At 35.4% G+C, this 128,717-nt stretch overlaps 14 protein-coding genes, 1 long non-coding RNA gene, 1 other non-coding gene and 1 pseudogene across 19 annotated transcripts; 13 read left to right on the top strand and 4 right to left on the bottom strand.

The window, feature by feature from the left end:
• Nucleotides 1-28,437: 28,437 nt before the first annotated feature.
• LOC146932653 (uncharacterized) lies at nt 28,438-29,167 on the top strand. Its single transcript, XM_085704372.1, has one exon. The coding sequence runs from the start codon at nt 28,526-28,528 to the stop codon at nt 29,081-29,083; it is 558 nt and encodes a 185-aa protein (XP_085560498.1). The 5' UTR covers nt 28,438-28,525; the 3' UTR covers nt 29,084-29,167.
• Nucleotides 29,168-32,001: 2,834 nt separating this feature from the next.
• On the top strand, nt 32,002-33,201 carry LOC146932652 (uncharacterized). The gene has a single exon (XM_085704371.1). It carries the CDS (start codon nt 32,344-32,346, stop codon nt 32,926-32,928), a length of 585 nt encoding a protein of 194 aa, XP_085560497.1. The 5' UTR covers nt 32,002-32,343; the 3' UTR covers nt 32,929-33,201.
• A 5,316-nt stretch (nt 33,202-38,517) lies between these two features.
• Nucleotides 38,518-39,064, top strand: LOC146932651 (uncharacterized). Its single transcript, XM_085704370.1, has one exon. The coding sequence runs from the start codon at nt 38,612-38,614 to the stop codon at nt 38,990-38,992; it is 381 nt and encodes a 126-aa protein (XP_085560496.1). The 5' UTR covers nt 38,518-38,611; the 3' UTR covers nt 38,993-39,064.
• A 9,185-nt stretch (nt 39,065-48,249) lies between these two features.
• LOC146932650 (uncharacterized) lies at nt 48,250-53,052 on the top strand. Of its 2 annotated transcripts, none has more exons than XR_015007186.1 (8): nt 48,250-48,774; nt 49,061-49,118; nt 49,222-49,271; nt 49,378-49,463; nt 49,579-49,675; nt 49,772-49,856; nt 49,956-49,986; nt 51,233-53,052. It is a non-coding gene; the product is annotated as an uncharacterized LOC146932650 (long non-coding RNA). The 2 variants fall into 2 exon arrangements; XR_015007187.1 differs by having other exon boundaries at nt 49,378-49,507.
• Nucleotides 53,053-54,900: 1,848 nt separating this feature from the next.
• Nucleotides 54,901-55,834, top strand: LOC146932649 (uncharacterized). Its single transcript, XM_085704369.1, has one exon. It carries the CDS (start codon nt 55,315-55,317, stop codon nt 55,669-55,671), a length of 357 nt encoding a protein of 118 aa, XP_085560495.1. The 5' UTR covers nt 54,901-55,314; the 3' UTR covers nt 55,672-55,834.
• A 185-nt stretch (nt 55,835-56,019) lies between these two features.
• LOC146932648 (uncharacterized) lies at nt 56,020-58,254 on the bottom strand. Its single transcript, XM_085704368.1, has 5 exons — nt 57,433-58,254; nt 57,273-57,335; nt 56,692-56,774; nt 56,360-56,562; nt 56,020-56,261 (listed from the first exon to the last, which is right to left on the bottom strand). Exons 1-5 carry the CDS (start codon nt 57,636-57,638, stop codon nt 56,169-56,171), a joined length of 648 nt encoding a protein of 215 aa, XP_085560494.1. The 5' UTR covers nt 57,639-58,254; the 3' UTR covers nt 56,020-56,168.
• A 2,377-nt stretch (nt 58,255-60,631) lies between these two features.
• LOC146932647 (uncharacterized) lies at nt 60,632-62,058 on the top strand. The gene has a single exon (XM_085704347.1). The coding sequence runs from the start codon at nt 60,779-60,781 to the stop codon at nt 61,865-61,867; it is 1,089 nt and encodes a 362-aa protein (XP_085560473.1). The 5' UTR covers nt 60,632-60,778; the 3' UTR covers nt 61,868-62,058.
• A 1,232-nt stretch (nt 62,059-63,290) lies between these two features.
• On the top strand, nt 63,291-66,544 carry LOC146932646 (2-oxoglutarate-dependent dioxygenase 19-like). The gene is made up of 3 exons (XM_085704346.1): nt 63,291-63,834; nt 65,424-65,751; nt 66,024-66,544. The coding sequence occupies exons 1-3, from the start codon at nt 63,308-63,310 to the stop codon at nt 66,267-66,269; spliced, it is 1,101 nt and encodes a 366-aa protein (XP_085560472.1). The 5' UTR covers nt 63,291-63,307; the 3' UTR covers nt 66,270-66,544.
• Nucleotides 66,545-75,257: 8,713 nt separating this feature from the next.
• Nucleotides 75,258-81,496, top strand: LOC146932645 (root phototropism protein 3-like). 3 transcript variants are annotated; one of them, XM_085704343.1, is made up of 7 exons: nt 75,258-75,633; nt 76,589-76,669; nt 78,237-78,350; nt 78,486-78,555; nt 78,968-79,864; nt 79,959-80,348; nt 80,726-81,496. In XM_085704343.1, exons 3-7 carry the CDS (start codon nt 78,238-78,240, stop codon nt 81,263-81,265), a joined length of 2,010 nt encoding a protein of 669 aa, XP_085560469.1. In that variant the 5' UTR covers nt 75,258-75,633; nt 76,589-76,669; nt 78,237; the 3' UTR covers nt 81,266-81,496. The 3 variants fall into 3 exon arrangements, with proteins under 3 accessions (XP_085560469.1, XP_085560468.1, XP_085560471.1); XM_085704342.1 differs by having other exon boundaries at nt 76,589-78,147; XM_085704345.1 differs by lacking the exons at nt 75,258-75,633; nt 76,589-76,669 and adding an exon at nt 77,588-78,100.
• Nucleotides 81,497-88,316: 6,820 nt separating this feature from the next.
• LOC146932644 (uncharacterized) lies at nt 88,317-90,616 on the top strand (annotated as a pseudogene).
• An 826-nt stretch (nt 90,617-91,442) lies between these two features.
• LOC146932643 (uncharacterized) lies at nt 91,443-93,728 on the top strand. Its single transcript, XM_085707778.1, has one exon. It carries the CDS (start codon nt 91,443-91,445, stop codon nt 93,726-93,728), a length of 2,286 nt encoding a protein of 761 aa, XP_085563904.1.
• A 3,824-nt stretch (nt 93,729-97,552) lies between these two features.
• LOC146932642 (uncharacterized) lies at nt 97,553-99,648 on the top strand. The gene has a single exon (XM_085704363.1). The coding sequence runs from the start codon at nt 98,245-98,247 to the stop codon at nt 99,412-99,414; it is 1,170 nt and encodes a 389-aa protein (XP_085560489.1). The 5' UTR covers nt 97,553-98,244; the 3' UTR covers nt 99,415-99,648.
• A 384-nt stretch (nt 99,649-100,032) lies between these two features.
• On the bottom strand, nt 100,033-104,391 carry OXP1 (oxoprolinase 1). Its single transcript, XM_085704359.1, has 2 exons — nt 104,302-104,391; nt 100,033-104,011 (listed from the first exon to the last, which is right to left on the bottom strand). The coding sequence occupies exon 2, from the start codon at nt 103,984-103,986 to the stop codon at nt 100,186-100,188; it is 3,801 nt and encodes a 1,266-aa protein (XP_085560485.1). The 5' UTR covers nt 103,987-104,011; nt 104,302-104,391; the 3' UTR covers nt 100,033-100,185.
• Nucleotides 104,392-106,522: 2,131 nt separating this feature from the next.
• TRNAH-GUG (transfer RNA histidin (anticodon GUG)) lies at nt 106,523-106,594 on the top strand. Its single transcript has one exon. It is a non-coding gene; the product is annotated as a tRNA-His (tRNA).
• A 12,622-nt stretch (nt 106,595-119,216) lies between these two features.
• LOC146932639 (uncharacterized) lies at nt 119,217-119,938 on the bottom strand. Its single transcript, XM_085704341.1, has one exon. It carries the CDS (start codon nt 119,932-119,934, stop codon nt 119,458-119,460), a length of 477 nt encoding a protein of 158 aa, XP_085560467.1. The 5' UTR covers nt 119,935-119,938; the 3' UTR covers nt 119,217-119,457.
• A 1,192-nt stretch (nt 119,939-121,130) lies between these two features.
• On the top strand, nt 121,131-121,823 carry LOC146932638 (uncharacterized). Its single transcript, XM_085704367.1, has one exon. The coding sequence runs from the start codon at nt 121,207-121,209 to the stop codon at nt 121,591-121,593; it is 387 nt and encodes a 128-aa protein (XP_085560493.1). The 5' UTR covers nt 121,131-121,206; the 3' UTR covers nt 121,594-121,823.
• A 2,144-nt stretch (nt 121,824-123,967) lies between these two features.
• Nucleotides 123,968-125,918, bottom strand: LOC146932637 (uncharacterized). The gene has a single exon (XM_085704360.1). The coding sequence runs from the start codon at nt 125,681-125,683 to the stop codon at nt 124,217-124,219; it is 1,467 nt and encodes a 488-aa protein (XP_085560486.1). The 5' UTR covers nt 125,684-125,918; the 3' UTR covers nt 123,968-124,216.
• Between the last annotated feature and the right edge of the window lie 2,799 nt (nt 125,919-128,717).

Here is a 128,717-nt window from a genome sequence, read left to right as displayed (position 1 = left end):
TACCACCATTTTAATTATTAACTTCTCCAACTATGATACTATGATCACTCAAATATGGTTTTACACCATTCTAACGTCTAACTTCTTCAAGAATCGAAGAAGAATATATTTTAAGATCATTCATAATTTTGAAGGGACGTTATACCGAAAAAAGGACTATGATCTTAAATTATTATTTATTCCGAAGGACATAAAAATATCGAAGGGACTATGAACTTAAGACCATTCTTAATTCTGAAGGGACATTAAACCGAAACGGGACTTTGGTCTTAAGAACACTCCTAATTCCGAAGGGACAGAAAAAGGAGATGAAGAGAAGAAAGACTCGTCAACACAAGTCAAGAAAAGGAGAAGAGAGAAAGAGTTCCCGACAACTCAATGAAACTCTTTGATGTGATTTTTGAACTAGGTGAACTCTTCTTTTATAGGGAGAGTTTGTAACTAATTTGGAGAAACTTAAAAATTAAGTAAAGTTAAAAATTAAGCAACCTACAGTTCAGCTCAAGTAACAAACTAATCGAATAAGTTCAAAAAGAAACAATTCCACTAACGAAGGAAAGATAGGAAATTCAGTTGGATTCTCAATCTTATCACAACCAACATAAACTAAAATTATGGGGAGTGATATCCATGAATTAAAAATAGTAATAACTATTATTTTCATTATTATCGGGTATTTAAAATTAAATACCGCAATTTAAACACTACTAATGTGTGTGTTCTATTTTATGTGAGACCCCACACTCTATTTTTTCAATTCACACAACCCTAGATCAAAGTTTAGTTACTTGGTGTTTAATCTTCCAACCTTTCAATTTCTTTCCATCTTCACACCAATGTTCCAACAATCCCCCACTTGAATTTAAAAAATGGTTTCAATAATAACGTCAAAACGTTTCTATAAGGTTGTTAATAAACAAAGGTGTCGCCTACAACTTGAACCTTTGCATAGCGGATAATATTCCGATTTATAAGAGTTGCTTATGATGACATCCTGTCATTACGTAATATTAGGGACTTATTGTGACATTTTGATAGAGTTCTCATGCAATTTATACTGTTCTGGAGTGCAAAAAGCTTAAAATTTGAAGTCTGTTCGAAGGAAATCGCGCCACGCCAATTTCAAGCCGTGCTGCGATTTTTGAAGCAAAATTACACACTTCCTGTAAAGAGGAAATCGCGGCACGCCATTATACAAGGCGCGGCGCGATTTTGATGGGTCAGGCCCATGACTTCTATAAATACTGCACTCAATCTGAAGAACAAAGGGTTACGATTTTGGAGAGCAAAGTGCGATTTTGAGACATCGGAGACGGCTAGAAGGGCGATTTCTTTATCCTTTTACCAATTCATGTATGTTTTAATTATTTCATTGATTATGCTATTTGTAAACTCGATTATGAGTAGCTAAATCTCTTAGAGATTAGATCCGAGATGAATCTTTGTAACCCTAATTGACACATGTTGCTGTGAAACTCTATTTTGTTTATGAATTCAATTCTAGTTTATTCAATTCAATTGTTCTTAATGCTTTTTATATCTTGATCACATATAACTTGATTTCGTGAGAATGAATGACCACTGACCATGGCTTTCAACTTAGACCTAATTGAATTGTTCTAATAAACAGGGTTAGTCTAGGAATAGATAATCGTTTGTTAGTGATAATAGGTTAACATTCGGTAAAACCTTCAAGAATTATTAGACCACCTAAGGAATTAGGGGCTGTAGTTTAAGAAGAGGGTCCTAACTCAAGGGATTGATTAGGGCTAACTTGTTAATCATCGTAAACTAGAAGAGGGTTCATAACAAATAGGTGCAGTAGACCAATTAGGGGAACTTAGAGGATTCGACGGATCTGATCTCATCTCTCCCATATTTTCTTAACCAAATCTACTGCCTAGTGGCAAAACAAAATAAACTTTTACACATCCTATTCTTATAACGCAATTGAATAATTGAGATTAACACAGTCCTCGTGGGATCGATATTTTTACTACTTCGATAGCGTTTTGGTACACTTGCCAGAAATCTATCAAGTTTTTGGCGCCGTTGCCGGGGACTGTTGAGTCATTTCAACAAGGCAATTACTTTATTATTTAGGATTTCTGTCTTTTATATTTTTGTATATATATATTAAAAAAAAAAATATTATGTTCTTTGTTTTCTTCTCATTGTACGGTGCTACTGAAAAGTTTATCCAAGTTTTGCAGCTATGATAGACAGGTTACTCCTCTATGACACCGAAGAGATTGCTAAGTTGCAGTATGAAAAATATATGCTATCTTTTAAGATCAAAATTTTGGACAACAAAATCTCGAGTTGTGGTCATTATGAGGCGAATCAACCAGGTAGTGATGGTGAAGGGAAGAAAGAGGTGATCAACATCGATTACAATACTCAACTTCAGAATATTTTAGATGATTTCTTGGTGTCAAATCAAGTTTTATTTGAAAAGTTTGATGTTCAGTGTGGTGATCATGTTGAGAAAGCACATGAGTCTCAGAGGAAGCTGGTTCAGATGGAGATTGAGTGTCACAAGGTTGTGGTGGAAGAAAATCCAAAAGTGAGGAGTGCTGACATTTTTTCGAAGTCTGAACAAACAGGGGTTAAGGAAATCACTCGTGTGCAAATGGATGCATGTCCTTCTCTAGGTGGGAGAGCTTAAATTCCAAAGGTTTAACTGTGAGTGCATGATAGCATCTACTTCTTTGTTACAAATTCATGGAATTCCTACCAAACAAGAGGAAGAAGAAGGATGATGTGTTCTTTCTGACATATTTGCCACCCTAACAGTGGTTGAAGCGTCAAGCTCAATGACGTAAAAGAAAGCGCTGGGTGGGAGGCAACCCACTATTTATTTTTCAGGTATGATTTTATTGCTTTCAAAAATAAAAACACAAAAATATTTTTCTTTTCTTTTAATACAAGGCAGGAAAGTTTAAAAAATTTGTTCAAAATATACCTCTTGCCAAGAAAATCATGCAAGGTACTGATGTCTTGCATGATTCTCTCCTCAAAGATTTTCAGAACTTAAAGGAACTCAGGCGTTTTTCAAGAAAACAATTTTTTTTTTGGCCTGAGGAAGCAAAACACACTACCTGTTTCATCAAAATCGCGCCGCTCTGTGCAAATTGGCGTGCCGCGATTTTGAAGAACAGGAGAACACTTTCCCTGTTTTAAAGAAATCGCGCCGCGCCTTGTAGTTGGCCGCAGCGCGATTTTGCTAGGAAGCTGCCTAACCGTTGCAAAAACTAGCCGTTACAAACCCACCAAACTTCCCAACCGTTAAAAATTTGCCCGTTACTAGCCGTTACACACAAAATCGCGCCGCGCCTTGCAAATTGGCGTGCCGCGATTTTGCCCCTACAACACTATAAATCCTTCACTGTTCATCATCATTTTCATTCCATTCTTCCTACCTCTTCCTACCAAAACTTCCCTCAACTTCCACTCACGAATTTTTATCATCTTCATCTCCTTTTTCACTTCCTAAACATCATCTACCCATAATCCTATCATCAATTCATCAATCCAAACCACCATCAAACCACTATCATTCCCAACTTTCCCAAACTTCACAAAACTTCCCTTTCACCATCTTCCTAAACCACAAATGGCCTCAAACCAAAGTAACACCCGCTCAAAGAAAACTACCAACCCCAAACCATCCACAAGCAAATCCAAACGCCCTCGTGCCGCATTCGAACCACCCGAAAACGCCATCCATTTCATCAATGACCAAGCCCAAGAGTTCCATCAATCTATGAAGAGTTTCGAAGTCATAGGGGAGAGGAAGTTTGATTTCACAAAGCTTGTGAAATATCCTTTCTTTGAGTTTGAATTACGAAGGAGAGGGGTGGACGAAGTTGAATGAGATGATCAATGAAGTGAACAACAAAACTGTGACTGTTGAATTCATTGCAAATGCACGGGTTTCCTATACACCATTTCAAACTTTTGTTCGAGGCAAGACCATTGATTTCAGCCCTGAAGCTCTTAATGAATGGCTGAGTGTTCAACCACCGGAGGAGTGTTGGGTTGAGAAACTGAGGAGGGAGAGATTTGGTATGACGAAGGATACATTTGATGACATCATTACCACGATGTGTAGGCCTGGGTCGACTTGGAAAAAGTCCCGGATGCTTACCTATGCTGAGATGTTACCGATACCCAAGGCGTGGGTGTCTTATTTGGTCCAGACACTTGAGAGTGTCTCTTGCACTTTTGAAATTCCTCTCAAGACACCCGGATGATGATGTGAACAAGGGCTGATCTACTGATGGATTAGCATTTCCTGCTTTGTATTTTATTTTCAGTCATTTTTATTTTGATGTATTTTCTTTATTTTCTTTTTAATGTCAAAGTCCATTGAACTTATTTCCCTATTGTAACTGCTCCTGCACTTGTTTATTATTAATGAATTTGTTTTGTTTCATGTGACCTATTCCAGTTTAGTAACAGTTGTTTGATGAAACGGTATTCCAAAAGTTCTAAAGGAGGGGTGACTTGATTCAAAGGCGAAGTGTACGGCGTTGCTAGGTAGTCACATACTCCCAGAAATCTCAGCCATAAGGTTCATTGCCAAATTTGTTTTTCAATTTACTTATATTTAGATTAGTTTTCCATGCAACTACATTTCTAGAACTTGCATTGTTTCTCTATTATTGATTGGTCTTTGTCAATTACACACTGAGGCAAAAGTGCTTGGTCATGTGAGCCTTTTTGAAGCCTACCCTGTTTTAATTCGTTGAATTTATCCTTTCTTAACCAATTTTGAGCCGGTAGGATTAGAACTTTTTGTTCGGTGACAAACTACATTACAAGCCTAGAGACTTTTAGGACTTGTCCCTTAATGTATTTTCTGAGTTAAGGCATTGTAGTATGTTGCTAAAGATTAAGTTTGGGGTTGCTATTGGAATTTGCAACCAACTAAGTTTGGGGTGGGGGTACTAGAGAATTAGAGAACAAAAATGAAAGAAAAATGAAATTGACATGCAAAATACACACAAAAATGGTGTATCAAAAAAAAAAAAAATTGAATGATGAAAAAGGGACAAAACATTTAAAATCCGAGTAACTTCAAACTCGATTGTCCCTAAATGTTAAAAATGTTCTCTAGTACCTTTGCATTGATTGTATTTCCACAAGGTGAATGATTGAAGGATTGAATTTTGTGCTTTAACTTCCGTAGGAATGCCTAACTCAAATTTTGTGTAGCCTACTTATCCAAATATATCCCACCTTTCACCTAAGCCCCGTTATAACCCTAAAGACCTCAAAAGTGTGTAATGATATTGACTTTGATTGATATTTAGAAACTTTTCAAGCGTATGGTACTATGTAGACCTGCATGTCGACTGGTAGAACCCTATTTCATATTGATGCGTGGAGTTGTGAATTGGTGGATGCGAACAAGTCAAACTAGCTCATCTTTAGCTAGAAGGAGAATGAACTTTTGGGTACTATCGTTTTGTCAGGTAACTGTTATTTTACTGTCGTTTGTCACTGTTGCAAGCAAATTCCTTGAGGACAAGGAATGGTTTAAGTTTGGGGTTGTGATGACATCCTGTCATTACGTAATATTAGGGACTTATTGTGACATTTTGATAGAGTTCTCATTCAATTTATACTGTTCTGGAGTGCAAAAAGCTTAAAATTTGAAGTCTGTTCGAAGGAAATCGCGCCACGCCAATTTCAAGCCGTGCTGCGATTTTTGAAGCAAAATTACACACTTCCTGTAAAGAGGAAATCGCGGCACGCCATTATACAAGGCGCGGCGCGATTTTGATGGGTCAGGCCCATGACTTCTATAAATACTGCACTCAATCTGAAGAACAAAGGGTTACGATTTTGGAGAGCAAAGTGCGATTTTGAGACATCGGAGACGGCTAGAAGGGCGATTTCTTCATCCTTTTACCAATTCATGTATGTTTTAATTATTTCATTGATTATGCTATTTGTAAACTCGATTATGAGTAGCTAAATCTCTTAGAGATTAGATCCGAGATGAATCTTTGTAACCCTAATTGACACATGTTGCTGTGAAACTCTATTTTGTTTATGAATTCAATTCTAGTTTATTCAATTCAATTGTTCTTAATGCTTTTTATATCTTGATCACATATAACTTGATTTCGTGAGAATGAATGACCACTGACCATGGATTTCAACTTAGACCTAATTGAATTGTTCTAATAAACAGGGTTAGTCTAGGAATAGATAATCGTTTGTTAGTGATAATAGGTTAACGTTCGGTAAAACCTTCAAGAATTATTAGACCACCTAAGGAATTAGGGGCTGTAGTTTAAGAAGAGGGTCCTAACTCAAGGGATTGATTAGGGCTAACTTGTTAATCATCGTAAACTAGAAGAGGGTTCATAACAAATAGGTGCAGTAGACCAATTAGGGGAACTTAGAGGATTCGACGGATCTGATCTCATCTCTCCCATATTTTCTTAACCAAATCTTTATTTTCTGTTACTTGATTTAATTAAAATCAAACCAAATCTACTGCCTAGTGGCAAAACAAAATAAACTTTTACACATCCTATTTTTATAACGCAATTGAATAATTGAGATTAACACAGTCCTCGTGGGATCGATATTTTTACTACTTCGATAGCGTTTTGGTACACTTGCCAGAAATCTATCAGCTTACAACATTAAACTCTATCTCAGACATAGAAGCCACGCACAAACCTTTTCTTAAGGTGTATTCTAAAAGCCCGTGCGTTTATGGCCCTGCACGTGTATCCCGGTTTTAACGAACTCTCTAGGTATTCTGCCCCGAATACCATAGGAACCGGCCTCTGTTCCACATTCGTATAGGTGAGTCTATCAAGAGTACTCCTATAACTATGTACTCCACTCAACATAGAGTATAGATCTCATTAAGAGTTTTTATTATCTCATCCTTCTGTCGCTGCAGGAATCATGCTTTCATACTTTTATCATAGCATGTTCTATCACTTGTGATTTGTTATTACCCATTGAACCTATTTCTTGGGATCTCCAGTCATGTAGGTCGGGTTACCATCACTTGTGACCTTTGGGCATTAGTTCCATCCTATTGGATGTGTTTAGGACTTTCTTTTTAGTAATTCCTTTCGTCAAAGGATTGACTAATTCTTTATCAGTACGTACATGATCTACTTTAACCGTTCCTTTTCGAGCTCTCTAATTATTCTGTGTTCGTGCCTTAATTATCGTCTCTCACCATTGTGGTAACGATTCTCAATTTTGTAATAGCTGCAGACTATCACAATAAATTAACACTTTGGACAACGGTTTCACCCACTAAGGGTTCTCAGCTAGCAAGTATCTTATCAACTTGCTTCTTCACTAGTTTTCTCTAGTGTTCTCATCCCAGATACATTCCATAGTGGACTGAGTCAATATCGTTCGTTTCAACAAACAACTTCTACAGTGATGCTCAATGTGCAGTCACTGGTCGCTTTAAGACTCATCTGAAGGATGTTCTATTTTGTATTTTATATCATTTAATTACAATAAGTTACTACTCATGAAGTAATCCTAGAGTCATAGTCTTCTTAAGGCACCTCATGACTCTTTCTATAGCATGGCAATGCTTCTCATCCGTCTACTAGTAAACTTGCACAAGAGTTTCATGACATCGACAATGTCGGGTCTAATACATTCAGTGGCATACCTAAGTACGGCCAATGATGCTCGCATATTCTGTTTTTCTAACTCTATCTCAAGTGTTCTTACACTTGGATCATAATATATGATTTGCAAGTTTGCGGTCAAATAATTACATTTCCTTAAGATCTTCTCAACTTTGTGAGATTTATCAAAAAAAGTTCTCTTTTCTGATCTAGTAATCTTGAAATCAAGAATTACTTCAACTTTGTCTTGGTCATTCTTATCAATGTTGTTGCTAAACAATGATTTCAAATAATTCATAACATGAATCTTTAAATCAAATATGAGCAAGTCGTCTTCATAGAGACATATGATCGTGCAAATATTATTTGTCACTTTCATTCACTTTATACTCATTCGATAACATTAGAATGTCAAATTTTTCATGTCATTCCTTAGGAGTTTATTTTAGACGTCACAAAGAATTATCTAACTTACATACCTTGTTTTCTTGTCCATGAATCACAAAAATTTCAGGTTGTTTCAAATAGATTTCTTCTTCTTGTTCACCATAAAAAAAGGCAACTTTCACATCCATTTGGAGTACTATCGGGTTATGAACAACGGCTAAAGGGACTAGTACTCTTATGAATATGATTCTAGTGACTAGTGAATGAGTATCGAAGAGGTCTATATTTTTCTCTTTTTCTAAAACCTTTGACTACAAGGAGAGCCTTGTATTCATCAACCGTACCTTCAGGTTTTAGTTTCTTTTTCCTAAATCCAAATACAACCGATTGGTTTTGCAACTATGAGACAAGTCAACCAAGTGTCATGTTTTGTTAGACTCTAGAAAATCCATTTCATCGTTTATTGCTTCTTGTCATAATTCAGCATCCAATGAGGATATAGCTTCTTTAAGGCTTAATGGATCTCTTCCAATGTATAAACCATAAGTTCATACTCTTTAGTAATTCTAGCTTTCTTACCTCCTCGAGGTTCTATAACATCTCGTACGATGTTTTCATAACTATTTCTGATTGCTAGAATGTGATCAGATTTAGTGTCCCCACTAGTTCTTAATTTTTAAAAAGGGAATTTATTTTGCATTCACTAATATCGTGCTCCCACTAGTGCCCCCACTATTTTTTATTTAAAGGGGGTAAATATTTACATAGAAATCAACATCGTTTTACTCTATGATCACTTTAGCATTTAGGTCATAAAACCTATATGATTTTCTAATTATAACATACCCAATGAATACACATTCATAGGCTCTATTAGTGAGTTCAACTCTCTTGGGGTCCAGAATCTAAATATAGTCCAGGCAATTCCAAGTTCAAAAAATAAGACAAGTTGGGTTGTCTTTTCTTCAAAATTTCTTAATTAGAATTTTTGTTCTTAGACTTGGGTACTCTATACAACATAAATTTCAATTTTCGTTATAAAAATTGAACATATCAAGCATATCAATTTTATTTTTCAAAATTCACAGTCATCAATAAATATGATAAAATATCATTATTTTATCATTTCTAGTTTATGTGTCATCAAGTTCGCACATATCATAATTTATAAAGTTTAGAGATTCTAATTCTCTAAACATTGATTTATATGAACTTTTGGTTCATTTATCTTGACTGCAAAAAATAAAATTGTTTAATCATATAACTTTGGAATTAAGTCCAAATTACTCAAGTTTAAAATTAACGCTTTGTTCACATAATAAATTTTGATATGTCAAATATTAAAATCACACAACTTATAAAATAGAAGGATAATTTAATTTTGAACATACCATCAAAGCATAGTATTTTCTCACAAGAACACATGGTACACAAGTCTCTCTTTAAGTCTGAGTCAACTCAGTCCTATTCAATAGAAATCTGAAATTCAAATTCTTTCTTAATTTCGTACGAAACATTTGGAACAAATTTCTCAAATAATTTCTAGTTAATCAAAAAATCTTTTCGGTGTGATCCATGACCATTCTTGATTTTTCAATGTTCATATTTTGTACATATAACAGGGACCATATAGATGGTAAATTATCCTCCTGTTCCTCGATCGGTGACAAAGTGTCTTTGATTAGAACTGGACGGGTCAAAGACTCTCCAAAAGATGAAGGGAAGCAAGGCGCTACACACTCCCCATAACCATTTGATTACTAGTTTTTACGGTGTTCATTGCATAACCAACAAATAGAGGACAATTAATCCTTCTATGGAATAAAGAGCATTTAACTAACATATTCTTATGCACAAACGCCAAACTATATGGATGTACAGAGGGATAACTTTAGCTATCCTCAATTAACTTTATGCTTTACCATTAAAATGGATATGCAAATTTCTTAGTGTTGTTGTTTGAAACAACAAGCACTTCGTCGTTTCAGTCGAAAGATGTATTTCTATAGCTTGATTCATCCTTATTGTATTTAGGGACAACTGAACCTCAATAAGTAATTACTTCGATAGACATAGCAGTTCGAAACGTCTTAAAATTGTTGTTTTTGGATTTCCAAACTGTTGTACTTGGATTTCCAAATTCTATTATCTACCGAAGTTGTTGCTAGGTTGAGTCACGACCAGGTCGCTCTCTTTAAGACGTTTCGTGGCACTGCCCAAAATTGTGCAAGGCAGACTATCAACCACGCCGCCTCCAGGATAAAACAAGCCCAGCTACAACCGTGCGGTTAACTACTGCACTGTAGAAAACCGTTCGAGAATTACACCTTCAATATGGGACAAAGACCACTCTTTTAATACTGAAACCACTTTAATATGGTACTGTTACCACTCTATTATGGTGCTGAGACCACTCAAATATGGTGTTACCACCATTTTAATTATTAACTTCTCCAACTATGATACTATGATCACTCAAATATGGTTTTACACCATTCTAACGTCTAACTTCTTCAAGAATCGAAGAAGAATATATTTTAAGATCATTCATAATTTTGAAGGGACGTTATACCGAAAAAGGGACTATGATCTTAAATTATTATTTATTCCGAAGGACATAAAAATATCGAAGGGACTATGAACTTAAGACCATTCTTAATTCTGAAGGGACATTAAACCGAAACGGGACTATGGTCTTAAGAACACTCTTAATTCCGAAGGGACAGAAAAAGGAGATGAAGAGAAGAAAGACTCGTCAACACAAGTCAAGAAAAGGAGAAGAGAGAAAGAGTTCCCGACAACTCAATGAAACTCTTTGATGTGATTTTTGAACTAGGTGAACTCTTCTTTTATAGGGAGAGTTTGTAACTAATTTGGAGAAACTTAAAAATTAAGTAAAGTTAAAAATTAAGCAACCTACAGTTCAGCTCAAGTAACAAACTAATCGAATAAGTTCAAAAAGAAACAATTCCACTAACGAAGGAAAGATAGGAAATTCAGTTGGATTCTCAATCTTATCACAACCAACATAAACTAATCTTAGCACCGTTGCAATGGCAACCTCTAGTGGTGTCGGTTATGTCGTGAAATCATGTCAACAATTTCTAGCCCTAGTGCAAGTATGTCACTTCCTTAAGAAACATTGGAAACGTCCAATATTGAAGGCACGGCAAAATATCCCTTGTCAAGGAATGGTCAAATTGTTTTCTTGGTTAATCTAAATTAGTAGGTGCAACCTCTCATCATGGCGATAATGAGGGATGTTAGTTCAAACCAAGAGAAAATGTGAATGGCAATAATGAGGGATGCTAGTTCAAACCTAGTTCAAACCAAGAGAAAATGTGAAAATTGTAGAAGTTGGAGCTTCCTGTTGTTGAAGCTCATCATTCTTTAATTCAATGAAGTACAAGTTAAAGAAAAAAAAATTAGCATCAAGTTTATTTTATGATGCAAATTAATTTAAGGTTGAGGCCTTGAGTGTAGCTACCTTTTTACATTACTGTTAAGGAATTGCCGACTGGTTTGCATATTTTCAACCCTAGATGTTGACACAATTTAAGTGTTCCTTTGGTAAGGCAATATGTCTCTAAAGTATGTGTGGTAAGACAATACGTCTCTAAGGATATTCAGTTTCGTCTCCAAATTTGTTTATAAAGTATGTAGAGACGGAAATTTCGCAATATAACGAGGAATTTGGTCCGTCTCCATTTCTTCTAGTAGTGAAACTTGAAAGAGAATATCTTCACATCTAATGCACTTAATTTATTTAATGTTGGTTCTTTTCATCCCAGCGCTCTGTTCCATACATCATTGACAATCATATAGTTAATGGATAAAATTTGCATTTCAACTTGAGTGATACTTCCATATCACATAAAAAATCTGAGTTCATCCTCCATTTTAACCATCCATCTTGAATTCGATGGCTTGCATCTACTTATATTTATCCTTTGTTTTATATGGTGGATCCAAGATATCTAAATCATGTAACTTATGGTATCATAGGATCTTCAACTTTCATATTTATGCTAGGAATGCTTGGCCTTTTGCTAAATCTACATTGCATATATATTTTGTCTTACTTCTACTGAGGCGAAAGTCATACACTTCTAAGGCTTGTCTCCAACCTCATTTAATTTCTCCACCAACTCTCGAAGTAGGATCATATCATCAATAAAAAGCATACATCTCGTCACTAACTCTTGGATGTGTACCATAAGTACATAAAAAACTTAAGCAAAAAGGTAAGGGCTTTGATTTGACCCTTAGTGAAATGCTATTATTTTAGGAAAATTGTCCGTGTCCCCAACTTATATACGTTCTCTTGCTAGTCAAGATCCCTTGTACATATCTTTGACTTCTTAGATATAAGCAACCTAACCTCCTTTTGTCTTTAGGGCTTTCCTTGAAATATCTCTAGGAGTTGTACTGGCATTCTTCTCTAAATCAGTGAAAATTAAGCGCAAGTCTTTTTGATTCATCATATATCGCTCCATCACTCATCATAGTAAGTAGATTGGTTCCATATATGGTCGACCTTCCAATCGTAAATACAAATTAGTTATTAGTAAATTGAGTTTCTTTCTTCTCACAATCATTCTTTCCCATAACTTCATGGCGTGACTCATAAGTTGGTCTCTCTATAATTTGTGCAATTTTATATATTCTCCATTGCTCTTATAGATTGGAATTAAATTAAGTCGTTATACTCTACTCGTCTAACATTTTCTTTAACCTCATAACTTTGTTAAAATATTTGGTGAGCCACCCATTGCCTCTATCGCCAAGACTTTTTCACAATTCAATAGATATGTTATTTGCTCCAACTTCCTAATCATTACTCATCCTTTTCAACGCTTCTTTTACTCTTGTGTATTTGAATTCGATGATAGGTATAATTTGATCCTCCTATCCAATGTCTAGCCTTATAGAGAGCATAAAGATCTCATATCCTTCATTAAATAAGTTGTGAATGTAATTCTTTCTGAAGTAAAATGGGATTTTGGATTGTGAGCCATTCAAAAATTTGCAATAAAACTTCTAAAGTGATAACTTTTATTTGATTACTTACTTATTAAGAAACAACATTTAATAACTATAGCAGGTGTAAATTGGAATTTAAATGAGACACGAGTTAGAGAATCACACACATAAAGTTATATTGGTTTATCCAATGTAGGCTACTTTAGTCCACACAATATTGTGATATTTTCCACCATGCACTTGAGATTTAATACTATCTCTATGCATTTTCTTAGATCACCCTAGGATCTTTACACTCAATTTCCTTTTAACCACTTCGACTTTACAACCTTGATTTGGCAACCTTGCCTTCACACTTCTCAAATTAATTGCGCTTTCAATGAGTAACTTGAGCAATTTTAAAATTGATGAATGTTTTGACATGTTTCTTACTCACTTAAAAACTAGTGTAAAATAAGTTGCTGCCTTTGAAGATGTTTGATTTCTATGCATGAGCTTGAACAATGTATATGATAAAAACAAAGGAGTCTTTGATGTTTCTTGATGATTGACAAATATCAAGAGAGTATGATTATGCTTAAGACTTATACTCTTTCTCCTTGTTGAACCCTTTATAGATGAGGATCATGAGATGTGGTAAATAACAGGAGTTTCTAGAGGCAAAGGTGGGATGGAAAAGTTTGCAACACATTAGAGTACTTGACTCTAGTTGAAGCCTTTTATCAAAATGTTCTTGCAGTGTTGATAACGTTCTCACTTCTCAGCTGATGTATATAGGACCTAATTAAGAGCATCTACAATGGAGACATTTATTTTTAGGTTCTTAAATGGGCACCATATGTACACATCACTTATGTATAATTTTTTAATAGTAGTACTTAATAAGAACTCAATCCCTCCAACCCAGCATCTCACAAAAATTTCTTAACTGAGATCCACTAATCAACTATCAATAACTTTATATCATTATATTTCAATTTTTTAATATTAAAAGAGCGAGAGTCCCGCTTAAAAGTGAGGGTCTTAAGTAAGACCCCGGGTCTTATAAGACCCTAAAAAAGATTCTCCCCAATGGGGGTACGTAATAGGTATCAGGTCTTAAATGGTTAAGACCCTCCCATTGGAGATGGTCTAATAAACATTTTTTTTAGGTAAGAACAACTAATAAACATATGCGTTTTTGTGATGTCATCTGGTATATTTTCTGAACAGTACCATGCATATTTCTGTGGAGATTTGGCAGAAAACAAATCAAATTGAGTTGTATTAAAGGCACACTTTGTCTTTTTTTAATACTTGTGGTACCTCTCTCTCTCTCTCTCTCTCTCTCTCTCTCTCTCTCTCTCTCTCTCTTGTGTTTTCAACTTGTCATCTTCTCATATGTCCAAGCTTGTTAGTGTTACTCACATTTTGGTGCAGCAAATATCAAACCATATAATATATTCTTTTTATATGTCATATGCTTGTTAGTGTTACTCACATTTTGGTGCAGCCAATATCAAACCTAATAATATATCTTTTTATATGTCATATGTTATTCAATATGTTTCTTTTGTATATTTCAAAAAAAAAAAAAAAACGTTCCTTTTGTAGAATACATTTTATGAACATATTTCAAGTTGCCATTTATTCTTCATTCATCCTTGTCACTTAGTGATTTCTTTTAAAAACCATATTCTTGTACCAAGATCACTTTAATGGTTGTACTAGGTTGACCTTCAGAAGTGTCTCATATTTGTGAGGTTAAAGAATGTTGTGAGAGTGTTACTGTTTTCTTTGCATATGATTTGTAACATGTCTATGAATTAATTCATACAATATGATTTACTGATTTTTACATTTAAATAATGAGTGAATGATTCATGAATTATGATTCATAAAATGTGTTTAGAATGAATGAATGATTTTGATTAGGAGCAAATTAACATGAATAACTTTGTCTACCTTTTTTGGTGGTGTCCGAGGTTCGAAACCCGATCTTACATATATTATGCATTGTCCTTACTGAACTAAACATGGGATAACTTTGTTCACCTTTTGTTAAAGGATAACATGGTTGTCAAAGTTTTATAAATAAATAATAAAATATTACTCCAATATATTTTATTTCCTTTTTCTAGTTCAAATTTCTTTTCCTTTTTTTTTGTAATAGTCATATGCGTTTTTTGATTGAATATTTTCTTTACTCCGAATACAACCAGGATTGCTAATTGATATTATTTTGAGGGGAAGATTACCTTTGTTTTTTTACAATGAAGGGAGGATTACTAACTATTACACACTAGGTTCCTTTTTAATTGTTTTTTTAGTACACTTTCTTGTTTCTATTTTACTATTGTTTTGACAGAGTATAATTTGATAGATTGTATCCATTTTGTTTAGGCATGATAGTAAAATCCGTATTCGCGGTTGTCCGTCCGAACCCATCTCGATTTGATGGATTTCTCCGCTTTGACTAAGTTTGGGTATGTGTTTTGATTTTCCTCGATTTTAAAACACGTGTACGAGAAGGGTAACGAAAATATAAGTACTCATCCTGAACACATACACAAACCCATCCTGAATGTTGAAATTACTTTATTACTCATTGATATTTGCCATGTTATAAAACCCGCTATTGATATTTGCAGAAGCAACCAAATTATTCGGTAAAAGAAATGTTAAAGTGAGCATATTACTGTGTTGGAACAAAATGTGTTTAACAATAAACCTTAAAGAGTTTTGATGATAACAAGGTATTAAAAATTGTAAATTGGATTAGCTAATATTTGTTCAAGTGTACAGGACCATAATTATAAAGTTACATCATCATTGGTTCTGAATGAGCAAATAAAGAGCTATGGAAACAACAAAAATTTGAAGCTTGGACGCTCCTGAAGGCAACTTGCTCCTGAAGAAAAAGCGCTCCTGAAGTCAAGCTGCTCCTGAAGAAATAGCGCTCCTGAAGAATAGTGCTCCTGAAGACAAGAGGTCCAGAAGTCACATCATCAGAAGCTGCATCATCAGAAGCTGCATCATCAGAAGCTGCCTCATCAGAAGCCATTTCACCAGAAGCTGAATATCAACTGGATTTGCAAAGAATCAAGAATTGAAGAATCATCAATGCAAAAGCTGTCTATTGGATTCGAAAACACAAACAAAGGATTAGTGGAGCTTGCAACGGTCATTTCAAAGGTGTTTGAAGGTGTGTGTTTGCAATTTGGACGAAAGCGTTGACATTGTACTTTGTACGAATTGTACAACCACGTTCTCCACTACTCTGTTTTGTGTCTGCACTTCAAGACAAGAAAACAGCTCCAGAATACGGTCTCGCCTGCATAGATGTTCCTTTGGATAAGGAATGGATTTCAAATTTGTTCTTCATAGGACAACAACCAAATCAGGCAAAAGATCATTGGTGAAAGATCAAGCTTCAACAACGACTCTTTGGTGTGCTGGCAATTTCACAACGTCTCTTTCACACCTCTATATAAAGGAGTGAAGACCTAGAGAATTGGTAATGCAAGAACGCTGAACGAAAGACTCACAAGATTTTCACAAGTACCAAACCTCTGCTGAAATTGTTCTGCATTCACTTAGAATTTCTGTGTCTCAAAGTCATATCTTAGAAATTCTTAAGTCCATTGAGTCTGTATCTGATTTGTATTGTGAGCACCTCTGATTGTGTATCAAGTGTTCAACCTTAAACAATTTTCTGTGTAATTTTGTTTAGTTAGGAAGTCTCTTGCAGTTGTGCTTGAGCAGGAAGTCTCTTGATTGTGTTCTTGAGCAAAGGAAGTCTCTTGCTTGTGTGCTTGAGCATTGGAAGTCTCTTGCTTGTGTGCTTGAGCATTTGTAATCAGATATTACTCATAGTGAAATCTCCTTGGAAGTGCAAGGGGGACTGGACTACTTCCGGATTGTGGAAGGAACCAGTATAATTGCTTTGTGTCGTTCTTCTTCTCTCTCTCTGTTTTATTCCGCTGCATTTAGATTCTGATCATCACTTCAGAAGCTGTCTCACTTAGCTTCTGATCAGTGTATTCAGTTATTTAGAGAAACGAAGAATTTTTAAAAACACAATTCAACCCCCCTTCTTGTGTTTTTCTCACCTTCAATTGGTATCTAGAGCCTTGGTCTGTTGTGTATCACTTAACCGTGCAACAGTCAAAGATCTGAGAAAAACATGACTACTCCTCCTCCTGATGGTGATACTAGCTATAAAAATGTCTCACATGATTATAGTGATAGTAAGAAAACCAGTGTTGGAAAAGTTCCAAAGTTCAATGGAGATGCTGAAGAGTTCTCTTGGTGGAAGACCAATTTTTACAGTTACATCATGAGCCTAGATGAAGAATTGTGGGATATTCTGGAAGACGGCGTTGGTGGTTTAGTCCTTGATGAAGAAGGAGCTGCTGTGGATAGAAAGAAACATACTCCAGAACTGAGGAAACTTTACAAGAAGCATCATATTATCAGAGGAGCTCTTGTCACTGCCATACCCAAAGCAGAATACATGAAGATGAGTGACAAATCCACTGCTAAAGCTATGTTTGCTTCTCTCTGTTCAAATTATGAAGGGAGCAAGAAGGTCAAAGAAGCAAAGGCTCTCCTGCTTGTACATCAGTATGAGTTATTCAAAATGAAGGATGATGAAACTATTGAGGAGATGTACTCAAGGTTTCAAACCTTAGTTTCTGGTCTACAGATTCTAAAGAAGAGCTATGTTGCTTCTGATCATGTAAGCAAGATACTCAGAAGCTTACCTGCCAGATGGAGACCAAAAGTGACTGCCATTGAGGAAGCTAAAGATTTAAACACTTTAAGTGTCGAAGATCTTGTTAGTTCTCTCAAAGTTCATGAGTTAAGTCTTAATGAACATGAGTCTACTAAGAAGAGTAAATCAATAGCTCTTCCATCCAAAGGCAAGTCATCAAAAGCTCTCAAAGTGGTTGAATCTGAAGAGGAAGAACAGTCAAGTTCAGACTCTGAACCAGATGCTGCTGAAATGGCCATGCTCTCAAACAGACTTCAATATCTGGCCAGGAAGAACAGAAAGTTTCTCTCCAGAAGGGGTAACTCCAGAAGCTCAAGGAAAGAAGATCAGAAGGGATGCTTCAACTGTAAGAAGCCAGGTTACTTCATTGCTGAATGCCCTGATCTTCAAAGAGAAAAGTCAAAGGACAAGTCAAAGAGGTCTACCTTCAAACCAAGCAAACTCAAGAAGCAGATTAAGCAGAGTTTAATGGCAACCTGGGATGATTTGGGTAGTGAATCTGGATCTGATAAAGAGGAAGCTGATGAAGATGCAAAGGTAGCTGTTGGGTTGGTAGCAACAGCAACTTCAGAAGCTGGATCAGATTCAGACTCAGAAGATGAAAATGAGGTATATTCCAAAATTCCCAGAGATGAACTTGTTGAGTCACTTAAAGAACTTCTTACACATTTTGAAGTAAGAACCAATGAGTTGAAGGATTTAAAAGAAAAATATGCTGATTTGGTACAACAGCAAAAATCAACTCTATTGGATCTGAAAGCTTCTGAACAGGGACTTAGGGGCTTTGACTTCATGTGTAAAACATATGAAGACCAGCTCAGGTTCTTATGTCAGAAGCTACAAGAAAAGTGTAATGAAAAACCTTTAAGTAACCATGAAATTGCTCTTGAAGATTTTATTATATCTGGCATTGACAGAAGCAGAGTGGCTTCTATGATTTATAGCATTTACAAGAACAATGGCAGAGGAATTGGTTTTCCAGAAGTGAAACTGGAGAAAACCAATCTAAAGTCTTGTTGTGAATGCATCAAGGAAGGTCTGAAAACATTCTTTGTACCAGAAGGGGCTGAGTTGGAAACTGTTGTTCAATCAGAACCTGAAGCTTCTAGTTCTAAGGCTAAGATTACTTCCAAGCCAAAGAACTCTAAGTCAAAGGCTATGATCAAATCTGATTCCAAAACTTCAAAGGTTAGGATCCTGAAAAGATCAGAACCTATTCCTCAGAGTCTGGTGAAACCAAAATCTGGGGTTCTGAAGTCTAAGTTTCAGAAGAAGACAGTTACTGCTTCTGAAGTACCAAAACCTAAGGTGATGGTTAATCAGAAGCAACCCAACTCACAGCACAAGGTACAAGAAGTGAAGAGTAAAGCCTTAAGTACTAACCTTCCAGGACCCATAGAACAATGGGTACCTAAATCTAAAAATGTCAATGATGCAGGTATGTCTAAGAGCAGTGCCAAAGCAAAGATCATGGTACCTAGACAGCGGTTGCTCAAGACACATGACAGGAGACAAGTCCATGTTCCTCAGCCTAACAATGAAAGAGGGAGGAAATGTGAAATTTGGAGGCAACCAGTCAGGCAGGATCATAGGTACAGGAACTATTGGTAATTCCTCTACCTCAATTAATAATGTATGGTTGGTAGATGGTCTTGAACATAACCTTTTGAGCATAAGTCAATTTTGTGATAATGGTTATGATGTGCTTTTTGAAAAACCCAACTGTACAGTAATCAACAAGAAAGACAAATCCATTGTGTTCAAGGGAAAGAGAGTTGACAATGTCTATAAAATCAATTTTTCTGAACTGGCTGATCAGAAGGTGATTTGCCTACTATCAGTGAATGATAAGAAATGGATGTGGCACAGAAGGTTGGGACATGCTAACTGGAGGTTAATCTCTAAGCTTAGTAAGTTACAACTTGTGAAAGGGCTACCAGACATTGACTATCATTCAGATGCACTTTGTGGTGCATGTCAGAGAGGGAAAATTGTGAAATCATCTTTTAAAACCAAAGACATTGTCTCAACCTCAAGACCTTTAGAATTACTCCATATTGATTTATTTGGACCAGTGAGTACTGCATCCTTATATGGAAGTAGATATGGATTAGTCATTGTTGATGATTACAGCAGATGGACTTGGGTGAAATTCATAAAGAGTAAAGATGTTGCGTGTGATGTATTCAGTAGCTTCTGCACTCAAATTCAATCTGAAAAAGAATCAAAAATTTTGAAAGTCAGAAGTGATCATGGTGGAGAATTTGAAAATGAGCCATTTGAAGCTTTTTGTGAAAAACATGGAATTTTCCATGAATTCTCTTCTCCTAGAACACCACAACAAAATGGAGTTGTAGAGAGAAAGAATAGAACTTTACAAGAAATGGCCAGAACCATGATTCATGAAAACAATTTACCAAAACATTTTTGGGCAGAAGCAGTGAATACAGCATGCTATGTTCAAAACAGGATCTATATTAGACCTATTTTGGAGAAAACAGCATATGAACTCTTTAAAGGGAGAAAACCCAATATCTCTTACTTTCATCAATTTGGATGTACTTGTTACATTCTGAACAACAAGCTCTACCTAAAGAAATTTGATGCCAAGGCCCAAAGAGGAATCTTTTTAGGTTACTCTGAAAGGTCAAAGGCATACAGAGTGTATAATTCAGAAACACTCTGTGTTGAAGAATCTATGCACGTTAAATTTGATGACAAGGAGCTTGAAGATAAAACTTCAAAGCAGGGTGAAAGTTTTGCAGAGATACAGGTTCCTGAAGCTACTCCAGAACCTGATCAGATAGCTGAGTCTGAAGATAGTCCAGAAGCTGAACCCACATCAGAAGCGCAAGATGAAACTGCTTCTGATGAAGCACAAGATGGCTCACATCAAGAAGATCCTCCCAGAAACACATTCAAACACAAGTCTTCACATCCTGAGGAGCTAATCATTGGAAACAAAGATAGTCCAAGAAGAACAAGATCACATTTCAGACAAGAAGAGTCAATGATTGGACTAATCTCAATGATTGAACCTACAACAGTTGATGAAGCACTTTCAGATGATGGATGGATCCTAGCTATGCAAGAAGAGTTGAATCAATTTCAAAGAAATGATGTGTGGGATCTGGTACCCAAACCTCAGCACAAGAACATTATTGGAACAAAATGGGTATTCAGAAACAAGCTGAATGAGCAAGGTGAAGTAACAAGAAACAAAGCCAGACTTGTTGCACAAGGGTATAGTCAACAAGAAGGCATTGATTACACTGAAACGTTTGCTCCAGTTGCAAGATTGGAAGCAATCAGGTTACTTCTTTCCTATGCAGTTAATCATGGCATAATATTATATCAGATGGATGTCAAGAGTGCATTTCTCAATGGTGTCATAGAAGAAGAAGTGTATGTTAAGCAACCTCCTGGATTTGAGGATATTAAATATCCTGACCATGTTTTTAAACTGAAGAAATCACTATATGGCTTGAAACAAGCTCCCAGAGCTTGGTATGATAGACTAAGTAATTTCTTAATCAAAAATGATTTTAAGAGAGGACAGGTTGACACTACACTCTTCAGAAGGACCCTTGGGAAAGATATTCTTGTTGTGCAAATATATGTTGATGATATAATATTTGGTTCTACTAATGCATCTCTTTGCAAGGAATTTTCTGAGTTAATGCAGGATGAATTTGAAATGAGCATGATGGGAGAGCTGAAGTTCTTCCTTGGCATTCAAATCAATCAATGCAAAGATGGAGTCTATGTTCATCAATCAAAGTACACAAAGGAGCTTCTGAAGAAGTTCAAACTTGAAGATTGTAAAGTGATGAACACTCCAATGCATCCTACGTGCAACCTGAGCAAAGAAGATGAAGGAGCTAAAGTAGATCAGAAGCTGTATAGAGGTATGATTGGTTCTTTGTTATACCTCACTGCATCTAGGCCAGATATTTTATTCAGTGTATGCTTGTGTGCAAGATTCCAATCAGATCCTAGAGAATCTCATATGACTGCTGTCAAGAGAATCTTCAGGTATTTGAAGGGAACAACTAATCTTGGACTCCTTTATAGGAAATCCTTAGATTATAAGCTAATTGGATTCTGTGATGCTGATTATGCTGGTGATAGGATTGAAAGAAAATCAACCAGTGGCAATTGTCAATTTCTGGGTGATAATCTTATATCCTGGGCTAGCAAAAGACAAACAACTATTGCTATGTCTACAGCAGAAGCAGAATACATTTCAGCTGCAAGTTGTTGTACACAACTACTTTGGATGAAACATCAGTTGGAAGATTATCAGATAACTGCTAACAGTATTCCCATTTATTGTGATAATACTGCTGCTATTTGTTTGTCTAAAAATCCAATTTTGCATTCAAGAGCTAAGCACATTGAAATCAAACACCATTTTATCAGAGATTATGTTCAAAAAGGAATTTTAGATATACAATTCATTGATACTGAAAATCAATGGGCTGATATATTTACTAAGCCTTTAACTGTTGAAAGATTTGATTTTATAAAGAAAAATTTGAACATGCACTTCGTGTCTGATTAAATGTTTGCTTGCTCCTGAATAGGATTTTAGGTTCTGAAGTTAGTTCAGAAGCAGTAGTCCATCAGAAGCTCTTTATTGAGGTTCTGAGGAAAACTCGCTTCTGATGATGACATCAGCATCTGAAGTCCAGAAGCTGGTTTTGTTGCTTCTGAATAGTTGAATAAGTGGAAACGTTGGGAGTTACTTTTTAAAGTAACTTCTGGCCCACTAACCTGGTAGTTACTCTGTGAACTTCTTACGTGGCCGGTATGTGTTGGTGTATAACTAAAAGGGCAATGATGATTTAAAAGCTTTGAAAGTACTTTTCACGCGCCCCCAATTTTGTCATTAATGTTATGTTTGTTTGTCTCTTTTGAATTGCAATCGTTTTACTTTTAACACTTTGTCAATTCACACACTACTCACTCACAACAAACACATTTGCTCTCAAACCGTTTGCGAAGTAAGCGCATTCTCTCAACCTTAGAACCCTAAAATCTTCATCTTCTTCAAATCTTCGTCAATCATCAAATGGCATCATCAAGCTCGCAACGAAAAGATTCAGTATCTACTTCAAGAATGGTCCCTGAATATGACTACAGAGGAAGAAGCATGAAATTGGAAGAATGGGATTTGCAAGTTCAGATAGAGAATCCAGTGGACTTTGATTCTCTGAATTTTCATAGGTGTTCTATCAGAAGCTACTATGAAGAGCAAGGACTCATGGATTATTTCAGAATGTTGAATGGACCAACATATGAAGCTCTGGTTAGACACTTCTGGGTAAGAGCAAAATTTTACAACAAAGCGGCATCCTTATCTGAGGAAAGTCAAATGGTGCTAATGTATCCTGAATTAGAAGGGAAAACAAGAGAAGAAATGGGCCTTGCGCCATTTGTTGAAGATGAAATCAGATCCAGCATCTGTGGTATTCCAATAAGAATTGCACAATGGCACATAGAGTATGTTCTCAAGGCTGCAGCCTCTGGATACTACTCTGGAATTGATCTTTCAGATGCTGCTGAAAAACGCATTTGGAAAAAGCAAGCCAACTTGGTGATTTACAATTCTGAGAAGGAGAAGAAATATGCTGAATTGAGCATGGAAACCAAGATGCTTCTGAAGATTCAGAATGAGACCCTGTTTCCAAGTGGTGACTGTGTGAAACCAAATCTAGCTCAGAAGGTCCTTCTCCAGCACTTCATCAAGAAGGAAAAGGTGAATGTGCCCAAATACGTGTTCAAGTACTTGGTAGAGTGTTTGAAGCAGAGTCAGCTACTGGATAAACCCTGGGTTCCTTATGGAAGACTCCTCTCAGAGATATTCTATCAAGGAGGTATCTTGAACAGTCTCAGTCAATCTCAAGGCTTCACAGATCAGCTACTTGACACAAAAACTGGAAAATTCATTAATGCTCATACTCTATTGAATATGAAGCTAATCAGTGAAGTCACCAAACTTCAAACTGATTTAAGTGAATCACTTGTTATGTCTGATCTTATGAAGGACTTTCCACCCATCTGCAAGAAGGATCCCATTGAAGTGCAATTGTACTATATCAAGGAACATTTTGAGGCAACCAATGAGAAAATCAGATTGGAAGATATTCCAGAGGAAATGTATGGTGGTGCTCTGCCACGAGCCAGAGGCAGAAAGTCAAAAAGGAAGATGACTGCAGAGCAATATCTAGAGGTTGAACAAACTACTAAAAAGGCAAAAGTTGCTGCTGACAAGCCCAAGATTGGTAGTTCATCAGCACCTTCTATTGAAGAAGCCATTGAAGACATGGACTCCAGGATGATCATGGGTGTTGACATTCCTCTTGATCAATCTGCTATACCAAAAAGGAAGAGAAAGCCAGCCTTGAGGAGAACCAAGGATTTTCCTCATATCACCTTAAGAGCTCAAGCTGCTTCTGATTTGAAGTTAAAAGAGTTACAAGAGAAGAAAGCAGCCGCTGAAAAGGTTCTGGAAATTGCTGCTGAGCTACGAGAGTCTGTAGTTTCAGAAGCCAAGCAACTGTTGCAGGTGTCCAGTGAATCTGCTAAAGAGGATTCTGATCCTGAACCAGAAAAGGTAATTAATATATCTTCAGATTCCGCATCCGCATCATTATCAGATTCTGATGATTCTGATGATGATGTACCCTTAGCTCAACTTTTTCAAAAACCAGTAAAAAGCCAATCAACATCAACCAAAACCAACGATAAGCCCTCTTCGTCAACTTCTTATGAACCAGTTGGCCACATAGTTAATGAGAAGTTAGCTGAACTGGCTGTGCAAAGAGAAAGAGTCATTGATTCTATCTTTCGCCTTAACCCTCAACCCCTTTGCATTCAACCTCTCAACATGATTCCTCCTGAAAATGTTGAGTTCACCTCAGAAAAAGCCTCTGAAACAACTCCAGAAGCAGCTGCTTCTGAAAATGTTGTTTCAGAAAACCTTCATCAACAAACACCTAAACCACAAAAACCCACAACACCCCCACAATCACCAATAGCCATCATTGACCCCCAACTCAACACTCAAACATCAACTTCACCACAACAACCACCATCTGAAACTGAATTTCAACCTTTACCTGAACACTCTCCTGAACCAACTCCCATGGATGTTGACATCTCTCTAGTCAATGTTCAAGCCTCAACCTCCACCACACACATTGATTCTGACCAGCCCTCATCTTCTAACACACAAACACACCTTACCATTCCAGTTCCTAACCCTATTCAAGACTTAGAAATCAGTGATTCTGATCTTGAAATCCTTGAACATCCACCCACAAACATCCTGGAATCTGGATATATCAATTCTGAGCTTCAGACAATCCTTAGTCAATTGCTTAATCTTGTGGATCAACGAAGGACAATTGATCTCACAAGTGCATATGAAGACTCCTGGGCATCACTTCAGAACCGGGCAACTGAGCTAATTGAAAGCTTAAGGGCTAAGTGCATCAGAAGCAAGGAAGCTTCTGTCAGGAAGTTAATGGAGCATCTGAATCAGAGTCTCAGAGTAAGAAGTTCTACACTGCTCCTGGCAAACCAGCCTTTCTTCTTAGAAACGGATTACTTGACCAGAGAAGCAAGGTTGTGTAAGCTTCTGAAGAAACAGATGGCACAGCAGCAGCAAGAAGCTAAGGAAAGGGAACAGGCTCTTCTCCAGAGGCAACAACAGCTTGAAGAACTGTTGCAGAAGAAGATTGAAGAAATGGAGGAGATGAAGAAACAACATCAAACCAACACTTAGTTGCACACCCTTGTGTTTTTCTTTTTGTTTGTTGTTTGTTTTGAATTCCTAGTCCTTGCTTCTGAAACCATTCTGTTTTAATTCTCTTTGCTTCTGAATGCTTACTGATTCTGACTGTTTAGCTGCTTCTGACAATTGAATATACATGATTTTTGCTCTGATTTATTTAGTTCATTGCTTAGTATACTCTCTCACGTTTGAGTTTTTCTCATATCTTTTTGTCTTTTGTGCTTAGATTTATTTTATTTTTTTGATAATGACAAAAGGGGGAGTATATGTGACAAGTATTTAAAGGCTCTGAGCCCCATTAATGGCATTTGAAATTTTTTGAAAAACTTCTATCTTTTTACCTTTTTGGTATAAGCTATGAATGAACGAAGGAGTATCAAAATTTCAAGTAAAGATAATTGAACCATTCTTCTTATCTAAGTAAATTCTTTCAATGATTCAATTTTGCTTTTAAGCTCTGATAATAATTATTGCGCGCAAAATGAATTTAATTAACCTGGATAGAACTTAGGGGGAGCTTACAAACCTCACCTTAAAGACTATCAGACTCAGGGGGAGTTTGAGCTTACAAACCTCAGATTCTGAGCTTACAAACCTCAGAACCCCAAAGTCAACTTGTTAATTAGATTAACAACAATTGATCAATTTTAAATACTTTTGTTTGTCATCATCAAAAAGGGGGAGATTGTTGGAACAAAATGTGTTTAACAATAAACCTTAAAGAGTTTTGATGATAACAAGGTATTAAAAATTGTAAATTGGATTAGCTAATATTTGTTCAAGTGTACAGGACCATAATTATAAAGTTACATCATCATTGGTTCTGAATGAGCAAATAAAGAGCTATGGAAACAACAAAAATTTGAAGCTTGGACGCTCCTGAAGGCAACTTGCTCCTGAAGAAAAAGCGCTCCTGAAGTCAAGCTGCTCCTGAAGAAATAGCGCTCCTGAAGAATAGTGCTCCTGAAGACAAGAGGTCCAGAAGTCACATCATCAGAAGCTGCATCATCAGAAGCTGCATCATCAGAAGCTGCCTCATCAGAAGCCATTTCACCAGAAGCTGAATATCAACTGGATTTGCAAAGAATCAAGAATTGAAGAATCATCAATGCAAAAGCTGTCTATTGGATTCGAAAACACAAACAAAGGATTAGTGGAGCTTGCAACGGTCATTTCAAAGGTGTTTGAAGGTGTGTGTTTGCAATTTGGACGAAAGCGTTGACATTGTACTTTGTACGAATTGTACAACCACGTTCTCCACTACTCTGTTTTGTGTCTGCACTTCAAGACAAGAAAACAGCTCCAGAATACGGTCTCGCCTGCATAGATGTTCCTTTGGATAAGGAATGGATTTCAAATTTGTTCTTCATAGGACAACAACCAAATCAGGCAAAAGATCATTGGTGAAAGATCAAGCTTCAACAACGACTCTTTGGTGTGCTGGCAATTTCACAACGTCTCTTTCACACCTCTATATAAAGGAGTGAAGACCTAGAGAATTGGTAATGCAAGAACGCTGAACGAAAGACTCACAAGATTTTCACAAGTACCAAACCTCTGCTGAAATTGTTCTGCATTCACTTAGAATTTCTGTGTCTCAAAGTCATATCTTAGAAATTCTTAAGTCCATTGAGTCTGTATCTGATTTGTATTGTGAGCACCTCTGATTGTGTATCAAGTGTTCAACCTTAAACAATTTTCTGTGTAATTTTGTTTAGTTAGGAAGTCTCTTGCAGTTGTGCTTGAGCAGGAAGTCTCTTGATTGTGTTCTTGAGCAAAGGAAGTCTCTTGCTTGTGTGCTTGAGCATTGGAAGTCTCTTGCTTGTGTGCTTGAGCATTTGTAATCAGATATTACTCATAGTGAAATCTCCTTGGAAGTGCAAGGGGGACTGGACTACTTCCGGATTGTGGAAGGAACCAGTATAATTGCTTTGTGTCGTTCTTCTTCTCTCTCTCTGTTTTATTCCGCTGCATTTAGATTCTGATCATCACTTCAGAAGCTGTCTCACTTAGCTTCTGATCAGTGTATTCAGTTATTTAGAGAAACGAAGAATTTTTAAAAACACAATTCAACCCCCCTTCTTGTGTTTTTCTCACCTTCATACTGGATAATGCATTATAACATTGCCCCTGGGGTTGGAAAAAACTTAATTTTTTTTATTAAAAAAATGATTTACCGCATGGAGGCCAAACCCGTTGGAGACGGTGATGAAATTCAATTTCTCATCGTCGTTAGATATGGATAAGGTAACATGTAAGTATTGAAAGTCGAGAATGGGAAAACTCGTCTCCACCCCACCTCATTGTCATGCCTAATTTTATTATTTTTGTTAAGGAGCCTAATTTTATTACTCATAACTTACTCCTTTCCATTAAAATTAAAAATAGTTTTTTTGTTTGAAACAAAGTTTTATTGTTCCTTTTTTCAAAACAAATTTTACAAAAAACAATAACCCAACAATCTACCAATAAAAAGATAAGTACAATAGTAATTTAAAAAGATTGTAAAAAAAAAATAGTATTATTCAAAAAAAAAAAAAAACAAAAGATAACCGACTCATAAGTCATAACGACTTAGCCTAGAAACAGGAAGACGCGTTTAATAAGCGTATATAAATAGGGCGTTGCTATACATAGCGAATATGTTTTTCGCGGATTTTCACGAAGCAAAGCTGGCAACTTTTTAGAACGTGGGCATCATAAAATACAAAGAATAGGTAATTATTAAAATAAAATAAGAAATAGGCAAAACAGCTTTTGTGGTTTAATTCCGGTATTTGTGGAATACACCCCCGCAGTTAGTGTTAATTAACCAATAAAATGCATTCGTGAAGCATTCGGCATAATTTCCTTCGCTATACTTAGCATTATCCATATAAATAACCTTTGCAGCCCTAATATTTTCTTCACAACAACATCACTGCTTCAAACCCTAATATTCCCATTCTCTTTCTTTATCTTTCTACTATGGCTTCCTACACCGTTGTGCTGATGCTTTTGGTTGCACTGCTGCTGGGTTCCACTGTTGCTCGATCACCACCATCATCGCCCATGTTTTCTCCGTTTTCATCACCTATAATTTCTCCCTCCGCTAACTCACCAGTGGCATCTGCTCCTCTTCCTGGTGCTCCATCTCCTTCACCATTCGCCGTCAACTCACCAGCATCTCCTCCTCCCGCTGCTGCTCCTGGTTCTCCAGCTACTGCTCCTGCTTCTCCCGTTGCCGCTCCTGCTGTGACTCCATCATCGATCTCTACTCCTCCATATCAAGCACCATCGCCAGCGATTTCTTCCTCCGCTAACTCAACAGTGGCACCTGCTCCCGTACCTGTGAAGAGCAGTCCTTCTCCATCACCGTCCAACATCAACTCTCCACCATCTCCTCCTACTGCTATTACTCCATCGTCTATCTCTACCCCTCCATCTGAATCACCATCAACATCCACAAACGGCGCCGCTTTGAACAGATTCACTGTTGCCGGCTCTGCTGCTGTTGTGGTTTTCGCTGCTGCTTTGATGATGTAGAGACTTAGGCTGAGTTTTTATTTTTTATTTTTTTAGGGTAGACGCTGAGTTATTTCTTTTTTTGACTTGTTTTGTAATCACAAATTAACATATTCCTGACTCTTGCTATTGTGTTTTTTTCTTATGAATTTGCATGAATCTATTTATGCTATTTGCTTGCAATTATTTTTTATATTATTATTTGCGTTGTCGATTATTATTGCCATCATCACCTTCGTTCACACTCTGTCAATGTTTTTCTGATTATGATGGACAAATCAGATTAATTGAAGGAAACCAGAATTGAAAATCGAACAAACAAAAAGAAAATTAATTTTAGTTTTGTTTGGTAATTTCTTTCATCAGAGCTAGTACACTCTCCCTCAAACATCCTTAGTCTTTTTTTATGAAAATTAATTATTGTAATTGATTGAGCATATGGTTTATTTCCTATTTCTATATGTTGTACCTAATTTCTAGTTTCAATAGTTGCGGCCATGTTATGAAAACAGTACTTCTATATAAGTGTGATTTGTTTCAATGATATACATATAAAATAGATTTGTTTCATTGTTTCAATGATTATTAATTTTAGTTTTGTTTGGTTTTCTTCATGTTACCATACCATTGACTTGGAAAACCAACCAAACCTAAACCTAATAGGATATGGTTCTGTAAATTTTAAGTATTGGGTTGTTGGAAAACCAACAAAAGTGGAAAATTTAGCAACTCACATACTTCTTTTTTTAGCAAGCAACTCACATACTTCTCATACAACAAGTAGCATGTCTAATGCACCGAGTATTGGCGTGTCTATTGTTGCGAGCACTGTTGCAATGCCACAACACAAGTGATAATGTTTTTCACTCACATTATCACTTCCTTCACATACATTGGAGACTTCCAATGTTAAAGAGGTTATGCCACAACACAACAAAATATCACTTCTCAAGCAGGGATGACAAAAATCCGCATAAAATCCGCCATGAGCACAAGGTAGACGGATACTTTAATGAATATTTATGTATAAAATAATCAAATATTTCAACTACCTGATATTTAATGGATATAGATGTGGAGTTGATGGTATCCGCACTCGAGCATATCCATTAACTCAAATATCTTAGTAGTCGACATTGAGGTAAAACACGTTGCAGACTTGCAGCCAACCAAATAGACCACAATGTCAATTAATTGGTATAGGGTATGTATGTTACAACTTAAAATAACAATGATTTTGACATTGAATAATTTAGGGATTATTTTTAAAAATTTTACAAAAAAATCAGAATCTATTTTAGGTTTATTTACAAATAAAAACAATCACTTTTTAAAAAGAAATTTTTTTAGTATGTTTGGATACAACTATATAAAAAATATTTTTTGATGTAAATTTAGTTCTATCTAGTGATTCTTTTGGTATGCTATCTTTTTGGTACACCTTGTGCTATGAAGACTACTTTGTTTGTTAATATATTACATTTTTTGCTTGGTAAAAAAAAATCTTTTCTTTAAAGGAAAAAATATATTTTCTCATAAGCTACACTTAACAACTTTGAAGTTGTTTTTAGTTTTTTTTGGAAGGATACAAGTGATTATTATTATTTTTTAAAAAAAGTATTTTTTTTACTTAAAAAATTGTAACAAATGGGCTAATAAACTGACGATTAATAAGATTGGCTATATTGTTGGTATTATTGAAAAATATAAGAATTTATATTATATTTGTTATATTGTAGGTAAAAGATAAACATATAGAGTTTTTTTTTTGACAAGTAAACATATCGAGTTTGTTATAATTAGAATTATACTCTTAAATGAATTTGCTTATAAATATTTTATATTGTTGGTGTTACTGAAAAAGATAAGAATTTATATCATATTTTTTGTCAAAAAAAAAGAATTTATATTATTATATTTGTTATATTGTTGGTAAAAAATAACATAGTTTGTTACAATTAAAAAGCTACAAACATCTATGTGTAACACTATATAAAAGACTCTTTCAAACAAAAAAAAAACACTATATAATAGGCATACACCATTTTGAGCTAGATTTTTTTCTTCTATTTTTACCCTTTAAAAAATTTATCTTTTTTATAATATTATTTAAATTATCAATTGAAAATCAGTTAAAGTATATTAAAATAAGAATAATCCACAAGAATATGAGAAACAATCCAAAACAATAGGAATAATATTAGACACTATAAAACAACTTTATTTTGAGTTTATACACAAAATATTTTTTCTATTGGTTAATATTTTTTTTCTTTCCGTTTTACTTTTCATTTAATTATTTTTACAACTTTATCCTTAATTAGTTGCCAATAAACATGTCAAAACGGCTGACAAAAAAAAAAGGTGTCAAAACGTACACTAATGTGCTCTTATTGACTATTTAGGCTAGTACAAAACTACAAATAGAAAATGTAGATAGATTTTTTTTTTTGAAGAACACCAACGTACAATCATCGTAAAAATAAAAGTGATTTTGATATAAAATAATTTAGAGATTATATTTTAGAGATTATATGAAAAATCAGAATCTATTTTGCGTTTGTTTAATGTAATAAAAATCACTTTTTTTAAACAAATAATCTAGTTTGTTTGGATACAACTATATAAAAGGGATTTTTTGTTACAAAATTAGTTCAATCTTTTAAATTATATTTTCTCTCTCCTCTAAAAAAAATCTATTTTATTTTAAGCTGCTCCTAACAGCTTCTCATTTGAAGCTGTTTTTAGATTATTTTTAGATTCTGATTTTTTTAAAAATCTGTAACAAACAGATGCAAAACTCGTAAAAGTGGTTATTTGTTTTAAAAAGGTGATTTTTTCTTAAAAAACTATAACAAACGGGCTCTAAATTTATGTTAAATTTTCTTTACCGGATATTTCTTTTTTTTTCTAAATAGGAGGATTACAATTTTTTTTAAGGAGGATTGCAAATTATTGTTTTTCTAAATAAATAAATACATCTGGTATTAATCTAAAATACTAATATCAAAAAAAGAAGATAATCTTGACAAAAAAAAATAATAATACAAAAAGATTTCCTAAAAAAAAATACAAAAAGATCAACATGGGTCATTAACAACTCACCCTATGATCCCTCAAAAAAAAACTAAATCACCCTATGAAAAAGCATCTTTACGCGGTTAGGCTTCTACAAATATCCTTCAGCCTGATCCTTTTTCACCACAGTTTCAAACCCTAATCTACTCCCTCAATTCTTATTTTCATGTTGCTTCAGAAACTTCATCAAATTTTTACTTACTATGGCTTCCTACACGGTTGTGTTGATGCTTGTGGCTACACTATTGGTGAGTTCTACCTATGCTCGATCTCTATCATCATCTCCCGTTGCCACTCCATCTCCTGCGGGTTCTCCCTCCGCTAACTCACCGGCGGCATCTTCTCCCGTTCCTTTGAGGAACGCTCCATCTCCTTCACCGTTCGCCGTTAACTCTCCAACATCTCCTCCTCCTGCTTCCTTTGGTTCTCCCGCTTTCGCTCCTACTTCTCCTGTTGAAGCACCTGCAGTTACTCCATCGTCGATCTCAACTCCTCCATCTCAAGCACCATCACCTGCGATTTCTCCCTCCACCAGCGCTAACTCACCGGTGGCATCTTCTCCCGTACCTGTAATGAGCAGTCCTTCTCCTTCACCCTCCGCCATCAATTCTCCACCATCTCCTCCTCCTCACGCTTCTCCTGCTGCCACTCCTGCTATTACTCCATCGTCGATCTCTACTCCTCCAACTAAAGCACCATCAACGCCCACAAACGGTGCCGCTGTGAATGGATTCAACGTTGCCGGATATGCTGCTGCTGTGGTTTCTATTGCTGCTTTGATGATGTAGAGAGTTACACTGAGTTTTTATTTTATTTTATTTATTTTGTTCTTTTTTAATCATGGATTTATGCTTTGATGATGTAGAGAGTTACACTGAGTTTTTATTTTATTTTATTTTATTTATTTTGTTCTTTTTTAATCATGGATTTACATGGATATTCAACTCTTTATTTACCTCAATTTTAATCTTTTCAACTCTTTTTGTTTTCTTACAGTTATTTTCTGGTCTTCGTTATACTATTGTTTGATTCTCACACAATGGCCGTAAAAAAATCTGCCTCGGTTTTCTTTTATTAGGGATAAATTAGTATTTAAATTATAGTGTATGTATTTGAAGGGAACCAGAATTGAAAACTAGGCAAAAGGAACATAATTTTTTTTTTTTGTTAATTTATTTCATACATAACAGCACACGCATACGCAACACAAGCACCGTAATTGTTAGAAATATAGTATACGAAATGTGCATAAGTGTACATAAGTTTAACAATTAATATGGGACAAGACTCAAGAGGCAAGACATTAGTGATTAGCTTAATGTATGAGGAGGTATACAGTGTGGTGAAGCCTCAATATTATCGTTATTGCAGCTCAAAATACAAATGTACATAAGTTTGTCTATTTATAAATGTTAGGAGTATATTCTAGATATTACATTCTAAAACTTTTAAATATCTAGATCTTTCATGATATTTCCTAATACAAATGTAGAATAGATTTATTATATGAACAACTGAGCTATTTTAGAAAATTATAGATATGATCATCATCATTATATAACAAGTAATAGTTATTCTATAAATCGCAATTATAAATATTTAAAAATGTGTATTATATTTCAACACTTCCTAGATGCGTTTTTGGTGTCCTCGTGATCTTAGCTCAGTTGTTGGGACAATGCATAAAATGGTCCAGGGTTCAAACCCCGGCCACTACCCAAAAAAAAGATGCGTTTTTGGTGACTCTAAGCTTAGTATGTACTATGTAGTTGCTCAAATATGAATTTTTGAAACTATCTCCTCCTACATTGATAATGTTAGGTATAATATCTGATTTTTAAAAGTATCACCTCCACCATGATACTGTTTTGTGACATCTCTTGTCACAATATTTGTTATAGGGACTTACTCTTGATCCAATAGTTGCATTTGTCTTCCTAAGCTTGTACTCAAGTTGAGCTTTTGAGGCCACATGCCTTCATATTTATCGCATGAGCTTGTGTGCTCTATCTGAATTGGAGTCTCATATGCCTCGTCTTTATGACATTAGCTGAACTTTAACTTAGGGTGGCACTTTGGTGACATAATGTCACCGTGACATTAAATCTGGGCCACACAAAGTGTTGTGTGGCCCAGTTTAATGTCACGGTGACATTATGTCACCAAAGTATTATCCCTTTAACTTATGAGATTTAGACTGGTAGGCTACCTGAACTCATCTCTCTTCTTTCTAGTTTTGGGTTTGAAGTCAAACAAAGTCGGATCGTGTGTGTACATGTACTCATTTGTGTTTGAGTTAAAGACCTCATTTTCTAGATTAGTGGGATAGTATGAGTCATATTATTGAAAAGATGGTTTAAAATAGAGTTGGTGACAAGGACATATTTTGCTACACATAGTGAATGACTGAATGCCGGCTCTGATAGCACTGTTGTAAAATATAGGGTTAATTAAGTAAATGGTCCCTGTAAATATTCAGAATTTTGTTTTTAGTACCTATAAAATAAAATCACAGTTTTTAGTCCCTATAAAATTTTCCATCAGCATTTTTAGTCCTTATAAAATTTTTCCATCAGCATTTTTAGTCCCTGTAAAAAATTTCCATAAGATGCTTAAGGAAAATGTCATAGGGACTAAAAAGTGTGATTTTATTTTGTAGGGACTAAAAACAAAACTGTAAATATTTATAGGAACTAAAAACTTAATTAACCCTAAAAATATAATAGGAACTAGTAGTGGAAGGGTTAGTAACATAAGATAAAATGCAACACATTAGTAATCAGCTTAGTGTATGAGGGGAATTTAGTGTGGTGAATCCCTCAAAATTATTGTCATTGCATCTCCGGCTTGAACACAATTGTACATAAGTTTGTCTATTTATAGGAGGTATATTCTAGATACTACATTCTAGAACTTTCACAAACTACAAAACTATTTTGAAAAATGTAGAACAGGTTTATTCTACGAACTAGTAAGCTATAAAAAAATCTAGACATGATCATCATTCTATAACAAGTAATTAGTTATTCAATAAATTGCTCATGTATTCTACAAATATCTATAAATGTGCATCATATTTCAATAGTAATACAAACAAACGATGACACACAACAAAGGTAATTTTATTTTGGAATCAGTTATTTGACACTTCTTTATTCACAATCTTGTCAATTACTGGTTAAAGCTCAATGAATGATTCTAAATCCTGGGTGTCGTTAGTGACTTTTTCAACCTCTGTGTGTTTCATTGACCAGAAGAAGCCAAAAACTAAAAACATATCACTTGAAGAATTGGTTAAGCCAACTAAGCAAAATTAGTGGCAAATGCTAATGGTAATGATAAAATTGCAGTACCCCTTGTGTGTGAGTTCTACTGTTAGTTATGCACCATGAACAACATGTTTTGATGCACTTTCACCGATGCTGCTTTCAACCACAATCTCCGCCTAACATTTTAATCCAAGTTATCAAATAAAGTAAATTTCATTATGGAAAAATTAAGAAAATAGCTTCTCTTTTTTGTTGGAACACTAGTTAATTCTAGTGAGAAAATTGGAAAGAAAACACTATGAGAAACTAGTGTGTGGGTATGTGACTTAAAAATGTCCCACATTGGAGAGTCACCCCAACTAGTAAGTGTTTATATAAGGGTGGGGTGACCTCCAAGGGTGTGCCCTTGGGGTACCCATTTTTGTGAACGGGTGAACGCTTACAAAATATATAATATATATATTGCGCGACGCCGCCGTCCGACCGGCCGGGCTTGGGTCGTGGGTTAAAAAAATATTGATATATATTTTTTGTCACTTGAAAATGTTAAATTAATTAATTAATTTTTCATTATACGAGAGCGTTACGCGTAACAAATTGATAATTGATGTGTTACAATCCGACCCGATCCAAAACGCATATCTAGAAAATTCCGGATATTTCCAATTAAGAAACAAAACGCGTTTGCTTAAGGATTAAGCAGACTTAATCCCCAAGTCACGCGTAAAACGCGTTTGCTTAAGGATTAAGCAGACTTAATCCCCAAGTAACCCGGTTTTTTGTTACGAACTCTGCCTATAAAAGGAGAGCTCGCCCCACTCATTCTGCACACCAAATCTCACAGTCGATGCTTCCTGTGCGGTTTCTCTCTTCTCCCTTCGATTTGTGTTAACGAATCATTCTTCTGCTTCTACTCCTTTCTGTCCCTTTCGGTTTCGAATAGAGCGGTTACGTACCGTATCGAGTGGCTTCGATCAAACGATTGAACCATATTTTGAGGTGTAATTCTCGAGCGACTATATACTGTGCAGTATATACTCGTAACAACGATCTGGGCTGTTTTATCCTGGAGACGGCGTGGTTGATAGTCTACCTTGCACAAACTAGGGTAGTGCCGCGAAACGTCTTAAAGAAAGCGACCTGGTCGTGACTCATCCAGTAATTTCGTTCGGTATAATTTTTAAATCGAAAAACAACAATTCCATGTTCTTTGTTCTTCAAATGAGAGACTCTACCTACTTAGAGACCATCTTTGAAAAAAGTATAACAATATTACTCGTTATGAGGAGGTTTACAAGCTTGTAGCATATCGATTGATCTTGGTCATACGAATTCTCAGTTTTTTAATTTTTCTACTTTGAAACGTAGATGTAAGAAAGTTCTTCCTTTGATTGATCGTAACAAGAAGTGAATTTATGATGAGATTCATCTGCAAAGTCATGTTATATATTTCTTTAGTGATGTATATTCTCTTCCATGCCTACTAGTATTACTTTCACACTCAAATTTCTTTTCCAGTTTTAAATGATGTGATCAAGCTCGGCTTACTAGTAAGGTGACCTATAAAGAAACTAGGAATGTTTAGTATGAAAATCGTTGTGAATTCAAACAAATAATAACACTGATAACCGGCAATTTTGTAGGTTATCATGTTGCATTTATCCCCCATAATGAACATAATGAATGGGGAATTGAGTGAATCTATGGTCTAAAGCATCCAATAAGTGACTATTTAAAATTTATGGTTTTAACTAATTTTTAATGTTATTTAATCATTTTGAACTAGTAATGTTTGTTTTGGATGTTTGATGGAACAATGTGAGGAATAGTAATGAAGATCTAAGAAGCTACATCATGAAAAAGATGCATCAGTGTGAGGAATAGTAGTGAAGATCTAAGAAGCTACATCATGAAGAAGATGCATCGCTGAAGATACAAGATATAGCATACAATATCATCAGCTAGGTTGTACTATTGTACGAACTCATGAGGCCCTTCTTATCGTTGCTTGATGAGTGAATTCTCCCTTCTTATCATTGCTTTAATCATTTTGCTTAATAACAGATGAAATCTTATTCACTCCATTGCTGCGTCCAAGTGAAAATCAAGTGGAGCTCCTTGTTACAATATTATGGAGCATTTAGAAAAAACGAACCATGAGGCTTTGGCAACATGTGGTGGAGTCGAGCAACCAAATTTTAGAGCGAGCAGTACATGTGCTCGACCGCTGGAGGTTGGAGAATTAGAAGCAAGGGAATAAAGTTGTTGGTTATGTTCACGTCAACCATTCATGCGCAAGGGATGCAACAACACCTTGTATCATCTTCATTGCTAGGGTGGAAACATCTGACATCTAGGAGGTTTAAATGCAATGTTGACTCGTCTTTCTCGGTCTCCCATAATAGAGTGGATATCGGTTTGTGTATTGTGACGATGTTCGTGCTTGTATGCAAAGTGGAAGTAGAGGAGGCACTAGGACATTATCATGTTATTATTATGTAGATCAATGAACTACGTTGAGCGAATGTTGACTTCATGGTTGTTTTGTAGAAAGTTGTTGACTACTTTGAGAGAGACAACAAAGATATCATAGAATTTGAGGTTGTTATGTGGGTTTGTATGCACTATTGTAATTTTTTTTTTTTTGAAAAGCTCTCGTATCGAGTTTATTTAGGACAAACAAATAAGGCCGCTCATGTTTTACCTCAAATAACCACGTCTCGAGTTAGCTCTCATGTCTTTATATTGTTATGTACTATACTGATTTGATACATAATGATATACCAATATTACAGCTCCATACGACGATGATTAAGAATTATTTCATTTTTTTGGTGGTGTTCAGGGTTCGAACCCCAGACCTTATATATATTATGCATTGTCCTTACCAACTAAGAATTATTTCATGATAGAACTATAACAATTTCATATAATCTCAAAAAGAAAAAAAAGATACAACAATTGTAATACATCCCCCTAAAAAAACAATTGTAACAGACTACCAGGTCAAAAAAATCACCGCGTCGTATAAGACTTAGCATAGAAACGCGTATTCACGCGGTTAAGCTTCTTTAAATACCCTTCCATGCCTAATCCCTTTTCCACAACAGTCACAGACAATCTACTCTCTCAATTCTTCTACACATTGCTCAAAACTTCTTATAAACCCTAATTTTTCATTCTCCTTCATCAAATTTTTACAATGGCTTCATACACAGTTGTGTTGATGCTTGTGGCTACACTATTGGTTAGTTCCACCTTTGCTCAATCTCCTTCACCATCTCCAACCATATCCCCTGTTGCAGCACCTGCGATTTCCCCTTCCGCTAACTCACCAGCGGCATCTCCTCCTGTACCTGTAAAGACCTCTCCATCTCCTTCACCATCAGCCGTCAACTCTCCACCATCTCCTCCACCTACTTCTTCTGGCTCTCCCGCTGCTGCTCTTGCTGTCACTCCATCGTCGATCTCCACTCCTCCTTCTGAAGCACCTTCATCTTCAGTAAACGACGACGCTTTGAACAGATTCACCATCGTCGGATCTGCTGGTGCTGTTGTTTTTGCTGCAGCTTTGATGATGTAGAGAATTTTCGCAGTTTTTTTGTTTTTGTTTTCTTAATCACGGATTTACATGGATCGTGAACGCTTTACCTCATTTTTGTTGTTGCTCTGTATTGGGAAAAATTCAAGTCCCACATCAGATAGATGAGACTCTTGATGAGAGTTTATAAAGAGGAGGCACTCCTCACCTCACAAGTCGGTTTTGTGATGATGAGTTAGGCCCCAAATTTCTAAGATGGTATCAGAGTCTCTTCACGATTCTGGGCCACCTGTTATCAGGTTTCCGTTATCGGGTCACCCGTCATTTATGTTCACGCTTCAGATGTCTAATCCTGAGCGTGAGGGGGTGTGTTAAGAGTCCCACATCGGTTAGGAGTTGGCCTGGCAATTTGTTTATAAGTGGGGGCAATCATCACCTCACAAGCCAATTTTGTGGGGTTGTGTTAGGCCCAACCACCATTTCTAAGATTAAGAGTCCCACATCGGTTAGGAGTTGGCCTGACAATTTGTTTATAAGTGGGGGCAATCCTCACCTCACAAGCCGGTTTTGTGGGGTTGTGTTAGGCCCAACCACCATTTCTAACATGATATCAGAGCTTGTCGAATTCAAGGGCCACCTACCTATTCACGCACCAAGCCCAAAGAGTGCTGGACGTGAGGGGGGGTAAATTCAAGGGCCACTTACCTATTCATGCACTAAGCCCAAAGAGTGCTGGACGTGAGGGGGGTGTATTGGGAGAAACTCAAGTCCCACATCGGATAGATGAGACTCTTGATGAGAGTTTATAAAGACGAGGCAATTTCCTTATTTAGTAATTATAAACCACTAGAGGACATAACTTGCACTAATTTACCAGTCTATCTTCATGTTGTTATTTTTTCATTCATACGGTTACAAATGGACGGAGATGGTAGAGTACTTTTTGTTAGATGTTTGGGTATATGTGAATTGGATCCATGAAACATCCATGAAGGAAGGTAAATTAAATAAAAGAAATTCCTATAGTTAGAGGTAGAGGGAGATTAAGAAAAACTGCAATCATATTAAGTATTTGGATTTTAAAAACTGTATTCATCTTGGCAAGTTGTGCATGCTTGTTAAATAGTGAAAAAAAAAGTACTCCTCACCTCACATGCCGGTTTTGTGATGATGAGTTATGCCCCAAATTTCAACACTCTGTTTCGATCCGTGTGACGACAATTCATTCATTCAATTATTCTCTGTAATCTACTACTATTTATTATTCTCTGTAATCTACTACTATTTATTATTTCTTTGAATTGTATACATGATGTTGTTTTTGGATTTCCAAATATTTGAATTTCCAAATTCTATTATCTACCGAAGTTGTTACTAGGTTGAGTCACGACCAGGTCGCTCTCTTTAAGACGTTTCGTGGCACTACCCAAAATTGTGCAAGGTAGACTATCAACCACGCCGCCTCCAGGATAAAACAAGCCCAGCTACAACTGTGCGGTTAACTACTGCACCGTAGAAAACCGTTCGAGAATTACACCTTCAAATATGGTACTAAGACCACTCTTTAATACTGAAACTACTTTAATATGGTATTGTTACCACTCTATTATGGTGCTAAGACCACTCAAATATGGTGTTACCACCATTCTAACCTTAATTTCTCCAAAGTATCAATATGGCACTACGACCACTCAAATATGGTGTTACCATCATTTCTCCTCAAATAAAAATATTGAATAATTTTTATATACCGTTAAGATCATTCTTGATTCCGACGGGACATTGTTTATTCCAAATAGGGACTATGATCTTAAAAGCACTCTTTATTCCGAAGGGACATATATTATCGAAGGGACTATGAACTTAAGACCATTCTTAATTCCGAAGGGACATTAAACCGAAAAGGGACTATGGTCTTAAGAACACTCTTAATTCCGAAGGGACAGAAATGAGTAGAAAAAGGAGAAGGACTTGTCAAACAAGTCGAAGGAGGGAGAAGAGATGAAAGACTCGTCAACACAAGTCAAAAAAGGGAGAAGAGAGAAAGAGTTCCCGACAACTCAATGAAACTCTTTGGTGTGTGGAATGTACTGTGTGAGCTCTCTATTTATAGAAAAAATTCACAACTAATAAGTGAGAAACTTTGGGAACAAGTAATATATTACTTTGTCATTAAGTAATTCACATATTAGATCTAGTACAAAAATATCTCAATTGAGTACCAAAATATATTATATTTAGTACAAAAATATATTATATTATGTACCAAAGTATATTTCAGATCAAGCACTAAAATATATTAGATTGCCTACCCAAATATTTCAGATTGTGTTCCAAAATATTCTAGATTGCGTTTCAAAAATATTTTAGCAAAACTTGGGGACTAAGAAAGCACTTTCTAATAACGATTAAATTAATTATTTAATTTATCATTTCCAAATAATAAAATATATATCAATATATATTTTTCTCTAGTGCTTATGTACCCCCATTAATTAGAGATACACCCCCACTATATAAACACTACTAATGTGTGTGTTCCATCCGATGTGGGACTTACCACTTTTTTCAATTCACACAACACTAGTTCTACCCAACATGGGAATTTGTGTTTAGTCTTTTTACTCAATTTCCACACATGTTCTAACATTCCCCCACTTGAATTTAAAAAATGGTTTCAGAAGTAACGTCAAAAACGTCTCCATAAGATTTGCTAGTAAACAAAGGTGTCACCTACAACTTGAACCTTTGCATAGCGGGTAAAATTCTGATTAACAAGAGTTGCTTACAACATTGAACTCTATCTCAGACATAGAACCCACACATAAACCTTTTCATAAGGTGTATTCTAAAAGCCCATGTTTTATGGCCTTGCACGTGTATCCTGGTTTTAACGAACGCTCTAGGTATTCTGCCCCGAATCCCATAGGAACCGGCCCTTAGTTCCACATTCATATAGGTGAGTCTATCAAGAGTACTCCTGTAGCTATGTACTCCACTCCAAATAGAGTATAGATCACATTAAGAGTTTCTATTATCTCATCCTTCTATCGCTGCAAGAATCATGCTTTTTTACTTTTATCATAGCATGTTCTATCACTTGTGACTTGTTATTACCCATTGAACCTATTTCTTGGGATCTCCAGTCATGTAGGTCGGGTTACCATCACTTGTGACCTTTGGGCATTAGTCCCATCTATTGGATGTGTTTAGGACTTTCTTTCTAGTAATTCCTTTCGTCAAAGGATTAACTAATTCTTTATCAGTACGTACATGATCTACTTTAACCGTTCCTTTTGAGAGTAGCTAGCTCTCTAATCCTTTATGTGTTCATGCCTTAATTATCGTCTCTAACGATTCTCAATTTTTTGTAATAGCTGCAGACTATCACAATGAATTAACACTTCTGGAAACGGTTTTATCCTCTAAGGGATCTCAATTAGCAAGCATCTTGTCAACTTGCTTCTCCACTAGTTTTCTCTAGTGTTCTCATCTCAGATTCATTCCATAGTGGACTGAGTCAATATCATTTGTTTTAACAAACAACTCCTCTAGTGATGCTCAATATGCAAACACTAGTCGCTAAATATTCATCTGAAAGATGTTCTATTTTATATCTTGTACCATTTAAGTACAATAGGTTACTCCTAGTGAAGTAATCTTAGAGTCATAATCTTCTTAAGGCACCTCATGACTCTTTCTATAGCATGGCAATGCTTCTCATCCGTCTACTAGTAAACTTGCACAAGAGTTTTACGACATCGGTAATGTCGGGTCTAATACATTCAGTGGCTTACCTAAGGACTGCCAATGATGCTCGCATATTTTATTTGTTTAACTCCATCTCAAGTGTTCTTACACTTGGATCATAATATATGATTGCAAGTTTACGGTGAAATAATAATATTTCCTTAAGAACTTCAACTTTGTCTAGGTCTTTCTTATCAATGTTATTGATAAACAATGATTTCACATAATTCATAACATGAATCTTTAAATCAAATATGAGCAAGTCGTCTTTAGAGAGACTTATGATCGTGCAAATATTATTTGTCACTTTCATTCACTTTATACTCATTCGATAGCATTAGAATGTCAAATTTTTCATGTCATTCCTTAAGAGTTTATTTTAGACCATACAAATAATTATCTAACTTACAGACTTTGTTTTCTTGTCCATGAATCGTAAAACGTTCAAGTTGTTTCATATAGATTTCTTCTTCTAGTTCACCAAAAAAAGAGGCAACTTTCACATCCATTTGGAGTACTATCGAGTTATAAACGGCGGCTAAAGGGACTAGTACTCTTGTGGATATGATTTTCGTGACTGGTGAATGAATGTCGAAGAAGTCTATATTTTTCTCTGTCTAAAACCTTTGACTACAAGGAGAGCCTTGTATTCATCAACCGTACCATCAGGTTTTAGTTCCTTTTTCCAAAATCCAAATACAACCGATTGATTTGGCAACTATGAGACAAGTCAACCAAGTGTCATGTTTTGTTAGACTCTAGAAGATTCATTTCATCGTTTATTGCTTTTTGCCATAATTCAGCATCCAATGAGGATATAACTTCTTTAAGGCTTAATGAATCTTCTTCCAATGTATAAACCAAGTTCATACTCTTTAGCATTTTTAGCTTTCTTACCTCCTTGAGGTTCTATAACATCTCGTATGATGTTTTCATAACTATTTCTAATTACATGAATGTGATTAGATATAGTGCCCCCACTAGTTCTTAATTTTTAAGAAGGGAATTTAGTTTACCCCCACTAGTGCCCCCACTATTCTTTAATTTACAGGGGTACTTACTTCATAGAAATCAACATCTTTTAATTCTATGATCACTTTAATATTTAGGTCATAAAACCTATATGTTTTGTTATTTTATCGCATATCCGATGAATACACATTCATAGGCTCTACTAGTGAGTTCAACTCTCGGGGTCCAGAATCCAAATATAGTTCGGACAATCCCAAGTTCAAAAAATAAGACAAGTTAGGTTGTCTTTTCTTCAAAAAAAATTTAATTAGAATTTTTGTTCTTAGACTTGGGTACTCTATAAATTTCAATTTTCGTTATAAAAATTGAACATTCAAGCATATCAATTTTATTTTCCAAAATTCACAGTCATCAATAAATATGATAAAAACATCATTTTATCATTTCTAATTTATGTGTCATCAAATTCACACATATCATAATTTATTATGTTTAGAGATTCATATTCTCTAAATTCTGATTTATATGAACTTTTGGTTCATATATCTTGACTGCAATAAATAAAATTGTCTAATTATAACGTTGGAATTAAATCCAAGTTACTCAAATTTAAAATTAAAAGCTTGTTCGTGATCAATTTGATATGTCAAATATTAAAATCACACAAAGGAGAATTTTAATTTTGAACATACCATCAAAGGTGCAGTCTTTTCCCACAAGAATGCATGATACACAAGTCTCTCTTTAAGTCTGAGTCAACTCAGTCTTATTCAATAGAATTCTGAAATTCAGATTCTTTCTTATTTTCAGAGTAACTAACTTCCCAATTTTAGCACTCCCTACCGAACTAAAATCATTCTAGTTCCTTCAATCAATTAACCAAGGACACAAATTTAAGAATATTAAATTTGAGCAATTTTTCATATGGTTATTCCAAGAGCAATTCAAAAGTAGCAACTGAATTCATTCCAACTAATTGCATTCCAAGAAACCATTAGTACATTAGCATCCATTCTTTAATAGTCACCAATATGAAGTTCGCTGCATATGTTGGTTTTTTCAACGGCAAGAATGATGTCATACGTAGGGTTCAAAGTTTTATGCAATTGCATAAAAGATCTTTCACAACGTATTCTTACTTAATATTTAAGGTAAACAAGCCATGCCGAATCAACTGGAGCGAACATGGCTTCTAATCTCAAATAAGATCAACATTGCTCTTTGGTGAATTTTAGTGTTGTTGTTTCAAACAACAAGCACTTCGTCGAAAGATGTAATTCTATAGCTTGATTTATCCTTAATGTATTTAGGGACAATTGAACTCAATAAGTAACTTTTTCGGTAGACATAACAGATCGAAACGTCTTAAAATTGTTGTTTTTGGATTTCCAAATATTTGAATTTCCAAATTCTATTATCTACCGAAGTTGTTACTAGGTTGAGTCACGACCAAGTCGCTCTCTCTAAGACGTTTCGTGGCACTACCCAAAATTGTGCAAGGTAGACTATCAACCACGCCGCCTCCAGGATAAAACAAGCCCAGCTACAACTGTGCGGTTAACTACTGCACCGTAGAAAACCGTTCGAGAATTACACCTTCAAATATGGTACTAAGACCACTCTTTAATACTGAAACCACTTTAATATGGTATTGTTACCACTCTATTATGGTGCTAAGACCACTCAAATATGGTGTTACCACCATTCTAGCCTTAATTTCTCCAAAGTATCAATATGGCACTACGACCACTCAAATATGGTGTTACCACCATTTCTCCTCAAATAAAAATATTGAATAATTTTTATATACCGTTAAGATCATTCTTGATTCCGACGGGACATTGTTTATTCCAAATAGGAACTATGATCTTAAAAACACTCTTTATTCCGAAGGGACATATATTATCGAAGGGACTATGAACTTAAGACCATTCTTAATTCCGAAGGGACATTAAACCGAAAAGGGACTATGGTCTTAAGAACATTCTTAATTCCGAAGGGACAGAAAGGAGTAGAAAAAGGATAAGGACTTGTCAAACAAGTCGAATGAGGGAGAAGAGATGAAAGACTAGTCAACACAAGTCAAAAAAGGGAGAAGAGAGAAAGAGTTCCCGACAACTCAATGAAACTCTTTGGTGTGTGGAATGTACTGTGTGAGCTCTCTATTTATAGAAAAAATTCACAACTAATAAGTGAGAAACTTTGGGAACAAGTAATACATTACTTTGTCATTAAGTAATTCACATATTAGATCTAGTACAAAAATATCTCAATTGAGTACCAAAATATATTATATTTAGTACAAAAATATATTATATTATGTACCAAAACATATTTCAGATCAAGCACTAAAATATATTAGATTGCCTACCCAAATATTATTAGATTGCCTACCCAAATATTTCAGATTGTGTTCCAAAATATTCTAGATTGCGTTTCAAAAATATTTTAGCAAAACTTGGGGACTAAGAAAGCACTTTCTAATAACGATTAAATTAATTATTTAATTTATCATTTCCAAATAATAAAATATATATCAATATATATTTTTCTCTAGTGCTTATGTACCCCCATTAATTAGAGGTACACCCCCACTATATAAACACTACTAATGTGTGTGTTCCATCCGATGTGGGACTTTCCACTTTTTTCAATTCACACAACACTAGTTCTACCCAACATGGGAATTTGTGTTTAGTCTTTTTACTCAATTTCCACACATGTTCCAACACTTGATATATCTATTCAACAACCAAAAACAGAGTTAATGTTCATACTTAACGGCTTAAAAGAAAAAACACTGCAATTTCTTTCCTTCCGACTAAGTAAAATTTGGTTTTGTTTGATAATTTCTTTGCTACAATAAAACAGCACACGCGTAACTTTGACCTAAAGTAAAGTAAGGTGGAGACCCAATCTAATGTTAGCCGTGAAAAGATAGTTCTTAAAATATTCAATCATTTTTTTTTATCAATTTCCTCTTTACTATTAAAAAAATATTTTTTATGTGTGTGTGACTAAACACGTTTTATTTGGTCATGTGACCATATTAATTAAACAAATTAATATCTTTTCTCTCTATCTAACACGAAGGCTCCGTCCGTATTAACATCCATGAAGACAAAACCTTCCGGTCCATGAACCACTCACCAGTAGGGATGGCAATACGGGCTAGCCAACCACGTTTAGGCCCAGCCCACTATTAGCCCGCCAAAAATGGGGTGGGGCGGGCCAGCTTGAGGGGGTGGGCTCAAACTCACACCCCGCCCCGCCTAAAGGCGGACAAGCGGGTTGGCGGGCTAGGCCGTCTATTTTTTAAAATATTTTTTGTCGATTGTTATTAACAAATACGTTGCTATTATAAAAACAATAAATTCAATATAAAGACTTAACATTAAACAAATCTCAAAATAAATTCACCACACTGTAACCAAAAAAAAAAAAATCCACCATACATCCAACATAAAACAAATTACAAAATAAATCCAACAACATTAAATAAGTCTCAATATAATGCAGTGGTGAATCAGTTTTTTTCCTAGAGATAGTGGACTAGTGGTGAATTAGTTATCACTTATCACTATCAGAGAGAGTGAGACAATTTGAGGTTGGGTTGGTATCATTTGGCCCAACTGGTTATGGGGTGTGTATATTAAAAATTCGGTCACTAATAGTAAAAAAAAATAAAGTTTTATAAGCCCGCGGGCCACCCCTCCCCACCCCGATATGACCCGCTTTTTCAGCGGGATTAACAGGGGCGGGCCAACTATAGAAATGGGCTCAAAATCTCACCCCCAGCCCGTCTAAAATGGCGGGTTAAACGGACTGGCCCGACGGGCCGGGTCCGTTTTGCCACCCCTACTCACCAGCACATTTAAATTGCATAGAGTGTAGCAGTATCTTTCTCATCCATATTTTCAACTAGGTTGGTCACATTTTGAGAATTTACTGACTTTCACTTCCGTTAGACCCAATTCTATTGATTTGTTATAGTACATTTTTAACATGTTAACTTATAAGGTTATGTTAACAAATGTCTGCTCTAAATGTATTTGTTAAGAAGCTAAAATTGATATAAGTGATAAATTCAAGGTAAAAAAAAAGTTAATTTCTAGAGTTTAGAAGTATTAATGCACTATTTCTAAGATAATATTTTTTTTGGATTTCTTATCAAATTTCTGTAGGATACTTATTAGCATTTTCTTAATTTATTCTAGTATATATTTTCACCTCTTACGATCGTTAAGGCTTGAAACCTTTATATTATACTTTTTATTTAGGTCTAATGTTCGAATTTTTAGGTGCTAACGATTCTTGTGTTGGACCAGTCCCCACAAAGTTATAGGGACTTCAATTTAACATCACCAGCGGTTGTCTGAAATGATCCCCAAATTAGCATCTCCTTATACCAAATAGCGAATCTTTAAAAAAACACAATCACAACTATGAACTACCCATAATTTCGTCAACAACCTCTAAAAAAACTTTGTCAAAAAAATAAAATAAAATAAAATTCATCTCTTCTCTATCCTTATTATCTAATACTAAACTACAATGTAAACAAAACTTGCAAACCTAATCATAGCATTTGAGCGGGAAAACTTTGTTTTTACTGCACTTAATGTACAATTCAAATTTCAAATCCCTTCACTGTTACCCATCAAACATTGGTACATTGGTATTCCATCAAACACTCAATGCTCGCTTCTTTCCAAGGCATGCACATAACTCAAAATTTGGCTTCAATGTTACCCACTATTCTCAATCCAAAGACATCTGAAACAATAACCTCTCAAACCCACCCTCTTCCATAATTCTCACCCCAAAATCCCTAACCGCCTCCCTCATCCTCCCGGAATTCCCTCTATCCCACCCTAACAAAGTCCTCGACATCCACTATCTCCTGCAACGTCCTACTCGCCGCAGCTTAAAATCCTACCCCCGGTCATCGTGCTCACTTCATCGCGGAAGTTCATCTCCGCCGTATCACCACCATCTTCTTCTCTGCTGCTTAAGTCATTGAAGAACCTGTTACAGTCGTTTCAGATCCATCCCTGATCGAATTCGAGCTCTTCAATCGCTGGAGTTTTGGTGACATTCAGGTCCATTTTTTCAAATTTCTTCAATTTCATCTCAGATTTCGTTTTTAATTAGTTTTATGTTTGGGTTTCAACAATATATTAGTTTAATTACTCTGTTTGAAATGTTGTAAAAATTTTGTTTAATTAAGCTGAAGTTCGATTTAATTCTGACGAGTTTCGTTTTTTTTTCCTTACGTTTTTTTTTTCAGCTTCGGTGAAGTTCGAGTCGGTGATAAATGTTTACGTTATGAATTTGTTCCGTTGAAGTTCGATTTGATTCTGATGATTTTTGTTTTGTGAATTTTAGGTCTGAATTCAGAGAGGGGTTTAAGAAAGAGAATCCAAGCAACATATTCGTTGTTGTGGTGAGTTTTGTGAAGCGATATAGTTTTAAAATTGAATTTGATTTTTAAGAAATTTTGAATGTTACTAAGTTTTTTAACGTGATTTACGGTAAATTTGAATTAGGTTGGGAAAGCTGGTGGAAAGGAATGGAATGGATATAAAGGTTGAATTAGGTTAGGATGCTTTGAGAATTTCACCTCTGTTTCACTGAAGAAAATTAATATAAATCTTAATTTGTGTTTTGATTTTAAATGTTTTTATGATTTATGTGTATTTTAGGATAAGGCTTCATTCATTACTAAGGCTGGGAAGTTGAAGGAGGAGTATGAGAAGACAATGCATGCTTACAATATGGGAAAAGAAAAGTGATATGTACATCAATTATTAGCACATATGCGTGTATTTGCAAGTATATTATCATTTTGTTTTTGTTATTGATTAGGTAAATGTTTGTGTTTAATATTTGTTTTGTTATGTCAGATGTGATTGGTCACGTGATTGAGAGGGATAACATCAGGGAAACTGATAAGAATGGCCGTAAGAGTAGGGTGATTGATCTTACTTTTGAGGATTTAGAGTAAGTTTCTTCCAGTTTAACTCATTTTGAAGTTTCCCCTATAACTGCGGTCTCGACTAATACTTGATTGCGGTGCTTGGTCATTCTTTTGTGCAGAAACAATCGAATTCACCGCTCATTGTGGGGAGATTATGCTGACAAGATAGCTGAATCCTTAGCTACAGTCGACCACTCATCCACGGTAAAACTTCATATATGTTTTATTAAATTGAGGCATTCGGTGCACTCTATTTAGTAAATTTGTACATCATCATTTGCACATCCTCTACTTTTCTTTCAGTTTCTGCACAAGTCTTTTGAGTAGAACAAAGGTTTGTAACCTTCCTTCAATCTATCTTATTGCTCATTAATCATTTGTGCTATTTTGTTTATGTAAGCTTTTCAAGTTTTTTTAATTATGCATTCATAGAATTGAGAGAAACTGAAGTAAATTGCTAAGTATTATTCATTCCAAATCTTAAAAGATAGAAGATAGTTATTTAGAGAATGGGACTAACTACTGAACTGATGTAACTGCCTGAAGGGGTAAAAATCATGAAAATGTCACACTGGTCTTCTAAATGCAGAAAAAAATATAGTTATAGACTTTGTTGAGAAAGTGAATATTAAACAAAAGAAAAAAAAATACTATAGAGAAACAAGCAGAGACCAATGTTGCTCTTTGACAATGAATGTTCCGCAGTGAAAGTAACACACTTGAACTTATTGATGAGAGAACAATGGACACTTTCCTAAGGTAGCTGCTGATCGCAATTTCAAAGACCATCAAAGCATTGCATGAGAAGTTTTGATTAAAATTGAATATGGTACAATTGAAAGTAGAAGAATATGAAGCAATAACACTTCATGTAGAAACACTTAGATGGGTCTTGCTCAAATGGTCTTATTGAAACATCTGCCCCATATATGTTATTTTTTTCTCCAAACTTCTGCTATATACCACCAGAATTTCCATTAAAATTGAAGATTGGCTTCAAACGGTTTCATATTTAGCTGAATATGAATTGGAACTGTAATAACGGCTTTTAATTTCTAAAGAAAACTAAATTTTCTGTGCAACATGTTAAAATTGACACATCGTTATAGTTTTCTTTAGTGAAATCTCTCTTATGTTTATATCAATCTTTTATACGAATCTGATGAAAGAAATCCGACAGGTCGTAAGTTTTCTTCATACTTCTGATGTACACCATAATTTTCAAGAAAAATGAACCTTTGTTATGAACTGCTTTGATTTTTGATACTTGCAATCCTATAACAACAATAATTGAACGGAGACCTTTTCTGTTTTCAAGTATTACCAGAAATATATATATTTTTATGTTGGCGTGATCATTTCGACCATTAAAACTAATGATGTCATGACGTTAAAATACCGTGAAAGACATTCGGTGTCTGTTCGTTATATAAATCCTTGGGTGATGTTTGGTGATCATGGACAAAACTTACCATTGTCTGATATTACTATTGGTACTCATACCTTTTCTGCATTTGGTTCTATCACTAATCTGATTTTATGTTTGATTTGAGACTTACTATATTCATATCTCTTTACAGTTGTTTCATCATCCGACGTATCACAATTTTTTAGGTGCTGTCATACCTGCTGCTTCTGGTGCGCGGTTGACAGCAGGCAGGCCTTTGGTGTTTGTTTTGCTGCTGCTGCTGTGGTTGTTTTAGCAGGTGCGGCTCTGGTGTGTTGTTAGGTGTTTTGGCAGTTCTGTTGGTGATGCTTCTAATCGTATTTTGTGCAATTTTTAGTTTCTGCTATGTACTGAAATAGGATTATAGGGGTTTTTTTTATTTATTGAGTTTTAGTTTGCTGGAGACGTGCCGTCTGTTACAAGGAACTCTTTAAGTGTACTCTTTTTCCTCCTTTGTGGGTTAAATGCTTCTTCTGCTAGCCTTGCTTAATGATATTTGCCGATACAAAAAAAAAAGAATGTTCTTTTTTTTTTAGTATTACAAATAGGGTCAAAAGACCATGATTATAATGTTGTTTAGTTGACTACTATAATGTATAAAATTTTCATTGTAAAAGTGAAGGATGTAAGAGGGTACTCAGAAATTTTAGCAATTATAGTCATTTGGTTACTCTTTTTGAATGAAATTAATGGTAATTTTTTAAATTGAGACTCTTGAAAATGCATCTTTAAATTGAGAACCGAATAAATTAATACTATACTTATGCTTAATACGAACATGTCATTGACTGGTCTGTAATTCTATAATGTCTGATTCGTTGTTTCACAGCCACAGATGTGAGTCAGCAATGACTGCCAAATTAAAAATCCATAAATTCTTCAAAGTAAAAGTTTTGAAGTGGGAAATATAGGTGGGACGCAAGGTCAATTGTCAGACTCTATTGTGGATCCATTAACAAGCCCAATTGCAGATTCAAAGAATGAAGAGTATTGTGCATGGTGATGGTTTTTCTAGTTTATCAAATGACTCAAGTCTCAGCATAGACGAAGTCGTGCCCCAAGTATTGCCAGAAAAAATATTTATGCTGGTGAAAATAGGCATTTCTGTGGTTTTCGACAGCTTTATGGACTTGGCAGCGATGAGGACGATTAGGAAGAACCACAAATTGTTCCTAAATATTTTTATCCTCAACTAAGAACATGCTCTCTTATAGATTACAAACGCACGAAGTGTGAGCTTCATTTTGCAGAATATGTTTTGAACAATGCAAACTTACTGCACACAATGACAATTAACGCCTCTTCTGAAGATTTAACTATAAAGTACCAAATGCTAATGGATTTATCTTTGTGTCCAAGGGACTCTCCTGTATGTAAACTTTCATTCATTTGATTGAAGATTAGAGCACTTCTACATTAATTCTATTTTCTAATTCCTAATGTTATATTAGATTCTAGATATGCAATAATATCAATGGATGGTTTGAAATACACGCACTTTGTTTCAGTAGGTCACTATTATATATTTTCAAAGTTTTTTTATTCTAGCTCCTCCAAACCTGTAAAATTTCCTTCCTTGCTGATAATTGTTTTTGTTTTTAGTTGTATCCATGCTTATTACTGGCAGGCAGTTGTTTTCTAAATACTTATATGAGGCAGAACTTGAATCATCACTAAGTTCATATTTATGCTGGTGAAATTGTGGCAGATTTTAGTTTGATGTGTGATAAAAAGGAGCTTAATTTGAAAGGAAGCGATGAGGTAAAATCAGAAAAAGCTCTTCCTCACATGGATTTTGAACTTTGCATTTTGCTTAACTATTAGAAGTAGCCTTCTTCCACTTTTGTCCACCAACCAAGTAGTGATTCCAGTGACTATGACCTGGAAGAAAAAGCTGATTATGTTAACTGAACTCACTATTTTGATATTACATGAAGAAGCAATGTGATATGCAAAATCCAACCTGAATAACCCCAAGTCCAACTACTCCTGTTATAAAGCAGAAGTCAAGACCAAAGCAATAGCAATATAAAATGAGAAAAGATTAGGAAAAAGAAAGTATATGTTGAGAAATGTATCATTTAATGCATTGATAACTCTACAATTTACAACTGATAGGAAGACCTAACGTGCATTTAGAATGATTGTACTTGAATAAAACAAGTTCTAAATTTAAAAATTTTAGAAAGATTGTTGAGAAACCTGGACCAATCAGCAGGCCTCTGCAATGGTACGAGGTTGATAATTACCAAGATGGGTAGATATGTTCTTGAAGGACAGGTGATAACAGGTAGCAACATAGGTGATAAGGTGTATATACCTAGGCTGACACTAGCACCGTAAGATACAAGGATACCGTTTAAATTTCAATGTAAGCAGTTTCCTATATCTGTTCGTTTTGCAATGACAATCAACAAGAGTCAAGGACAATCACTAAAACAAGTTGTTGTGGACCTTCCTCAACCCGTGTTCTCTCATGGTCACCTTTATGTCGCAATATCCAGAGTGACCTCCAGGAGTGGTTTGAAAATTTTAATGACGGATGAGAATGGTCGAAGCATGAGTACCACTTCTAATGTCGTTTACAAGGAGATTTTCCGCAATCTACCCACTTGAGGGCTTTTTCTATTGTAATTCTGTTTTAACCAACTTAATTAGCACTGCAAGCTTTTTAATTTCATGTTATTTGCAAGTTTTGTTTCCAAGAGATATTCAATGCATGGAAAGTACTTATAATGTAGTTTACAAGGAGATTTTGCGCAATCTACCCACATGAAGTACTTTTTTATCTTACTTTTCTTACAAACATTTTATGTTGCACCGCAAGCATTTTAATGTCATCTTATGTGCATGATTTGTTTCAAATCGATATGACCCGTGCGGCAGCATGGTAGATGGTCTAGTTATTCAAAGACAAATTATTATTTTTTTGGAAATATTCAAGGACAACTTTACTAGGTTGGGTTTGCACATTCATTCCCTCTCCGAGCGGCCAGCGTGCTGCCTCTTCACGCCAACTCAACCTTACTACTTTTTTTCCTTTTAAGTTTTAATTTCCTTTTATTCTTCTTTTATTTTTTCCTATTTTATTTAATTTCATTTTATCTATTTTTTAGAGTTTAATGTGATTTGATGCCAATTTAAAATTATATGTTAACAAAAAAAAATCAACAAAAATTTGATTCGTTAGTAAGATATTGACACAAAAATATTACTCTATCCTCCTTAAAAAAAATATTACTCTATCCGTTTTTTTTTTGAGGGATACTCTATCCGTTTTTTTAAGTGCCATTTCTTGCTTGTTCAAAAAAGAGTGTCATTTCAAAATAATACATGCAAATTAAATTAGTGGATTCTTTTAGTTTTATTTTATTATTATACCTCATTTTAACCCACTAAATAAATTACTTTTTTTTTGTGCACACTCTCTTTTCAATAAACTTGATTATACTGTATTTCTCGGATAAAAAATCCTATATTTCTCTAATTGTTAGTTACTCTTCATAAAACCATTATTATATGTGACAAAATTATGTTTCATTGAAGTTTAAATTTACACATAACAAAAAATAAACTTTGGTTTAAAAAAAAACTTGAATTTTCCAAATATACAATATTAATTAGTTTTATTGAAAATGACTAAATATGAGTAATTATAAAAGATTGACAAATTACACCTTTAAAGTATCAAAATGAAAGTTAAATAGAAATAAACAATTTGTACCCAAACGAAAGTAAAAAAGAAACAAATGTAGTATCTAGTATTAAGATCTACTATGACCCTAGTGAATTCTCGGAATATCACTTACTTAGAAATATAATACAAAATAGAGACCATTTACTTATAATTTATATTCCCTAAAAGAAAAAATTATTATTTATAATAGACCAATATATAGAGACCATTTACTTATAATAGACCAATATTTTTTCTTGTGAATATTTTTCTCTTTACAAAAATAGGTCGATGATTATGATTTTCCTAAATACACCTTATTTCAGAAAATGATATTGATTGAAAAATATCAACGGCACAAAACGACTCGGTCTAGAAACGCGTCATCACGCGGTTACAATTCTATAAGAACCCTCGCAACCCTATTCCTTCTTCACAACAGTTACAAACAACAACTCGCCTAATTCCTCTTCTTTTCACTGCTTCAATAATTTTCTCATAAACCCTAATTGTTCACTCTCCTTAATCAAATTTCTACGATGGCTTCCTACAAAGTTGTGTTGATGCTTGTGGCTGCATTGTTGGTGAGTTCCACCTTCGCTCAATCTCCATCGTCATCTCCATCCAAATCTCCCGTTGCCACTCCATCTCCTGCGATCTCTCCCTCCGCTCCTGCACCTGTGAAGAATGCTCCATCTCCTTCACCATCCACCATCAACTCTCCACCATCTCCTCCTCCTGCTTCCTCTGGATCTCCCGCCGCCGCCCCTGCTGTCACTCCATCATCGATCTCCACTCCTCCTGCTGAAGCACCATCGAACGGCGCCGCTTTGAATAGATTCACCGTTGCCGGATCTGCTGCTGTTGTGGTTTTCGCCGCCGCTTTGATGATGTAGAGAGTTACTCTGAATTTTTTTTATTTTTTTATTTTTCTTTTTGTTAATCACGCATTTACGCGGATCGTGAGAACTATTTACCTTTTTGTTGTTGCTCTGTTTCGATCTGTGTAACTACGATTCGTTCATTTGATTAATTTATTATACATTTATTCGTTTCAAATACTTTTATTCATATTATTGTCGATTATTGTTTAGACTTGTACATATTTTTTATCTTAAGAAAATAATTCGTATATATTTTTTTTTATGAACAAATAATTCGTATGGATTTGATAACCAAAAAAGTTAATATTCACATATAATTTCAATTATTAGGGACAAGTTTCAATGATTAGGGACGAAGAATTGAAAACTGAACAACGACGAATAATTTCTATTTTGTTTTGGTAATTTCTTGCATACAAAGCAGAACATTCCTTCAGATCGCGTACACAACACAAGTACTATATTACAACCAAACAATAATAATGTACAAATGTTATTTTAAGTCGGAATCAGTTCTTTCGAGTTTCTTTCTTCACAATCTTGTCAATTAAGGGTTCAACGAATGATTCTAAATCCTCCATGTCATTAGTCACTTTTTCAACCTGTTGGTAAATAGAAACCAATAACTAATCACATAATGATAATTAGTGGTAAATGTTAATAGTGATGATGATGGTTATTTATGATAGAGTAAGAGTACCTTGTGTATGAATTCTTCTGTTATTTGAGCACCATGAACAGCTTGTTTTGAAGCACTTTCTACAACCGCTGCTACTTTCTTTAGCTTAGCATCCTCAGGAAGCGTCTCTGCTACATCCTCACTTACCTTCTCTGCTAAGGTTGCAACTTTTTCTACTACTTCTGCCACTTTTTCAACCCCTTCAATCACAATCTCTGCTTCTCCTGAGTCCACATTTTAACCCAAGTTATCAAATAATGTATGTAATTCTCATAGTAAGTATATGAAAAACTAAGAAATTAGTTTAGTCTTTTTATATACTCCCTCTGTATGTCATATTGATATTAATATACCTTCTATTCTTTGAAGTTTTCCCCAATTTTGACTCCAGAATGGTAGCACGAAAGAAAGTAACGAACAGAAAACCCATTTAACCCTGCATGTTCATCATGATTATGCGAATGTGAGAAAATAATGACGAGAAACCAATGTGTGAAATTTCGCTACGACTCATTAGAGGAATACTTTTGTTAGAATAGATAGATATAGATAGATGTTTTGCATAGTCATAAATCTATAATTTCCATTCATTGGTAAATCATAACTATTACTCTATGTTTATGTGAATTTTGCAGTTAATCGTGGACCAATGTCTGTCTTGTTATTGGATTCTTGATCATAATCAACTTAGGGTATGTTTGGATTGATTTATTTGAGTTTATGAAAACAACTTATAGCTTATAAAAATTGCTTATACATAAACTCTTATATAACAAGTGTTTAAGCTATAAGCGCTTAATTAAGTTGTTTGTCCAAACATGGACATAACATTCAGATATCCTTGGAGAGAATTAATTATCACTCTCAAATGGTTTGCTTGATTAATCTAATGCGACCTCTAATCATAACAGTAGTAAGGGATATTAGTTCATACCAAGAAGAGAAGGCGAAAAATTTAGAAGCTGGGGCTTCAGGTTGAATCTCATCATTCTTTATTCTAACAAAGTACATATTGAAAACAATTTAGTATCAACATTCATAATGAAGTTTATTTGAAGATGGAAATTAAATTTTGAGGCCTTGAGTATAGCTACCTATTTGCATTAGTGCTTGTGTTGCTTTTGGTGGTAAAGAATTGCAGACCAGGATTCCTATTCCAATACCTACTTTCAACCCTAGTTGTTGTCACAATTGGAGTGTTCCTCTTGAGTCCACCATAGCTTGATTGGAATCTACTAGCACGAACAACATCAACAACACCTCTGAATTTCAAAGTTATCCATGAGCCTCTTGTTGACATATTGATTAGAGTTTTAAACTTTCAATTTCTTCACAACTTCTGGAATGAGAAAATATGATATAGACTTTCCAGAGGCACTTTCTGTTTATTTACAATTATAAACTCAGTTATATAGATTCTTCAATTTTTACATTGGTATTTACGTGTGGGATTGGTGACACTTGCAAGCTATGCACTAGGAAGAAATCAATGAATAATTATAGAAAAGTAACAGAAAATGTGGAAAATCATATGAAATAATAATATTTTGGATATGAATTTGGTTACTCCAAGCAAAGTTAAGGTCTAAAAAAAGGGTAACGTACGCTAATTATCATTGTACATTTATTTCATGTGTGTTCCTTGTAAGTAAGTTAAACGTTTGGTATTGAAGGCAATGCTTGTAGTATTTCTTTCTCCCTTATATTATGTTGCTTGTTGAAATTAGGCCTTTCTTTTGTCATCATGATTTGTTCCTTTCTAAAATATGTAACAAAAATATCATAAGCCAGTTGAACACATGTTTTGTTGAGCTGGGAAAAAGCAAAATTGCAAGCCTTGATTCGTGAGATGGAAGCATAATTGCTTCTGTTTAAGAGATGAAACAAGGACTTGCTTTGAGATTTCTTATAGGAACCATGAAAATATCATTTTGCAGCACAAATTATTTATAACAATAATCAAAGAAATTAAACATACAAAAGGTTGGGCTTTTGCCCTCTTTTGACCAAAAAAAAAAATAACATACAAAAGGTAGGGGTGGGCATGGTTTGGTTTGGGATGTAAACAAAACCGAATCAAACTGAATTGTTGGCTAGATTATAAATAGCTGAACTGATGTTTGCATTTTAAACCAAACTTATTTGAACTAAACCCAATTGTTATTATTGACACCGTTGAAAAAAAATGTAAAAAAAACCATACAAAATCGAATTTTAGAAATTTTAAAACTGAACCGAACAGTTCAAATTGTTTCAAACTAAACCGAATTGTTTCAGTTCAGTTCAAGAATTATTAATATATTTTTTTTTTTTTTGGGTTTAGTTCCGTTCAGTGCAACAACTCGATTCAATATTTTTTTACACCCCTAGCAAAAGGTTCATGGAAGTTGAAAGACACTCTACTATTTATTTTTGTTCATTGTACCTTATCGTAGTTAAAAATATAAGAGCTTGCAGTACCTAGATTTAGCGTTTGTAAAAAAAAAACTGTTTTTTTTTTATTTTATAATTTTTTTACATTTGTCACATTATTTTGCATTTTTCAGATGGTTTCTTGAGTGTCATTGTCTTTGTCCTTATAGTGTGATGGAGTAATGTAAGCCCAAATATACCGATTTCAGCTGCCATGAAAGGGATATCTAAGGCAAAAACTACATTAAAAGTCAAGATTGCAACGCGTAGATAATATTTTTGTTGCTGTCCAAGGCTACTTTTTGGAAACACCTAACCCCTTATTCATAACTACAGGATTAAAGTATAGTTGCTCGGTAGCCGATTATCTCATGCTGTTTTATAATATTTTCGTTGTGTACGTTTTGATTCCACATTTGGACAAGTCAAAATTGATTTTAGAGGTGTAAAATTGATTCCTATATGAATGGTGATATATTTTGTTGCTCTCAAGTAAAATTGAATTATGACCCGTTTGCCATGATTAAAATAAAAGTGATTTTGACATAAAAGTATTTAGCGATTATATTTTAGATATTTTTATGAAAAATCATAATCTATTTTGCGTTTTTTTACCGTAATAAAAATCATTTTTTTTATATAATTTAGTCTGTTTGGATACAACTATATAAAAGAGATTCTTTGTTATAAAATTAGTTCAATCTTTTAAACTATCTTTTCTCTCCCCTCTAAAAAAATATATTTTTCGAGAAGCTGCTTTTAACAACTTCTCATTTGAAGTTGTTTTTAGATTTTGATTTTTTTGAAAAGTTGTAACAAACGGATCTAAAACTCTTAAAAGTGGTTTATTTTTTTTTTAAATTGATTTTTTCCTTATAAAAGTTATAACAAACGGACTCTTAATCTTACTTGAAGCTAAACATCGAATATGTTGATTCTAGAATTGACTTTAACCTTCAACTTTATTGAAACATATAATTTTACTTTCAACTTACTTTAAATTAGAATTAATTTTACAAAATCGATTCATTTAAAATAAATAACCAAACATACACTTCAACAAGTTTATATAGTTTTTCATATGCCGGTTCAAAGAACGTTTAGTCTTATGACTTATTACTTATCATTTTTACTCATTAATATTCTTTTATTTCATTTCATATTTATTAGTTAATTGAATAATCAATTTATTTCATTTAATACTTTAAATTTTAATTATATTATCTAGGTCATTCACTATCAATTAATTTAACAATTATGTTACAAAAGTCTTTTATTAACTAGTTTATTTATCAACAATGGATTGATCCAACTAATAAGAAATTTAGGTCCTTTAAACATTTAGTAAAGTTAAACATGACGGTTAAACTTCGTACAAGTATCATGATAACAAAAAAAAACTAGCTTATTCGTTGTCAAATTAAATATTAATTTTAGAAGATTAACATTTAAGCTAACTCAATAAGAAAAAGAAAAAGGCTTAATACATGTTTTGGTCCTTTAACTTATTTTTGAATTTCATTTTAGTAGTCCCTTAACTTTAAATTGTTTCAATTTGGTCCCTTAAGTATCTCCCCGTTTACCAAAGTGGTCCCTCCCGCTATGTTTAATAAAAAAAGTTAAATGAGGGACACGTGTCATTTTGTCATTTGTTGAAAACATGTGGGACACGTGTCATTTTGTCATTTGTTGAGAACTTTTTTTTAGACGTGTCCCTCATTTAACTTTTTTTGTTAAACATAACTGAAAACTAACGGAAGGGACCACTTTGGTAAACGGAGGGATACTTAAGGGACCAAATTAAGACAGTTTAAAGTTAAGGGACCAAAATGAAATTCAAAAATAAGTTAAGGGACCAAACATGTATTAAGCCAAAAGAAAAATCATAGTTCCCCAAAGTCAAACTTTCAACCTAACAAACCAAGTATTCATCCAATCCAATACGGCAATACCTACTACCTCCTTCTTCTTCCACTCCTCATGTTTTGATTATTCTCCTCTTTCCCTTCATCCAAACCCATATTCAATATGGGACTTTATCACAGAAAACTCTTATCTGAATCTGAATGTGAACGCTTATTATGTCATGATGATTGTACCACAGCCACAAGCTCAAACTGTGTTAATTGCCTCAAATTCTGCAATACCTACAACCCTCCACCACCACCATCTCCTGATCACACCAAACACAAAACCACCACTTACTTGATCATAAGTTTTTCTATTGTAGCAGCTATTTTCCTTGTTCTTTGCTGCTATGCCTTCTATGTCAAGTTTTTCTCCCGTAGGAGCAGGTCAAGAAGAAGAGCCTTGTTAACAAGGCAACAAACAGAACATGGTTTTGTTGTTGGTGAGGAACATGATGATGGGTCTGTTGTAGACCACCCCATATGGTATATTCGAACTCCTGGTCTTCAACAATCAATTATTAATGCAATCACTGTTGTTAAGTATAAGAAAAGTGAAGGTTTGATTGATGGATCAGATTGTTCTGTTTGCTTGAGTGAGTTTGAAGAAGATGAGAATCTTAGACTTTTGCCAAAGTGTAACCATGCTTTTCATTTACCTTGTATTGATACTTGGCTTAGATCACACATCAACTGTCCTATGTGTAGGGCTCCTATTGTTGTTGACCCTTTAAGGATTCCATCTATGGAGCCTAATGTTTTTGTGGAAAGTTCTCAGATTGAAGTTTTGGAAAATAGTGGTGGAAATGAAGATAGTGTTGTTGCTCAATTGAGAAATGGAGAAGAGGAAGCAGGGGAAGAGGTTGAGGAAAATGGAAGAAGGGTTTGTGAAGATGAGAGTTCAGCTTTGGAGATAGTAAATATGCAGCCAAGAAGATCAGTTTCTCTTGATTCTTCTTCTGCTGCTAAGATCAATCTTGCTCTTTCCAAGTTTCTATCAGTGGAATCTCAAAGGAATTGTAATAGGGAGCAGGTAGGGGAAGTCAATGAACAAATTGTTTCAAAGAAGGTTGGTGAAAATGGGAATATGGTAAATATGCGTAGTGCTCCTTGTTCAATGAATAGGTCAAGATCCTTCAATGGTAAACACCTACTATCCTTGTATAGTAGTAGTCAGAAGAAGAAAAATGCTCCACCAAGAAGCTTTTGATTGTGCTCTTGTCTCAGCTCAGTTCTTGCATACTATCATGTATCCCTTATTTTTAACTCTCAACAAGATTATGAGAGTTTGAGAGTTTTATGTATGAATTAAATAAGTCAATGTTATGATAAAGTGTATGATAGCAAAGCAAAAAGGGCACACAAATTAAACAAACTGAAGATTAATGTTTTTATTTCTTACTATGTTTTGTTCAGTTGACATGGCCAAATAAGCATCACAATGTATAGATTCTAAACATATTGATCACTTAGTCTACTATTTGCACTTTTTTTTTATTATAGACAAAAGGGAAAAAAAATGATGTTGCCCTAATTGGAATTATAAACAACATGCGTCTATTTGAATTAAAAAGAATATGTTACTGCAAGAATTATCTTTTGTTGTTGTATTGTATATGTCAAAAAATCCAAAGGTTGCTTTAAAACCAAGTCCTTACTAGGTAGGTAGCTCAGTGAGCTAAGGAACACTAAATGAGTTTTAAGCAGAAAGTACAAAATTCAATCCTTGAAAATTAACATAACTACTACCTTGTTAATACTTGTCTAAAACAAATTGTCATGTTTCAAAATCAAAGAGTAGGGTAACGTGTGACATGATCATGAACGCAACAATGAAGAGATGAATGATGGTTGGATGTTCAAATCAAGATCGAACAATCCAAATTTTAAATTAAAAAGAAAAATTACATTAAAATTTGAATCAAAAGGTAAACATGTAGATAACTACACGCGGTTACACAACACACAATCTAAATCCAGAGTCGGTCTTAAGATTTTTAGTGTTTTGGGCAAATCTATAAAGTTGTGTTCTTTTAATTATTCGAATGTCTTTTTTCTTTTATTTTTTGTTATGAAAGATTCATTTTTAATTTAAGTTCTCTAAAAATATATTTTTAATATAATTGATCAAAACGAGTTAAAAAGAAATATATCAATATAATATTAACTACCAAATACAAATCATAATTTTGGTACCGGGAAATGTTAACTTTTTTTTTTTTTTTAAGGAACCGGGAAATGTTAACTTGTGCCCTCATGGCACAAGTTTAAAAGTTAAAGATAGAAATATTTTTTTGAAACTTGTGTATTTATTGTTGTAAAAGTTTAATAATTTATATTTTCAATACAAAAATTATTTATTATTTCCTTTTTTAGTTTCTTAACTTGTGCTCTAAGGACACAAGTTAACATGACCCTTTAAAAAAGAGTGCCCTGAACTACTGCCCTCCCGCCCACTCTCGAAGGCACACCCACCCCTGTTCAAATCCATAATGATTAGGTTGATTGATAGACACGTTTCAGATAAACAATGACCGAGTAAGGAAGAAAATACAAAAAACACACATCTTTCTTTTCATATGAAGGGGCAAAACTGGGCCTATTAATATTGATGTCTAGTCACTTTTCTTTACATTATCCATTACACTAAATGGCTTCAACAGTTCCTCCTCAAGTTAACCAAAAATCCAACAATGGAATCACTACTTTCACAAGCGTGAAAACACTCTCAGAATCACCAGATTTCAACTCTATTCCATCCTCCTACACATTCACCACCAACCCACATGATGAAAATGAAATAGTAGCAGACCAAGATGAAGTCAATGATCCAATCCCAGTCATTGATTACTCACTCCTGGTCAACGGTAATCATGATCAACGGACCAAAACCATCCATGATATAGGCAAAGCTTGTGAGGAGTGGGGATTCTTCATGCTAACCAATCACTCTGTTTCAAAGAGTCTCATGGAGAAAATGGTTGACCAAGTTTTTGCTTTCTTTAATCTTAAAGAAGAAGATAAGCAAGTGTATGCAGATAAGGAAGTAACGGATGATTCAATAAAGTATGGTACAAGCTTTAATGTTTCAGGGGACAAAAACTTGTTCTGGAGGGATTTCATTAAAATCATTGTTCATCCTGAATTTCACTCACCAGATAAACCTTCTGGCTTCAGGTTTTTACTTATTCTATCCAAAACTTTTTTCTTGTAACTCTAAATCACCATATGCTAGAGTATGTGTAGGGATAGGAGGATAATCCTCACCCATTAGTTTTTGAGTTAGGATCCAGGTATTTTTACTATTTTTGAAAAATCAACATGCCGTAGATTCTTAGATTGTTTATGTGTATGCTACTATGCTCACATGTTTATTTAGCTTCCGAACTATAGTATGAAATGATTATAACACTGATCTTTATATTGAACATGTTCGGTTCTAATTCGCGGTTATAGACTAATAGTTACTGTTGCAATTACATTGTGATCATTGATATTGCGGATAAATGCATCAACTTTTTGAAGATGGTATTAAGCTATGAAACACATACATATGACACGACACAGATACAGACACAACACGTCGACACTGCTAATTTAAAAAACATAGGATGCGACACCGCTACATATATATTTATCCATCTACTATCCGAAAAGCTAAAACTGTTGTAACCAAATTTAATGTCTTTGACCCTTCATCGTTCAAGATTGCTCAGAGACATTTTTAACCCTTGTAGACGTGTCTTAGATATGTCTAAAGAGTCTTTAAGCAAAGAAACAAAACAAACTTTATTGGGACACTTGTATGACTTGTCCGACACTTGTTGTACAAGTGTCATACGTGTGTCAGATACCGATCCAAGGAATGTCAAAGCAAAGAAAATAATAATTTCGTTTGGATACTTGTATGAGTTTTCCGACACGTGTCGAACATGTGTCATACGAGTTTCGACACTGACGTGTGTCAGATACCGCGCTATGCCTAATCTTAGAGCTGTCCGTACTTCATATTAAGTTATATATTGTGGTTGCAGTTGTGATCACAATGCAATTATTGATATCTTAATGCATTAATTGTAGAGAATTGAGAGAAATCTCATACTGCATAATTTGGTAATGAATCAGTCTGCTGAAAAAATGAAGTGTTTGAGCTATATATGCAGCTCACAATAGCTAGCTAACTCACTAACTAGTAACAAATAACAGTTACATCAACTACTAACAGATGGATAACTGTCCTAATTGACTTAGATGAAGTTAGTTGAATCTGACTAGCTTCTACATCCTTACTAGTTTTAGAGTACTTCTAAACTTTTACATCCTTAATAGTTTTAAAGTACACCTAAGCCTTTAAAATGTTGTTGCAATTGCAGTTGCATATTACAGTTTATAACTATAATTAATACCAAGGCCTATTAGATGTATGTTGTTGGGCCATACTCAGATCTCTCTAGGGGTAGGGGAGTTGGAGATCCCACTTTGACTACTGATATGAATAAAATTGCTATTATAATTTGTAAGTATGGTAACTTAAGTACTACTCCATCCGTCTCATTATAGGTATCTTATTTGAGTTGTCCACGGTTCTTTAAGAAAATGATTAGTTGTGTTTATTTCAACGATAAAATAAGTTTCATTTACAAAAACATCCTTAATCGTAGTAAGTGGAGTAGTTAGGTGGGTTGAGACGGAGGGAGTAATCATTAGGGCATGATGGTTTGTATTCTAAATTATCCTTTTTTTTTTTTTTTTTTCTGTGGTTGTAGGGAAACATCCGCAGAGTACAGCAGAAAAACATGGAAATTAGGAAGAGAACTACTCAAAGGAATATCAGAAAGTTTGGGATTGGAAGTCAACTATATAGACAAAACAATGAATCTAGATTCTGGTTTACAAATGTTGGCAGCAAATCTTTATCCTCCTTGTCCTCAACCTGAGCTTGCAATGGGAATGCCCCCACATTCTGATCATGGCCTCTTGAATCTCCTCATCCAAAATGGAGTTAGTGGCCTTCAAGTTCTTCACAATGACAAGTGGATCAATGTCAGTTCCACTTCAAACTGTTTCTTGGTCCTTGTTTCTGATCATCTTGAGGTACACAACAAACCTTTATTACCTATCCATTTTTCTTTCCTTTTTCTAACAATGATTTTGAACTATGTAGCACTGACACTTTAGATTCAAGGCTGGTCTAGTGTCTGAAATGTGTTATCATCCAACACCAACACATCACCGACACATGTTACTAAGTTCGATATTACCATTTTTTTCAAATTATTATAAGCATTGACGTATCAACTGTCAGTGTCAAGTCCTTGTCTGTGTCACACTTTTCATTCTGTTTACCCCATTTGATTTTGCAATAGATTATGAGCAATGGCAAGTACAAAAGTGTAGTACATAGAGCAGCTGTGAGCAATGGAGCTACAAGAATGTCATTAGCTACGGTTATTGCGCCATCCTTGGACACCGTGGTTGAACCAGCTTCAGAACTACTAGACAATGAAAGCAATCCAGCAGCATATGTTGGGATGAAACATATAGATTACATGAAACTTCAACGAACCAACCAGCTTTACGGGAAGTCTGTGCTAAACAAAGTGAAAATATGATTTTGAATCACCTCTATGTATTGCTCTAAGTAGTATGCCAAAAGTAAAAGTTTGTGACAAAATTGGAAATAAAATAAGCAACTGAGTCTTCTTTGTCAAGTTTTTGTAAAATGCTGCAAATAATACTATAAGAAAGGTTCAACCAAATCTAACTACTAGTGTAATATGCGCCTGCAATTAGAATGCAGGGGGTGTGATAGCTTTAATTACAAGAAATCTTGTAAGATTAACCTCATGTGCTTCCTTCCTTATTTCAATTTATATTGATTTTCTAATTCCCCTCTTCAATTATCCATCTTCCATGTTTCAGGACCACATACCGTATAATCTGGAACATCTTCAGCAACATAATGTTTTATGGATGAAAGTAATAATTTATTTCTCAAACTAAATTAACTATAACCTACAACATTTATGTTATATAATATTAAGCAATAGTAACTTATTGACAGGGATCTAGTATTATTATCATTAAAGATTATAGTTTAAGTCCCCGTGAGCATAACTTTGTAGGTAGAGACATTGCGATATGCAGAGGTCTCGGGATTTGAAGCCCGAATTTCCTTCTTATTCATCTTGATGGGTGAATTTCTAGTCACCAAACTACTTAACCAAAAAAAAAATATATATAATTTAAATATTGTAAAAAAAAAGAGAGAATAGTTTAAATACATTATTGACTTCTTGTGGTATGGCTAACCATCCTTGTATTTTTTTAAGGTTGATTTGAGATCTTGCGAAGCCAAAAAGCTGATCAGATAATTAATCATTTTGATGCTTGCGGGAGGGGAATGTTTGTGGTGCAAATGGCAATCATTGATAAATATACAATGCCATTCATTCTCGAGTAAATGCAATCTTGCCTGTTCACCAAAAAAAAAAATGCAATCTTGCGTTGATTTCTAAAAAAAAATTTGCGTCCTTTCATTTACTTTGTATGCATGAATTATAAGTCCAAAGTTCAGAAATTGCGGGGGTGAATCTAACATAAAAGTGAGCAGAACGCATTGAAGTGGGTTTTACTAATTTTACCTTTGGTGTTTTTTTTAGACCATTGCTTTTTTCACCTTACCCCTTTCTCGAACGACCTTTTTTTTTTTTTTTTACAAAAATGCTCATTAGGTTTTTGGATTTTAAAATCCAAAATGATTTTTTAATAATTGGGATTTTATAATCCAAAATGTGCTTATATATAATCAACAATTAGAATCTCTCATTTTAGCAGTTTTGATCTTTTTTTTCTTCTGATTTTCTGTAAAAGTTTCGGAGCAATCTGATCAAGTATCCCGAAAACCGGATTTTTGACTAAGAACACCTAACAATGACCCAAAACAGAAGGATGAGATTAAGAAAGATTAATATGGTTATTAAAGTGGTTATCCATGTTATAAACATGTTTAGAATTTGTGCTGATATAGTTTGGATTTCCCTTTAAAAAGGGTGTTTAGAGGGTGTTTGGATTTTATAATCCGAAAAAATCAAGTAGTGCGCCCTATTTTTTTTTTTTGATGTTTTCGGATTATAAAATCCAAATTGGTAAAATCTCATTTTTTTTTCCACCCTATAACAAAGGAAAAACTCAATTCGGACATATCCATGTATTATGGAATTGGACGCTCATTCATGTGTATATGGACACATCCATGTATTATGTAGTATTTACTTTTAAAATTAGAAGTTATTTATTTTTTACTTAATAATAATGATGTTATTTACTAGGTTTAAGGTTGAATCTTAAATTCTTTACTTGTAAAAATTTATGGTGTGACTCTCTAATCACTAAATAACTCTCTAATCTAGGATGTGTTCCTCCTTAAAGTTTCAAATTTGATTCTCTTCGTTGTCAATTTGAATGGATGGGTTAGTTTAGCTTTAAAAAAAAACATTACAAAACATCATAGTTAATGATATCCGTATGTAAATATATATTATATTGATTGATATTGATTGAAGGATTATCTTTACCACAATCACTAATGAAGTTCCTACGTCGGTGCCTAATAAAATATTGAATTTGAACTCACGAACTTTTGAGACGTGAGTAGCATTCCGATAAAGAATAAACCGAAGATGTGTTTGTTGGCATTGTAGTATGAAAATTGCTTTTTTGACATAAAAAACTTCCTAAGGACACAAGTAAAATACTGAAATACCCCTAGCGGTAGTTAACTACCGTTCAGGTAACCGGCAGTAGTTAACTACTGTTGGTCTCAGCGGTAGTTAACTACCGCTGAATTCCTTTCTTCACATAACTCTGGAACCTCAACGTATTAGTAATAAAAAAACAGAAACCAATGTGTTGTGGTTGTTGTGTTTTAAACCAAGTAAAGCATAAACATATTCTTCTTCCCGTGAGTACTTTCTCAGTTCATCTAAGTTAGAAAAGCATAAACATATTATCAAACCAAGTAGTTTTCTTCAAAAATTAAAATGTGGGTTCTTCTTTTCTTCTAAGCATGTAAAGTTTCCTAAGCAGATCCATCTTTTTCCTCTTCTTATGGAATGAAAAATTAAGTTGAAAGCAGATCCATCTTTGAGTTTTGAGTTTCGATCCATTTTGAATTTCTTTTGGGTTCTTCCTCTTCTTTTATTAACTAGATAATTTGTTTTACACAAACAAATTAAATAATAAAAAGGAAACCGCTTCTTTCAAAAAAAATAAAAAGGAAATTGATGCTGAGTTCTTTATAATATTTGTTTTACACAAACTAATTAAATAATAAAAAGGAAACTGCTGCTGAGTTCTTTATAATTGTTGTTTTTTAGGTTTATGAAGAAAGGACTTTCGTTGGTTCAGAAAACTGCTGCAGTGTTCTTCATAGTTCTCTAGTTTATCTTTTTAAAAAAAGCAACGGCAATTAACTACCGCTGGTACCAGCAGCAGCTAACTGTTGTCAGTATTGCAAACGGTGGTTAACTACCGCTGGAGGCTGTATGGTAATTTACTTGTGTCATTGTGAAGTTATGAATGTCAGAAAAGCAATTTTCTTGTAGTATATACTACTAGTGTTTTTGGATATTTTAAGAAACAAGCAAATTCCCTAAAAAAAAAAAAACAAGCAAATTTAAAGGTGGGTCCAAATAATTGAGCAGTGTGAATGGAATAGAATGATTGCTGCGGTATGGTTCAAATCCCACCCCAACTCATAACACCGAGAGTACAGTACATACATGCACAGCACAGTGCATTATACTTGGAATATGGGTCGTGTGAAGGAATGAATGAATAAATGAAGAAGTATCTTCCAGTTTTGCAGGTTGTAGCGTGAAGGGATCAATACACTATGCTTGTCCAATCACCAACATCCAATGGGCACATGCACGTGGGGAAATAGTTGGAGCATACCAGGCAGGCACAACACCCAACTCTCAGTCCCCTTTCACAAATGAAACAATTGTTAGAATACCAGTAGTATTAGTGGGGATGAGGCTGCAACACTTAGATAATAAAGAAATCGATGAAGATTACACTTAAAAATACTATATCGTATGTTTTTACACTAACTTTTAGATTTGACTCGTTCCTACCAATATATGTATATTTGATGCAAATGGAATAACTAAATGATCTCTCTCATGATACTTTGGTAGCTTTGATTTAGTTTGTACAAATACACTAAACACATCTCTCCATAGTAGTTCACCGAATCATGATTTTTACGTTTAACTCAAGCATTAGAAAAGAGAATAATGATTGTGTTGTGAAAGTACCTCAAAATTGAAGAAATTAGAATTCTGGAAGTTGAAAATCGGTGGCCGATTTTCAGAGCACGGTGGCCAATTTTGGACTCTGTTTTTTTTGTCTGTTGGCCGATTTGGTGAGCACGGTGGCCGATTTTGACAGCAGAAAATAAAACAGAAACGTATTTTCGGGCTTAGATTTGTTCCAGTTTTATTGATGATTCTTTTACTATAAATATAGACATTGTATCTGTGTAAACCTTGGAGATAGAGGGGGCTGAAACAAGGGTTTAGAAATCAAACTAGGGTTTGAAGGTTGATTCACCTTGGGAAACACTATTAGGATTGAATCTCTTGGTTACGGGAAGAGGCTGAGATTTGGGTAGAATTAGGCGGGAGACTTATTCTTGTAACCCATTGATATCTCTTTTGTAACGTTACTCATCATATAGTGAAACGGAGGGCTGCTCTCTCCCCCAGACTAGGTCAATTTGAACCGAATTGGGTCAACAAATTCTTTTGTGTTCTCTCTTCTTTTCTCTCGTTGTTTTTCTACTTTTGCGTGTTTAATTGCAATTCACTTGATATTGGTTGCTTAATTATCCCTTGCTCCACACATCAAGTTTTTTATTGGTGTGTTTTCTCATCGAATTCGCAACAATTGGCGCCCACCGTGGGGCAAAGGTCAAAGGATAATCAAGTATCATGGGTTCGAAGTGGGATATTGAGAAGTTTACCAGCGATAACGATTTTGGGTTATGGAAGGTAAAGATGGAAGCGGTGTTAATACAACAAAAGTGAGAGAAAGCTTTGAAGGGTGAAGGTTCGTTACCGGTCACCATGTCACGAGCGGAGAAGACCGAGATAGTGGACAAGGCCAGGAGTGCCATTGTCTTGTGCCTCGGAGATAAAGTTTTGAGAGAAGTAGCAAAGGAACCAACCGCGACATCGATGTGGGCAAAGTTGGAATCTTTGTATATGACAAAGTCTTTGGCTCATCGGCAATTCCTAAAGCAACAACTCTACTCATTCAAGATGGTGGAGTCAAAGGCCATTATGGAGCTACTTGTGGAGTTCAACAAAATCATTGGTGATTTGGAGAACATTGAGGTGCGTCTTGAGGATACAGGTGCTCTGATGGTGTGGTGTTGTTTGAAGGATGATGAAGGTGATGTTTCTCACCTTGAGGGTGATGCCTGGTAGAGCGGTGGTCGTTTGGAGAGACGTTAAACACTCAACATCAGCCTAGAGAGGCGGTGGTAAGAATACTCATGATCAGCCTGGAGAGGCGGTGGTAAGAATACTCATGATCTACCTGTTGAGGTGGAGTTTCAAGGTGGAAGACATAGTAAGATGTACTCATTTGCTAGTTGAGAGGTTGGAAGCTCATCTTTAGGTGGAGTTGAACACACCGGGAGTGGTACGACTATGGAGGACCTTGGGTGCTATGCTCTAGTGATGAGCAAGGGATTTCTTCATGAAGACGAAAGGCATTCCGGAGGTTGAAGAATGTATAACACGGCTTGTGGAATTACCCTAAAAGTCCAAGGGTGATTGGATGCAAGGTGATCTTCAAGGAAGCGGGAGATGTCTCGTATTGAAGAGGTATGGTGTAGTCTTGTATAACTACCCGAAATTCCTAGTGTAGTTTGGATACAAGGATCTTTGAGAAGACGGAAGACATTTCGATGGCTGAAGAGGTTAAGGTGTGTACTTGTGGAACTACCTAAAATTCCTTGAGTAGTTTGGACACAAGGATCTTCAAAGGGGCGGAAGGCATTCCTATGGTTGAAGAGGTTAGGGTGTAAACTTGTGGAGCTACTTGGTGTAGTGGGAACAAGGGAAAGAGCAGCAAGGTGGTTGATGGTTTGGGATCATCACTAATTTAGAGTCAAGGTGGAGATTGTTGTGAAAGTGCCTCAAAATTGAAGAAATTGGAATTCTGGAAGTTGAAAATCGGTGGCCAATTTTTAGAGCACGGTGGCCGATTTTGGACTCTGTTTTTTTTTTGTCTGTTGGTTCTGTAAAAATCAGTGGCTGATTTGGTGAGCACGGTGGCCGATTTTGACAGCAGAAAATAAAACAGAAACGTATTTTCGGGCCTAGATTTGTTCCAGTTTTATTGAGGATTCTTTTACTATAAATCTAGACATTGTATCACTGTAAACCTTGGAGATAGAGGGGGCTGAAACAAGGGTTTAGAAATCAAACTAGGGTTTGTATAAAGTTTGTCTCTTGGCAACAAACTAGGGTTTGAAGGTTGATTCACCTTGGGAAACAATATTAGGATTGAGTCTCTTTACGGGAAGAGGCTGAGATTTGGGTAGAATTAGGCGGGAGACTTATTCTTGTAACCAATTGATATCTCTTTTGTAACGTTACTCATCATATAGTGAAACGGGGGGCTGCTCTCTCCCCCAGACTAGGTCAATTTGGACCAAACTGGGTCAACAAATTCTTTTGTGTTCTCTCTTCTTTTCTCTCGCTGTTTTTCTACTTTTGCGTGTTTAATTGCAATTCACTTTGATATTGGTTGCTTAATTATCCCTTGCTCCACATATCAAGTTTGTTATTGGTGTGTTTTCTCGTCGAATTCGCAACAGATTGAATGACAAAGAACTAGTCGAGCAAAAGAAATGTTAAATTCATGTATTTTTTTTATGTGAAAAAACATGTACATTTATAATACAAGAACAACCATTTCACATATGAAAATAACCTTGCAACAAGGGTCACAATCATATGTGATCAGATTTTTTAATCAACATTTTGAGTTTTTATACTTTTAGTCATGTGATGTTTATGAAACAATATTAATCAAATTTATGAAGAGATACAAACGTTGGGACCCAACAACATATATGAGAAAATCGCAAAATTGCAAGATTCTGACTGGCCGGTAGGCGCCCTAGCACCCACAGAGACGCTTAGCGACGAGGGTTGCACTCAATCAAGGCATCTATAACGCATACTTTTAGTAGAACCAGGGCGTCTAACACCCTCAAATAGAAACCATGCATTTGTCACTGTTTAATTTCAAGCGTCAGACGATGTACTTTTCTTATTTCTGTGTTTTTGCATCACATATTTGATTTTGGGCCTTCCAATGAGTCTCATTCGATCCCATTATTTTGGAATTGAAAATCACTTACAACTATCAATCCTCATTCATGATAAATGATTTATTTTTCTCTCTAACTCACTATAATTAGGGTCTTTGGTCTATAATAGATACTTTAAAATATCTCCACGACTCAGACTCTTTTAAGTCGTCAATGAAACTAATAATTGAATCAATAGCAGAATATTGGTTAATAAACTTATTGGGAAAGCCTCTTACGTCAGACATATGGTTTTAATTGTAACAAAAAAATTGTTTTTAATAAATTTATACTATTAATTGTATTTATTAATGTATGTGTTAAACCTCTGACTTATAATATAAGACATATGTAGTATTATTTGGATAGTAAGTAATTTTAAAAAGATCCACTATATCAAAAAAAGAATCAAACAAACCTTAGTTTTCCCTTATGTTGTTGTGAAACTAAAGCATTTATTTATTTTCTTCTAATAATATGAACAAATTGATTTATATATCGATGATAATTGATAATGTAATAGGCTGTTCTTCCCATACATACCATACCCGCGACACTAATTGTGAAGGAGCAGAGACCCTACCATTCTTATCCACACTACTGTTAGGAAACAGAGACATGATGTAGTTGGTCTTTTCTTTGTTTTTTTTAGAAAGTGGTCGTTTTATATCTAATAAAAAAACTTTAATGCCTTACTCTCACATGACATATTTACAATAATCTTATCATCCTCATATGCGACAAAAACATCCTTACTGTTTTAATTCAAGTGTTTACATATACAGTTAAAATTGGCATAATCTTTATAGTTTTTGTTTGAGGAAATAATATTTATATAGTTGTTAGTTACATTTCTTTCTTAAACAAGGAGTTTATATGGAAATGAGTGCGACTAATGAATATTCTGCATCCTTATACGTTAAAGATTCACTATCACATAAACAATCTAGGTGTTGCTCAAAAATAAAAAATCTAGGTGAATAATACCGTTACATGAGAGAAGCCCTGCTTTGTTTTACAAGAGAAGAAAATAAAGATAAAAAACTAACGAACTAATTTAAGGATATTACATCCCATTATATCATATTGAAGCTCAAGAGCCAAAGAAGAAAAAGGAGAATGAAGAATCATCCACGACAAAGAACTATGGTGTCAGGTGGCGGAGCTAGAATTATTGTAAAGCCTGGACAAAAAAAATTTGCAACACATTTATAGGGGTTTACATAAGAAATTGCAAGCAAATAATAAAAAAATCTAAAGAAATTGCCCATTTTATAGGTGTTTATATAAGAATTCATCGGGATTTACATAAAAAAATTGAAAAAAAATTGGCCCGGAGCCCGGGCGGATGCCCGGGGTCGCCGGGCCATAGAACCTCCCCTGATGGTGTCCTAGGTTGGCAAGAAAACCAACGCAAGCGTTAGTTTTTCTATAAATACGCTTCAACGAGACATTTCAATAAAAAATATGGATAAGACAAAGAATGTCGAGTAAGATATTATAATCAAGATAAATGATATTTGAACATCCATTTGGCGACACCTTTTACGACAACTTTATCTCTCATACTCACATTATTTTTTACTTTATCTCTCTATTGCATTGATTTTTGTGCAAATACCTACTTTTCCTTTATAAATTATGGTTGTCACATAAGTTGTCAACCAAATGGTTGTTCAAATAACACTTCTCTATAATCAATGCATCAATCAAAACATAATTGTTGGATTTAAGTATGGGTTGTGAATCTTAACATTGACTATGATGTCTTTTTTTAGTAATTGAATATGATTGCGTTCAATATTGGATATATAAGATATTTGATCCATTTCATGTCTCAAGATTTTTATGAAGATGTAACACATCCCTCTCTTATTGGTATTAGAGCTTTGGTCTAATGTTGGTCTGAGCGCTTCTTCGAATTTCCCATCAAAGTTGTTTGAAAGTCTGATTCAACTTAGTGGGAGAGTGAGAGTGGAACCTGTTTAGACCAAATAGACTCACATAAAATGGATTCAAGTGTGTGAGATTAGTTATTAGCAAAATGTTCGATATATAAGAGAAAGTTTTAAATAGAGATGGAATGTCTCTCTTGTGATCCTAAAGTATCGACTCATTGTTGTTCAGACGTTCCCTCAATTTAACCAACAAAATTATGCTAGCTATGCACTCTTTTTAAACTTATGTGGTGACTCCATTATTCAATAACCATACAATTTATTCAGCTTACCCGATTACCGAAATTATGATAGATAATTATTTTTTCCTCTGCACTTCTCTCTAAAAATCTCGATTCATCCTTATTACTGTGAAAATTACCATATATTTTTATATCTCAAATCACTCACTCACACCAACACTTCAAAAACTCCTTTATCTCTTGTTTCTCACAAAATTTCAGTCATAAGAGCAAATACTCACACCTTCTTCTTCAGCTCATTTGAGCTCTTGTATATAAAAGACTATCCTCATTAATCCTTCTTCTACACCATTCATGTTTTCCATATATCAATAAGTAAATTTTCAAGAAATCCATCTATTCATCTCTTTCCATTTTGTTGCTGATGGGGCTGGAAGTGAAGGTTAGAGTTTGATCAATATCACCATTTTTGGAGTTCAAAGTATTGTTTGATCATTTATTTTCTTACATGCATGTAGTCCTTATCGTGTTTCATAATTTTCCTTTCAGTTGTTTAGTTTGACCGTTAAAATCTGAAAATAAAGCTTTGATTCCTAACACGCATGCATTATACAAGAGTGGTAAAATTATGCTATGCTTTTATTTTATTTTCACGGAAGTCTTTATTTCTTGCTAAAACTATATTTTTACTGAAGTTTGATTTTGACATTTACATAAATTAGAATAGACAAATGTTTTTTTTAGGGGGAATAGGCAATTGCTAGTGAATGTCCTAATGCCTTCACAAATAAATTTTTATGGACATTTGTTTTGATTAAATTGAGAAGATATATACTTAATTTTTCAAAGAATAATTATTTTATTTGAAGACCTTAAACAATGTCATTTGAACACTCATTAACAAAGATCCATTAGAATGACCTATGTGGGCTTGCAAGATCAAGGTTTTTATTGAACTTCTCATTTTATAATTTGATGCATAAAATGTTTGCTATTAAGTGATTTTAATTGAGTGTACAAAGTTATGGAAAAATATGATTTTTAAATAGTTTTATGTAGTTTGCTATTCTGAATTGCTTTAAAAAAACTTATTTACTTATAATGTTGATATGGGGTCAGTAGCATAATGTTAATTTGTATGTTATCTACTCTTGGTTAAAATGTTGGAATTTTCCTAAGTCATTTACTAATTATTTCATATTTTTTTGTTAAATGATGTGGTGAAGTTTAACTTTGAAAAGCATGTAATTGTTTTCATTAAATCTAGAAGTACTGTCCCTAAACTGAAAATCCAGATTTTAGTCCCTTCATTCATTTGAGACACCCGACCTTATTTCTCAAGCATACTCACTCACACTTTTCCACTTGTTGAATATGTACATGGAACCTCATCATAGATGGTTTAAAGGAGAAATCAAAAGGGTAGCAAAAGTACTAGAACTTTCAAAAGCCACTTAAATCATTTCCAAGATAACGAGGTAAATATGTGTTCACTTAAGAGGACTTGATGTTCTCAATCTCATGTGTTGGTGCTTAATTTGAAATTGATTATTTTTTAGATGTTATTGATGATTGTATGCTGTGTTGGATCTTGTTTAATGATTATAGATTGGATGTGTTGTTATGGTGAAATACTTCTAATTGCTAGTGATGAAATAGTTGATGAGATATGGTTGAATTAAATTTCAATGATGTTTTGATTTTGATTTTTTTTTATGTAAGAAGTGGTCTTGATTGGTGATGAAGCTATGATGAGACTTATGATGATGAAGTTGGCGTTTTAAAAGATTTATTATGCTCTCTTTAAATATGTGTGCAAATGATTTGTTTTTCTTCTTATTTTGCAAATTAAATCATTAGTTGATAGTTTTTTTTTAGCGGAATTAATTGATAGTTTTGAAAAATAGCTATGTTTTCTCCAAACATCTTTCTATGCAGTGTAGAAATACAATCTCTTTTATATATAAGTTTTATAAGTGCTGAAGCAAACTACATTTTTTTGGGCTTAACTACTTTTTTTAAATAAGACTTTTTAAGTTTTAACTACTTCTATTTGTTAAAAGTTATTTATATATAAGATGATAAGTTTTTTTTTTTTAAGATTATAAGCAAAATAAGGAAAAATATAGTTAAAATGCTTTTGAGCAGATGAGAAGTTGACAACTTATGGTCATGAGCATGTGATCTCCACACAAATGGTGAGCATCCATGTTCATGAGCATGCGACTTCCACATAGATGGTGAAGTTGCAAATATGTTCTGTAGGACCAGACCTTTCTCTCTAGACACCATTCAAATATATGTTTTAATTAGAACTGGGACCCCATGTACCAATTATATATCATGCATTCAATACAGGTAGACCACAAAATGGGTTGTATTGTAGCAAGTTTTTCATCAGAGGATAGATATGGATAATACATGCTCTATCAATCCTACATCTACCTTTTTGTTTGCCCTTCTTAATATATTCAATGCTATGATATAATTAATTCCCTTTTTTATGAGACTTTTATAAACAAATGTTTAAGGTGAAATCAATTCTAGTTTAACTAATAATCTTGTAGTAAAGTATTGGAGATGTGCCTTTGGTCATCAAAAGGAATGTTTTTTAGAATTGTAATGTATACAATAACACATGATTATGAAAGAACTATAAAAAGACTAAGCTGAAAAGAAGAGACATGTATGGTCAAACTCAAGCATAAAGAAAATGTTTTGTAGTAAACATTCCAAAAATATAAAAGAAAGAAATAGAAACTCAAATGATGCATCATTATCAACAACACTCTTAAGTATGTCCATTTTGACACAACTTGTGAGAGTGAGATTTCCTTTTAATGCTATTTGGAGAAAGAAAGAAAGAAAGTGACAATTTGGAGATAAGTCCAAAGAGGCAAACACCTAGTGTGGGTTCCTACTCAGTACTCATCTCCATCAACAAAGATATCATTTTGTAATTTACCTTTATACTCACTCTCACTTAAAGCTTCTATATTTAGCCTAACATACAACACATAACTGAGAGTTTGGTTTGTTTTTCAGTATGTGGGAATCAGAAAGTGAAACAGCAGCTGGAAGGGAATATGGGGGTGGAGTTCTCACCTCAACCAAACATGGTGTTAAGATTGAAGGTTTTCATCAAAGAGGCAACTCATGGTATGTTAATGTTTAATTCAATGCAGAAAATCATTATTGAAACTTCTAAAATGATCATAATATTTTCTTTTTTTGAACTTTTGATTTATCCATTTTATGTAAGTTGCCTGAACATTTCCTCTCTTTTACATGCAGGTATGTTTCAGCTGATATTCCAAGTGATCTTCAAGTCCAAATTGGAGAAGCGAGTTTCCACTTGCACAAGGTATCTTTTCTTTTGATATTTCATGTACTTCTTTTTTTATTTCCTAGAAAGTTATTTTACTTTTCCTCCCAGGATAAGATATACTATTGACATATAAACCAAGTGGTTGAGCTCAAGTCCTTAATGAGTTTCAGTGATTTTGGTATCACGGTGAATTTCCACCGTGATTCTAACAAACCCACCGTGATGCCAAACATACACTCAATGAAGGACAATTCATTTGGGAGAACCCGAGATCGAATCCTGACTGGAACAATCTTTGGTCAAACTTTACTTGTTTCCTGGCCGAACTCCGGATTACTTGGTCGTTTTTACTCTATAAATAGGAAGGTTAAGAAAAAAAGTTATTACTGATCATCTGTACTGTATTGTGTTGAATTTGATGAACTTTTCTTCCTTTTTGTTGTGAAAGTATCCTTTGCTATCTAGAAGTGGAAAGCTGAACAGAATCCTATATGATTCTCGCGACCCCGACTTGAATAAGATAGCTATGGATGATCTCCCAGGAGGGCCTGAAGCTTTTGAACTTGCAGCCAAATTCTGCTATGGAGTTGCTATTGATTTGACAGCAAGCAACATTTCCGGCCTAAGATGTGCTGCTGAGTATCTTGAAATGACCGAGGATCTAGAAGAAGGAAATCTTATATTCAAGACTGAAGCTTTTCTTAGCTATGTTGTTTTGTCTTCATGGAGAGACTCTATAGTAGTGTTGAAAAGCTCTGAAAAGCTGTCACCGTGGGCAGAAAATCTTCAAATTGTCCGAAGATGCAGCGAGTCTATAGCTTGGAAAGCTTGTGCTAATCCAAAAGGAATAAGGTGGGCGTATACTGGAAGAGCGACGAAAGCTTCAAGCCCAAAATGGAACGAAATGAAAGACTCAAGCCCGAGTAGGAATCAGCTAGTTCCTCCTGATTGGTGGTTTGAAGATGTTTCAATCCTTAGGATTGATCACTTTGTTAGAGTCATTACTGCTATTAAGGTAAAAGGAATGATATTTGAACTGATTGGTGCTGGAATAATGCATTATGCAACTAAATGGCTACCAGGACTGGCGGGGAGCGACACTACAATCCAAGGAGAGGAAACAAGCAACAATAGTAATAGTAGTTTTAGTAGCGGTGACTACAACAGTAGCTGGAGAGGTGGACTTCATATGATTGTTTCTGGAACTAGAGATGAAACTTCAAGTCTTCAAACCAAGGATCAAAAGATGGTTATTGAGAGTCTCATCAGCATAATTCCGCCGCAGAAAGACAGTGTCTCGTGTAGCTTCCTTCTCAGGCTTCTAAGAATGGCAAACATGTTAAAGGTAGGCTGTGTTAGAGATAGCAACCATAACTAACTTTTAACTACCTTAAACAATATCCAACTAATTCTAACAAATATCAAACTATCTCTAACAGGTAGCATATGCATTGATTACTGATTTAGAGAAAAGGGTTGGAATGCAGTTTGAGCAAGCTACACTTTCTGATCTTCTAATTCCTTGCTATGAAAAAAGTGAAACTATGTATGATGTGGATCTTGTTCAGAGGTTGTTGGAGCATTTTCTTGTTCAAGAACAAACTGAAGGTTATAGTCCAAGTAGACAATCCATTTCTGATCACAAGCATGTGGGAAGTAACCTGAATGCCAAGGCAAGAGTGGCAAGGCTTGTGGACAGTTATCTTACAGAGGTATCTAGAGATAGAAACCTTTCATCGACAAAGTTTCAGGTTCTTGCAGAAGCTTTACCTGAGTCAGCTAGAGTTTCTGATGATGGACTATACAGAGCAATTGATTCATATCTCAAGGTAAGCGCCGTTATATCCCTCCATCGCAAATTTATCAACGACAAGATTAGAAAAGCCTCAAATTTCATTTGCAATGGAAATACATTTGACTTACAGAATAAATTTAGCCAGATTCTACCATGAATGCAGCTTCTAGTATATAGTGGTATGGTATGTACAAAAGATATGAATTTAGTAAACACATAATCAATCATTTCTCTAGAAAAGATTAGCTATATTTTTATTTGTTTGGAACAATAAATGCACCAATTTCATTGATGTCTTATGTAATCATTTTAGAAGAATGAGTCGGAACAATTAGTATAGTTTAGATTCACATGATATGATCATGGATTCATATTTCTTTACTTCTGATGATCCTTGAAACAAATTAACAGGCACATCCAACACTAACTGAGCACGAAAGGAAGCGTCTTTGTCGTGTAATGGATTGTCAAAAACTCTCCATTGACGCCTGCATGCACGCAGCTCAAAATGAACGACTGCCATTAAGGGTAGTAGTGCAAGTTTTATTCTCTGAACAAGTAAAGATAAGCAATGCACTAGCCAACAGCTCTCTAAAAGGCAGTGTTGAATCTCAGTACCAACCAATGGTAACAAACAGGAAAACACTTCTAGAAGGGACACCGCAATCTTTCCAAGAAGGATGGACAACAGCTAAGAAAGACATTAACACATTAAAGTTTGAACTTGAGAGTGTGAAAACAAAATATTTGGAGCTTCAACATGATATGGAAAATCTGCAGAAAAATTTCGATAAGCTGTTGAAGCAAAAGCACACATCAGCTTGGACTAGTGGGTGGAAGAAACTGAGCAAACTTACAAAAATGACAAATGTGGAAAATCATGATATGGTTCCAATTTCTGAAGAACCAAACAGAAAGACAACTAGAAGGTGGAGAAACTCAATATCTTGAGAGACATCAAATTCTCAATTGCCTAAGAACTGATACCTCTCAAACTTTAATTTGTTTTTTGGACTTTTTGTTCTTTTTTTGGTCATATTTCATTCCTTTTCTACTTTTGGACAGCATTCGAGCTTCTTCTATTTTAATTCTTTCTTCTTTTTAATTAGAATTCTATGAAATTCAAATAACATGTAATTTGTGACCAAGTCTAATCATAAATTTCTGTGTGAAATTTCAACATGCACTGCTGATTTTGTTTTTTAATTAAAGTCCTCGAGATAAAATGGATACTAAAAGTCACATCAATTTATATTAAACTTGAATCCTAATGATCTTTCATCTACACCCCTTATTCGTGGGACATATACCACCGAGGTCTAGTGCAAGTGATTGGTGTACAATGTGTGCGTTGTAAATCTCGGCTTATCGAGTTCAGTTATATTCATGTAGGGTAGATAACTTCCTCCACTTAAATTGAATAGTGTCAAATGATGTAGAACTCACATGACTTGTCAAACACATACAGGAGCCTGACTAGTGACTACTTTAAGGGAAAGTTCAACTATGCAAGCAATAAACTACAAAAGTAACTATATGAGGATATAATTGAAGAAACATGATTAGATGTTCCAACATAAATCATGTCATCTTGTTCTTTAGCCTGAGTGGAAAAGTGATGGTTATAACATGACAAAACCATTGGCTTCAATGAGTCAAGATAGAACCAATAAATAGCATTCAACAAAATAAGATACAGTAACAAGAGACAAGAGTTATTTCATACTCCCTCCGTTTTTAAATATAAGCAAATTTTAACTTTCAGGTTCATTCAATTAATGATGTATGTGGTATATATTATAGATCACATACATCATTAATTGAATGAACCTAAAATTCAAAATTTGTTTATATTTAAAAACGGAGGGAGTAGCTAGTTGGTTAAACAGTAACAAGCAATGATTGTAGGCAGGCATGTTACTTACTATTCATACCAGAAGCAGACATTGCAATTTTATATATCAATCTCGATGTAAAATTATTGTTGATAATTGTATTTTTTGTCTGCCAATAAGAAGACAGAGATTTGTAAGTTCCAAAATGTGTTAATCACATGCAATTTTGACATGAAGCCTCCAAAACATGTTTGAGTAATTTCTGGACCATGCATATTAACAACTCAAAATTCAAATGTCAAGATTCAAGCCTATTGGGAATAATATTCATCTGTGACATAAATAAGTTCTTTCTGCCAAGGACCATCACTTGAAAAGGTAATTTGACTTTATGCCAATGCATGAATATCTTATACCATAACAAGTAACATTAATTATGCAATGCAGTATGAGATAATGTTCAAAATTATTGTATTGATTTGATTTAATTGAAAATCTTGGTTTGCAATTGGGGAAAGGGGGTTGGGAGTTAAGGATTACTAGTACTTACCAATAATTTGGAAAATATCATTATGAATAATTAGTGTATGAGAAATGGCTGAAATATTAGTCATAGAGAAATTTAAGCTTCATTTCTTTGGTAGACCCCTTTCAACTAGAATATCATTTTTTTTTTGGTTACACAACTAGAATATAATTTGATTTGTTGTTAAAATTCTCCCAATTTCATGGATCATAAATATTAGAATGAGAAATTTCTTTTTCATAATCATCACCAAGTTTTTCAATATTGGATGCATTTGCCACATCATTAGGAACACTTGAATTATAATCAATTTCTCCATTTTCATTTTCATAATCCAAATTCCAAGTTTTTGTATGGCTCACTTAGTAAAATGTAGGGCTGAAAGCACTTACTGGGGGTGGGGGGGTATATAGAAAAAAATTATCATGACTGAAAACTCTGTTTATATTTGGGCCCCTGGTGCAATTTGTTATATAACCCCCCTCCCCCTTCTATAAAAACAAGTTTTACAATATATACCCTCCTATAAAAAAATTGACTCTTCTTTTTTCACCTTATTGATTTCTCGCACCCTATACAGTTCGGATTATAGAATCCGAACGGTATAAACAACCCATAAAAACCTCCAAAAAAAGTTAAAACGTTTTGGATTATTCGAATAGAGCGTACGAGAAACTCTTAGAGAGGGAAAAGTAACAGCCAAAAAACTTTGAGCCCTACAAATGTGGGCCTTAGGTTGTCACCCCTCGGGCCTATGCTACGGGTATGAACCTTTTTCAAGTAAATTAATGAAAGAATTTTGCTCTACACCCAGCATTTTTCGCTCGCGCCCTGCAACCATTCCAAAAATACCCCTGCGCTAGTTGACTAGCGCAAGTGTAAAAAAGTGTAAAAAAAGCGGGACTTAAATTTTACACTTGCGTGACTTAAGTCACGCTGCGTAAGTTAACTCACGCAGAAATTAACACTTACGTGAGTTAACTCACGCAGAAATTAATACTTACGTGAGTTAACTCACGCTGGTATTGTTTTTCATAGTAACCATCATCTTCTTCATTTTGTTTTATTTGTTTTTCTTCATCTGCAAAGTTGGTGTGCCATCAATATGCAAGCAACCACACCAAACTACTACAAATTTCACATGCAGCATAATTGTTTGTGGTCTTCATCTCCTCTACCCCACCCAAACCACCAACCAGAAACAAAAACAGTAAATAAAAAACTCATACAGTTTTCATCTCCCAAGTACACTCCAAGGAAAAGGCCTTTCAAGTTGAGTAACGAAACAGTAACAGAAAACAAAGGAAATTTGCTCTGCTATCACTATCGATTTTTAGTTTTAGCAGTGTAATTTGATGATAATTTTATTTTACCTGTCATAATTTTTTATCATTGTCAAGCAAAAAGGCAATGAAATTATTAAAGTAGGATAAGGATGTGTTAACAAAAGATCAAATGTAACACTAGATAAATGGTGCAGATTTTGGGATTCCAGAGCAAAAGAAGAGGTTATAAGATTTTTTTTCTTTAAAAGAAATGCTAGTTTTAAGTTGAGGAAAATTGTAGAAAAAGCAGATTAAAGTATATAACTTTTGAATAGAAATAACAAGCACAGATAAAGACCTGCGTGAGTTAACTCACGTAAGTGTTAATTTCTGCGTGAGTTAACTCACGCAGCGTGACTTAAGTCACGCAAGTGTAAAATTTAAGTCCCGTTTTTTTACATTTTTTTACACTTGCGCTAGTTAACTAGCGCATGGGTATTTTCGGAATGGTTGCAGGGCGCGAGCAAAAAGTGCTGGGTGTAGAGCAAAAATCTTAATGAAATATAAATGAGTTGTGTTCTTCAAATTAATATTTAAAATTCGACAAAAAAAAGATTAATATTTAAAAGGAAATGCTAACAAGTGTTCTTAGGGCATTCTTTAAGTGTCTAAAATAGCAAGTTAATGATCTTGAAAATTTAAAACTTGCTTATTCAATGTATTGAAAATTGAAGTGTTTGACTTTTTAGAGAATAATTTCCTAATTGAGAATCCTTAAAGAGTTCTCTTAGGGAACTCGTTTGCAAGATCCATATTTAAAACTTACACATGAATGCTTAAAAAAATTGTATGGGAATGAACTTTTACAAGTAAAAACATGTGAGAAAAATAGATCACATGTCTTATGTCCAGACTCTTGATTGAATTTGTTGTTGAGGCAAAATCCCAAATTAATTTTAAAGATAATAAACTTTAAATGATTAAAGGATTAAATGGACTTTGATTAATTCCTTGGTATTTAACTTGTGCTCTTGAGTGTTTTTACTAAGACAGGAACAGGTTTAAAACATACCAAATCAAAGGACATTTGAAATCATGAACTAACTCTGAGTTCAGAAAGTTAGTTCAGAAGGTTATTCAGAATGTTGATCAGTGAGTTGATCAGAACGTTCTGATAAGAGTTCAGAAAGTGTTCATAAGCAAACACATGATCATCAAGAACATGAAGAACATGCTAGTACATTTGACATAAATGAAAGGTCCAGAAAAGTACATTTGCATGGGTCTATCAACAAATAAAGGCATGAACAAGGAATCATGTGTAAAGGATCTTTAATGTTCATCCAAGACTATGAACATTAAAGTACTAGGAATATTCCAATGTGAATTTAATCCTAGATGTTGCATTCACTGCACTTCAGTAGTGTCCTTACTATTAGGATTGATTACATTAAAAGCTAGTCTTACAAATCATCCTAAAGTAAGCACAAATGGAACATTCTGATGGTCAGAATGTTCATGTCTGTGCATGCTTCAACCAATGAACAGTGTAGTTGGTGAAAAGTTAGCAAGCAAAGCAAAAGAGATCTTGCATCAGAGATAACCTGACCTCTGAGCTGTAAACAAGCAGATTTCTTTGAAGCATGGGCCTGAAGTTGCAGATCCACTGCTCTCTCTCTCCTGCACAAAGTCCAAGACAGATTTGGTTCACTTTATCCTACTTTTCCAGCAACTTTTGAAGCATATGGAGAAGCTACTTTTTGGAGGATAAAACTCAAACAAATCTCACATCACGTGCTGGGCAGCCCAGAAATTCATCCAACATTCATCCATGATGAACCCAGATGAAGAACATCATGAATTTCCAACATTCTGATGAAGAACACAGCAACATTCTGATGTTCATCCTGGGAACTCAACAACATTCTGATGGTCAGAATGTTCACCCAGATTTTCAAGTAAAAGCTTGTGGGGCCCATGACACGTGGCATAACACCATTGGACACCCTACAACGGCTATTTGAGCCCAAAGACTCTATAAATACAGATCAAAGGCTCAGCAAAACTTGCACCTTGCCAAAGCATTCAAATAAACAACTTGAAGATTGTTTAAAAGCTCTTGCAACAGAAATTGATCAATGGCTAAGGCTTTCATTTACTTAGTGCACATCAATACTCTTTGTTATCTCTTGCAAAGATAACTTCTCTTCCCCCCTCCTCTGTTTGATTCTCAAACATCCAAACTCCACACCAATGCAAAGCATACAAAAAAACATCTTAAATATGTTTGAAGCTTTAGCATTCGAATTGGTCATCACTGAAGGCTCCTTCTACCTTCTTTATAGTGTAAACCAATTCTTCCTTATCTTGTTACAGATAAGATTCTCCCTCCTTTCTTCTCTGAATTGATCATCACTGAAGGGTCTGTATACCTTCTTTGTAGTGTAAATCAATTCTTTTTGTTATCTCTTCTAAAGATAACTTCTTCTTCTCCCTCCTCTGTTTGTTTCTCAAACATTCAACCTCCAAACATCTTGTAAACTCTCATCAAGCTTTAGGGGTTCTAAAGTGTTAGTTTGAGCTGAAGGTGTAAAAGTCTAAGTGGGTAACTTAGCAAGAAGAAAAGAAAGTCTCATCTAGCTTTAGGGGTACTAAAGTGTTAGTTTGAGCAAAGGTTGTAAAAGTCTAAGTGGTTAACTTAGCAACAAGGTGCAAGCCTGCTGAGGCTTAGCGAATACAGAGTTGTAAGTGTCCAGATGAACACAGATTGTAAGGTGCAGGATTTGAGAGGTTATCTCAAGCATCATAGTGGAAACTCTCACAAGATTGTGAGGAGTGGACTAACCCACATTGGGTGAACCACTATAAACTTCTGTGTGTTGATTCTCTCTTCCATATACTCTTTACTTACTGCAAACACAAACACACACAAACACATTTACTTTGTTAAACTGTCTTTGCACTCAGACACCAGAACATTCTGAAGTCTGCTTTAAACTGTTTTTGCACTCAGACATCAGAACGTTCTGAAGTCTGCTATTAACTTAACTATTCCAAGTTTCCACTTGAGAATCATTTTTTAAGTTGCAGGATAATTTTTAAAGGGTCACAATTCAAACCCCCCCTTCCTTGTGACTATTTTATTCACTTCAATTGGCATCAGAGCCCGCCTCTATGGGTTGAGCACTTAACAGTGTATGAGGAAAAGATCCAAAAGGAAGTGATGTCAAAACCTGCAGATCAAAGTGCATGTCACATCTGAATGATCTTTGAAGAAGAAGATGCAAAGATGACAACCAGAGATGATTCTGAAGAAAAAGGAGAAGTCAACACATGAGTAAAGACAAACACAAGAAGTGAAGAGGTAAGAAATTCTAATCCTTATCTTTCATATAAAGTGTTTAAAAATATCTCATATGACTCATGCATTTTATCTTAAAATAATAACTTTTCTTTTATAAAGAAAGAAAATGTGACTCATGCATTTTAAAATATTTGAGAAACATAAGATTCTCAATATGCAAAAATTTGTAAGATTTAGAAAAGTCTGAATTTTTGAAACAAAATGATATTTCTAAAAGGGAAGTAAAATTTTGAAAATGACATATTCAACTTTTTAAAGTCTGTTAAGACCTTTCAAAAAAAAAGGCTGGTTTAGGTTTCATAACCTATCACTAACAAAAGTGAGAAGGTAAATAAAAATGATCATTTTGAAAAAGAATTCAACCATTTCAAAAAGACATTTTATCCTAAATTAATATTGGTCTCAAAAGGTTGAGATTGGTAAAACATAATGTTCTTATTACAACAAATCTGATTATCTTAAATCAGAATGTGGTCATAAGAAAGAATCTCTCCAAAAGAGAGTCACTAACCTTCAAGGACCCAAAGTAATATGGGTACCAAAAGCTTTGTCAATCTGTGATGCAGGAATATTTGCTTCCAAGATTATATGTGGAGAAAATGTTCAAACACTAGAAGATAAGCAAATGGGATTTGCAACTAGTTTTGATCACAACACAGATGATCTAAAACTCAGACCTCAACACTGATGTGTTTCAAGATGATGGGAAAAACAGTTCAGACTGTTCAAGAAACATCTGAAATGGAAGATCAGAATGTTCAGGTGTCTGCAGATCAGAATGTTCAAGAAAATGCTCCTAATGATGAAGCTACTCAATTCAAAAAAATTGAAAGCTTCAAAGTTCATCCCTCTGTTTTCAAGCAAGAACAAGAAGACTTCTCATATTCTATATGAATTGGATTTCACACTCACATTTAAGCATTTTAATATGTCTCTGAAAAAGTGAAGTGTATGAGAAAGATTATCAAATCTTTAACATAAAGAATTTGACAACAATGAGGATTTTCCAACAATGGATCAAGACATCCCTGGAGAAACCTTCCAAGAAGTTGCAGACATTGCTAAGGAAGTTGTTCAGAAAGTTGATGAAGATCAGAATGTTGAACAAATTCAAAAGGAAGTTGATGTTGCTGAGTATGGAAGTCAGCAAGTTGAAGCAATACCTCAAACATTGAGATTGCAACCAATGAGGTTTGGGAAGCTGATGTAACTACTGAAACATGAATTCAGAAAAGTTAATGCAGCTACTAAAAAATGGAACTCAGAAAGTTGATGAAGTTCCTGCATAACAACTTCAGAAGGTTAAATGAAATTGAAGAAGCTTCTGAAAAATACCTCAGAAAGCTAACAAAGCTGGAAGTCTTTACTGGAGAAGGATCCTTTAAATCTTCTACTGCTGAAACAATTTCAAAATCTGAAGTGATGTTACAAACATCATGTGTGAACTCCAGTTTGATGAACAAGAAATTGTTCTAGAATCTGATGAGGATGAGCTAGCTGGAAATCAAGCTGGTTCTGATCTGAATGTGGAGGAACTCGGTTCTGACTTCAATACAAGTGTCTTTCAAGATTCTCAAATGGAAAATGATGGAACAATTTCTGCAACTCAAGTTCAGAATGTTCAAGAAAACATTCTATTTGATTGACCATGTGTCTACAGATCCTAAAACATCTGGATATGTTACAAGACACTCAGATCAGAAAAATGGAAAGACTAAGAAGAAGAAAAATCAACTGATGATTGAGCTACTTCAGAAGGTTATGCTTGGAGTTCTCCATCCAAATGAGAAAGTATTTCAAAGAAAGAGATGCATGCTCTCTTCATTGAATCTCAAAGTAAGGAACATCATCCTATAAGGTACACATTTATTTGCACTATAATAAATATGATGATTGAATGCATGTTTAATATATGCTTATATCAAATGTTTAAACTTAAATGCAATAATTGTTTCATACTTTGTTCACACTCCTTTCATGATGGTATGATACTCATTTACAACTGCACAAGTCATAATTGATGTTTAAAATCATTACATGATGTCTTATGCTTTAAATGTGTTACATCAATTTGTGAATACTTATCTTTTCACATTTGAAATAAATGATTTTGATACATTTCTATCTGAACTATTAACATGAGTTGCAAACTAAATCATCATTGTTGATAGGGAGATTTATGTTTGATCATTAATGTTAAATCATGATTGTTCATTAATTTGAAACATAAAAAATGTCTAAATTTGTCAAACTTCAGAATAATCTGAAACAAGAAGATACTCACTTGTTTTTGATATGGTTTATGAAAATACCATTCTTCAGACATAATCCCGAAAGAATCTTATGTTTGAAATTCCCATTAGAAGATTTTTTATATACTTGATCTTCATGTTGATGCTGTGTATGATCTTGTTATAATCTTCAAATATTGCTCTAAGGTTTGCATATTTTGTTCTTAAACTTATATTGGCCTTGCTTTGAGCATAAAAGTTTGTTTAATTATCTTACTTTAATTGCCAAAATTGAAGACAAAGATAAAAGTGCAAACATCAATATGTGTTGGATTTCAAACATGTGCAAAAGAATCTCATTTAACTCCAGTTAAAAGGATTTTTTGAAATCTAGTAGGTACTACTGATCTTGGCCTTTGGTATAGAAAAGGTTCTTGTTTTGATCTTGTAGAATATGCTAATTATGCTGAAGACAAAGTTGAGAAGAAGAGTACAAGTGGCTTCTGTCAATTCTTGGGACAAGCATTAATTGAATGGTCTTGATACCATTGCATTCTCCACAACTGAAGCTGAGTGTGTATCTGCAGCTAGTTGTTGCTCTCAAATTTTGTGGGTAAGAAATCAGTTGGAAAATTACTCACTAAGGTACACAAGTACTCCTATTTTTTTTGTGATAATGCAAGTGCAATTAATCTTTCTAAGAATCCTATTCAGCATTCTAGGTCTAAACATATTGAAATAAAGCATCATTTCATTAGAGACCATGATCAGGAAAAGAATATTGCATTAAGCTTTGTTGATACTGAAAATCAACTAGCTGACTTTTTCACAAAATCCCTTGTTGAGGATAGATTCAATTTTCTTAAAGAAAAATTGTTAATCATGAAAAATCCCAATAAAGATTGATTACAGATCACTAAGGGCCTTAGACTAAACCCCTTGATGTCATCTGATGCAAATCAGATAGATCTATCTCAATCTAGACATTCATCAGAATGTTCCAGAGCTCAGAATGTTCTTGAGTTCAGAATGTTCATCAGGTCAGAATGTTCATGAAGGTCAGAATGTTCAAAACCTGAAATCTGGGTCAGAAATCTCATGCGTGAGATTTTGCGTTGATTTTCTCCAGAAATATTTCTATAATCTTAAGCATTTAATGCTTGGTTATAAGAAGTTACATTTAAGATTTAACCACCATGTAAAACCTTAACTATCAAATCAACCAATCCCCTTTCACTTTTCAAAACGGCTACTTTCTTCTCTCTCTCCTGTCCGTTCCAAATTTTCCTCCTTCCCAATGTAACTGCTACTTTCTCTTTCCTTCTTTCTTTTCACTCTGCACGTTTGGTCTATATAATCAGTAACAACTCTGATTATTTCACATCTACTTCAAATCCAAACTTCTTTCTCCTCAAAAATTCAAATCACTCTGTTCTTCATTTTTTCGAAGAAACATGGCCAGAACCAAAACCACTTCAAAGTTCTCTGATGATGAAACAAGTCAAGTGGAACGTTCTCAATCACCACCACCAAATGTCGCTGCTGGTCAATCCTCTGATCAACAACCTTTAAATGAAAACCCTGTTCACACAATCCTTCCTGACGTCATTTACCCTGCTTTTGACGCTCCAAAATCTTCCCAATCAAAATCCTCTAAGAAACCCATCACCAAACCTAGACCCATTCCTATCAGACGATCAACTAGGATGAAGAAATCCTCAAAGGAACCAAAGGTCTCTCATGTGAATCTAGTCTCTGATGAAGAGAAGAAGACAGATTCAAGTGATGATGAAAAGGTAGAAGATTCTGAAGAGGAAATTGAAGAAGATCCTGAAGAATAAACGGAAATCCCTGAAGAGGAAGATGAAGAGAAAGTAGAAGAGGACTCTGAACAAACTCTCATTGAAATGGTTAAGGCTGCAAGAAAAACCTATAAGAAGGAAAAGAAAGTTGCTTCTCCTTCAGAGGAAAAACCTTCATCTCAGCATGATGGTGAAAATGCTGCAAAAGTAGATGAAGAAGATGTAGAGCCTGATGAAGATGAAGCTTCTTCTAAAAAGCTTGGCAAAGGAAAGGATTTTGCCAAGGTTGCTGCAGTTATAAGGGCTCAAAGAGCAGAGAAGATTGCTCTCAGACCAATGAGCAGAACAAAATACTTTGAGTTTGGGAGTTTGGAAACAAAGGGGTGGAATCTGAAGGAGTTCACTGATCCACAAGGATGGACAAACTTTGTATCTTTGCAAGAACACACATATGAAGATCTGGTTAGAGAGTTCTACACCAACTTGACTGTGAAGCAGAAGAAGAATGAAAATGAGAACTTTCTCATCTCATCTGTCAAGGGTATTCAGATCACTGTAACTCAAGACTTTCTCTTTGAAGCCTTGAAAATCCCAAATGAAGGTAATAAGCTGTTTTCTTGTTCATGGTACAATGATGTTAGAGTTAACCGTAATCAACTCATAGTCAAGTACACCAAAGAAAATCACACCTTTAACTCCACAAATCTAGAGGATGTCCCAAAAATCCTTCACAACATGGTTAGACATACCCTAGTACCCAAATGTGGATCTTTTGATGTTGTCTCTGATATGGACCTATGCATCATCTACCACCTCATGAACAAAACCAAGCTGAACCTTTGCTTCATCATCATTCAACATATGATTGATTCCTGTTTGGCCTACAAACAAACTGTTGCTGGGTTACCCTATGGAATGCACCTAACCCCCATCTTTCAGAAAGCAAAAGTACCTCTTGAGGGAGAAAAACGTAAGCTTGACTTCATGAAGTTCACATCAAAGACTTTAGGTCAACTTCGCATCACCACCTCTAACATGCCATCCTTCACAACTTCTGGAACTTCTGGGTCTGCTAAGAGGACTTCTAATAAGAATGTTCAGAAAATTAGAAAGAAGAGAAAGGTAGAGGAAATCAGAGATGAATCTCCTAAGAATGAAGAAACCAGACCTTCCTCTCCACCAGAATTGGAAATGTTCTCTGAAGTCTCCAAGCTTGCAAGGGAGACTGTTGAAGAAGGAAGCTCTCAGTTCAAAACTTTGCTTGAGGAGTCACTAACTGAAGATGATGCTCAGAAGGATAATGATGCATCTCTTCAAAGGGAAGCTGAGAATGTTAAGCAAGCTATTGAGGCTTATAATGGTATACCTCAAACTGCTGATGGAAACTCTGTTGATCTAGAACAAAGAGTTGAAGAAAATACTGAGAAGGAAACTCAAAATGTAGATGAAGATACTCAGGAAGTGGCTGAGATATTAGCTTCAAACATGTCAATTGAGGGAGATGCTCAAGTTGCACAAATGGAGTTCTCAACTGGGTTTGACCTTAACATTGAAGATGTCAATACTGACTTCAACAATGAAGTATTTCAAGATGGTCAGGAATCAACTGTGGCTCAGGAAGTTGTAATTCCTGAAGCTCAGAATGTTGAAGTCTCTGCAGCTCAGAATGTTGAAGTTTCTGCAGCTCAGAAGGTTGAAGTTTCTGCTGCTGAACCTGGAGTTCAGAATGTGCAAGTTGCTGAACCCATTCAAGTTGATGAAAATTGTCCCTTTGTGGAAATTGCTCCAACTGCTGAAGAAACACAAACAGTTGATCAGAATGCTCAAGGTGCTGAGCTGAATCAACTCTTTGCTGATCAACACATTGATCAAAATGCTTCAAATGAGCCTGCTATGTCAGCAGATCCAATGCCTTTGGCCTCTGGATCTTTACCATCTGAAGAAGTTCAACGTATGGCTCAGACAGCTCAGAATGTTAACCTCTCTTCTTCAACTATGGGGTCTGTTGCTGGTGCAAGCAACTTCTTGGTCTCTGATCTTCCCACACCAAACAATATTCCATCATCCACACCACCACCTCCTCAATCCAGAACCACTCAAAAGCTTCCAAACATGTCTGCCCTGTTTGACTCTTTGAACACTTTTGTCACAGCCAATAGAGAGAAATCTGAACCATCTCATGCTGCTGAACCTGCTAAGTCTTCAAAGGCTGAGAAGTTAGCTGTTAGGGCTCTCAGGGTTTCAACAAAAACCCACAAGATTGTCTGTGCACTTGCTGATTGGACTAAGAATGTTCATGCTCCTGGTCTGGCCATTGATCCACCAATCTTTGATGATCCATCTGTCTTTGAGTCTGAACCATCCTCAGATTCTGGGGATTCAACTCCCTGAATCATTTCTGATCCTACTCCCTATCCTTTTTGCAGATGACTAAAGGGGGAGAAGCTTTAGGATATTATGTCTTAAGTTTTCTAAGTATTAGGCCCTAAGCAGGCTAAGTGATCAATAGTTATTGAAGTCTTATAAAACTTCATTTTTGCATGATCATATGTACTTTGAATTTCTTTTTTGTTTTTGAACCATGTTCATCATATAATTGTACTTCATGAATGATAAGTAATGAATGAATATTGATGTTGGTTCAAATCTGCATATTTTTATTTATGCTATGGATTATAAAAATGAGGGGGAGCTTTTATAACTTCTAAAAACTCATAATGGATTATAAAAATGAGGGGGAGCATTAAGATAAATTTTTCTTTTAAGCTCTGAAATTCTTCATATATAATCAAAATCCATAATCCTAAATCATAAGTTTATCATCTTCAAAAAGGGGGAGATTGTTGAGGCAAAATCCCAAATTAATTTTAAAGATAATAAACTTTAAATGATTAAAGGATTAAATGGACTTTGATTAATTCCTTGGTATTTAACTTGTGCTCTTGAGTGTTTTTACTAAGACAGGAACAGGTTTAAAACATACCAAATCAAAGGACATTTGAAATCATGAACTAACTCTGAGTTCAGAAAGTTAGTTCAGAAGGTTATTCAGAATGTTGATCAGTGAGTTGATCAGAACGTTCTGATAAGAGTTCAGAAAGTGTTCATAAGCAAACACAGGATCATCAAGAACATGAAGAACATGCTAGTACATTTGACATAAATGAAAGGTCCAGAAAAGTACATTTGCATGGGTCTATCAACAAATAAAGGCATGAACAAGGAATCATGTGTAAAGGATCTTTAATGTTCATCCAAGACTATGAACATTAAAGTACTAGGAATATTCCAATGTGAATTTAATCCTAGATGTTGCATTCACTGCACTTCAGTAGTGTCCTTACTATTAGGATTGATTACATTAAAAGCTAGTCTTACAAATCATCCTAAAGTAAGCACAAATGGAACATTCTGATGGTCAGAATGTTCATGTCTGTGCATGCTTCAACCAATGAACAGTGTAGTTGGTGAAAAGTTAGCAAGCAAAGCAAAAGAGATCTTGCATCAGAGATAACCTGACCTCTGAGCTGTAAACAAGCAGATTTCTTTGAAGCATGGGCCTGAAGTTGCAGATCCACTGCTCTCTCTCTCCTGCACAAAGTCCAAGACAGATTTGGTTCACTTTATCCTACTTTTCCAGCAACTTTTGAAGCATATGGAGAAGCTACTTTTTGGAGGATAAAACTCAAACAAATCTCACATCACGTGCTGGGCAGCCCAGAAATTCATCCAACATTCATCCATGATGAACCCAGATGAAGAACATCATGAATTTCCAACATTCTGATGAAGAACACAGCAACATTCTGATGTTCATCCTGGGAACTCAACAACATTCTGATGGTCAGAATGTTCACCCAGATTTTCAAGTAAAAGCTTGTGGGGCCCATGACACGTGGCATAACACCATTGGACACCCTACAACGGCTATTTGAGCCCAAAGACTCTATAAATACAGATCAAAGGCTCAGCAAAACTTGCACCTTGCCAAAGCATTCAAATAAACAACTTGAAGATTGTTTAAAAGCTCTTGCAACAGAAATTGATCAATGGCTAAGGCTTTCATTTACTTAGTGCACATCAATACTCTTTGTTATCTCTTGCAAAGATAACTTCTCTTCCCCCCTCCTCTGTTTGATTCTCAAACATCCAAACTCCACACCAATGCAAAGCATACAAGAAAACATCTTAAATATGTTTGAAGCTTTAGCATTCGAATTGGTCATCACTGAAGGCTCCTTCTACCTTCTTTATAGTGTAAACCAATTCTTCCTTATCTTGTTACAGATAAGATTCTCCCTCCTTTCTTCTCTGAATTGATCATCACTGAAGGGTCTGTATACCTTCTTTGTAGTGTAAATCAATTTTATCTCTTCTAAAGATAACTTCTTCTTCTCCCTCCTCTGTTTGTTTCTCAAACATTCAACCTCCAAACATCTTGTAAACTCTCATCAAGCTTTAGGGGTTCTAAAGTGTTAGTTTGAGCTGAAGGTGTAAAAGTCTAAGTGGGTAACTTAGCAAGAAGAAAAGAAAGTCTCATCTAGCTTTAGGGGTACTAAAGTGTTAGTTTGAGCAAAGGTTGTAAAAGTCTAAGTGGTTAACTTAGCAACAAGGTGCAAGCCTGCTGAGGCTTAGAGAATACAGAGTTGTAAGTGTCCAGATGAATACAGATTGTAAGGTGCAGGATTTGAGAGGTTATCTCAAGCATCATAGTGGAAACTCTCACAAGATTGTGAGGAGTGGACTAACCCACATTGGGTGAACCACTATAAACTTCTGTGTGTTGATTCTCTCTTCCATATACTCTTTACTTACTGCAAACACAAACACACACAAACACATTTACTTTGTTAAACTGTCTTTGCACTCAGACACCAGAACATTCTGAAGTCTGCTTTAAACTGTTTTTGCACTCAGACATCAGAACGTTCTGAAGTCTGCTATTAACTTAACTATTCCAAGTTTCCACTTGAGAATCATTTTTTAAGTTGCAGGATAATTTTTAAAGGGTCACAATTCAAACCCCCCCCTTCCTTGTGACTATTTTATTCACTTCATTTGTGATGTTTGTAAAAGACATCATTCATTTTTATTTTTGTTCAGGTTGTCTAGTGGCTAGAAATTCTCTTTTTAAGGAGAATAAGTGGGGTGTCTGGGGTTCGAACTCCGGTTCCTGCAGATATTATGCAATGTCCCTATCGACTGAGCTAAGTTTACGGAGACAAAGACATTCTATTAATGGGACTAAGACTTTTTATATATTTCAACTATTTTTAATATTTATACAAATAGAGTTTAATATCAAGAAGATTCAATCACAATTTTCTTGTAGATTAATTTAGACTCTAACATAAATAAAACCTAAAGTAGTCTTTGCATTTAGATATTGAAGACAAATTAGTCTTTAACTCATTCTAATAAAGATACAAATTAGTCTTTGACTATTTCGAGTTTAATTATAGTCGGGGACTAATTTGTCCCATTTCGCCATATCACATATTGTAAATTATAGTCCAAAATTTATTTTGGTTATTTTACTTACACAAGAATGCATTTGCCACATCATCAGGAATGAACTTTTAAAAGTAAAAACATGTGAGAAAAATAGATCACATGTCGTATGTTCAGACTCTAGGTTGAGTTTGTGATGTTTGTAAAAGACATCATTCAATTAATGGGACTAAGACCAATTATATATTTCAACTATTTTTAATATTTATACAAATATTGCATCAAAAAATATATTTATAAATAGAGTTTCGTATGACACATTTGAAATGTCAAGAACAACCATATCAATGAACTTAAAGAGTGAAGATTCAATCACAATTTTCTTGCAGATCAATTTAGTATCTCTCATAAATAAAACCTAAAATGGTCTTTGACATTTACATATTGAAGAAAAATTAAAGAGACTAATTTATCTTCAATATGTAAATGTCATGAACTATTTCGAGTTTTATTATAGTGAGAAGTTAATTTGTCCCATACACATTGTAAGTTATAGTCCAAAATTTATTTTTGGCACAATTTAGTTCACGACAAAAATAATACTAAAATTAGTTTTTTTTTTTGACAAAACTAAAATTAGTTTTGGATATTTTCACGACAAAAATAAGTCAAGATTAAGTTTTTTTTTTTTTTTTTTAGGAAATAAGTCAAGAGTAAGTTGTTTACCTTATAAAGTATCAGAGATTAATTTAGATATTATTTCCGTGGGACTAAGTTGTAAGAGATCAAAATGGATTTTCCATGTAAAAATAAAAGGAAATTTGAGTCAGCCAAGAAAACAACTCAATTCCATTCCAAATTGCAATGAATCAAACAACTTATGACTTATCCAATAACATGAAAAAGATCCTAAATTTAACCAAAAACTAAACAAAGTTCCATCACAGCAACACAGTTCTTACGCGCACCAAAATCAAACCCAACCCAACACCTAAATTAAGAACAACCATTTTTATCTTTCCCTTAATAAATTCTCATTCATTCCATTTTTCAAATCATTCACATTCATTCAACCAACGCACAAAGCCATACACGCATCAATCAATGTCTCATCATCCTCTCTTCCTCTGAAAGAACAGCGTTCAGTTTCTTCTTCCTCCTTCCGGTGGTGCCGTGCTGTGTTTCATGGCAGCAACAACCGGGTGAAGCAACGAAAACGACGCTGTTCTGAACAAGAAAACGAGAAAAAAAAACCATGGAGGTTGAGAGGATGAAACAGTTGATGCTTCTTTCTTTTGGAAAACAAAGTTCACATGTGGCTCTTGTGGGTGGAAACCACACCGCTGCAAGGTTCTGCACTCGCTAAAGTTCTCTCCTTTTTTCGGTTTTTCTTCATTTTCGTATTCATTTTTCTCTTTTCTGCATCTGGGTCATCTTCGTTTTTTAGATTAACGTAATGGGTAAGCAACATTTGCAAGGTGGTAGGATTGGTTTAACTTCTGATGCTTTCTTGGTGATTAAGGTTCCTGATACACGTTTTTTACGTGTTGTGTCACGTTCTTTGTTTTTGGCTTTGTTTTTTGTTGCATTTCCTTTCTTGGGGTCCTTTTTAAAAGGGTTAGTTGTTTCTGGATTTGATGCTATTGTTGTTAATGCTTCAACTTCAACTTTTGTTTCCATCAATGTTGAGGTTTTGAATTCCATTCTTCATGATTTGGGTGACGAGGGTCTTCTTAAAAAGGAGGATAAGGCTCTTATTATGAGCCCTCCGCGTGGTTTTGAAGGTGGTGATTCTTTGTTGAATTGGAATAGTGAGGTTGATGTTGTTATGCATGATGAGTCTTATGATTTTGCGTTTGCACCAAGCTTTGAAGATGCTGTTTCGGCTGATCGTGTTCTGAAAATTGATGGCATTGTAGCTTTTCCTTTGAGCCTTGATGACTCGTCAAATGCTGGTTTTAGAAAACAATCTAATTATAAAGTTGTGTATCTTAGGCGTTATGATTCTATTTTTGTTGCATTGAGGAAAATTGGTGTCGAAAATAATTTGGTAGATTCTACACCAAGGAAGAGGCTTTGTCAGTTTGCAACAGTGGCCAAGACAACGGCTTTAGAGGGTCTCGAAGATGCGCTCCTTGAGCCACCAAGACAGGATTCTGCCAAATCAAACAAGAACTTGAAGATCAAGTACCTGCCTGAGTTGTTGGGTGATTCTCTAGATGGTTACAAGCGAAGAGTCTTCGTTGGTGTGGGTTTGCGTGAGGAAAACAAAGCAGCAGTTGAATGGTTTGAGAGAAACTACCCAAAGAAGAGTACAAAATTTGAAATCCACAGTCTACAGGTAGCATCAGAAGAGCCGAATGTGCCTCAAACTGATGTTTCTGCTTGGTTATCTAAGCATGTTAAGGCAGATGAGTATGTTGTAATGAAGGCTGAAGCAGATGTGGTGGAGGAAATGATGCGGAAAAAGACAATTTGCTTAGTCGATGAATTGTTCCTCCAATGTAACAATCAATGGTGGCAGACTGGGAAGAGAAAGAAGAGTGGTAGAGCATATTGGCAGTGCTTGGATTTGTACGGAAGGCTGAGGGATGAGGGTGTTGCAGTACACCAATGGTGGGGCTGAATGAAGCATACATGCCACTTGATTAGTGCTGGCCTATTATGTGTTGCTGTAATATGCTATGTAGTACTTACACTCTTGGCTTTTCTATTTTATGGTTTTATTTGTTTCTAGTTTTTAAATGTGTGTCTAGAGAGAACTGAATATGCAATTTATGTAACCTACTTGTATATGTTTTCACAATGCTAACTGTAATGATGATGCGGTGATATAAATGAATGGATTGTGTTTCATCTAGTTCTTTGCAATTCTTTTTCTGCTATTATACACACTTGTTATTCTCATGAATTAATGCAAAAAAGAAAAATGTCTAATTTAATTAAGATTTGAGATCTGAATATAGCACAGTAGTCAGCGACTCAGTGGTAGATCTTTTTGTATATTAGTGATTTATTGCCTACACTTTTAACTCTGAATATGATAGACATCATGGTAACCTTAAAAAATTCTCATTGATCAATAGATAACCAGGTGATAACTATGGTAACGGTGAGAATAGAAATGATAATATAATATTATCCCTATGTAAAAAGTAAAAACATTTCCTTGAAGGAGAATATTCATAGCCCGTATCATGCGCAAATTAAGGTGGAGATTTCTGAAAATAATTGAACAAATAAATTGAGACAGAAATGTCATTATTTGAATTTTATTGATTAGCATCAAAATGTGTGTAATGCATTTCTCCATAACAGCACACTTATGACAACACATCGGTAAAGCACCAAACATGAAGCTGTTTTATTTACTTTTCTCGTCCAAAAGAAAGAAACCTTACACTGGAGAGCCCCATCCACCACCCCCAGGAGTCAAAATCTGAAGAATTTCGCCAGGAAGCACCTCAACAGAATTCTTACCACCAAGATAAACCTTTCGCTTATCTTTCTTTAGAATGTAATTAGCACCACGTGCACCGTCGTTCCCTCCCTTCAGCCCTCTAGGTGCATGGACACGTCTCTCGGAAAGAATGCTGACGGTAACTGGGCGCCTAAACTCTATTTCCCTGACAAGCCCATCACCACCTCTGTGAAATCCATCTCCCCCGCTGTTCGTTCTAAGTCCAAATCTGTGCAGAATCACTGGATATCTTTGTTCAAATATCTCTGGATCAGTCATTCTTGTATTTGTCATGTGGCACTGTACCCCACTGGTCCCTTCCCATGTAGGACCAGCCCCACTTCCACCTCCAATGGTTTCATAGTACCCAAAAGTGTCATCTCCAAATGTAAGATTATTCATACAACCTTGCGAACAAGCACAAGCCTGAAATGCAGTAAATACAACATCGGTGATTCTCTGAGATGTAAGGACATTGCCTCCTACTACAGCTGCACTATCACTAGGAGAAAGAAATGAGCCTTCTGGAATATGAATCTTCACCGGAGCCAAACAGCCTTGATTGAGAGGAATATCAACATCCACTAAACAGCGAATGCAGTAAATGACAGCTGCAGCTGTTACGGCTTCTGGTGCATTCCAATTACCATAAACTTCTGCACTTGTCCCACCAAAATCAAAAATTGCTTCTCCTTTGTTAGAGTCAATGCTCAGTTTCAAATGAATAACAGATCCATCATCCATGTAGTCCTCTTCTTCAATTGTCAGAGAGTTTTCATTTGACTCAGATGAAATTCTACGACCAACTGATTTCAGCATCTCTCTTACTGCTCCTTCTGCATTCATCTGTACGTAATTCATGTAAGCTTGAACAGTTTCCAGTCCATATTGTTCAATAAGCTCCAGGACTAGACAAATTCCTCTTTGATTTGCTGCTACTTGTGCTTGCAAATCAGATAGGTTATCTTGAATCCTGCGAGTTCCTCGAATCTTAGTTCCACGGTCATCGGAGCTTGGGAACTGTAAAAGTTTAACAATCCCCTCTTCCTGAAAGACACCTTTTTCAACAAGCTTAAACGCCTTAATGGCAGCTCCTTCCTCCAATATGGACTTTGAAAATGGAGGCATGCTTCCAGGAGTAATACCCCCTATCTCTGCATGATGGCCTCTATTTGCAACAAAAAATACCAACTTCCCATTAAAAAAAACAGGTGTAACAACAGTTATATCAGGAAGATGGCTACCTCCGGCTGACGGATGGTTAGTAACCAAAACATCTCCTTCATTCAAATTGTCGTTCCAGTAATTGAGTTGCCAACGAACTGTACTAGACATTGCTCCTAGATGGACAGGAACGTGAGGTGCATTTGCAACTAGGCCCCCGTTAGGATCAAATAGAGCACAAGAAAAATCAAGCCGTTCTTTGATATTTGTCGAAATTGAAGTTCTTTGCAAAGTCCTTCCCATCTGCTCGGCTATACCCATAAACCTGTGATTGAAAATAGAGAGTTGTACAACATCTGCAACTTTATCTGATATTTTAATGCTGCTCACAGGTGAATCAATTTCAATTTTGATGTTTCCATATTTGGTTATAATGGCTCTACAATTGGGTTCTACAATCACAGTGCTATTACCGTTCATGACGATTGCTGGGCCAGACATCGTATGTCCATACCCCAGCTTTTCAAGCTTATAGAGAGGTGCTTCCTGCCAACCATTTCCAAAGTAAACCTTATAGTAGCCTTCAATTATAGGACTCCCAGAGGCAGGTTCTATGGCTTGTGGTCTCAATATATTGGTAACTCCTGTACCACGAACTCTAACATCACAAATCACAATATTTCTGTTCTGGAGTTTAAAACCGTACTCCTGCTGAAACAAGCTCACAAACTCGGTAGCATAGTCAAATGGTATTTCATCTTTAACTATTTTCCTTTTGACCATGATGGCAGTGTCTGTGCCTTCATATCTCAAGTTTAAATATGTGTCTGTTGAAATATTTTCCTCTTTAAATCCTTGACTTTGTAACTTCTGCTTAACTTGTTTCAGTAACAGAGCTTCTCGCTGTGAAGCCTCAAGAGTAGATTCAGTTCCATAAACCGCAGCATAAGGCTCCTGCACTTCTTCTACAACATTTGCCAATCCCATTCCATAAGCGCTTAAAATCCCACAAAATTTGTGAATAAGCACTTCTTTCATACCTAGAGACCTGGCTATAGCACAAGCATGTTGAGGTCCAGCACCTCCAAAGCAAGCAAGTGCATGATTCTTTGTCTCATGGCCCTTCATTTCAGTCAACTGCCTTATTGGACGACACATTGTCTCATTAGCAACATCCACAAAGCCAAGTGCAATCTCTTCGACCGTCATGTCTTTTGCAGATGGATCCTGATTCTTCCGATAAGCATTTATATTACCAGCAAGCTTCTCAAATTCTTCTCTTGTTGACTTGACATCAAGAGGCTGGTCCTCATTTGGGCCAAATATGGATGGGAAATAATCAGGAATGACATAACCGAGAACAAGATTGGCATCTGTAATTGCCAACTCTCCACCTTTTCGATAACATACCGGACCTGGGTGTGCTCCAACTGATTCTGGTCCAACTTGAAAAGCACCGAACTGGAACTTTAACTTTGAACCACCTCCAGCAGCCACAGTGTTTATGTCAAGCTGAGGTGCTTGAATTATGGCACCAGCAATTTGGGTTTCCAGCACTTGCTCATAACTTCCAGCATATCGACTCACATCCGTGGATGTACCTCCCATATCAAATCCAATCAATGGCTTTTCTGTTTCAAGACCAAAAAGAGTTTGTGAGTAACCAACAACTCCACCAGCAGGGCCAGACAGAATTGCTTTGTGCCCCGAGAAGGTACTCTCTGGCGCAAGTCCTCCATCTGATTGCATAAACAAAACATTCAACTTGCTAAGCCCCTCTTCAAATTTGGAAATGAATCCTGACAAGTAGTCTTTAATAACTGGGGTCAAATAAGCATCCACACTAGCTGTTAGACCACGAGGAACAGCACGAACCATGGGAGACAAAGCAGATGATATCGAAACATGTTTAAATCCCAGACTCAAAGCTAACCTCTCCACCTGTTGTTCATGCTGAGGATAAGTGTACGAGTGCATCAAAACAACCGCTAGACAACTAATTCCCTTCTCCAGTAAATTTTTCAGTACAGGCTTCAACGCTTCTTCATTAAGAGGCTTTACAATCTTAACAAGCTCTCCCGAAATACCTTTAACAATTGGCGAAGAAGCACTCAGACTTTCTTCTTCTTCCTTTGCCTGAACAAGTTCAACTCTCTCTTCCACCTCAACAACCTCTTCATAAAGATTCGAAGGCTTTGACACAGTAAGATCAAATATACTCGGACGAGCCTGGTTACCAATCTGAAGCAAATCACGAAAGCCTCTAGTCACACACACAGCAATCCTTTCTCCCTTACGCTCTAGAAGCGCATTGGTTGCCAAAGTTGTACCCATCCTTATCCACTCAATCTTCTCAGTAGGTATTTTCGAGCTACGCGGAATTTTCTCACCGGTAAACTCTTCCAGAATCCTCCGTATCCCTTCCACCGGTGCATCGTCATAGTTCAAAGGATCAACTGACAAAAGCTTCAATACTCTCCCATTCCGATGGCCCGGGATTTCAGCATAAACATCAGTAAAGGTACCGCCTCTGTCGATACAAAATCTTAACTTTCCTTCAGTAACACTCCCCATCCTATTAATGCACAATTATAAGGCCCTGCAATGTCATGTACATTACAAAACCAATTATCAAAAATTGCATTTAAGTTTGAGAATAGAGGTTATATTGATGCAGTTATTATAAAGTGCAGTAAAATTGATAAAGCTACATATATCTTTAACTATAAACTAAAAAATATATTGGGGATTCGGTTTCTTTGGAAACTGCAGGAACTAGTTGTAACAGATTATAGATCCATCTAATCTAACAAGACCAAAAATTTCATATTGATTTAATTTGATAGAATGAAAACAGAGAAATGAAAATGAATCGGAAGAAACACTTACAGAGTATGAAAAGAAGAAATTAAGCAGTTGATGATGATGCTTAAATTATTGGGTGTTGTTGCTCATTTATCTTTACTAATCTGTGTGTGTGATTTTCTTGTCAATTCAGAATTTAATTTGTATCGTAAAATAATTATTTTTTTTTGCTAAAATAGTTAAATACGACCAATTTTTTTATTTTAAATAAATGATATTTATTTATTCAAATTGATAAAGTGTATTGATACAATACAAATTCAAAATGGTCAAAAACTAAAAAAAAATAAATGTGTGAATAAATTCACAACATCTATATTAATGGCATAAAACGACAAAGTATTTATGCCTACAAATATTATTACTATATTCAAATCTAAAATATTGACGACGCTAAAGTCATTGATTGAATTTGCAGTTACTTAAAGTTGAAATTTTTAAATCAATAAACAGGGAAATCAAAAAACACATCCCTTCAGGAAATCAAAACAAACAAAATCGTGCAAAAATGACGAAATCACAAAAAACAAAAAAATAAAATTGAAAATATGTGGAAATCACTTATTTAACTAAGAAAGATAGAAACATTATTTTTATTTGGATGGGTGATTTTGGGTCAAACTTAACCCTAAATCACCTCTCTTTGATAGTTCAAGAAAAAGAAAAGTGGTGACGACCAAGGTTTGAGAAGCATAAAAGAGAGAAACTTAAATACTACAATTTTGTTACCTATGCTTTGTCTCTTGGTTCTAAAAAAAAAATCCCTACGATTTTTTCCCTCAATTTTCATAAATTATATTTGGGGTAATAGTCATTTTTGTCCCTGAATATGTAAAGAGTAATCCTAATATATCAAAATTTCAAAATAGTCATTGATTGTGCACTATGTTAATCAAAATAGTCTCTTATATTAGAACTCTTTGTTAATACTTTCATATTAGTCATTCAACATATTTACTTCTTGATATTTCTTTGCAGTCTAATTCTACAGATTAGTGGTTGTGGAGACATGACCTTTGTGATGATTACTCGGTGATGGGTGTGTATACTTTGCTCACTGGTCAGGACTCTCATGGTGTGGAAGCTACTCCAGACTTAATATGGCACAAACAGGCTTCCCTTAAGGTCTTTGTTTTGGCTGGGAGACTTCTTCGTAACAAAGTTACCAACTAAGGATAATTTGGTGACGCGCGGCATCATTTCTCATGACTCTCAATTATGCGTGACTGGATGCGGAGGATGGGAAACGACTCATCACATGTTTTTTTCTTGTCCCGTTTCGCCCCTTGTGGAGCTTGGTTAGGTCTTGGAAACGACTCATCATCAGTTGATCCAGATTCCTTACATGATCATTTTGTTTGGTTTGTTCACTCTTCATGTGGATTGCGAGCTCGTTCTTTTATGCATATTATTTGGTTATGTTTGTGTTTGTGTTTGTGTTATGTGGAATGAGCAGAATAAAATAGTTTTCAAGGCTAAGGAAAATACAATTCACCAGCTGTTAGATAAAGTCAAGTTACATTCTTTCTGGTGGTTGAAAGCATATAATGTTGATCCTGGTTTCAACTCTCATATGTGGTGGTCGAGCCCTTTTCTTTCTATGGGCATTTACTAAGTTTTTTGTCCCCTTACTTTATTTGTTTTGGTTGTAAACTTTAGAAGTCTTTTTTGGTACACCTTGTGCAAATAAGGACACTCAGCTGGTGTTAATATAATCCATTTTTACTTGTTTAAAAAAATATTTACGTATTAGCATATCGATTCATGCAAATACTTATTTACTGTTATATCAGTCTCTATATAAAAAAAAAAAGTTAATGTCAGCATTAAACAACTATTTTAACGTTAATGACTAACAAAATGTATACTCATAGACTATTTTGGAATTTCAATACATTGAATTACTAAACGTTCAATGACCAATTATATTATATTTATTTACCTCTACTTAATAGATCAAATTTTTTCCTTTGAAAAAATAGATGACAGATTTTTCGCTTTAATCAAAATTCTATTTGTCAAGCATAAGCTTGTTTGGAGAAGTAAGTAAGCAATGAGATATTGGAATGATTTTCACGTCTGAGGTGAAATCTCAGATTGCAACCGTAATAGACTTTGGTTAAAAAAATTGAGTAGACCAGACCTGTTGTTGGATTAGAGAACCAAGAAACAAAATTGGAAAATTGTGAATCCATTCGCTTGTTTAGTTATTAAAACTATTAATTCTGATTAACCAGCACATCATGTGGCTGTAGTTTAGTGGTAAGAATTCCACGTTGTGGCCGTGGAGACCTGGGCTCGAATCCCAGCAGCCACAAATTCTTTTTTCGTATGCTTTTTTTTTTTAGCTGCGCTCACGAGTCATATTCACTTATAGTTTATTTTGAAGATTTTTATTAGCAGTATTAAAGACACTAATTACTTTGAATTTTCTTATGCATTAAAGACACCAATTTATTTTTATTTTCATATTTTCAATTTTATTTTTTTGTTTGGTCAAGATTATCCTTTTGGTTTTTGAAAGGAAGAATATCCTTAAAAAAATTTAAAGTATTAATTCTATCAATTGTTCAACATTTCCTTTTCATGGTTGTAAATAGCATACATAATCCACTCATACCCTTTTACTTCATTTTTCTTGGGACACTGATCATGATACATATATCAAGCAAGTAAATGATAATCTTATGCTTCCTTTAAAAAAAAAAAATAACAATCTCAATGCTTATTAAAAAAAAAAGTAAATATCTCAACATAGTAATTTTTCATCCACGTACCAAACATTGTACACATAAAACAGGGAACACATCACACCATTTAATCTAAGAAATAAATAAAAGACATGGAGTAAACACTGTTAGAAGAGAGCTTGTGCATAGCTAATAGCTATGAAACTTTTATTTGACTGCTTCAAATATATGAATATAGAAGAGTGAGACCAATAAAGCACTAATATATAATGTCATCATGGTTTTGTAGCAGTTGTTGTGGTGGTGTCAGATGGTGGAGAGAAGAAGTCAGGAATATTGAAAATGGGTGGAGGCAACCTGTACTCTGGCCATTCAGTCACTGGTGGGAAAGGAGGAAACTCTAGCCCTGGAATTTTGCCCAAATCAGGAAATGTTTGTGTCAAAAGTTTTCTAGTCCCACCACCTTGGACATTGTCAATGCTGGAAAGTGACACAATGATCAAAATCGCTAACAAAAACAAACGGACAGAGGCCATTTGAGTGAGGAAATGTTTTTTTGGACCCAACAAATTTGATAGATATGTAATAACCAAAAGGGTGGGTGATAATTGTAGTAAGGGAGAAGAGTGAAGACAAGTGACAACATAAGAGTTGGCTCTTGAGTTTTTATAGTACAACTTAGACCATATTCGTACATGAGTTAATTCAAAGAGAAATATTTGAATATTCTTCACAACAATGCTTAATTCATACAGAGTTAATTACAACATACAACAAGAATTCGTACATAGAGTTAATTACAACATACAACAAGAAACCACCTATATGAAATTAGATGCAAGGAAAATACTAGAGTCTAGCTAGATGCTAAAAACGACCGTTTTAAACAAAAAAATTATGTGATTGGAGGTCGGTGTATTACTTTACAATTCAATTCATTTTTTTAACTCTCTTTGTTTGTTCAAACCATTGTTTGGAAGGGGAATAATGTTTGTCGCAAGGGTGTATCACGAATAGATCGTGAAAGTTTTTGATTAGTCGTTTGAGATTTTTTTTAATGACAGATGTTAGTAATTAGTTATTGAATTAGTTTTTCTCCTTTATTTGAGTTCAAACTCATGACCTCTAACTTTTTATCCCTTAGCTTAAACCAGTTAAGCTACATCCAATCTCTCCAATATTGCATGGGACAAACAAAACATGTCAGCATCGTGAACTTTCACAAACCAAGCCTTGGTGGTGTATACTACAACTATATTTTGAATCATCTAATCTGAATTGTTTGCAACTCAATTCAACAATCCAGATTTGGTTGAGTAAACCACCACGATAGTAGAAGTTATATTTTACTTTCATCTTGGAAATAATTATTTTAAAAATTAAATTATAGGTAATATTGATTATGAGTATAAGTTCAGTAAAATAGCCAATAGTGTAGATCACTATGACACCACAAAATATCTCATTTCTCTTGGTTACAAGTTATGACAAAGTTTCTAATATGAATGAATACAGTTCCTTGTCAACATTTAATAACATGAGTCGGTAAACAACAGAGGTTAGTTAGAACTTTTAACCAACTAGTGCATTAGAATGTAATACAATAACCTTAGACTCATAGAACAAGTTATCTAGCTTTGGTCACTTTCTTACCAGATGAAAGAATAGTGAGAAGAAAAATAGTTTAAAATAAGGCACCGAAAAAGCAATAAACTGTAAACCTCATCAATATTTGATTTTAAATGTTGTAAAAAATTGGTGTGCATTGACCCCGTTTTAATTTAATAAGTGATGACAAAAAGTGGATGCAAAAAGTGACCCACTTTATGCCTTTTTAGAGGTCCTCTATGTTTGTAGTTAGCCATCTTTTTCTTGATGGTGAAATACATAACAGTTAGCATATTTTGTCAACAAAATAAAGTTAGCATATGACTATGCTTCATGTTGATACGACTGGTATTAAGATACTGCCTCCTGCTGTTGGGATGTCTTGTATTTAGTGTAATGACGTTTGTTAGATTTAGATCAGAAAATTTACAAAATATGCCGATTTTGATTTTTGTTTTTGAATATCTAAAAAATTGAGCTTGAAATTCAGTCTATCCAATTTTTATCAACCGTTCGATTTGGTGATTGCGTGAATTTAGGGTATCGCTTGCAAGAAACTTTGATCTCTAGTCAACATATGTGTTAAGTTAATTTCATATGCAAATTATAAGGGGACACGAGTTAATGTCACTTAAGCACCGCTTTGGTGATAGGAAACCAATCTTTTATTAGTTACAACCTAGTAAAAGTTATAGTAAAATGCTAAGAGCCAATAATCTGATTGATATGAAATATGTGTGATTGAACTATTGTTTTTAAATGGACTGTGATGAGTTGACCTATTTAGCTAAGTCTAATGAGAGGTCTCTGCCTTCAACCGTTTAGATATTTAAACGTCATCCCATCAGACGGTTAATCATTCTAACAGTATGGTGAAATCCTAAACCTAAACGGCGATGAGCGTAGTTATCCCTCTCATACTTGTTGGCATTTGTCATTCATGAGCCTAAATATAAAGGTACACAATTTCTTCTTCCTTCTTTGCCAATATATAATAACCCTAAGTTCCTTATTTGACATCCTTTTTCTCTGCCTCCATTATACACCCCATATGAAAGGACATTTTAGTAATTTCATCCAATGTGAAAGAGAGTGTTAAGTGGAGTTGTGAGGATCACATGGCCACGTGTCACATTTGTGTATGGTGGTAGAAGAGATGTGTGCCGCCTATGTTGATCAAAGTATTACCACTTGCTAAGAGCACCTCTAATAGTAAACTCCATCAAAGTTATTTTGTGGATCTCATTAAAGTCACATCAACTTAAGGTGAATCCTTCAATTTTTATTTTAATTGTGAAAATTTAAAGAACTCATATTAGGTCCTACAATTTTATTTCAAATATTATTTTTTTATTCATATTAATATTATGACAACTATTGTGATTGGAGAACAACAACATATAGTATGTGTTTGTTTTGGTGTTTTACCGCCGCCACCGTGCGATTGAGAGCCTTGGAACATGATTATACAGAAGCTACACATTGTAGCATCTCTCCAAACACGTTCACAGCACATCCACCGTCAATACAAACATAGGCATAGCTTCTTTAATATATTTTTAATCCAAAGTAACGTTACTTTAGACACAAACGATTACTCCTGTCTAACAAACTCCAACGATGAACGGATGAAAATGTTGAATTCTTAGCATTGCACACTGACAGACGTAACACAGAAAGGTGTTGTTGGAGTTGCTCTAACAAGCGTCCTAAGAATACTTGTTAAGAAGTCGTAATTTATCGCTAACAAGTAACATAATGGTTAGTCATACTTGTTATCAATTATTTCATTTTTTTAAGTCTTTAACAAGTAACATCATGACTAACAAATGCAATTGTTAGCATGACTCAAAATTAAATTCAGCACCGCAGGAAGAAGGAACATATTTGATAACTGTTGTGGGGCTGGGCTGATTGAGTGCGTTAAATTATCAGCTGACACAGCCACCAAGAGTTCTCATAAGTCATATCCTTAAAAACTGACAAAAACCCATCCATGTATTCTACCATGTAAGGTGAGTCCGTAAGGTACTAAACTAAGTATTTTTATGCCTTTTTTTATGTATGGTATTAATTTCAAACAGGAAAATTCGTGTAATAAACGCAACTAAAGTTGGTATATGCAGTTGATAGAATAGAATGAAAACATGGCCACAATGCTAAGTTAGACATAGTAAAGAAATAGGTAATAATGCATATACATTCAATATTGAAGCCGTATTTTTCGTTAGCCTTACTTTTTTTTTTTTTTTTTTTTGAAACGGCAAAAATTTATTAACCGACGAGCCCGTGCGAGAAGCACTAACAAGCTCGGGTGGAGAAAAAAAATACAAAAAGGGGAAATCGGTTGCCAATCAATCACCAGGCTCGAACAAAAACCCCTATAAAAAACCACCCAATTACAAATAATCAACCCAAAGAGTAAAGACGCAAGAATATACATTTGACGGAACACATGCATACCCCTGCGTCAACACCTAAAAGGTCTGCCCCTAAACCACAGCAGCAAGAGCACAGATGTAAAAGCCTTGCGACAACACCAAGACAGCCGAACCAACTAGCAACCGGAAGCAGCAAACCGCACTGCTGCAGCAAACCAACAAAAGGCTGCACAAAACCCCCATAAATTGCTCCCAACTGACCAGTCAGCACACTACACTAACAGCACACCAGAAGAGAACCAAACCACCAAATGGATGACGCAAACAGCTCCTACCCAGGCCTAAAGCACACCAACCAAGCCTACAGGCCCACAGCCTAAAAACAAGAAGTGGGGAACCTGCAGAAGCCCACCATAATACACACTGCCGTGCCAAAACCTCCAAACCCAATGCTGCCACTCCTACCTCCTTCCCTCCCTATTGAGACACCAAATTGGATCCCAACACCACTCATAGAATAGACACTCCGGAAGCTTCGTCCTACTCAAAATCCATCTCCAAGATTGCACTTTGATTACATCCACCACCTCCTCTACCTTATAAATTTGCCTATTAAAAATGTTATCGTTCCGGACTTTCCACAATATCCATAACGTAGCTAACCAAACAAGCCAACGACCCTTTTTAACCTTACTATTCCTTTCCACTCCTCCCCAACATTCCCAATGAACAAAAAGGTTAGGAGGGATTGGAAAGAAACACTCAAACCACTCCATAAGTTGCAACCACACCGAAGAAGCAAAATCACAATGAAGCAAAAGGTGAAGCGAAGTTTCCTCCCTCACCGTACAAAGCGTACATGTCATCGTATCCTCCGCCGGTAACACATTACGTAAAGCAAGATTAACCTTAGAGGGGATTCTATCAAGTAATACCTTCCACACAAAAGCCACCACTTTCGAGGGTGCCGAATTTTCCCAAAGAGATTGAAAAACCCGTTTTTCCTCCTCCCGCCATCTATCATCACTCAACACCAAACCTTCCAATCTATTGTACGCCGATTTTACCGAGAACACTCCTCCATCTTCCAAACTCCACCTCCACCCATCCTCCACCTCCGACCACACCATCCCTTCTAAGTCCTCCTCAAGGCTTATAAGTAACTCCTCCTCCCACATGAAAAGATTTCTTCTCCAAATAAACCTCCACTCCGTACTAGATTGCAAAACCACCCCAATCTCCCCCACCAACGCGTCCTTTTGATTAGAAACCGCATAGAGTCTAGGATACTTTAAACGAAAACATTTATCTCCTCTCCACCTATCATTCCAAAAGCTTGAGGACATACCATTACCCACCTTTCTCTCCACCTCCGAATTAAACCAATTTTGGCATCCGAAGTCTCCTAGATTCACCACATCCTTCCACCAAATAGAAGCATACCTAGTCCTTCCCAAATGATTTCCTTCCATTAAAGTCTCCACCGCTTGACCATATTTCTTCACTAAGACCTTTTTCCAAAGCGCCTTTACTCCATCTATCAAACGCCACCGCCATTTTGACAACAAACTAATATTCATCACCCGGATATCCTTCACCCCCACACCCCCATTTTTCTTTTGTTGGCACACCGATTTCCATTTCACCCAATTTATCTTCTTCCCCCCACTCACCCCTCCCCAAAGAAATTGTCTTTGAATTCTAACCACCCTTTTCCACACTTGCACCGGCATCTTAATAAACGATAGAAAAAAGATAGGTAGGGAGGTAAGGACCGAATTGAGAAGGACAATTCTACCTCCGAAGCTAATGTACCTATTGCTCCATGTATTCAATCTTCCGCCTATAGTCTCAATCAAAGGTTCCCAAGTCGACATACTCCTCGGATTTGCACCCACCGGAAGACCCAAGTAATTGAAAGGAATACTTCCGGCACTGCAATTCAAGAAGTCACAAGCCCTTGACATAAACTCATCACTAACATTCACACCAATCAAAGAGCTTTTGGAAAAGTTTATCTTCAACCCCGATGCCATCTCAAACCCACGGAGGACCGACTTCATAGTCCAAAGGTTTTGCACCGAAGCCTTCCCTATACAAAGTGTATCATCGGCATATTGAAGATGTGACACCACCAAATCTCCCCCACCAAAATCAAAACCTTGAAACAAATTCTCAGCCACGGCATTTCTCATCAACCCACTAAAGCCTTCCGCCACCAACAAAAACAAAAAAGGAGCTAAGGGATCTCCTTGTTTAAGACCCCTATGTATACTAATCTCCTCCGTGGGACTCCCGTTAACAAGAACGGACATACTTCCACCAAAAACACACGCCTTTATCCAAGCCACCCACTTCCGACACATCCCCACCCTAACCATCATGTATTCCAAAAATCCCCAATCCACCGAGTCATATGCCTTTTCAAAATCAACCTTGAATATCAAACATTCCTTCTTTGCTTTCTTCGCGTAGTCTACTAATTCATTTACCACCAAAACACCATCCACCAAATTCCTCCCTTTTAAAAAAGCCGATTGATTTTGGGAAATAATAGGATTCAAAACGGCCGCCAATCTCCTAGCCAACACTTTAGATAATAATTTATAGAGACAACCTAATAAGGAGATTGGCCTATAGTCCTTCAACTCCAACGGTGATGATACTTTAGGAATTAGGGTGACAAAGTAAGATAACATACCCTTTGGCAACACCTCGTTTGCATGAAATTGATCAAAAAAGATTCGCACCTCATCCTTTACTAGGTACCAAAATTCCTTAACAAAAGCAAAATTATAACCATCCGGGCCCGGGCTTTTACCTCCATCACTATCTCTAACCACCGCCTCTATTTCCAAGGAAGCAAAGGGAGCAATTAAGAACATATTATCTTCCTCGGTGACCTTCTCAAAATTCACCCCATCCAACTTCGGACGCTCCCAACTATCACTCGCCACAATATCTTTGAAATACTCCACTACTTTCCTTCTCACCTCAAAAGGAGATACCACCCAACCTTCATTCTCCCTTAAGGCCTTGATGAAGTTCCTACTTTTCCTCGCTTTAACACAATTATGGAAATACTTTGTATTAGCATCCCCTTCTTTGAGCCATTTAGATCTCGATCGTTGAGCAATCAACGAGTCTTTCGCCTTAAGAAGCCTCCATAATTCTTCAAACTTTACCTTACGCGCCTCCACCTCCCTCTCATTCAAGCCTCCTACCTCCTCACTTAATTCATCTAGATTGCTTATCTCCTCCATTAACCTCTCCACCCTTTCCTCCATACCACCATACTCCTCTTTGTTCCACTCCTTAATTTTAACCTTAAGGCCTTTCAACTTTTCTTTAAGCACAAAACTCATCCATCCTTGAACATTTTGATTCCTCCAACACTCCTCCACCACCCCTTTAAATTTGCGATTTTGCAACCAAAAATTATTAAAACGGAAAGGTTTTGGACCCCAATCCCATCCTCCATTCTTGAGCACCAATGGGCAATGATCCGATACATCTCTAGATAACACCCAAAGTGAATTTTCCCCCCAAGCTTGGGACCACTCCTCCGAAATAAGAACTCTATCGATCCGACTCATGGATCTCCCATTAGGATGGTACCACGTAAAACGACGACCCAAGACATTTAAATCTTCCAACTCCATCTCTCCTATAAAATTATTAAATAAAAACATCTCCAACACATGCGTCGTTGAAGCCTCTTCATTAACCCCTCTTCTTTCATCTCTACGGCACACCACATTGAAATCACCTATCACACACCACGCACCTCCACCTCTATTTGCTCGCTCCTCCAAAAGTGCCTCCCATAACCTTTTCTTAGCAACCAAGTCACATTTTGAGTAAACATTAGTAACCAAGCATCTAGTTTTATCCACCCCCCACTCCAAACAAACCCCCACATAACCTTCCCCTTGGAAAGAAAATAACAAATTAGCACTTGATTTCCTCCAAATAGATAAAATACCGCCACTATTTCCTTCCGATGGTCTATACGTCCACTCACAATCTTCACTCCCCCATAGTGCGTAACACAACTCCGGGGTAACCACTTCCAACTTTGTTTCTTGAATTGCCAAAAAATCAATATTATGTGACCTCACAAGATCACGAACTTTGCTCTTCTTAACTCTTCCCCCTAATCCCCTCACATTAAAAGTTGTCACTATCATTGAAGTAACCTTGACTCCTCCCTTTTGGCCTTAATTTTCACCGCAACATTCTCCATATGGACTAGTTTTTCTATAATTCCCCCTTCCTTCAAGGAATGAGAAACACCAACCTTATCTTGTATTCCCAACTCTTTGATTGCCGCTAATTCCTTTAGAGAATTATTGTTCCCCTGCTGCCTACGCACCTTAGAATTTACCACCGACCTCGCTTGCAATCCTCCAACCCCTAGGGAACAAGCTTGCCTTCTCCCCACCGCCACATTACTTATACCCCCCTCCTCTTCACTCCACTCTTCTTCTCTCCCCAATGGTTGCGATATTGTCCTTCTATGAGCCGATAGCACCTGGTATTTACCTTTCTCCCCATTCCCAGACTTAGGAGTCTCAAAATTAGACTCCGGCGAACCGCATAGTTGTTTTTTAGCAAAAGCCCCAGCTTTCTTCTTGATCCTTGATCGCTGCCTACTTTTCAAAACCCTTGTCTCCTCCCCCTCACAATCCTCCACCGAGTCGCTGAAATCAGACACCTCCGAATCTTCGTAATAAAATCTAATGTGTTGGTTTACATTTACTAACCCAGCTATGCCATTAACATTCTCGTTACACCCCTCCTGTTGATGGAAAACTGCTGCCTTTACATCCTGGGACTCAAAATTCGAAAGCCCATCTGTAGAGCCCAACATAACTTTTTTCCCAGCATGGTCCCCACCTCCATTATCCTCCACACTCCTGTGAGGCGCGTGCTGCTCACTCCCAACCATCTCATGCGCTGCCGCCTCTGTTCCTTCTTTGTCTCCTATCAGCCTGCTGGCCCCATCAACATCCTCACCAATCTCTTCCAATTCTTGGCCCACAAGTGCCACTTGTCCTCCTTGTACAGGCTCATTCAAATTTACTACCCTTTTTAGAGAGTCCACTTGCTGAGATCTCTTGGTCAATTCCAACTGCTCATCTATTTCTACATCTGGCCCAGGACAAGACTGTACAATAGAGTTGCTTTTCAAAACCTCAAAATGTACAGATTTCTCTGACCTAGGACTGCACATCTCTTCATCAGAGAAAAGTCTCCCCTCCCTACCTGCCACGTCACCATCAATGGAGGCATGTGAGATGACATCATCCAAACCCTTTCCTCTCTCCTCCTCGGTGCTCCTCTCTCCTCTTCCTTCCTCCACCACCCAGAGATGGTAAACCGCCCCAACCACCACCAACTTCACCTTAGCATCTATCAGCCCCATCCTATCTGTTGAAATTTGTATTCTAGCATAATCCAACCTCTTCCTATTAATGGTTAATTCAATGCTGCCTAACTAACAGGCCAGGGAACCAAGTGTGTAATGTCTTAATTTCCAAAGGATTGTACATCACAGACATTTCTAGTCGTAAAGATAAAATATAGAGAAAGAGTAAAAGGCAGCTATTACTTAACTATGTCTAACATAGCATTGTTCACATCTCAAGTTCATTTTAAACAAGGGATGTATAACTAGACCAAAATAAATAAGTAAATAAATAAATAAGGGATGTATATGTTCTCATCAATAGATGGATTGTTAGGTAGATGTTAACAATAGCAAAAAATGAGTGGGGACATTCTGGTCTCATAAGTAAAAAGTGCATACAAAATAATGGTAAAAAAACAGCAATTGAAAACCTCTAAGAGAGGGAATACATTGCTTTTCATCTCGATCACTATTATTTTTTGGGACATGCTAACCAGTGTCGTTGGAGCGGGGACACTGGTTAAGGAACCTAAAAAAGAAAGTTTTAAAGTGAGAATAACACTTTTTATTCATTTGAGGAGTTGACCGCTCAAGTTTTCAATGCAATATTTGCTACATTTGATTCTTTAACGAGTGTCTAAGACACCAGTTAACATTTTCCTTATTTTTCTATAGGGTTAAATATGTTTTTGATCCCCATAAATATGTTAACTTTTCATTTTAGTCACTCTGAAAAATTTCTTCAACTTTTAGTCCCTCAAAAATTTTCCATCTTCACTTTTGGTCCCTCTTTTGTTAAAAAATTCTAATTTTTTTTGGAATTTTTTAACAATATTCTACACATTTCTGCACAATTTCATTAAAAAAATACAAAAACTAACTTAAAAATAGGGACCAAAAGTAGTGATTGAAAATTTTATAGGGACTAAAAGTTAAAAGAAAATTTTAGAGGGACTAAAACAAAAAATCGGTATATTTATAGGGACCAAAAACATATTTAACTCTTTTTTATATAAACCAGGAATCTCATACAAGCCCTCTTGAGAAAAACACTAAGAACTTCAAACCTTCTTCTCGGGCATATTTAGGAAATATTGTCTCTAAAATTATGTTGTTAAAGGTGGTGCATGAATGCAAACATGAAATAAGATTACTACTCCCCCGTTTTAAAATAAGTGACATTGTTGACTTTTTACACATCTTAATGTATATCTTTGACACTTAACATTTGTAATTAAGTATTAGAAAAAGTTATAAAAATTTGATATTTTAAAAATATTCGTCTAGACAAATCCAACAATATCTTATATGTTACCATTTGTTTTTATATAATGGTAGAAAAATATGGTGAAAATATGTTATGTGAATAATGATCATAGTCAAATTCAAATAATTTATTTTGAGACGGAGAATATGGTTAACTTAAAAGATATTCAAATCATCATCTCATGCAAGTGCTCTTGAGAATTACACTAATATCAAAGGCAACAAGCTAGAGATTTAGATCACACTAAGAGAATAAAAAAGAAAATAAGACATTTGAGGCTGAAAAAGGTGAACTTCTATACGTCTAGTGGCTAGAGGTCGTTGGTTGAGGGAATGGAATAATAAGGATTCAAGAAGCACCGGGAATTTGACAAGTGGAACCTTTGTAAATGAAGAGCTGCAAAGAGTGGCGTAGGCTACTCTAAAATTTGCTAGATATGGCTGCTTAATTAGTAATTTTTGTGGAACTTTGGTTTGTTCAATTTTGTGAGCTAACAGGCTAAAGCCTACGCTTGAGGTGTGCTTTCGATGGACAGAGCAATAAACAAAGTGATTAAATGAATTAAGTGAAAGAATAATAATTTGGAAAAGTCATCCAAATTAGCATTGCTTAAATAATTCAAGTGATTACTCCCACATTTTTATGTGATACACTTTACTTTGTTTCTTATTAAGAGTCTCGCATCGAGTATATAAAAGTGTTCAATATGATACTTAAGGCATGAGACACTCCTACCTAATTGACTAATTTTTGGGTTGATCTCTCCTTATGAGTTTAAGTGCTAGCAATTGGTACTTTCATTGAAAATTGAATCACGGAAGGGCTACAAGCCTATACGGACGTTGGTTCTTAAAAAATGTGGCAATGTAAAGAGTCTCACATTGAGTAGATAAAAGTATGTTCAATGTGATACTTAAGTCATGAGGCTCTTTCACTGTAGTCTCTTTGATATCTCTTAATTTTTTTATTTCTCTCTAATATCTTTGTGCTCACTGTGTTTGATCATCAATTCAAAAAAGTCTCACCGCATAAGCTTTTGCCAAATGATTAATTAGGGTTTTTTTCATACTTTTGCCTCACTTTGCTAAGAGAAGTTTTTCAAAATTGAATTTATTAAAATCTTATTTGTGATCTACTATGTCAAAATATATTAAACAATCTTCATTTGATTTCTATCAAAAATGGTTATAAACAATCTTCATTTGATTTCTATCATTTTCTTATTCACCCAGAGCACAAGAAATATGTTCAAACCTATTGCAACATTTTATAACATTCCCTTTAAAGCCAACGGTGTTTCATACTAGTAATATTGGATGTAAAAAAGATATTTGACTGAGATATTGTATAAACCTACGTCGATGCCTCAATGATAAAAGTTTGACTTTATATTTATAATTTTAATAGGCGGAGCGGAGTTTAAATCCGCTTTAAAACTGTTCTAAAATAGTCATTAGTGTCATTTTATTTAATAATAATTTCTCTATTTTCCAAATTTTTAAATATACGTTAATAACAACGCATTGCTTTTCATCTAGTCTTATTTAAATTTTCCCAGGTCAAATATTTGAAAAAACTAGTGACCAAATACACATAGATTTTATATTGTTTGTAGAAATGTGTAATTTAACATCAATAACAGAAATTCAAAAGTACAAACAATAGTGCCAAACTGGTAAGTAGAAAGAAAGAAAAAATACAAAGGCTTTTCACACCACAAAGATAACAGTACCATCATCATAACCTCGTACAATTTAATCACACACAGTAAAGAAATAGCGCAATGTCTATTGCATGCAAAGATAACAAGTGAAGAATTGTTTAAGGGCTAGAGGTTGAAGGTGGTGGGGAGAAAAATGGGAAGGAGGGGAAAGTGGTTGGGATTGAAGGAAGGTTGGGAAGTGAAGTGGCTGCTGGCATTGGTGGAATGTTGAGAGATGGAAGAGTTGGAAGATTTGTAGGAAGACTTGGAAGTGGTGGCATAGTGAGTTTAGGCATAGAAGGGATAGTAGGCAACGGAGGAAGATTTCCTTGAGGCAATGTTGGAATTGAAGGCAAAGGTGGCAATGTTGTTGGTTTTGGCAAAGTGGGAATGGTAGGTAAATTTGGTTGTGTCGTTGTTTGTAAAAGATGGCGAGCTTCTAGGCTCATCATGCTTGACATTGTCACAACTAGAAGCAAAGCTGTGATGAGGGATTTGCTTATTGCCATTGATATATAGTTTGATGATGAATTGTAGGAGCTAAGGAGAGTGTATTTGTATAGAGAGAATTTGCTTTGGGATTTGATGAGAAGCATAGGGATAATGGATGGTCTTATATAGAGTAACAGATATTTGGAGGGTAAGTTTGACTGTGGAGAACCATAAAAAGTTTTTGCAATTTTAGTTAGTTCAACTTTCTCTTTGACAAAAGCATTTTTTGGTTAGATTGGTTGGCTACTCTAAACGCTCAAATGTATGATGGCCTAACTCTTTCTATTTTATATATTTCAAAGAGCAAAAGAGGATAAAATGACAAGTGTTTTTAAATATTTTTTGTATGGATTTGGTGACTGAGAGAAAAAAAAAAATTAGTTACAAACAGAATGTAATATCTAAGAGTTGGTAATCTAATTGGGTTCACCCTTGTTTTCAGAACTCGTCCTTAAAGCTGTAACAACTTTTTACTTACCATGTGTTCACATGATAGCTGACATTGCATTATTGATCATGGAAAGTTAATTTCTTATGCTATTTCACTCATCAATCAACATGCTTGTTAAAATCCAACAATATTCATGAGTTCAAGACCTATAACAGATGTCGATATATTAAATATTTAATTTAAGAAAAATTAATTATATTTTCGTGAATTTATAGTTACCATTGGTACGTATTAGATTGCCATCATTGGGAAAAAATATTTTTGGGTGTTTAATGAGTTGAGAGTCTCAAATAATCACTCTTCTTATTTGTGGGCTCTACGCCTTTTTAATATGAGCAGTGCTATTAAGCACGACACAAAAACCAACGACAAACACACGACTTCTCAAATTATTGGATGACAAACAAAACATGGAGAAGAGACAATAAAAGAAGCTTTGTACGGTTTACATCCAATGGATGTAAAGTGTCGTGCCGTTTTCGTGCATGTTTGTTGTCGTGCCATCAAACAAATATTATATTGAAATATAATGATATATAATTTTTGATAGATGGTTAGTGGGTCCTGTTTAAAATAATGTGTGAGATATTGGAGGGATTGAGTATGTATTAATATTAAAAATGATATAAGTTTAAGAGATAACAAAAATAGAAGAAAAGTGAAGGAAAAAAATCCTCAGTCTAGATGACAAATTGTCTTGGCCAACCCGCCTAATGATTTTGTCAAAGTGAAACAGAGGAAGTTGAACTAACTAAAGAAGTAAAAATTGCAAAAGCTCTTGCAGTTGTTCTCCAAACTACCCTCCTCCAAATCTTGCTTACTCTATATAAGACCATCCACTATCCCTTTACTTTTCATAAAATCGCAAAGCAAATTCTCTATATACAAAAATACTCCTTAGCTCCTACAATTCAAAAGGTTATCAATGGCATCAAGCAAATCTTTCATCACAACTTTACTTCTGGTTGTGGCAATGTCAAGCATGACCTTAGAAGCTCGCCATCTATTGCAAACAACACAGCCAAACTTACCAACCGTTCCCACTTTGCCAAAACCAACAACACTGCCCCCTTTGCCTTCAATTCCAAATATGCCTCAGGGAAATCTTCCTCCATTGCCTACTGCCATTCCATCTCTTCCTAAGCTCACCATGCCACCACTTCCTAGCTTTCCTACAACAATTCCAACACTTCCATCTCTCAACATTCCACCATTGCCAGCAGTCACTTCACTTCCAAACTTTCCTTCCATTCCAACCACTTTCCCCTCCATCCCATTTCTCTCCCCACCACCTTCAACATCTAGCCCTTAAGCACTTCTTTCCGAGTTGCATTATGTGATCAGCTAAATACATGCAATAGATATTGCATCATTTCTTGATTGTGTGTGATGAAATTATACGAGGTCATGATGATCATAGTATCTTTGTTTCATTGTACGGAGTAAAAAGCCTTTGTATTTTTTTTTTCTTTCTACTTGCCAGTTTGGCACCATTGCTTGTACTTTTGAATTTTATATTATTGATGTTTGAATTACAGATTAGATACAGCTACAATGTCTTCTTTTAAACTCTTATAACAACAAACAAACAAAATTATGCACCCAAAAAAATTAAAAGAGACAAGTATTATAGCACGAATATATTTTGTCTGCAATATATGCCATACACAGATTTAAAACCATTTTCTTTGCAAAGCAAAGTCTAACTATCTACTCAAACTAGTGTGGCCATGTCCAGAGTAGTAAAACCCAGAAATAAACCGATGGTTGGTACTTTCAGGATACCTAAGCGTTCAGTATACTGATAGATAAATCATTTCAAATCAACATGCTCGAAGTGTGGTTTAGGATGTTCTATCACAATCCTTCATATTCACAGGAAGATACATACATATAGGCTAGGATAAACATATGTTTTATCACAGTCCTTCATACTCACAGCAAGATACATACATATAGGCTGGAACAAACAACATCCAAACAGCATACAAATATGCTAGAATAAATAATATACATTCATTGTGTCGTTCTATAGTGTGCATAAAATGATGTCATAATGTCCTACGATGATGAATTTTACCATTTGGATCAAAATTCCTCTTAGTGTGTATTTTGGAGAATGAAAAGTCACGGTGACGACATTTGTCCTTGCAAGTCACCAAACATAAGCTAAGCAGATTGATTTATAACTTTATAGGTCTCCCTCTCTACCTGGCCTTACAGGGCTTATATAGAACATTGCACTTGCCCAAATCACTTAATTTGAGATCCTATGATCTTCTCAACAACAGGTGCCAAATTTAAATGCTCCCATGTATCTTCAATCTATTTAGGTGCCTCACATAGATATATATTTTGTTTAGACCTAGTATGCTTCTTAGAACACACCATATAAGTGCTCGTATCTTCCCCGCTATAGATGTTGCCCCCAACTACCTTTCTTTCAAATGTGAGAACTAGTAACAAGGAATTTCAATGTTCCTATGTTTCTTCAGTATTTAGGGGCTTCACAAAGATATATACTTTGCTTAGACCTAATATGGGTTCCACTTTGGTGCCATAGTTGTGTGCCATTGGTGCCATTGGTGCCATCTCCACCACACACACACACATCACACACACATCCCCACACCCATCAACACACATCAACGGCCAGGATTGCATCAATGGTACCAATGGCACCCAAGCAATGTCATGGAAGTATTTCCCGACCTAATATGCTACTGAGTTAGAGCACACCATATAAGAATATTGTACTATTTAGCTAAGACAGAAAATAAACCATCTATACAAAGATAATATCCACCACATCCCTACGGGAAATGCCGGCAAATTAGCAAAACACGCCAGTGATCAAAGGCGGTTCTTTCAAATATTCATTAAACACCTTCTAAGATCCTTGTTCATGATAAGGTGTTATTGTAGATGATGCCTTATGTAATGCTGATAAAGCGTACAACTTATTTTGACCTCATTTACAGTTGCAGTCAAGAAAAGAATTCTAAATAAATTGCTTATTAGCCCCTGGCAAAATGCTTTATCAGGATTCAGAACCAAATGTTTAAATTGAAAAATCATTACCCATCCACTAAAATTTTGGAAATAGAAAGCACATGCAGATGGGGATACCTACGCTTTGAAAAAGCATGATACATAAACCCAGCAATTCAAATTAGCTCAAAATACCAATGTCATATTGGAGACACAAGCAAATGCCAGTTGGTTAAATTGTTAGCAGTTTGAAAATGCTGAAACATTGGCTAACAGCCTGACAGGACCAAAGACCTAACAGATATCACCGCACCCAGAAACTGCCTTTTAAAACAAAGGCTTGGTGTTTTCAAGCCTGGACCAAACAGACTTGGAAGGATGTGATGAAAGGAAAAGAAGACTAGACTTGCTGTTGACCTCAAACTTACAACAGAGCAAAGCCACACCACACAACACTCAAGAAGAAAACAACAGAACTAAACAAAAACAAAATATCCAAACAAAACACTAGCATGTGATGGTGAATGTTGTGTACAAAATAATTGCTAACAAGCATAGTGTAAAGCACCATCAGATCAGACATACAAATGTATATATTATTATCTGGATTGCCACGCATACAAAGAGTTTAGGGCCAGGTAAAACTCCGAAATACACTCATTATTGCCCTGTTACTGAGAGAGTGTATACCTGACTTTCTTTAAAAAACAATCTATATCTCCTTCCTTAATGGTACAACATAATCTACATGTCATGAAGCAATCCTCAAATACTTCAAAAGCTATAATGTACTGAGATGCTGTCGTAAGTTAAAATAAAATCTAACAATGACAAGAATTCACAATAGCTCAAGCATCATTTTGAGCTACAATTGCAAACATACAAGTAATAACATCTATAGTCTACGAAAATAAAAAAGTAAAAGCATCTAAATTACAAAATGGCTAATGACCCTTAACCTTATCATCTCCCACCGGATTGAGAATGGGTAAGCTACTGAGGAACTCATCAAGACCCTCAAAAAACCCAACCCCATCAATATTATCCTCAGCATTGCCACTTGCATTCCCTTCACGGGCACGCACTCCACGGGACGGCTCCTCCACATCATTACTGAATTCCACATTCAAATCCAAGTTTCCAGCACCCCTCCTCCTGGAACTACCCAGTGCAGCTTTCTTAATAGTACTAGTATCTGCCCTTACACCGCCAGCAGCAACAGCAGCATCATCAACAGCCCCAACATTCTTCTCATTCCCAGATGCAGCACCAGTAGCACTCCTCCTAGGTCTCCCAACAGCTCCCCTACCACTAGCATTACCGGAATCTTTCCTAATCTTTTTACTAGTACTAACCCCTGACCTCTTCACCCCTCTGCTCTTACCAGCACCACCCCTCCAATCACCATCATCAGAATCATTATCGCTCGGATCAGAAATATCAATAAACGCCGCAGTTGCCTCTTCATCATAATAAACCCAATTCTTTTTCCTATTAGACGATCCTTTCATCGAACACGGAAACAAAGGTGCAATAGGGTTCCAATTGGAAGAAGCCCCGTTCACATCTTTAGAATCACCAGAAAACCCTAATGGAAAAAATCCCCAAGTACAAAACGAAGAATCTATCTCATTCACCTGCGGTGAACGTATCACCACCGCATGAAACCCCCTCCGACAACTCTGACACCGTAAGGTACAATCTTCATACCCCTTCGGATACTCATAGTAAACGTAACAGTAAGGGCACAATGTCCAGAAACTAATGTTACCTTCCGTTTCAGCAGCACTCGCTGTTCGCGTCTGCCTAGTCGTCTCACCTGCCTCACTAGGGTTCCGGTTCTGTCGAGACGGTGTCGGCTCGGTGGCGGTGGCGCCAGTGCCATCCCTCGATCTAGAGTTTTTCCTCGGCGTTGGATTTGGCTGTGGAGGCTGCTGCAGTGGCGGTTGCTGATACTGAGGAGCCGGTTGCGGATGAGGCTGTGGCGGAACCGGTGGTGTAGTGAGCAACCGTAGATCACTATCATACATAGCTTTCTTAGCGGGATTTGAGAGAACAGACCAAGCATCATGAACAAGGGAGAAAGCGTGGCCGGAGAAAGCGAATGGGTTCCGATTAGGGTCAAGGAGGAGAGCAAGTCGGCGATACTGATTCGCGATGTGGTCGATGTTGGTGGTGTATCGGAGAATTTGAAGAATTCCGTACCAATCACGGTGGTGATCATTGATCCGAGATTCTCCGGCGAGGAGAGTGTCGATGACAGCTAAGAGAAGCTCAGAGGCGTCGAAAGTTGGGTCAGATTCTCGGGCACGGATCGCGAAGGAGCGTGCACCGTGCAGATCACGTGCACTTAGGAGTTTGTTTGCGGTGTATAGCCACCGTTCAGCTTCAGCTCTGTTTCCACCCTCCATAGCGGTGGTGGTGGTGAATTGACGATAATGGACTTTTGATGATAATGGTGGAATTTTACGTCATGAGTGTCAGTTGACAGTGGCGAGAGGAGAGGATAGTTTGGTAATTGTGGTGAATTGAATTGGGATTTTATTGGGATTGTGCTGCTGGTGATGACATGGTTAGTTCTATCCTGAAAAACATGTGTTGGAGTGGGGTGAAAGAATGATTGAACCCGTGCTATATTAACTTCACACTGTGTTTCGACCTTTGACTAAGCCTTTGACATGCCTCCGGGAGGGGAGTGAAATACATTTATCAGTTCTGGCCAATGTTAATTTACAAACTAATTATATTTACCGGTTGAGTGAAAGACTTTGAAGGAAGAGGACGAAAATATAGATAAACTTTACATTTTTGTCCGAAAGCCAATGACTTAAAAAATCAAAGGGTTAAAAAGTTTTTATTCCTATAAATATATTAACTTTTTTTTTAAAATTTTTAAAAAAATTCTTCGATTTTTAATCCTTAAAAGTTTTGCATCTTTGCTTTTGGTCTCTCATTATAAGTAAACCCATACGCAGAATTTATTAGAATATAGTGAGAAGATAACTTGGAGAGCAAGCAAGTTAGTTAGGAGTTAGTTACACTAACTCACCTCTATAAATAGCTCTCACCATTGTACTCATATTCATATCTTTTATCAAATCTATTGATTCTCCTATGAGTCTCTATGATTATCTACCACATGAATACTACTATGCTCTCTCTCTAGCAGATCACTATGACCTTTATCCCTGGGATTCCATGATCCATAACATGGTATCATAGCGATACTCTAGGGATGAAGATGATGATGCTTCCGCTTCCGACATTGATGAAGATGAAGATTCCGTTGACGCAGATTCTGCTCCTGCAATTCAGGAACCTTCAGCTTCTCATGATTGCATCTAATTCGGCAGTTTCGATTCTCCAATCATTCCGGTTTCTACTCCTTCAATCGAACCAAAATTCGATGGATTTTCCGTCAACATTGGTGAGATTTCATGCGTTCTTGTTACTTCTTGCAACGACATCGTCGATGATGATGATTCTGTGTTAGTTGTGCACGAAGATGATGAGAAATTGCAAGTTCTTGAACCTGAATTGAAGAATCGTTGCTCTGCTTTCGTTGTTTCTGAAGCGTCGGAAGAATTCGTCATTCACACAGCTCCAGTGAGATTGAGGAGCTCTGCTTACGGCTTCACCGCCGTGGGGCCCTTGGCTTCGTGGTTGTTCGTCGGAAAACAGACTGAATCGTTTGTTTCCTCCGACAACAATCACCTTACGTTTTGCACATTACATGACGAGTTTATTGTGGAATTCGATCCCGGCGGAAGAACGCGTTTGTCTTTGTTGTTCTCTGCTTTCACTGTTCTCCGATACCGTTCCTTCCGTTTGTGGTGGATACCTTGGGATAGAGGAAGGAAAACGGTTATTCAAGATGACACATCTTAGAGACATGTTTTGTTCTTTCTGATAATCGACACAACAAGATTTGAGCCTTTTGGAGTTCGTCTTCTTCTTCCTCTATACATCGTGAATTCGCTTTCTAATCTGAGATTCCTTGTTTGCGGCTTCGTATTGTTATCTGATATCACAAATTCGCGTTTCGATCATCTCTGATTCATCGTTCGAGTTTGCAGAAGCACTTTCCGATAATTGCGTTTACATAACAGAATCGCGTTTCAGAAGCTTCACATAAGCACGTTCTCCAGAAGTTACTTTGAATCAGATATTGAAAAGTGCTTTTCGAAAGAATGTTGATTTGGTATAAGCTGTTGTTGGTTCATAAGTGCTTTTGAAAAATATGAAGAGCATAATCTCTTTTCTGTTTTGAAAGGTGTTGTCAAGATCAGATTACAGAAGCGCGTTTTACAAAAGCTATTTTGGGTCAGATTTTTTTTAGCTAGTGCTGTTTATGTTAACAGAATCGAATTTCTGGATGAAGTGTGACTGGAAGAAGAGCGTTTTCAGAAGCATGTTTCAGAAGGTGTTATGTCGTTTGTGTTCAATTCAGATTCAGAAGCAAGTTTAGCATCAGCGGTTTTCAGAAGCTAGTTTTCGTTCAGAATCTGGTTTTCAGAAAGCAAGTTCAGAAGCTGGTTTTGGTTCAGAAGCGTTTTTGGTTCAGGAGTCTGAAGCTTCCTCACATGTTATCAGATGGGCTGGGCTTGCTCAACACCCCTGGATTCAATCTGGGCTTCTTTTTCCTTTCCCTTCCTTTTTTTTAGTTACTTGTTTTACCCCCCCCCCCCCCCCCCCAATTTTACTTAGTTACGTAGTAAGAATAAATTGTAATTTTCATTGTATTTCAAACTCAAATTGGTAAACTTTCTCACTTTGAGTTTGAGGAGGACTATTAGAATATAGTGAGAAGATAACTTGGAGAGCAAGTTATCTAGATAGCTTGGAGAGCAAGCAAGTTAGTTAGGAGTTAGTTACACTAACTCACCTCTATAAATAGCTCTCACCATTGTACTCATATTCATATCTTTTATCAAATCTATTGATTCTCCTATGAGTCTCTATGGTTATCTACCACATGAATACTACTATGCTCTCTCTCTAGCAGATCACTATGACCTTTATCCCTGAGATTCCATGATCCATAACAGAATTCATAATTCTTAATAAAATTTTATAATATTATAAGAATGTTTCTAAAATAATTGAATTTTTTAACAAAACATAAATTAAATATGATTTTTTATATTTTTGGCTGGTAAAAATCCATATTTAATTCATGTTTTATTGAAAAATCTAATTTTTTTTAGAGATTTTTACGATATTCTACACAATTTCGATCAAAAATACAAATGCTACACATAAATTGACTTAAAAATAAAGTCTAAAAGTGGTGATTGAAAATTTTATAAGGAAATGAAATTTTATGTGAAAAACTAATATATAAAGTGATAAAACTAAAATAAAATAAGTGAATAAAATTAAAAAAAAAATAAAATAACAGATTGGACTATTGTCGACTATATCTCATAATGGATAGGCTAAACT

Source organism: Medicago sativa, chromosome 4 (genome assembly GCF_051527215.1).
Source record: "Medicago sativa cultivar Bolivia chromosome 4, Bolivia_mono, whole genome shotgun sequence".
NCBI lineage: Eukaryota > Viridiplantae > Streptophyta > Magnoliopsida > Fabales > Fabaceae > Medicago > Medicago sativa.
The sequence above is the reverse complement of the archived record's forward strand: the minus strand, read 5'-3'. Positions and strand labels throughout refer to the sequence as shown.

Excerpts from the sequence above, each read along its gene's own strand:
- LOC146932642 (XM_085704363.1), top strand. The coding sequence starts at position 98,245 with ATGGGTAAGCAACATTTGCAAGGTGGTAGGATTGGTTTAACTTCTGAT.
- LOC146932653 (XM_085704372.1), top strand. The coding sequence starts at position 28,526 with ATGGCTTCCTACACCGTTGTGCTGATGCTTTTGGTTGCACTGCTGCTG.
- LOC146932651 (XM_085704370.1), top strand. The coding sequence starts at position 38,612 with ATGGCTTCATACACAGTTGTGTTGATGCTTGTGGCTACACTATTGGTT.
- LOC146932645 (XM_085704342.1), top strand. The coding sequence starts at position 78,032 with ATGCTATTTGGAGAAAGAAAGAAAGAAAGTGACAATTTGGAGATAAGT. Across the intron at positions 78,148-78,236 it reads ATCAACAAAGATATCATTTT|TATGTGGGAATCAGAAAGTG; the intron begins GTAATTTACCTT and ends TTTGTTTTTCAG. Across the intron at positions 80,349-80,725 it reads CAATTGATTCATATCTCAAG|GCACATCCAACACTAACTGA; the intron begins GTAAGCGCCGTT and ends ACAAATTAACAG.
- LOC146932649 (XM_085704369.1), top strand. The coding sequence starts at position 55,315 with ATGGCTTCCTACAAAGTTGTGTTGATGCTTGTGGCTGCATTGTTGGTG.
- OXP1 (XM_085704359.1), bottom strand. The coding sequence starts at position 103,986 with ATGGGGAGTGTTACTGAAGGAAAGTTAAGATTTTGTATCGACAGAGGC.
- LOC146932643 (XM_085707778.1), top strand. The coding sequence starts at position 91,443 with ATGGTTAAGGCTGCAAGAAAAACCTATAAGAAGGAAAAGAAAGTTGCT.
- LOC146932638 (XM_085704367.1), top strand. The coding sequence starts at position 121,207 with ATGGCATCAAGCAAATCTTTCATCACAACTTTACTTCTGGTTGTGGCA.
- LOC146932639 (XM_085704341.1), bottom strand. The coding sequence starts at position 119,934 with ATGCTTCTCATCAAATCCCAAAGCAAATTCTCTCTATACAAATACACT.
- LOC146932652 (XM_085704371.1), top strand. The coding sequence starts at position 32,344 with ATGGCTTCCTACACGGTTGTGTTGATGCTTGTGGCTACACTATTGGTG.
- LOC146932637 (XM_085704360.1), bottom strand. The coding sequence starts at position 125,683 with ATGGAGGGTGGAAACAGAGCTGAAGCTGAACGGTGGCTATACACCGCA.
- LOC146932648 (XM_085704368.1), bottom strand. The coding sequence starts at position 57,638 with ATGTCAACAAGAGGCTCATGGATAACTTTGAAATTCAGAGGTGTTGTT. Across the intron at positions 56,563-56,691 it reads AAAACTTCAAAGAATAGAAG|GAGAAGCAGAGATTGTGATT; the intron begins GTATATTAATAT and ends ATGTGGACTCAG. Across the intron at positions 56,262-56,359 it reads CAGAAGAATTCATACACAAG|GTTGAAAAAGTGACTAATGA; the intron begins GTACTCTTACTC and ends ATTTACCAACAG.
- LOC146932646 (XM_085704346.1), top strand. The coding sequence starts at position 63,308 with ATGGCTTCAACAGTTCCTCCTCAAGTTAACCAAAAATCCAACAATGGA. Across the intron at positions 63,835-65,423 it reads GATAAACCTTCTGGCTTCAG|GGAAACATCCGCAGAGTACA; the intron begins GTTTTTACTTAT and ends CTGTGGTTGTAG. Across the intron at positions 65,752-66,023 it reads TTGTTTCTGATCATCTTGAG|ATTATGAGCAATGGCAAGTA; the intron begins GTACACAACAAA and ends ATTTTGCAATAG.
- LOC146932647 (XM_085704347.1), top strand. The coding sequence starts at position 60,779 with ATGGGACTTTATCACAGAAAACTCTTATCTGAATCTGAATGTGAACGC.